At 38.8% G+C, this 144,179-nt stretch overlaps 5 protein-coding genes, 1 long non-coding RNA gene and 1 other non-coding gene across 9 annotated transcripts in view; 4 read left to right on the top strand and 3 right to left on the bottom strand.

Annotated features, from left to right (window-relative positions):
• LOC113545215 (exocyst complex component 3-like protein) overlaps nucleotides 1-2,115 on the bottom strand; it is an 18,529-nt gene extending 16,414 nt beyond the window's left edge. The window contains exon 1 of the mRNA XM_026944427.3: nucleotides 1,863-2,115. The gene's annotated coding sequence lies outside the window, so the exon portion shown is untranslated. The remainder of the gene's footprint in view (nucleotides 1-1,862) is intronic.
• A 1,792-nt stretch (nucleotides 2,116-3,907) lies between these two features.
• Nucleotides 3,908-19,115, bottom strand: tnfaip2a (tumor necrosis factor, alpha-induced protein 2a). The gene is made up of 12 exons (XM_026944567.3): nucleotides 18,918-19,115; nucleotides 15,451-15,600; nucleotides 14,652-15,303; nucleotides 14,411-14,525; nucleotides 13,273-13,395; nucleotides 12,498-12,592; nucleotides 11,905-11,997; nucleotides 11,552-11,675; nucleotides 9,749-9,874; nucleotides 9,450-9,605; nucleotides 7,802-7,923; nucleotides 3,908-4,798 (listed from the first exon to the last, which is right to left on the bottom strand). Exons 1-12 carry the CDS (start codon nucleotides 18,967-18,969, stop codon nucleotides 4,624-4,626), a joined length of 1,983 nt encoding a protein of 660 aa, XP_026800368.3. The 5' UTR covers nucleotides 18,970-19,115; the 3' UTR covers nucleotides 3,908-4,623.
• Nucleotides 19,116-24,687: 5,572 nt separating this feature from the next.
• On the top strand, nucleotides 24,688-30,538 carry LOC128321773 (uncharacterized). Its single transcript, XR_008305293.1, has 2 exons — nucleotides 24,688-24,948; nucleotides 26,769-30,538. It is a non-coding gene; the product is annotated as an uncharacterized LOC128321773 (long non-coding RNA).
• Nucleotides 30,539-45,125: 14,587 nt separating this feature from the next.
• Nucleotides 45,126-55,135, bottom strand: si:dkeyp-72h1.1 (uncharacterized protein LOC799956 homolog). Its single transcript, XM_026944379.3, has 4 exons — nucleotides 54,894-55,135; nucleotides 48,136-48,232; nucleotides 46,866-47,031; nucleotides 45,126-46,681 (listed from the first exon to the last, which is right to left on the bottom strand). The coding sequence occupies exons 2-4, from the start codon at nucleotides 48,211-48,213 to the stop codon at nucleotides 46,629-46,631; spliced, it is 297 nt and encodes a 98-aa protein (XP_026800180.1). The 5' UTR covers nucleotides 48,214-48,232; nucleotides 54,894-55,135; the 3' UTR covers nucleotides 45,126-46,628.
• A 5,371-nt stretch (nucleotides 55,136-60,506) lies between these two features.
• On the top strand, nucleotides 60,507-60,588 carry trnas-uga (transfer RNA serine (anticodon UGA)). The gene has a single exon. It is a non-coding gene; the product is annotated as a tRNA-Ser (tRNA).
• A 2,285-nt stretch (nucleotides 60,589-62,873) lies between these two features.
• Nucleotides 62,874-126,472, top strand: cdc42bpb (CDC42 binding protein kinase beta (DMPK-like)). Of its 3 annotated transcripts, XM_034313752.2 has the most exons (38): nucleotides 62,874-63,752; nucleotides 83,108-83,199; nucleotides 91,373-91,456; nucleotides 91,910-92,005; nucleotides 92,181-92,329; nucleotides 94,852-94,945; nucleotides 99,178-99,378; nucleotides 100,824-101,072; nucleotides 101,408-101,651; nucleotides 102,286-102,405; nucleotides 102,644-102,777; nucleotides 105,426-105,668; nucleotides 107,182-107,292; nucleotides 108,587-108,834; nucleotides 110,761-110,866; nucleotides 110,968-111,092; nucleotides 111,231-111,336; nucleotides 114,680-114,828; nucleotides 115,059-115,156; nucleotides 115,385-115,464; nucleotides 116,208-116,258; nucleotides 117,409-117,492; nucleotides 118,409-118,486; nucleotides 118,699-118,804; nucleotides 118,909-119,045; nucleotides 119,192-119,331; nucleotides 119,458-119,539; nucleotides 119,630-119,846; nucleotides 119,950-120,012; nucleotides 120,256-120,852; nucleotides 120,955-121,052; nucleotides 121,170-121,254; nucleotides 121,814-121,934; nucleotides 122,031-122,148; nucleotides 122,664-122,855; nucleotides 124,011-124,119; nucleotides 124,274-124,344; nucleotides 124,705-126,472. In XM_034313752.2, the coding sequence occupies exons 1-38, from the start codon at nucleotides 63,578-63,580 to the stop codon at nucleotides 124,831-124,833; spliced, it is 5,382 nt and encodes a 1,793-aa protein (XP_034169643.2). In that variant the 5' UTR covers nucleotides 62,874-63,577; the 3' UTR covers nucleotides 124,834-126,472. The 3 variants fall into 3 exon arrangements, with proteins under 3 accessions (XP_034169643.2, XP_053097975.1, XP_034169646.2); XM_053242000.1 differs by lacking the exon at nucleotides 116,208-116,258; XM_034313755.2 differs by lacking the exons at nucleotides 116,208-116,258; nucleotides 122,664-122,855.
• A 2,645-nt stretch (nucleotides 126,473-129,117) lies between these two features.
• vipas39 (VPS33B interacting protein, apical-basolateral polarity regulator, spe-39 homolog) lies at nucleotides 129,118-143,893 on the top strand. Its single transcript, XM_026944347.3, has 18 exons — nucleotides 129,118-129,202; nucleotides 130,654-130,746; nucleotides 132,870-132,966; nucleotides 133,064-133,195; nucleotides 133,319-133,345; nucleotides 133,439-133,560; nucleotides 134,674-134,766; nucleotides 134,881-134,914; nucleotides 135,004-135,106; nucleotides 135,274-135,301; nucleotides 135,444-135,517; nucleotides 135,612-135,687; nucleotides 136,378-136,500; nucleotides 136,622-136,663; nucleotides 138,148-138,324; nucleotides 138,587-138,676; nucleotides 141,451-141,555; nucleotides 142,651-143,893. The coding sequence occupies exons 2-18, from the start codon at nucleotides 130,654-130,656 to the stop codon at nucleotides 142,669-142,671; spliced, it is 1,437 nt and encodes a 478-aa protein (XP_026800148.3). The 5' UTR covers nucleotides 129,118-129,202; the 3' UTR covers nucleotides 142,672-143,893.
• The last annotated feature ends 286 nt before the right edge of the window (nucleotides 143,894-144,179 follow it).

The following is a 144,179-nucleotide window of genomic DNA, read 5'->3' as shown; positions in this document are numbered from 1 at the left end:
CTGCTGCCAAAGAGAATTTTTCACTGTTGACCTCATTTCCCAAGAATTCCCCTCTGTTAGAATGATCCCCTGAATTAGTTTCAAGAATTCACTCTACTCCACAGTTTCAATGTCTGTTTTTTCCCCTAATAAAAAGCCATGGATTTGCTCCTTTTATTTCCTTGGTGTCACACTCTGAACCTCATCCATGGTTTTCCCAAGCGTAAGAGCTTTTCTTGGCTTCAGTAACACATTCTAATGAGCCTGTTCACTATAAAGTCCCTTGCTCTGTTTCTGTTGTAGGGCTTACTTAGCTCTTTAAAGCCTGCCCATTAAACAAGTGGGTTGGGTAGTAAACATGAAGTCATGACAGTGTTTGTTCAATTAAAATACTGGGAAACACTAATGAAAAGGATGCATTTTTCAGTGTCATATCATCTGAAGAAGACAGTATGCAATTGCACTGGGCAAGATACTATAAAAACATAGCTATATAAGCTACAAGTTACTTTACAAAAAAACAGTTCCTGAATCAACAATCCTGTTCAGATGTTGTTGTTTTAGAGAGAACTTTCAAACTGAAGCAGAATTGCTAAAAAAAAAAAAAAAAAAAACCTGGGGAAAAAAAAAGAAACTTTTGATGCAATAAACAAGAAACAAGAAACTGATTGAGCAGATTTCAGAGGGCTGGCAGGAAGAGGTGATTTAATCAAAGTCTTAAGCCTCGTTCCAGAACATCTTCCTAGTTTACTCTGTTTATTCAATTTAATCATAGTGTAACACATTTCCCCACCCCATCAGAAGAGGTCATGTTCCCTGAATACTAGCATGAAGTCTGTCAAGTAGTTACAGGTTACTTTCTGGGTTTGAATTATTTTAGCAACCAAGTAAATTATTTCATTGTGAAATTATTTCTTTGTTCTATGTTGACCTGTCTGTGTTTTACAGAACCTTTGCTTTGTTATTTGGATTACTTCTTTGGATTTGGTCGTATTGCATATGGTCCACTGTGTTTTAACTATTGCTTGCCTTTTGACCTTGCTTTTGGATAATGTTTTCACTTTGCCAGGATTTGTAATAAAACCTCCTTGAACATGAATCCTCCTTCTGTGTCTGAGTCCCATATGTTACAGAAGACACCACCCGTCTGCTCCACAGACCCCCTGGCTATGCTCCCTGGACCCCAGGGACACATCTTCTTTCTGGTTTGAAAGCAATTATTACCCAGAGCCTAGTATTTCAAAAGCAACAAAAAGGTAGGTTCATCTAAACTGTTAGAGAGCATATTTTGTAATGCTCATTCTACCAAATAATGATCTTTGTATTGTGATGCTTTTGGGAAACTCATGCTTTAAGTCAGTTAAATTCAGGTCAAAGTCCAATCACTAACCCCTCCCTGTCCCTGATCTCAGTTCGTAATTTTCATTCCAGTCAAAGAGAATTGTGCATGTTCTTATGAATTGGTTCTGTGAGTGACTGGATTAATCCTGTTTATTTCTGCCAATATTAACCTGTATGCAGCTAGATAATGCAAGCTGCAGAGTATGAATTCTGCAGCCCTGGTATCTCAGTCCCAAAGCACTGAATAAAAACAGGTTGATAAAATTCAAATTATATCAAGAATTTTTTTACTGAGCAAGATCACACATGCTAGATCTGGCACTATAGTATCCGAAGAAAGCAAAACACACCTAATTATACATATTACTACATACATACAAAACATTTAAAGCAAGACAAAGTGCAGAAATACATCATCATCTAAAACATTCACATTTGTTTTGTGTGAATTCACACAAGTGCAAAAATGGTCAGTATCATATAGCAAATCTCAATATTGTATAACAAATCTCCCCAGTGATGGATAAAAAGGCATTGCTTACCTCCTTTTTTCTCAGACTGGGTGCGGTTGTGTGGATGCTGAAGAGTGGTCCTTCTCTGACATCACTGACGTCATTGTGAAGCAGGAAGAGAAAGTGTTTCAGTTTCAGTTCTATGAGTCACTGGTAGAAATTGTCTCAGGCTTTTCCTTTCCTAATCTCCTTCACCACAGTCTATTTGCTTAACCACATTTATTGATGCTTATAACAAGATAGCTTACAGCTTACATATCTAGCTCTTTTTCTCTCGAGTGCCCTAGTGTGCTCCCTTTTGGTATCTGCTGTATAGTAAGCTAGTGCTGCTTTCTGAGAAATCACATGATTTCTCACTCTGCTAAGCCTCACCACCCACCCTCACCACTCAGCTGTAACACCTTTTATTGCCTGAAAAGACATCAGTAAATTTGTAATAGATAGATAGATAGATAGATACCACACACAGTGCAAAATGTATCAGTGAAGATAAGGTACAAAAAAACAAGAAAAAAATTATAATTATACTACTTGTACTTCACACATTACCAAGCTATACAACTGTATTCAAAAGGATGAAAATTATGTCTTAACCCTTGTCCTCCTCTTGTTAAAGCCAGGTGTCTTAATCTTTTATTCTACAGCATACAAAGACATTCTAGAAAACTGTATGCTTACAACTTTGCGGTAACAGTTTGAGGAAGGTCCACGTAGGGGTGTGAAGGTCAGGTGTCCACATACTTTTAGCAATATATTGTATTAATGCTTATTAAAAACATTGAAACTCCAAAATATGCCAGAAACAACCACAAGGGAGGAAACTATGATTCAGGCATTGTAAGTTAGCCAGTCAGTTATCCTGGTATTGTATAAAACTTCAGAAACAGATCCCAGCTTTGTATAGATTTAGGTAATTGCACTGAATATGCTATGCATAATGCATTCTGCAGGCATTTTTTAATAGGCCAAGGACTTATACAGCCCATTATACTTTCATGAAGCACACTGTGGATTAGTGCTCTTAGTTCAAATTTAACTTCTGTTTATGCTCCTGCTCTTGACTCTGTGCCTGACTATCTATTTAATCTCTAGTATTATTATTAAAGTCAGGTGTCTTAACCACAAATGACCAAGTCAAGGATAATCAGCAGCAACAAATTTAGCCAAACAAACTCTCAGAACTGCACAGAAATAGCCAGATAAGTGTGCAGCCACTCACTGGTCAGAAATACTGTGGTGGCTGAGGGCTGCTTGTAAAAAGCAGCTGAGATTACTCAGTGTACAGAGCATTAAGTTTTACTCAGTGCTTTCTAAGCTGATCACAAAACAGTATAGACGCCAGACTGACTATTGGAACAGTGTGCTAAGGATGGATAAGACAGAGCCACATGTAATGGTAAATTAATTATGGCTTATTTTGCGTTTCTGCTTCTGGGACAGTTTTCTCCTCACAGAGTCAACTATCAATTTCAGGCTGGCAGGGACACAGGAAACACTGAACTGGACATTTTGTTGCACAATATGGAGGATTTGAGAGAAGAAAGTCTTGAAGAAAGAAAGAAAGAAAGAAAGAGGGGGTTTCTGCTAAAAGGTTCTACCTCAGCAATTAAAGCTACAAATGTATGTAAATGTTTTTGTAGAATCTTCTCAGTGTCGCTGCTACTGTAACTGTGATTAGATTAACTTCAAAGATAAATCTGTTTTTGTCCAAATACTATTTTTGTTCATTTATTTTCATCTTTACTAACTGCATTATCCTGGTCAGGGTCATGGTGGATCCAGAGCCTATCCTGCAAGGCGGAAATACACATCAACACGGGGCAGGGCACCACACACACACACACACACACACACACACACACACACACACACACACACACATAAGGGACAGTTTTGTGTAGCCAATCCACCTACTGGCATGTTTTTGGCAGTTGGGAGGAAACCCATGCAGACACAGGGACAACATGTGAAACTCTATCTCTTATATCTTCCCACTAAATTAACATGGCGAGGGATCCTTAACTAATCAATGATGAGACATAAAATCACTAATAATTATTCCTACCACACATGAATCATGACCATCACATACTTTTAATATCCAGTAATACATTTACTAAATAAAAGAATACAAAGTACTAGAACAAGGAAATAGACTTTCATGTTTATATAAAACATACAACACATTGTAAAATGTAAAGGGAAGGAAACTTTACATACATAAATGCATACATCAAACAAATGAACTTTTGGACCGATTACTTATAACAAAGGTACTGTACAAATCAAGCATGATGCAGTCTATCTGCGTTGGTTTCCTCAAACAAAAAATGAATACTGGGAATACACAAATAACACACACAGTGCATTAAAAACACTAAATGCATAAAGAATGTCTGGATAGAGGTTACCCATAGGCTCATTCTGTTGGGCTGCTATTTGTTGACTGTGAAGGCAAATGACTTTCCTCATTTTCATCCTCATCAAACCATTCACAGGTGACCACTCCCAGCATGACAGAATAGGATAATTAGGAGTAGAATAGGAAATTGAAAAGTCACTATGGACAGTTTCTTACATAACAGCAGACATGAAATATTATATGATTGTATTCTTGTGTCTCTAAAAATGTCCCTTTTCAATATGTGATCTATAACTAGGCTAGTGAGGCTAGCATGTACAAATAACCTCTATATTATAGCAGGTTTAATAGTTGATAATGAGCAATAACACTGCTTTGTATGAGCAACTTCTAAATGGTTCTCTTCAGCTACAGTGAAGTGATTACGCTTCACTGATAAAACACAGTCTTGAAGTTCTTTTTTACAGGCACATTACTGAAGAAAGCTGTTGTGGGCTCAGCATTCGGTGAATCCCTATTCTCGTTCAGGCTCTTTTTTATGCTGCGCACATCTGGTTTGGAGAGGTTTGCCTTCAAGTCCAGGAGAGCAAGAACTTGGCATTCACTGTTAACAGAAACCATGGAAAATGTGGTTATTGTGTTGTATTTCTCAATAAGCAATACATAGTCTATAATTCAATACAGAGTAGTGCAAGAAGTGTTTTCTGTTGCCAATTTCTGATTAAAAGCATTTATCACTCCTAATGTCATCACCATAATTTTATTAAAAATATAACTTGAAAGATTCTCTTGAAATCAGTTTATTGAATCCTGATGAAAATAAAAGTTTAAAAAGCTGTTGCTCAGTGGGATGGAAAAGCAGGTATAATGATTGTGGTGTGGGTTTTTACATGATTATAAAATACATCACAAACACCTTTTGCACCTCAGAGAAAGTGTTTCAAATCACCTGAACACCTGTCAAATGAGCTTTGAATAAATATAACATAGGATTTTTTCTTATGTGTTCCTGTGTAAAGAACTTGAATATTTCATAGGACATATGAGACACAGCTAAGAGTTATTATGAAAGATGTTAAAACATATAATAAGTTGTCACACCTAAGTTCCAGCCAAAGACACAAGTTCTGGGGACACACCCCCACCACTTTTTGAAATTGTAATAATTTTGTTCCATAGCACTGCTGGATATTTGATTCTGATTGATCAGAATGTGCTGATTATTGCCATTGATTAATTTTCTATAACAGCACAGCTTTGACAAAAAAAAAAAAAAAAAAAAAAAAGGTGGAGACGTTTGTTTAGAAACTTTGGTGTTAAGGGTTACAGCTTTGTAACAGTTAGACATAAAGCTCTACCTTTAAGTTTTCGTACTCAGGAAAGTCTTCAGGACAGAGAGCTTTGCAGTGTCTCTGTAACATGACAAGCTGTAGTTTTTTTTGTCTTATTAAATTCAAGAGAGAGAAAAAAAGAGAGGCTGGTGAGTTGATATAAAAGTAAGTGAGAACAGGAACTAAGTTGTTTCGCAGACAATCCAAAACATTAAGTGTAACTAAATGGATAAAATGTACAAGGTGTCATTCTTTAATAAATTAACAATTTTAACAGTTGCCCAACTTTGCTATGTGCTGTTATTGGAAAACAATCAACTTCAGGGTGGTAACAGTAACATCCACTTCATGTTGGACTGCATCACACCACCACATCACTGATTATTATAGATTATACTTTATAGATTATAGATGATAGATTTTTGTTATATTCCTTACATATATAATAGCTCTAATACGCATTGTAAAAATGTCAGTTTAGCCCCATTCTTGTTAGTTTCTCATGGTGGCATTTGTAATAAAATGTATCTTCTATTGATAAATTTCTCATATTTGGAAAATTTTAGAGATGAAGAATGTAAACAGACATCTGTAAGCAGATCTTTGAGTTACAGTTGATGATTATAAAAAAATCTATTTATTTATAGAAATTCACAAACATGATATTATGGCATATACTGTATGTAAGTGTAAAGTGTGAGGCTTTATACTGGACGTCGTTGTCTTTTTAAGTCACTCAGCATACGGGATCATGCTCTTTGATTTACTTTCCTTTTCCTATGAACCAATTCCCACTAAAGGCACAAGGTAGATGATGTAAAGCATAGCAACTATAAATTTTAAAAAACTTCCAAAGCATCCAACATTTATTCCATGAAAATAGTTTAAAACCTAATGTGGCTTTAAATGATAATTAAAACAAACACTGGCGTATCACTTCCATGAGACATGCTTGATGCCAAAATCTAAAGCAGCACAATGTGAACTGTTTTTGTTTTTGTTATTATTATTATTATTAGTATTATTGTTCTTGTTGTTGTTATTATTTTAATTATAAGACCCAGCAGTGTTCAAAACAAAGTTACACCCATGGTTTCAACCCAAGAAATTTAGTCAGCACAAAACATTTATGCAGTTCTGATAAGATGTTCAGGAAGCTGCCCCATGAAATGATTGAATACAGCATTGTTCAGAAAGATCTTATAGTTTTTTTAAAAACACGGCTATTACACGCAGTTAGTATCAGAAGTGTATTTTAACAAAACAGAAATACTACTATATTTGAGTGTATTCTGGGAATATTTCTACTTTATTCATTGCATCAATATTTTTTGTCAACTTTTATTTCATTGCATTTTCAAAAGCAAGCTACTTTTACTTCAATAAATTTTCCAGACACTAATTAGAATGGTCTAGCAAGAGTTACGGAAATATTCTTACTCTTACCTGTTAGCCTATTATAATTTTTAAAAAACAAACTTTGGATTGAAAAGACGCTGTTGGAAGCATCATCATTGCAGTCATTAGTGCTAGCATGAAATCAGTGATAGAATCGTTGTTTTTACTGGAGTAAAAATCCTGGGAAGTTAGCTATTGTTAATAAGCTATCAAGTGGTACCACATCACGCAGGTAACTAACAACCATAAATGTGTGTGTGAGCCATAAATCATTTCAGCACTTATATCTGGCAGGGTTGGAGTTTTTTTGTCCAGGTGTAAATGATTGTACTAGGTCTAGACTTAATATGAAGTCAATGCAGTATAAAAAAAAGAACATCCACCCTGACACAGATAAGCATTGCATGCACTGCTAATGTTCTGCTTATTATAGCTTTAGTCAAGTTGGAATATTTATTCAATTGCTGACTGTGGTCAGTCATGTGCTATCGTGGCTTGGCAGAATTGTTTGTTCAAAACTGGACAGTGCTTTTAAGAAAAGTGAGTGAATGAATGAAAGAATGAATGAATATGTACGCATATAGTAATTCACTCTCATTTTCATTTTCAGTAACTGCTTTATTCTGGCAAGGGTTGTGCTGGCTCCAGAGCCTATTCTCTGGGCGTGGACAAGAATACACCTTCAGGCAAATTAGTGTAGCCTACGGGTGTGTTTTTGGAAAGTGGAAGGAAACCAGAGAACTAAGAGGAAACCCACTAAGGGTATTTTTTACCTTTACTCAATTTACTCATACATGACTGTTGGTTACTTCAGATAACACTGGTTAGGATTTATGTGCCACATTATCAATTCAATCCAGAGCATGCTGTACACTCACCTGATGTCAGGGTAGGTTCTGGCCAGCGTAACTATCTCAAGCTGAAGTGCTCCTGCGTCCTGCAGCCTCACCACTTCTGACACTTTGGGTAAAATCAGGGAAAGCCATTTCTCATCAGATCCCTGTGGGAACAAGGCAACAGTCTATTCAGATAATCATCCATTTGTGTATAATTGATTTAACTTTTTCCATTAAATTTTGCTAAATGTCATCGTCAAGCATGTGCAGGGATTTTGTCTGTCCATAAACTCTGCTAAAAAAGACATCCAAGACATGTTTGACTTTGAAACTGCAAGGCTAACATTACTCACAAGTAAGAGATGCTCACAGCCACCAGTATATGCAGACTGACAAACCTTCAAACTGTGTTGTGTTAAGTAATCTCAAATAGATTTGCGTGAGGTTTCTGACACTATGACAAACTGTTTTCAGTAAAAGTACTAAAGGTACTTTGTATAGCTAAAAACCAGCCATCTTAAACCTAGACTCCAAGCAAACCTCAGACAGAAATAAGAAGTGTGGCCAAAAGGTTTGAGCTATTGAACAGTGAGCTCATGTATGTGGAAGAGGGAAGAGGGAAGAGTGTGTTAGCAGGATCAGCAGTTGGAAAAATGCAGTTGGCTGGCTTCACATGGCTCAGAGGAAGCGCATGTTAGACCTCACCCTCCCTGTTGTATGAAGGGGCAGAACTGGCTGGCAGGTGGAAACTGGCCAAGGCCAATGTAGTGGGAAAAAAAAGAGGGGGGGATGGTTCAGTTCTATTTGTACACTGGTTTTACATGTTCAAGATTTTAAGACACTAAACATACCTTAACATCTGGGTAAGTGAAAAATGATGTACGGCTCATTTTGTTTTAAGGATAAATATTGTATTGCTATAAAACTCATAGGAGATGGATTTGATAAATGGGAAATCCATTTGTGATGAGGCCATAATTATCACAATATCATACACATCATTAATAAATTCTTTTTTTTGTTTGTTTGTTTCTTTTTTTTTTAACCATATATGTCTTTAATTATTGAAGCGGAGCACATAGATTTTTCCCCCCTCAAGTTAGCTTGGGAAAAACCCCACGAAAATTACTTTCTGTTTCACTTTTGTATCTTTCAGCTATGTACATACAGGGGGGTTGAGAGGACAGACTGAGGGGGGACAAGCATGCCTTTGTGTACTGTATGTGGGTGGTTGAAGGCAGAGAGATAGAGGACGGATCCAGGGAACTCATGTGTTTATGAGTCCTTGTGAATGCATGTGTTTTATTTGTCTGTGCTTTCTATATGGTCAAAACTTCATAAAGTATTTCTATGACAAGAAAATGTGAACATGCAGGAAGTCTGTGTGTGTGTGTGTGTGTGTGTGTGTGTGTCTGCTTAAATGATTAAACTGCTTGTTATTTAAAGACTTCCCCTCCAAAAAAAGTTTTAGTTATTTGTTTTCTTTTGGGGTGGGGTGGGGGGTTATGATTAAGGCTAAAGTTAGATTTAAGTGTATGCATCATTTCAAGCAGCTTTGGCTACTGTGACACTGTAAAGGACATTGACAATGTGGGAAACACAAAAAAGCAGTCTAATTTAAAAACCGTAGAACGTCAGCCTTTTGGCTATTAAATGTATGAAATATAGAATATACATATTGCATACTTACAATTGTGATGAACAGTGAATTTATTCTTGCATTGTCCTCACACATAAAGCGTGCAGCTGCCTCCTGGTCGTTCTTGTCTTTTAGTTTCAGTTTCCCCTTTAACATCCTCTTGACATATTCAATCATCACCTCAGAATGCAGCTGATTCAACAACTCCTAAACACACATTCAGATTTTTTTTCACCGCACACATCGTGCTACATGCTACAAAGCTTTTACCAGCACTGAAATAATCTAATAACCTTTTTCATGTTATGCAAAATTGTTATTAGATCTTTTTAATGGAGTTTCTGACTGACCTTCTTGCAGGCAGAGTGTATGTCTGAGAAATGCTGAACCATCTCCTCGAGAAGCCTTAGTAGACCTTCAGTAATCGTAAGATTTTCTGAAAACCAGGAGGGAGTCCACAGCTTACAATACTGCACCTGTGGGGAAATAAATGGGTCCAAATACCAAATTCAGTTACTAAGAATTGTTCTTTTTTTAATGATCTTATTCAGGTAATACTTTTATTCAAGAATACATTATTTAAACTGAGACAAGTTTGCTTTTGGCTGTTCCAGAAAACATTGGATGAAGTTCAAATATATCTGAATTTAATCTCCACACATTCCTGTCTTTTTTTTTTTTAAACTGCTCTCACAGCACACATGTTCCTAATACACTGTGTTCATTGTTGTCATTCCTTAATATTGAGATCTTTCTTACAATAAGATTTTGCCTATATTATATACATGTACAGTATTATAGTCCTGAAAGTATTATTCTCATTACTGATTTGAGTAAATAATAGACTATCTGACTTTGTGAAGATTAATGTAATCGTTTTAGAGATAATCTGCATTAGGCTTTCACAACTGATTAAATAAAAATGGTGCTTGACAATTCACCCAGACTTTTAGGCTATGATAAGAGTAAAATTATATTACTGTATATTGTTGTATATTGCACACACATTGTATTAGATACGATGGATTATGCCATGCTGTGAAAGTCAGCTAATAAAAGAAAAACATTAAATTTGCACAAAGAATGGACAGGAGAAAATACATTTCAGTGAAACTGAGTAAGAGGTGTTTGTGTCTGAGGTAAAGATGTTATTTATGGTATTCTCAAAAACGGCATAAAAGGTACAAGGTACAAAGTTAATATTTCAACTATCAACTTTAACACAGTTTTGGAGGAAAGGATGCTCCAACAGATTTGTCTTTTGCAATAGTTTGTTTATACTGCCTTCTAATTTGCCAATTCCCAACTACTGGCTAGCACTCCCCTATTGCACAATAGCTACCTACTGAGGAGGGTCCGACCAAGACACAGGAAGTCAGCTGCTGCTTTTTTTTTTTTTTTTAAATTGCTGTGTCACAGGGCAGCAGAAATGGCCTACTGCACTCTTCACATGACTGGCTAGTGTCACTCCGATTCATAAACAAGAGCGTAATGCAATCACATGTGATCACCTGTGCCACTCACGAGGTAGAGCTAATTTTTATTCATTTTAGAACTCAAATAGTTCAGATTTAACTGAAATCAGAAGATTTAATTAAATTCCATCCATTCTAAAAAAAAAAAAAAAGAAAAAATTAATCAAAAAAAATAAACAAAAACTGAAAATCTGATGTGTTTTAGTCTTGATATGAAATTATGTATTATATATATATATTAAAAAAAAAAAAGTAAAAACAAAAGAAAAAGAAAACACTTAATGATGTCCAAGCATATTTGAATAGTTTGCCTGTCCATGTCTCTGCACTTAGATCACAGCTTCAGGGTCCTTCCTTTATGCAATGTGATTATGAATATAATGAAAGACTAATGAGCTGATAAAAATACACATCTGCTTTTTCTGATTCACGTTTACAGATTAAAAGTTGACACTGACATTCAGCCTTATAATACTCGATATAGGAATAGGAAATATTCGATAAATTTGACTATATTCAAGATATTCCCACTTGAAACTGATGAATAAAGAAAACTGTCGGTGGAATTTGCATATGCCCATTTTACAGTCAGATGTGACAGTATTCAGCTTTGATGAATAAGGACCACTGACTTATAAATGCTTTATTGTCTAGTCTAGATGAATTAATTATAGATACCTTGAGTTCCTTGTGTATGGGGCTGAGGAAATAACTGTGACAGGAGTTTCTCATCTCTGATAGAATGGACAGCAACCTTTCTTTCACTTCATCCGAGAGATCCTCGAGTTTCTCTACATACTCCCTGCAGATACAGTCACTGTGTATTACAACTGAACAACAGCTGTGACGTTCCAACATTTTTGCAAACATCCCAATGTCCATTCATTCATTCATTCATTCATCCATGTTCTCATTCTTTCTCTTGAATTTTTTAAGAAATTTTGGAAAATAAGGATAAACTGTGTATGCTAACTTATATGTACTGTATTTACATATGCACTAATGTGTATTATTATGTGTTATAATCTCACCGTAACTCCTTGATGTTAAACAGATTGGCTTTCAGGGTGTCGGGGATATTGATGTGCTTTCCTTTGATAAGATCAGCTATGGATTTCTTATAGCTGTCAAGAGAAACAATATTTTTATTTAAATATTTATTTTTTCACAAACAGCATGCACAATTTCAAAGTTCAGGTTCAGTAATGTACAGGTAAAACGGCTGCAATACAGTATTAAGTATGAATAGTAGACATACAATGTATTACACAATATTACTATGAAATAGGCAGAGTGAGTAAGTGTTTTTAAAGTTCTGTGTTAGTGACATGCATTTCATTCCTTTTCTTTTCAGAATTCCTGTTCTCAGGACAATAAATGTCACTGATGGCTTTTGTATACATATTCTCAAGTGTTATTATTAAGATATTTCTGTATTTGCTGTACAAAAAGAGTCAATGGTAATATTTACATGCAGTGAAAGCAAACAGTTAGCAAACTGTATTGTTAAACTGCCAAAGCATTAAATGCATAGGCTGGGATTGGGGCACTCATATTAAACATACTTATCTAAATATAGAGTTGTTAATACAGAACTTCAGTGTGACAGTAGTGTTTTGTGTACCTCATTAGGAAGCTGTCCAGCTGAAGCAGAATTCTCTGAGCATTATCTCTGCTACCCAGAATACTCACAGTTTCATTCATGGCTCCGTTAATAATCTGTAAACAAGACGGTAACTTAATTATATGACACATGGTTTAGACAAGAAGAAATGTATTTTGTAGCTAACTAAATGACAACAACGCTACAAAAAAAAAAAAAAATTATATCTTAGCAAGTAAAAACATCTTGAATCTCTTTATGTCAGGACCGTGAGGCGTGGGCGTGAGGGACGGACGTTTTACCCTTGAGCCACAAAGAATCTCAAAAACGAAGACGAGGCAGGGGAACTGAAAACGGCCAAAAAATGAAAAAGAGAAAAAGGGGGAAAAAAGAAAAAAAACATGACAACAAAAAAAACACTGAAAAAGGACCAAAACTCTGACACTTTATCGGTTTTTTAGACAAATATAAGATTATTAAACCTGTATATAAGAAAGAAATATAAGATATTTCTAGATATGTTTTACTCATTTCAAGCTTGAAATTGTCTTATTTCTCTAACGTGTAATTTAGCTTATTTCAAGCATGTATTTCTAGAAAGAAGCAAAATTATCTGCTAATAAAATAAAACAGTTTTAAGCTTGAAATAGAGATAAGCTTGAACCCTTTATTCAAGATATTTTCACTTGCCAAGACCTCATTTTGCAGTGCAATACAAAAATAAAGAATTGAATCTGTTTAACTGCCACAAACATGAGTCATATAGATCATGAACAAAATGCAGTATTGTTCATACAGGTATAACATCCAAAGCAAGATTGGAGAAGTAGCACCCATCGATGAGCTCAGGTTTGTTACTTGTCTGCCAAATTTCCTCCTCTTTTTTAAGAGCATTGGACAACCATGTCCTGACCTCCACCTATAAGCAAGATATATAAAATTACCTTAAAATATAATGGACATTCAGAAAATTCACACATATTTGTGAGTATTTTATTTTTTCCAGACTTATACACTTATTTTGCATATTTTAAAAGCCTTTCTTCCTTTTTACTTTTTTTCTACTATTCTGAGACCACCTATTCATTTGTGTCCTCAGTAGTGGACATTTTGTTTTTGCAGCTCACCTTTTACTGATTTGAGTAAAAAGATTAATTTTACAATTAATTAATTTTACTATTAATTTCACATATGTTTTTCCCTATTTACAGAATGATCACGTATGTTTGACTTAGTTACAGGATGGCGATGTATCTTTTACTTATTTACAGGATGACTTTATGTTTTACTTTGATACAAGGTGACAAAGAATGTCTATCCCTAGTAAAATGGTAAGATGTTTGGATGTTAATATTCATATTATTAATTAATGAAATTTAAATTGTCCTGCTGTCTAATACAGTGGACACACTAAAACAATTTTTAAAATGTGAAAAGTCTAAATTGTAAGATCTTTTATACTATATAGATAGAAAATAACAAGAAATAAATAAATTGGAGGATATCTTTATAATAATAAGGATAATAATGGTGACATTAACATTATGAAATAACAGATAAACTATTTTATATCATAAATTCTTAACAATATTCCTGATGAAGGTTTGCAATCTCTTGGCATCTCTGAGGCATCAGCCTGCCTCATGACGGAGCTTCTCCCAGGGAGCTTTTCTTAAAGTTCCCAAATAGGCTGACTTATTGACTGTGTTTCCTGCTTGTTTTAAGCAAAAACTACTTATTAAAAGTACATTTTGATTGAGAAATTTACTTATACATCGGCTTTAACAACACTATTTGTCTTAAAAATCAAATATCAACTATAAGATTTTATCATAATGTCTCTGAGACAATAAAAATCTATGTTTTCAATTCAGTGTGTCCAGACTTTGTACATGTCAGTATGTAAGTATTGCAAATCTTTTATTTTGCATCACCTCTTTGTGTGACAGATACTGCTCCTCCAGTGACTTACGATCTTCCTCAAGTAACAAAGCTCCCAATGATTCAGTGTTGATGTGTGGCTTCAGTTCATCCTGGTGCAAAATATTCCTGAAAAATAATCATCGCATATGTAAAACTGGGCTCTTCTCTACTCGAAGGGGAGTGTGTAAATAAAATAAAGTTTTGTACACTTGATCATCTTTATTAGTAGTCATCCATGAGCATGTCCCTTACTTTGGATAATAAACATGAATCCAACCTAGGATGTAGATGCAATCTTGAAATTCAATGTTGGTTCGAGCATGCTCCATCAGTTTTGAGGAGAAAGCTTGATGGTAGAGCTGAGCATACATGTTGCAAATGTCAAACTCTGGTGTGTAACATTGCTGCACATCTCTGACAACTTGGAGCAGGTCCTTTTGAATGCGCTTGCCTATCCGACACACCTTTCTCTTCACGGAGGTGGATAGCTTGTCTGCCCCATTCTCTTCTTCGTGTTCTTGCTGCAGCCGTATGTCTACTACGTTCTTGAGCAACATATCATGGATCTCTCTGCATTTTAGGGGCCTCCAACATGGACGCTTCTCTTCTGCTGCTTCCTCCCAGTGCCTGTCTTTTTCCTCCTGCTGACATATAGCCTTTATAGCACTGCTCAGTCTCTCTTGATTCTCCTGGTTAAAGGACTCATTGACAGCCATCCTTAGATGAAACATCAAAGTTTCATAGTCCTTATTCAAACTGTCCTTTTCATCCTCAGTGCAAATCACTTCCTCATCTGATGATTGTGGTCTGAAGAGGTGATCTTCCCGTGCTAAAAGTTGCTGGCTAGCTTCTGCCAAATGATTCTGTGCTAGATTCTGGTTGAAATCCAAGATTACTGGGATATCTGGAAGAACGTGAGAATATTTTAATGCTACAACTTTTGAGCATAACCTGTACTGACTTCATTTTCCAAAAGAGCCCAGTAAATTAGTTATGATACTACTAAATCACCAAATATAATTTGTGGAAGAGAATCTATTAGATCTGTTACCTGGAGTGTCCGTGGCTGCTTTTTGGTGGTTTTTAGTATTAGTTTTTTTCAATATGCCTAGAATTTTTAGCTTATTTTTGCATTTCTCCTCAGATTGCTCTTTAGTCATGGTAGTGCATACAGCATCACCGTTGTGAGCCTCTGCTTCACCTGTAAAAATACAATTCATAAACCAACAGACAGTGTGTTAACTGTCAAATACGTAGCATGTTTTAGTAAAATAAGAACAATTTGACCTCTAAAATGAAATGTTTACTATAAAACCAACAATACATCATAAATCCTACATGTTTATAGTTTAATATAACCAATTTATCCTTGCATTTATTCAGCTACAGAACACACAACAGATATTTGACATTCAGTGATCACTATGGTACTGTCTCCATAGAAACAGATCCATCTGTCAACCTTGAAATCCCTGAAAGAGAAATGTGACAATAAACAGTGTACTTGTAACTTACAAACACACACAAACACACACATATACATAATAAAATGCTACAAAGCCCTAAAAAGTTAAAAACTCTAAAAAGCCTTTGACTTTCAGCTTAATGTTTACAGATTCCAGATGTGCAGACTGTGATGAGAGAGAGAGATGCCTTAGATTACAGGATTACAGGAAACACTGTGTCTGTGTGGGGTGTGTGAAATTCTTTTCAGCACATACACACAGTGATTACAACTGACTTGGGGGAAATCTTAAAAACCCTAAAAAGCCCTTGACTTTCAGTTTAATGTTTACAGATTCCAGATGCAGACTGTAATGAGAGAGAGATTTTAGATTTTCTTAGATTGCCTTAGATTTTCTTTATATGAGTGGTTAAATAGAGTGGGAATACAGGAAACACTGTGTGAGTGTGTGTGTGTGTGTGTGTTTATTCAACATTTCTTTATGATCAAATTGATAATATGTCACATCAGCTAAACATAATGGCACATTCCAAGCCTGCTACAACATCCAGTTTCCCAAAATGTTAGATTTACTAATGCTCTATACATTATACACTGGTATAAAATCCCTGGCAGGAAAATGGGCCCAGGAAATTTAATGCATATCTATGGCTGCATATCTCTGGTTTTAGACATAATGATTAGGTTGCTTCCATATTAGGATTTTAATGATAGTGCTTTTGTGTCATAAGTGTAAATAGTTGTAATTGTAATTGCACTTTTGTGTACACTATATGGCCAAAAGTTTGTGGACACCAGACCATCATGACCATATGTGTTCCTTCCCCAAAGTGTTGCCACAAAGTTGGAAGCACACAATTGTGTAAATCTAACTCTACAAAAAAGTTTCTGCCAGATTTACAATAGTTTCAGTAAAGTTGATTTTCTTTGTACTCATGTGCGTATGCTGATGAATGGCAATCACCAATAAAGTGCAATGCACACAAAAAAGTTTTTCCCCCCACTTTTTAGCTCAAGTGCACGGCTGAAAACGACACAATTCCAAGTACCAACTTCCCACTTCCAAAGTAAGTCAAATGCAGTGTAAGTTACCTAACTGAATGGTGAACAGCACTCTGCTCTGCTTTCTGTTGGTGGAGTATGTTTCAAAAGGAGTGACTGGCTTATCTAACTACCCAAATGAGTCCACGTCGTTTATTTCAATGTAACATGACTTAGGCAATTTTTTATTGAAACCAAAGTATTATTATAACATAGCAAGGAAGCTTACATTTCATCTTCCCTTTATGATGTTTCCATTTGACAGTGTGTTCTAGCCGCTAGCTAGTTAACAAGCTAGCTTAGAAATGAACATGGGCAACGAGAAGTGAGCAAATTTACTGTTTATCCTCCCTAATAATGGCAAAGTCAACACTTTGGGTCCACCAGAACCCTCGCCAGGATGAAGTGGTGGATCATAAGATGTACATAAGATGCATGAATGAATGAATGATTAGCTAATTTTAGGACCTAAATGACCTATAAAAAAAGACTCTACCTGGGCAAATTAACACAAACCACTAAATCCTTTTGGGAAAATTAAAGTAGGAGGATATATCTTTTTTTGTTTAAGAATTTATTGCATCTGTAGGCTATATGCCTAAGTTTTAAGATACTGTATACCACGAGAGTCCAGTCTTATCCCCAAATGGCCGTGTGGGTGCGGGTTTTTATTCCATTGATCAACTGATTAAACAGCAGAATCAGATGTGGCTCCTGCTTGGCTGGAATGAAAAGCTGCACCCACACTGACCCTTTGCAGATAATACTGGACACCCCTGCTGTATAAGCTTGTATTTGGGTTATGAATAACTACTTATTAAACTTCAACCAGTGTACATTTTTAGAAAACTGGAAGCTATAGCAGGCTTGTAAGAATGAATCCTTTTAAAGTCAGAATGGTGGGAAATATATTTTCAAAGTCGTCCAATGTTTTGCACTTTTTAGACGGTCCCTAAACGTCTCTTCTAATATTTAAAGCGCCGGTGATCTACACTTCTGCCGTTATATAAACATAAATAAATAAATAAATCCCCTTCTGACTCGGGAATTCAAACGTACTGCAGTATAATTACTGTAATCGACACATATTGTCTGTAAAATAAATAAATTAATATAATAATAATAATAATAATAATAATAATAATAATAATAATTGTATTAATAATTTATTATTATTATTATTATTATTATTATTATTATTATTATTATTCGGGTGTGACGTCATATTGCACGTCACACATGCTATTGACTCATGTCGCAAGTGGAGATGGAAAAAAATGGTCTGTATGTTGATTGTTCTAGAGCAAATGCTCGTATATACAGTAGAACTCGTTTAAAGAGAAAAAATACTACTTTGTTTGTTTGGGACGATGTTCGCCGCCATGTTGTTTTGACGTCACTCGGTCAACTGGGATGGAGCTCCGAGTTAACGACTAGGAGTTTCAGGTTGATGGAGCGTGTTCTTTGGCTTTTACTGGTTGGAGGTTGGGAATCACAAACTGCGACCCGAACGCAGTATATATGCTGTTTAAACTATTATTTTCAGAGAAAAATGGGACGAAAACGTTACGAAATGTGTAGCATTGTAGGTTGTTCCCTGTCTTTTCCAGAATAATACATGCGGGTAATCATCGTGGGGCGTTTATTTAAGAAATGGATTCAGTTACAGCTACAGAAGAAAAAAAGGAATGAAAGGTAGGATAATGGCATTTAGACATTTAGATTGCTATCTACGTTATTTGCCTTGTAGTAATAATAATAATTATAACAATAATAAAGGTTATGTAATACCAGGCTTTGATAATTACAAGAATGGAGTCTTTAAGACAAATAACTATCACCATGCTTGCTGTTATTACTCTGCAATTTTCTGTCATTTTATTGCCTATTCAAATAGCATAACTGTTTAATAAGTAACAACCATTTAATCATTTCCTCATAATTATTATCATTTTTAAAGGTAGATGACTAGAAGCTATGTAAATACTTGCTGAAATAAAGATTTTCCTGACCTTTACTTTTCTTCCGAAAGGGTCCTGTGGGGAGATTGATGGTCTTCATCATGATTAAGCAGGAATTAAGGATTAAGCCAGATTTGGTTTTTTTCAGGCTCTTCTGTGTGTCAGTGCAGTCGTTTCTCCGTTCTGTTTGAGACTGCCTCTCACTGATGCTTTATATACCGGTCATGTAGTCAGGGAGGAGAATATGCTCACTGTGGATATGCCCACTCAGCCACACAGGAAGCCCTTGCAGTTTCAGTTTCCTTTAATTTTCCTTCCATATTTATCCTAGACCAGTTCTCACCAGCCCTGGAAATCTCAGCCCTGGAAATCAGTCTTCCTGTTGAGTTCAGATACCTCAGAAGACCTGTACTAACTAACAAGCACAAGCTTTCCATGCTTTATAATATGTCACGATATTGTGCAGGATGTTTTCTGGAGTCTAATGATAGACAGAGTAGCTTAAAGTAGATTACATATTAAAAAAAATCCTATTTAAGAAAGACAACATAACGGAACAACTGAAATCTGAGTAATCCTACTGCCAGTGGATCATGATAACCGGTGATACAGGCATATGTGGTATGCCACTGATTTTGTGTGGTGCGGTATTTTTAATGGATGTATTGGCTACGCTATATAGCCTAATGAACGTGGCAGTATGAGTATGACCCTTTCACTGTTTGACTCTATAGTATACAGTTGTGAAATAGTAATGACTCATAATTGCACTATGCGGTATCACCCAGAAGAGGATGGGTTCCCTTTTGTGTCTGGTTCCTCATGAGGATTTTTACTCGTGTCTTTTTAGGGAGTTTTTCCTTTACCAATGTCACCTCTGGCTTGCTCATTAGGTATCTAAAACTATATACGGACTTCTGTAAAGTTGCTTTGTGACAATGTCCCCTGTTAAATCCACTATATAAATAAACTAAACTAAAAAAATCACTCTTCCATACACTACGTTTTTGTGAGACACCGTTACTGGATCAGACACTGATGTGGAGGTGCTAGAAGTGGTTTGGTGACCACTGTCCTAATTTAAGTTATTTTATATCCATTTAAAAACAAAAGTAAACAAACAATAACAACTCTGGTTATTTTCCATTAAGTCGATCTACAAGTCAGGGTTGTCCTCTGTCACCCATGCTATTTGCTTTAGCTAGAGAATATAGTGGGATATTAAGAGGGGGAAAGGAACACAAAGTATCGCTATATGCGGATGACCTTCTAGTTTACATTTCTAACCCCTTACAATCAGTGCCAACCATTCTGTCAATTTTAGAACAATTTGGAAAAATCTCAGGATATAAGATTAATTTTTCTAAAAGTGTTATATTCCCGATCAACCCTAAAACCCAATTAGAAGCACTGTCATCTCTTCCTTTTAAAGTAGTAAACTCATTTAAATATGTAGGGATCACCATAACTAAATGTTTTTCTACACTTTTTAAAGAAAATTTTCTGAAGCTGTACGAAAACACTCAACACACTTTCAAGAAGTGGTCCAGTCTCCCTCTCTCTTTAGCAGATCGCATTAACACGGTGAAAATGAGTATTTTGCCCAAATACCTATTTCTTTTTCAGTGTATCCCAGTCTACATTAATAAGTCATTTTTCGAAAATTTGGATAGAATGACTACCCAATATATTTGGAACAAAAAAAAAAACCCTAGAATCAAGAAAGTATATTTACAGAGGATTAAACCAAAAGGAGGGATGGATCTACCTCATTTTCAGCTGTTTTACTGGGCATGTAATATAAGAGCACTCTCATTTGGAATACAGGAGGGGTGGATTGAATGGTGGGATATGGAAAGTAAATAATGCTCACCTTCCTCTTGGCCAGCTTTAATCTATTCAGCTTTGTCTACATTTTTTTAAATTCTTACAGGCTTGCAGTTTTGCTCAAAATAATTTTTCGTAGTTTCCTAGTGAGCCGCCAACTTCTCAAATGGAGACATTGTTTTTACAGAACCCATTTACCAAAGGAGGAATTTCAATTGTACATAACAAATTATCACAGCTAGATTGTGATGTTTCACTAGAGCATCTAAAGACGGCATGGGAAGATGACTTTGGAATAGATATCGAAGACTGGCAATGGGATGAAGCACAGGAACAAGTTCATTCTTCTTCCTTGTGTATTAGACATGATCTAATGCAATTGAAGATCCTACATCGACTTCACCTGTCTAAACTAAAGCTCTCTAAGATGTTCTCCTCTTTAGACCCACTATGTGATAGGTGCGGTCAAACTCCAGCATCACTAGGACATATGTTTTGGAGTTGTCCTAAGATTGGTAATTATTGGATTTCAGTTTTTCAGTTATTGTCAGAAGTGTTGGGAAAGCAATTGGACCCAGACCCAACTTTAGCTGTTTTTGATGTCAGTAGTGATAATATGGCGCTATCTAAAAACCAGCATATAATGCTTGGATTCATTACACTCTTAGCACGTACATTGATTTTGCTGGAAACAGAAAGATCCACCCCACTGCTCAGCATTGATTAAAAATGTTATGTCCTACCTACAACTTGAAAAGATCAGACTTTCCCTAAAAAAGAAAGCTAAAAATTTTTATGCAGCATGGAAGCCTTTTATTAATTATTTTAATAAGAAAGCAATAGTTGAACCCTAATGCAAGCAACCCCCCCCTTTTTTTCTTTTTTTTTTCTTCTCCTCTTCTTTTTCCATATATCATTACGATGTTAAAATTCATTGTTAAATTAGGATTTGTATAAAAGTGTAAAAATTTGTATTGGAATATTTTTTTTTGTGCCTATGTAAAAAACTTAACAAAGAGAATGTTAAAAAAAAACAAACAAACAAACAAATATCATTTTGCTGCCTTACAAAACCAGACTGGAGGCAAATGCTATTACATCATTTTTATTTTGTTTGGGTCAAAAATACATTTACATTTTTAATAAAAGTCAAACTATACTGATAAAGTTTAAAATTACTAATACATACAGTACATCTAAAGGTGAAACTCTCCTTTATTAATTGTTTATTAATCATTTTATTAACAAACCCCTCTGAAAGTATTGGAACAGCAATACACTGAAGACATTTGGGTTTTAAATCAAAAGCTGAATATGAGGCAACAGATCAGAATTTCAGAATTACACATCTAGATGTGAATATCAGGAAATGAAAGCTGAAATTCTGATATATCGTCTCATATTCATCTTTTGATCTCGAACTCACGTCCTCAGTGTATAGCAAAGACAAAAGAATTGGCCTTGCCGTTCCAATACTTTCAGAGGGGACTGAAAATCTCTTTGTTTTGCTGTTCTAATACTTTCAGAAAGGACTGTATATAGAATAAGACAAGCAGTCAATGGTACCTCTAAACTAGTTAGCCATATTGGAAAACAAAGGATGAGCCAGGTGCCTTAAAGAATCTGTAAACATCCAAACACGTTGTCTTCTTTTCATTCCAAACCATTCAGCAAATCTTTACGTTTTTGGGCATGTTAGTATTTCAAAGTTATAGCCGGGCAAGTAGATTGTAAATGAACAAACAGTGACTGCAGGATCCCGGAAGGCAGACCCTTGTGCACATGGGCATGGATGGGATGTGCAATCAAGGAGTAAACAGGTCATTCCAATGTTTTCATAATTTACTTTGTAATCAGTCCAGATTCTAAAGGCACTGTTTATGAAGCCACATCCTTTCAATGACTATCCTATTTCAAGTACACTCAATCATACGTCTCAGTAGGTCAGCGTACATAGGCTTGCAAGCCCACAGTGCCAATTGGTAAGGTTTTTTTCCATCAAGAGCTACCAATAGCACAGAGAAGTGACGGAAAGTATGACTCCTGATTGTTTTTTAAGCTAGTAAGTATGACAATTTCAAAGGGAAACATCTTATAGAGCTAATTTTTGTGCATTATATGGACAAAAATATGTGGACACCTGACCGATGACACCCATATGCGCTTGTTGAACATCCTATTCCAGATTTAGTTCCCCTTTCCTTTATAATATCCTCCACTCTTCTGGGAAGGCTTTCCAATAGATTTTGGAACATGGCCTTGGCGATTTCTGCCCATTGAGATCAGGGCTCTGTGCAGGCCACTTGTGTTTTTCCACTCCAAACTTGGCATACCATGTCTTTATAAGCCTTGCTTTGTGCACAAAATCTTTGTCATGCTGGAACATGTTTGGGCTCTTAGTTCCAGTGAAGGGAAATCTTAATGTTACGGCATAAAAAGGCATTTTAGACAATTCTGCATACTTTGTGGCAAGGCCTCATTTTGAAGAAGGCTTACATATGGGTGTGAATGTCAGGTGTCTACATACTTTTGACTATATAGTGAACTTGCAGCATCAAGATATTATTTTACTACCACAGGTTTAGAAATGTTTGACACTTTAGTATGTATCCCTATGGAACAGTGTATCTTTGTAAAGATTTGAGGGTGACAGTGCGAGTTACAGTGGGGTAATAATGAACTTTTGGAATAACAGTCAGCATATTAACTGTTTCCTTTTGCTGATTATACATTGATTAAAATAAGTTCTGCCTGTCTACACTAGCCATACTGTTTATGCACCGGTTATTCAGGGTGTGTGTGTGGCACATTTTTCTGAATGTTGAATTTGTTTTTAAGTAGATTTTTTTTAAATGAATAGTTATATAACAGTTTTAACTAAACACATGAGCCACTGTATATTTAAATATCAGTGACATGCATACCATAGATAAATTTTTTTTAAAAATGTGAATAACAAGTCTGATTTATTTTTGTAACTTTACGTGAACCCTGGTGTAACCCTTAATTTTGGTCTATCAGTTGAGCCCTCTTATAAACAACATATATAAAAAACACATTATTTAAGAAACATATCCAAAATGAAAACATGGTAAACCTACATGATGCTGTGAAACTACTGCATGCTTTCATAACGTCCAGATTTCACTTGTTGAAACATGTTTTTGGCTGGCTGCCTTGCTTGCATTTTGATGCTGGTTTAGATAGATATGTATATGACGCCCTTTTCCAGGAAAAGAAAGTTATCGCTTAACAACTCTGTAGGAATAACTAGGATGTGTTTTGGTTTACAGAACCGCAATAGTACAGATTCATTACTGGCTGAAGTAGTCAATGTCCCTCCGTTTGAGTGCAGCATGAGTGCAGGTAGTTTACTGGACAAGCTTAGTCTTTTTAAACACATAAGTTCTTGCCTGTTTTTAGATCTTACTCGACAGCCTTATTGTGGTCTCTTTATATCCAGCCTCGTGGACAGGTAATTCACAAACATAATGTTGGCCATCAAGTATAAATACACAATATTATTTTTCAGCTCCACCACACTTAGCAGCACAGCTACTTAACATGAAAGAAGAAAATGACATACAAGCCTGAGGCAAAAAGAAACTTACTTCTCCTAAATTCTGATAAAACACAAATACTGACGTTAGATGCTAAGGTTGTCTTCAGTTAGATTGCTGATTTTGCCATAGTGTCATATAATGAAGGTGCAGAAGGATGCAATTGCAGGTTAAGCAGACATATAATATAATATATAATATTTAATCCAAAAAACACAGTAAACTAATTCAAATCATATGGCAGAGTCAAAGTCAAAAACAGGCAAAAAGGTCAGACGATCAGCAAACAGGGTAAACTAAACAGGACAAAAGCAAAAAAATGTGAGACAGATGAGGTCAAAATCAGAGAGGCAAACCAGGACAAAGCAAAGACAAAGACAAAGCGTATGTTTGAGTGTATGTTTCACAAAACATGAATGGAGAGTCGTGTGTGTGTGTGTGTGTGTGTGTGGTGGGGGGGCGGGGATGGGAGTCTGATTGAATGCAGGTGTGTTTAATCAGAAGCTTGGTGACTGAGTGCGGGTAAGAGTGTGCTTTCTGGGGAGTGGAGTTTGAGGCAGCTGTATTAGTAGGCCGCGGAGGTTGTTGGGACATGGAGTCCACGGAGCGCTGTGATGTGACAAATAGACGTTGATGAGTAGTCTGTCACACCAAAAGCTAAGGATCTTAGATGCTGGTTTATCTTTGGTTCCCATGTAAGTAGCATCTTTAAAACTGTGTTTTTCTTCCAAGAAAGTCATATGAAACATGATGCCTAGAAACTAGTCCATGTCCAGCAGCGACTGATAGGCATAATAAGAAGCCCAGAAATCAGCGTGAGTTACTTCAAGGCAAATTACTGACCTGGTTGGTGACATGGCTCAGCTGAGCTGAAATCTATGATTGAGGCTCATTTCTTTCAACAGAGCTCTCGTTATAGCTGAATAACTAGTCAGCCTCCTACAGGAGTAGCATAAAGCTGCCTAATCTCAGCAAGACTGAGCTGCTGTATATCCCTGGAGATGTCAAGACCCATGGACAACATTCAGATTTCACCATTTGTCACTTCATGCAACCTTGGGGTAGTTCTGGACAAACAACTATCCTTCTTGCTTCACATCACTAATCTGAGTGAGTCATGCAGATTTCTCCTCTACAACAACATGATCTAGCCTTTCCTGTACACAAAGCCCACTCCGATTCTTTTTCAGTCTTGTTTTCAACCTCCCCAATTTCTCCCACCCCACCCCACTGTTCCTATAGCTGCCCGTATCAGATTTAAAACTCCCATGCTTGCCTACAAAGCCACAAATAGACCAGCGCCCACCTACTGCCCACACCATCCTCTGCAGCATGCTCCCTTTATTGGCTGTCTTCAAACCAAGAGCTAGCACTTAACACTTGTAGTTAAAAAAATCCCTTGTCCTGTGCAACCTCCTCCAACAGATACATAGACATTTTCCTCTTGTCATCTCCAGGTTACTGCCCACTGCATATAGTGTTACAAATGTAAGTGTTACATTCTGCAAACTGCAGTTTAGTAAAAACTTATTTAGAGTACATTTACAGCATTTAGCAGACAGCTTTATCTAAAACAACTTAGAGAAGTGCTTTGAGTTCACTATCAAAAACACATCCTCATGCTAGTTCACTAGGTCAGCTTGTTGGGGGATGGTAATACTGCAAGAAAAAGTCTGGGGGATAGATTAAATAAGCGCCAATTCAGAAACACTAGAAACACTCCATTACCTCTCAGACCCAGTTCATGAGAGAGAGAGCACATGGTTCAGTTAATTTCTCATCATATGTTTTTGTTTGCCTTTTTTGTTTCACTTCTGCCACAAACTCTACATCTTTTTTGCTTACATCCTGTGTTCTCCAGTTCTATCCTGTCCGTGCACCTTTGTCTCACAACTATAATTCAATAATCTGCAATTCATCAACACTAGTTTTTTCTAAAACTACAGTTTACACACTGTTCTGTTCTACATTTATCACACTACTTATTTGGAATTCAGTCATGTGTACAGACTTCTAGTGTTGTCTTAAGTGCTCTTAAACATGTAGTCATTAGGAAAGATTTTGAAACATATTACACTAATGGTGGGTGGAAAACATAGCTCCATCACTTTGACTCTGTCAAAGTGAGAAAGGAAACTGTCCGTTAAATTGGTGAACCACACCAACTTGCTGAGGAACCAAATCTCTGCAAACTTGTTTTTGTTCCTGAGGACAAATGGTGGTGCAATGTATGTTTGTAACCTAATTATTGATTACTTTGCTGAGCAAGGATCAAGTTCTTTCTACTTTTTCCCAGCAGTGCTAAAAATTAGAATACTGCAATAAGTTATAATATATATTTTTGTGTATTGTGAAGAATATAAGAACAAGTTTAACACCACACTCTGTTTCACACCATGCTCTGTGTGTTGATTATTTTCAGTATCTCTCTAGGTACTTAAACTGGATCATGTATAAATATCTGAAAGAATAAAGTGTGCATGCATTTAGCTCTGTTTATCATTTACTTCAACAGGAAGTTGCTGTTTGTAAATTGCTGCAGAATCATTGAACCCCTTTGGGAACTGAGCATCAGTCTGTAATGGAAAGAAAATGGGGTTAACCTAATCATTGCCATGAGGAAAATGTGGACATTATCATCAGTAGACATGAATCATAATAGAAGGTCTTGTTCATGTGATCTTTCACCAGATGCACAAGATGCCAACTGACTTAAGCACTCCACAAGACCACAATCACTTTCAATATAATGTTTATAGATTTCACATGTGCAGTTCATGGCTTCTGTGTGGGATGGTATAGGCAGAAGGGAATGTGTGTGTGTATCATGTAATCTTTTTTGTTGTTATTCTTTCCATTAGTATCAGAAATGTCACACCCTAGATGCCTTGTATCCACAGGATGCACACCAAGACCTAGATAAGAGAGAGAGTTTCCAGAACTAATCAGCTTTAGCTTTATTTACCAAGCATTGAATTATTAATTAGGATTGGCTGCAGTTGCATGGCTTGGTGCTTGAACACTTCAATTTATTTTGGGCCTATCAGTGTCTTGCAATATGGACTGCACCAAATATGGACTGCAAGAGAAGATGGACATTCATCAAAGCATTCTTCTATTCCACAAAGCACTGGGAAGTTCTACAGCAACAGAAAGGAAAACCCAATGCATTTTCAGTAATTGACTCCAGAGATGCTTTCAGTATCAGGGCTGTGACAGAAGTGTTACACGAGAAAAGGCACAGCGCAACTGCTCCGAATGTGCTTGGAGACTAGTCTGTAGAACCAAGCTTCACTACTAACGTGTAGAATATTACAGCTTTTCAAAAACAATGTAACCTTAGTTTGAGTTGCATTGGAATCGATCCGATACATGCAAGAAGAGGATGACACAGCCTTTTATAACAGCGGCTTACGTCACTCATAACTTGATCCATGCCTTTACCCAAGCAGAAGAGATCCAAAGGATGCCTCAAATTTCATTATACATCTCATTACCACCTCTGGCTGCCAGACTTACAGACTCTGAATGTTGTTGCTTCAATTTAGGGTCCAGCATCTGTGTAATGCAGCCAAGTACAATAACACTGAAGCAATGCATTACAGCTTTGAAATACTGTAAACAATTTACAGTGTGAATATTGTTCACAGAAAGAGGTAGGATACAGCAACATTAATATTTTTATCTAGACCATTTTATGGGTTTGAAATGGATATCTGCCTTGGAAAACTATGAGCTTGAAAACTGTAAGATTGTAGAGGTCAGAAGCTATAGTTTGAACAATGATACAAATATGTTACTGTATTTATCTAGACTTTTGCCAAAAACAGTGCCCTTAGAATGATTAAAAGGTATCTTCAGGATATGGCCAGGGCAAAAGAAGTGGCCAGTCAGCCCATTCTGTATGCATAAAGCAGTCTGTGCTAAATACTGCTCTGCTTCCCGGAAAGCACATGGTTTCTCCCTCACTGACAACCTACATTTCAAGCCATTCCCTGTTGAGGCAGCCTGCTCCCTCTCTCTCCACTAGAGTGGAAAATTTTATTAGTCAGCTGGGAAGTCCCTCAGACTTTGATATTGTACAATGATATTGTAAACTGTTCATGCATTCATGTTCTGTAAAACATTAAATAGTCCATTAAGGAACGTACTGTAATAAAGGGGTTGGATCTTATGCACGACACTGAACATTCTGAGACTCCTAGTGGGGAAAACACAAAAGCCTCATTCTATTACTATGCTGAAATGAATTTTTCATATACAAACAATAATTAGTCAATACTGAATTTAAAAAACATGTTTAAAGTAACGCATACGAGGGTTGTAATGCAAAAAAGGTTTTTGATTCATTTGTCTCTTCAAAAAAAAAAAAAAAAAAACAGAAAATATCTAGCATTATCATGCTGGTAGTGTTATATATGCCAGTTATATGGCAGTATAGAATATGCTGGTCTTTGTAAGTGGATATCCAATTCTTTTGAAGGCCTTGCCTTACCACTTTGTTTGCTGTTCTCTTTTTTCTCAAATAATTAAGTAACTAAGTTTTCTTTTTTCTAGTTTCATCCAAGGAAAGCTTTATTTAGTCATGGACAATTTTCAACCACTAGTTGAAATTGTATACTATATAAGTATACTCTAAGTATGTTGGCACATGAATATGAACAAAACATGACGTTTTTCTGTGTCCAGAAATAAGTGGGATCAAATATGTCAGTCATAATCATATGATTGATAACTAAGTATAAGTACAAGCTGTTTTTCTTCTATATATATATATACATGTAAATGCATTCCATAGGTAGGTTGACCTCCAGTAATCTGGAACAAAGTTTTACAATTTTGACATCCATCCAACATGTTAAGCACTTCTGAAAAACGTTTAATGATATATAATCATATCTCAGAGAAAAAAGTATACAGTATATAGATCACACTTCCAGTTAGCTTTCTTGGTGCAAAAAAAAAAAAAAATCCTGTCTGCATTTGGGACAACTAACTAGGTATTATCTCTGGCAAAGCCAAATATTAATATTTTCTTCTTAAGAAACTTCTTAAGAAAATGCAAATACCATATTGTGTGTTTATCTGTGTATATCTGTATATTGTAATCTTATGTATGTATGTATGTTATGTTATGGTTTAATTCTTGATGTTTTATATCAGGGATGCCAAACTGGAGTCCAAAGGCTATGCAAAAATTACCATACTACCTCACTTGTTTAAACATTTCTGCTAATTACAAAAGGGTTGAATCACATTTATTAGGAAAAGGAAATAAAAATCTGTGTGGGACTGTCGCCCTCCAGAGGCTGAGATTGACGCTCCTGCTTTGTAGGCAATAAGCCAGGGAACTCTTGGTTAGGGGTTAGGAGTGATGAACCTGATGAACAGGAAGAAATAGACCTTGCTATTATAGGGTTCAGTGTAATATTAATAGATTGATCCATAACGTTTCGATCAAAAAGGTCAAAGCCTATAACAACATACATTTCTCTGCTAAATTTCATTCAAATTTTGATGTAATATTTGTGATTTGTTAAGACTGCGACTGCAGGCTACTAACATTAAAGTTCACAGTGTGTGACTGTGTCAACCACAAATGGCCCCAGATATTGGAATGTTTGGTTGATTTATTGATTGACGGGCAGTTGTGGTTACACAGTTCTGATAATAGGGGGTGCTGTGGCACCCTCAGTTTAGTATGGAGCATAAAAATACACAAATACAGTATAGGAACATTGTTTTATTTCTGACATATTTACAGCCTATAGAGTAAAGTTGGAAAAACCTTGTCATTCACTATACCTTGCTATCGCTCTGAGGAAACATTACTCATATCCCACCTGTCCTGGGTTCTTCGTATGAAGATTCATGCAAAATAAAGATTTATATATATATATTTTACTCTAGAGATATGTCTTTTCCTGACAGTCAGGTACAGTACTGCGATTAATTGAACTACTGAACTGTAGTGTAATAGGCATTGTTCTCGCACTAGTCTCGGATTGGTGAGCCTGTTTGTGTCAGATAGATGAGCACTGGTGCGTTTTGACAGCATGTGATTGGTCGTTGACTCATGTATGAGTTTTTCCCATTTTATGAGCTCAGCTCAGCAGTGGCGGTTCTAGAGTACACTAACTGGGGGGCCAGGCAGGGGCCACTTGTGCTTTTAGGGGCCACACTAACATTTATTTTCAGGATTATTTTTCAGTCACTTTTCAATATGTCATATATCACTCTGTTTTACAAGCAAATAAGCTAATAAAATAAGTTCAACTCAAATGATTCATGTTTCATGTTCATTTATTTGACAACAAATTTTGTAGTCAAAAACAATTATAACAATTAAGCCTCTGTGCACATTTAGGCACTTTTCTGCATATTATTAACAAATTACATTTCTTTAATGTGTACACCTGTTCTCTTGTAACTTACCTGCTGACTCTCTGTATACTAGTCATGACTGCTTTACATGTAGATTTAACATACGCAACACCAGACAATAAGATCAGTTTAATATTTTTAATATAATGTGTAACTATATGCATTAGCACGAACTTGCTAACCCCCCTAACCCCCCCCCCCCCTTCAGTTTCTTTAATTAATATATATATATATTTTTTAACGTATTTAAAGTCTATTGGTCTTCCGTAACCACTTTATCCTCACAGAGTCATGGTGGATCCAGAGCAATCCTAGCAACACAGGGAACAAAGTGGAAGAATTCACCCCAAATGGGACAGCAGTCCATCACAGGGCACCATTCACACATTCACTCACATCTAGGGTAATCTAGCGTAGCCAGGCTCCCTACCTGCATGTTTTGGATAGTGAAAGGAAACTGGAGAAACTGGCACAAACTCACATGTACACAGGGAGAAGCAAAAACAAGTTTTAAAAAATTTTTCAGCAAATTTAAATGGAAATCTTTCATTTATATAAGTATTCAGACCCTTAGCTAAGGACCTCCCAATTAAGCTAAGATGTATCAGTTTGCTTTGAGTATCTGGAAATGTCTCTGGAACTTCTACTTGTTGCAAATTCAACTGATTGGACATGATTTAGAAAGGCACACACCTCTATGTATAAGATATAAGGTATGTATAATTGTGTTGAGACATAGATTTGAGCAAGGGTATAAAACATTTCTCAAGCTTTGTATGTTCCCAGGTGCACAAAGGGCTCCATCATTGTGAAATGGAAGAAGTTTGGAACCACCAGGACTCTTCCTAGTGCTGGCCCTCAGTAAACAGGCTAGAAGGGAATTCATCAGGAAGGTGACCAAGAACCCAATGGTCACTCTAACAGAGCTTCAGAAGACTTCCACAGAGATGGGAGAACTGGCTGGAAGGACAACCATCTCATAAATACTCAATCAGGCCTTTATGTGGCTAGACTGAAGCCACTCCTGAGTAAAAGGCATATGGCATGCACTTAAAGGACTCTGAGAGCTTGAGGAAAAATATTCTGTGATGAGATAAAAATTGGACTCCAAAATTGTGCTGAACTCCGAGCACTACAGCTGTTGAAAACTAGGTAAAGCAGTGAAAATGGTGCATATTTGTGCATTGAACTGCATAAGTCGATGAGAGAAATATTTCAGAAATCCAGAAATAAATGCAGGCTGTTCACAAATAAACGACAGGGCAAGTGAGGCTGCCCGTTTCAAAAATATTTGTGAACCAAATATTTATTTGTGAATTACAAAAATATTTGTATGCCTCATTTTATTCATCTGTGGATCTCACTTTATATATATATATATATATATAAGTTGTGTTATTTATTTCTAATATGCAACAAAAATACCTCTATACACCATTCTGTAGTTATCACTTTCTCTCAACAGAGGGAGATGTAGGTCTTTTTATTAGAGTTGATCTGAATTAGTTCATAGCCTATTTGCAGCAGCACCCCAACTCAACGATGAACTCAAATTCATTTATATCACCATCTGGATGTAGGCACATGAATGTAAGAAGTACTGTACTGATAATACAAAACATATATTAATATAACTGAAAAATCTACAGCATGCTGAATATCTGACTGAAATTATGAATCACAATCAATAGGTGAAAGTTTACATTCGGGTTCAGCTTCAATAAATGATGCCAGAGGTCACTGTGGGGAAAAACTTTATGTATTGTCATCATAGATTCAGCTCAGGCAGAGTTACAGAGAAAAGGAGGGAGATCCCTGCAAAGTAAGGAGATTAAATTCTATGAGCATCGAATGTGAGAGAGCCTGGCTGGCTTTCACAGTCACGACAGCCCTCTCTCTCTCTCTCTCTCTCTCTCTCGCTCTCTCTCTCTCTCTGCCACTCGAGTGTCTGCAGAAGTGGAATGCATGCAATAGGCTTTTTTGAATGATCTGCACATTGTCTCTGCTGTCACTCTGGTCTACAACAACAACTGACTTGTGATAATTGGATTAAGGTAAAGCATTAAGAATAACCTGAAACACGAGATGCTAGTAAATCGTCAGTTGCTCTGGATCATGTGCCCTGGTAAAGATCTTCTTACTGAACAATTAATTCAGATTTCGTATGTAAGAATTCGTGAGAGGATGTCAAAACTTGGTAATAATGAATTTGTTCAGCTGTATGACAGTTCCATATATAGCTAAAGCTAGTGTGTTCTTCAGTTCCTCATCTTTGACAACATCATCTGCTCATTCACATTCCCGACGATGGCTCATCCTGTTATGATTCAACGACTGCTACTACCATAAGCAGTGGGAGCTGAAATCCAGGAATACTGAGTGTGCTTATTTAAGAAAGGGAAGTAATGCACTTTTACCATGAGTATTATACGCTGTTGCTCTCTCTAAGCATAGCAGAAGTCACAAGATGATGTCAAGAGTCTGTTTTTCCCAGAGCTGTCATTATATTCAGCTCACATGAGTGGGAATGGGTTACATCCCAGTTGTCTATTAGTCAGTGAAAGACCTGCTTACATAAGCAGTTAGGCCATGCTGCCACGATTTTGCATAGATTAATGACAGTATCTGCACACAATGGCCCCCCTTCTCTGGCAGTACAGCATGGTAGCGACAGCTGAGCGCTGGTGAAGAGGGATTAAAGACAGAACTGATTCACAGTGCTTGTAGTAAAATTTGTTCTGCAGTTGAAATAAGACTCATTTCAGTGTATCACATTCACCGTAGCAATTAGGGATCTGATATAAATATGGATGGATGCACAGAAGAACTTCTGATCTGGAAAATTAATGATTACTACCCATGAAAAGCATGAAAAGCATATTTAATACGACCTTAAAAACTACAAATAAGCAAGATCCTCCAAACATAGCATTGTGCATTACTGCCAAAAAGTTTAAATTTTGTCTCATCTGCCTACAGAACATTGTGGAACATGCAAGTGGGTTTTTTTTTGTTTTTGCAAACTTGAGACATTCTTGGAGATCAATGGCAGTGTTTCCTTCTAATACCAATATCAAAACCTCATCCCAGCTGTGAAGCATGGTGGAGGGAGCATCGTGGTTTGCTGCCCCACCTTACACCTATTGAGTGATAACAGTCTGATAACAGTCTTATTTCTCAAGATCTGCTACCCACCATGGACCTTTTATATACATGTCAAGTTGTGAGAGACATCTCAAGCCTTTCATAATTTAGCTGAGTTTCAGAACTTTGTAACATTTAGTACCATAGTTGCCTACGTTCAACCTTGGACTCTTATTTTGTATGTGCAATTAAAAAAAAAGTTTTCTGCATATGTATTCTGTCTTTTTTAGTTAATCCTTGCACATTCTTTACTGAACACCAAGCTGAAATCATCCTTGTAGCTGGTTTACAACTTTATGCTCTAGTTGGTGTTAATTGCAGCCTGTGTAACTTTTTCTTCGTTACCTATAAGTAACTCTTGTCATTGCCATTGTCTTAGAATGTAGTGTGTGCTGTTTGTATGTTTTGTAATTTTCTCTGGACAAGATGGCTAAAAGTAAATATAATATTTATGTTTTGCTTCACATACATACATTACCATTATCTATATTCCATGCATTGGAAATACACATGACATAAGTATGTTCTTGCCTACCGTAGAAGGCTGCAACAAAGAAAGAGTGATGTAAATACTGGTATTATTAAAATTGCCCCTTAAAATTACTTATTTTTTCACTGCAACAGAGAACAGGGTCCACGCTTCCCCTGTTAGTGATGGTCTTGGAGCATAATATGTGTCCCAGATCGCCTGTGCTCTTCCAGCCCAAATCACACAGGCTGTACAAGGCTGCTTTTGGAAATCCCTCTTCTGGCTTGCCTGCTCCATAACGATGATAATCGCCTTGGTAACCAGGGGCAGGCCCTAATCAGCCGCCCCTCGGCTCATCTGCAAGCCGGCTGAGACCGAATGCAAATGTGCTCATTATCACACACCCATCTGAAGGACCTGAGCTCCATTCTCTCCCTGTCCAAACAGCATGACAGTGTTAAAAACAAATTAAGTTGAATTTTTTTCTCTTAGAGGTCTGTGTGTTTAGGATAGCTGTTTATTCTGATCCGTGTTTTGCAACATTTCCGTGCCAGTATTATTTCCATTGTGCTGAATCGTATTTGTAATGGGTTTGACTGCTAAGTGGGGTATTGTGCAGGAGAGAAAGTTTTTAAAATGCAATGGAGATTACAGGGTTTATCATATGTGACCAGTCTCATTTCAATCCTCTTAAACGCATTACGAAGAATCAGAGACACATTTACAATGGATTAATAGTAGAAGAACTCGCCTATACGAGGAGACACTTGATTTAGTCCCTGATAGTAGAAAGAAAGATGGGATGAATGTAGGCATTTTAATGAATGTAAACATCTTTGATCATTTAATGAATAAAACCATAAATTTAAGCACCCTGAGGGCTATGCACGTATGTCAGGAGGCACAGCGCGAAACGTAACTTGATGCAATAGAGATAATGTGTAAATTAAGGGTTTTTATTATTATTGAATAAAGACGGTCATGTCAGACCAGATTAATGAGGCTAATATGCAGCTAATCTACGCCTGGTTTTCATAGAAGGACAAAATTCTGCACAAAATTGGCCCCTTTCTTATTGACCAATTGCACAAACACTTCCTCTTTCTTCTTAGTACTGCTTCTGCTTTTCTGGTTCTTTCACTACACTTACAATGGCTGTATTTAAATTCGGTTTCTGACAGAACTTTCATCAGGTATGTAAGAAAACTTCCAAAGCCCTATCTAAGCAAGCTGGAGAAAGTCTTCAAACTGGGCCTCGTAGTTGTGTATGTGTGTGCTTCACGATACATACACAACTACGAAGGTAAGAAAATAACAATTTTTTTTACGTCATATACAGTAAACACCTTATTTAAATAAAGGAATAATAGTTAGAGAAACCTGAAGGAGTTGCTGTCTCACAGTGAAAGCAGCACGATTTCAAAATGGAAATGCATCGTAACACTGATTTCAAGGAGCCCATTGCCCAAATTTTAGTGCATCAAACAGAATGTGTAATCAATATGTAAATTTTCCATTTCTGCATCATTTTTTTGTGCTGATTTCAGACTTTTTCCCTATGATTATTCCCTATCATGACAATCCCTAAAATGTAGGCCCTGTGTATGATGGGCAGAAGGGCACTTTGCATCATGCACAAATGTTTAAATTGTGATTTTAGGCTTGTATACCTGTTTCATATTAACACTCAATAATTAATTTTCTGTGCAGAATGTGGCCTTATTATTATTATAAATGAGCCTCAAACAGCTCAGTGCATTTAGTCTAGAACATAAAAGATAGATAGCACATATTTAAAAAGTAATACTTCATAAGGAATAGATCAGTGTGTCGTGGTGAAATGGCTTGATTTACAAATGAGGTTTGTTTTGAAGTCACATTCCATCTCTGACTCAACGCTACAGTTAGTAGGTGTGTGAGTTGGTGGGTGGGTGGAGATTACGGGGTGGGGGATAGCGAGTTGGGTTAGGAGTGTAAGTGGCGACAGTATGTGGGTATGCCTGACAAGGTTAAATTTAGTGGCTGATTAGACTGTATGAATTTTAATCTCGCTCACACACAAGCTCTGTCTTCCCCGTCTTCCTTTCTTTTTCCTTAACTTGTTTTCCATCTTATTCTTTCACTGACTCTTTTACTCAGACCTCGCTCAGACTGTCTGAGCACATGGGGAGATGATGATGCAGAGACAAGAACGGATTTAAATGTGACACAAGTTGGATGGCCACAGCGTGTTGCATCTGCCTCTTCTGTGAGGAGAGTGTGATGCAGGAGCATGCTTGTCAGTGCATGTTGTATATCCTCAAGTACTTCTCATACATGACCCTGTGCGTGTGCGGAATTTGTTCCCATTCTGTTAATACCTTATTACAAATTATCAACACATACATAACCACAGAGCTAAAAATGCCACAGCGTATACCTGATGCCTTGAGAGTCTAATAATGAGGAGGATGCAAGTGGGCACTGCAGCTCTTATGCAATAGGAGAGAATTTCTTCACATCCATTACTAGTGCCAGCTTGACTAAAACCCGGAAGCAAATCTCAGCTCCAGTGAGTGCTATTGGCACAAAAATCAGTGATTACTGTACAAATCTGTTTCAAGTATATTTACTTCATTATGGTTTTTTCCACCTTCTATGTGCTATGCTCTACATTGCATTCTGCAGGTAAATTTCTTCTTTTTTTAACAATTATTTTTAAAAAATAATGCATAAAAAATTCAATTCATAGAAATAGTTTGCTCAGTGTGTAGCTTTAGTGTTTTCAATATTATTATCCAATCAGCCAATCATGCGGCAGCAGCACAATGCATAAAATCTTCCAGATACAGGTCAAACGTTTCAGTTAACATTCAGTCAAAAATCCGAATAGGAAAAATCAAAAATGTGATCTTAGTTTCTTTGACTGTGGCTTGGATGTTGGTGCCAGACTGGCTGGTTTGAGTATTTCAGAAACTGCTGAACTTCTGGGAATTTCATGAACAACAGTCTCTAGGGTTTATACATAATGCTGAGGGGGAAAAAAACATCCAGAATGCATACCAAGTTGTACTGTAACATTGCTTTATACTATTTTACAATGCAAATAAACTACAAACGGTTCAGTTGGAGAGCATATAATTCAATTTTTTTTCTATATTTCACCAATGTGCAGTTAGTAATGACAAAATACCTTCTGACAAAAGGAGAAAAATTACAGAAAGAACAGTCTCAAACAATTGACCCATAATGATAACTGAGGTTTTTGCTCTCTTTCATATAAAGACAAAGCAATACATAAGCTTTAAATAAATCCTCCAGTATAGCTTTATTAAAATGTATGTAGTACATATCAATGTGTTATGAAGGCCCAAAAGTAGGCACCCTTCAAATAAAGTGTATTTTATAAAGATTCATAGGATGACTCTTACGGATGTGTTGTAAAGGCCCAATGTAGGTACGCTTCAAATAAAGCATTGCTACTCATTTAACCTTCAACATCGAATAGTCTGTCAGATGCCTTCATACATTTATCAAAGCAGAAGTTTGGAAAGAAATGTTCAATTTTGCTTCTAACAATTCTACCTTAACCCTAGGAAGATATGATTGCTATTTTTCTATCACTGACTTGCGAGCTCTGTGAGTAGAGCTACACTAAACTCTAGTATTTGGCAGTTGCAGATGAAAGCCAGTGGTGTATCCTTGGTAATGAGATCCCCTTGGATTTACATGAATAAAGAACGGCTGTTTGCTGTTTAAAAGGCTGAATGAATTAATAAAGTAAAAGGAAGCCAATCTGAATAATAATAACAACCTCCGATCATTTTCTGAGTAAATCACTGATTGACAGTGATATCAGTTGATGGTGTGTTTAATACACATGTGGACAGACTGTCATTGCATGGTGGTGCTTGTGACTGTCTTACAGTACTCTTCCTCTTTCTCTCTGTCTGTCAGCTATAGATATGTTCATGTGTGCTCATGGACCCTCTTGTTCCTGTATATGGTCATCACGGGTGATGTCTGCAGACAGGCACTAATTGAGGCCAGCCTATCCATTTTCCTCATTTCATGGCTCACACACTTTCTGAATAAAGCCATAAGATGAGACAGACTTCCTGAGAGGGAGGACTGAATATTTAACCAAGCTCCCTCATCCATCTTCCACAGAGTCCTGTCACAGAACTAATGATGTCTAAAGATATCTGTGATATAAGTTAGATACAGTATTATACCAGTAACTGTTGGTTTAACTACATTCCCAGGAGCTAAGAAACATTACCTCTCTTGTTTACCGAATAAACAGTTTCATTTCAGAGAACAAGCTTTTATTTATTTGATCCCTAAAGAGCACTCATTACAGGAAGACTCCATGTTTATTTTTATCTTTATTATTTATTAAGATGTGACTCAATAATTATAGCCAACTATATTCAACTTCAAGAAAATGGGCAATAAAGTAAATGTGAAAAGTACAATGTACAAATTTATAAAATAAACTATACTACAATCTAATAATTATGGAACATCTTAAAGAATTTAAACAATAAATGCAAATCAATTTGCTAGATAAAATTTACTGAAATTCTGTTATTGCCTTTGACCAAATTTTAGGTTTTGCACATTTTAAATCACTTTGTTATTACCATGGTTGATCCGAAACAGCTTTCGACACAAAATAGTGGGTTGTTCTTCTGCACAAGTCAGTTAATGGGTATAAAATACAAAATCAATTAGAGTTATAATAAAAAAGTTTCAAACTATTATTATTTTAAAGTGGAAACATGTTTCACCCCCTTGGATTAAAGAGGTGTTTACTTGTATAAAGCTAGAAAAAAATTAGATTCTCACTCACAGGCTCCTTAAAGACATTTGATAAGGTATGGAGTCCGTTTTGGATAAGGTACTGGCTGACTCTCCAGACAGTTAAGCTGAGCAACCCCCTCCGTTTTCTTATTATTTACTTATTCCCTTCTTTACGTACTTATTATTTATTTTCTTATTTATTTACTTATTTTTAAATTATGTATTTGCGTTTTTATGCATTATTCTGTTCTAATTTTATTTTATTGCTACGAATTATATTTTACTGCTTAATTTATGTAATTTGTTGGGGCTTTGTTAATTGGGGAAATAATCTTGCTGAATCTTAACTTGTGGTGAATGTTTCTGTTATCTGAACGCTTGTTATTCTGTGTAGAAAAATCCAATATAGAATTTTTTTTTTTAAAATTCAAACAACTGGACATGAATGAGCATTCATATGATTGATTATGCAGAATATTTTGACCCAAAACCTGGTTGCCTCTGCCAAGAACTTAAGGCTTTTTGTAAAAGGAAGGCTGTGGGGACAGAAAATCAGTGTTTTTCAATGACCATCCCAGTCTCCAGATCTTTAGAAAACCCATGGTCTGAATTGCAGACAGTGGTCCACACATGCAAATCTAAGAATATAAAGGAATTTAAAAATTTTGTTAGACATTGCAGAGGCTCAGAGATGTTTCTCCAAGGGAGGCTTCACCAAATAATAATTGTAGAGGTGCTAGTAATTCTGCAACCTATACTGTATGTTTAAGCCCAATGCATGTTATTCATTCATTCATTCATTCATTCACTCACTCACTCATTCATTCATTCATTCATTCAATCATCTTCAGTAACTACTGCTACTCCTGCTGTGTTACTGTGCGACCTGCTTGTTTTATTTATTTATTGCATTTCTCTGAAAGGTGCCATTACTTTAGACTGTAATGTTAATACAATAATACAATGTGTTAAAGACATTTTAATGCAGTTAAACATAGTATTTTACATAGTACTGTAAATGTTCTGTAGCTTGGACAGTACCTGTTATCTAGCAATGCTAATATAATATTTTTCCATACTGCACAGTATCTGCTTACAAATTTGCACTCTGATATAGGATTACGTAATACATAATACATTAAACTGACTTGTCCTTTAGCATTACAATATACACAACGTGATTTTGTGTCATTTTCAAAAATGTTGTAATATATTAGAGATGAGATACAACGAACCTAGAAATATGTTTTGGTGATGTTATTGTTTATACAGACATGGCTGATATGGTTCATATTGTATTACGGTGGTATATTGTCACAACAATGCATCAACCATCATACCCTTAGTACATACCCAAGCACTTTTATACTGATTATATCTTACAGTTTTAATATGCGAACGATTAATCCCAGACCTCAGAAGACAAACAAGACCAGGTGGCTGTGTATTTGTAAAAAAGCTGGCACTATTCAGAGTAACTAACTAGGATTGGTAGAGTGAGTTAACTAGAGTTGGTACAGATCACCCTGGCACACATACACAAATAAATCTTAAAGAAAAAGAGAGAGAAGATTGCCAGCTGTGCAAATACACACACACACACACACATGCTTACATACATACATACAAATATAAATGTAAATACTGTACATATGTACATACAAACATAAATATTTTGTTTTATGTACTTCAACATTATTGCTAACATTAGATATTACACACATTTGCCTACACACATGAATGTTAACATATGCACAAGATATTCTTTTTTTATGCAGGTATAACTGGTAAAAGTGAGATGATGATGATGGTGTGAGTTAAATAGATAATTGGTAATTGAATTTACTACACATTATACACAGAAATTGTTCAACGCCAAACCCCAATGTTTATTTATACTGTAGTTGTCTCATATCTTGCTTGGTGAAAGCCAACCACTCAGGTGTGAAGGATTTATTTGTGAAGTGTGTGTGGAGATGAAACTGTGAAATTGAATATATTTCTTCCAGAAAGCAAAAGAAACAAATAAATTGTTATAACGTCCATAAAGTGACATGAAAACGTACCTTTTCTTTTATAGATTGACTTTCATGCTTTGAACTGATATAGAAACAATTTACTGCATCCACTCATAGCTTTTAAAGGTTATTTCCGGAACAATAAGTACACTCACCATTTTACAGCTACAGCTGATTTTACAGCTACATAATCACCTTGGCAGGCTACAATTGTATTGGGGAAGGACCCTGGTGAATGTTGCAGAACATTGCGACATGCCCAGACAGCCATTACATAATGCCCTCAGCAGTTTTCTATGAGGGAGTGTGTATGCATATTTGTGTGTGTGTTTGCGTGTGTGTGTGAGTGTGTGCGTGCACACATGAGACCCAGTCGGGGCTCATCTCAGCTGGAAGAAACAACTGGGTTTGACATTTCCACCGCAAATATCAACTGTTATTTTAGTATGGCAGCTGGGCGACTAGCAGGGAGGCAGGGTGAACTTTGACTCAGTATGCGGGCTCTGATCTCTGTGGGGCAGTGCACCACACACCACTCCAGTCACAGGAAGATAAAGAACCACCCTGACACGCACAAACACAACCAACACATTTCATGACCAGATATAGCTGTAAGATATAGATCCAGGTCATACATGTATGTATGTTTGTGTGCATCAACCAACACCTCCACATTACTATATATAATCAATGTCCATATATGTTAAATGCAATCAAACAAATTTACACCAACACACATGCCTATTTTTATGTTCACAGTATCTCTATATCTATATCTGTCTATCTATCTATCTATATATATATATATATATATATATATATATATATATATATATATATATATATATATAGATAGATAGATAGATAGATAGATATATACTGTATATATATATAGATAGATAGATAGATATAGATATAGATGCATGTGTTTCCACCTAGGTGTGTGTGGAAACATATATTTATCTGTGTGTGTGTCTGCAGAACAGCACACATTCACAGTCATCACAAGATATTTAAGAAATGCCATACTTCAGTGACAATTTCTTTTTTTCCTCCCATCAGTAACTATAAGGAGAATAAAGACACATGGTACAATAGAAGGCAGTTAGCTTTACAATACCAGACCAAACTGTGTGCTTCTACATGTAAAAATTGGCGAAATCATTTTAAACCCTGACCTTTCCTTGGGTTATTTATTTCTTCCTCTTTAGAAGCAGAACAAAGAATGGCATCAATTTCACAAGCAGTTCTTGAACTTTCTCACAGCAAACTCTGTTCCACCCACCCAGTCTCTCTCTTTCTCTGTAATTCTTTGTCTCTCTGTCTCTTTTTCTCGTTCTCTCTCTCTCTTACTCTCTGTCTCACATCTAAGATGTGGCAAATTATTCTGTGAAATTCCCTCTTAAGTGTCATGAGTAGGAGTCATCTAATTACCAGCTGTTAAGTCTCTGCAGGTAAACTGTCCCAATCAGGGCCACAGGGAGCACAGTCACTATTCAGAGTGTTGGGAAGATGAGTGGGAAAAGATGGATTGATATGCTCCAGAGTATACATCTTTAAAATCATTCGGATTCATTTGGAGGATTGTAACTCCTTACTTAAACATGATGGGAAAAAAGATTAATAATCAAAGTACAACATGGATAAATGGAGGGCAGGCTTGATCCTTGATGATTTCACTATTGATATATTAGCAGTTGGAAATATCTTGAATATAGGCAAATATGTTTCTTTATTAGATTGTCTATTTTGAGATTTTTTTAAATCATGTCCAGATTGAAACTGTTTTACTTTATTGGCAAATAATTTTGCTTTGAGTGTTTATTTCTAAAAAGAAGCAAAATGACGTAAAACAGAGTGTTAATTGAAATATTTGTTATGTAATAATGTCATAATGAGAAATATTAGATTAGAAATTTTCCTTTATTCAAGATATTCTCACTTGCTAAGATTCATTTGCCATGCTCCCGACTCACACAACACTCGGTCTCAGTCTCAATCATTTTTTAAAGTGTGTTTATTTGTCTTATTCCTTGGTACAGATAGATGAGAATTTTCAAACTATGTTACATAAGAGTAGCAATTAAAAACTGAAGACTTCTGCGGGAGACAGGCAAAAGACAACATGTGGGTATTTGGAAACAGCAGGCAAAGCAGTAGACAGTAGAGTATGGAAGTGTTTATCCTCACTATTTCCTCACAAGAGAAACCACTACTCTGAAGCACTGCTTCCACACCAGCAAGCATTAAGTGCACACATTTCAACAGACATCACTAAGAGCTTGCCTCTCTCTGACTAAATAGTCTGATTCCGGTGGTGTAAAAAAAAAAAGGACTTCTGAGACTTTTGCCGTATTCCCTCTCACCACTGAATAATAGCACTGCTAATGTGACAAGACACATGGGTTCTGTTTCAATAACAGTCAGAATCTAAGAAGAGCAGGCAGGCTAAGTGCTCTGCAGTGAGCTGCCAGTAGTGAGACACGCCGATGCTCAGATGACAATTTGGTTGCTGTGGCAACACAAAGTGACGCCAGAAGATGAGTGCATTAGAAGGGCTCTCCAGTGGACAAAAGAGAGTGTGTGAACATGAGAGAGAGTTCGTTCCTGCTCTGCTTTGAGAGAGTCAGAGAGAGATACGAGTCTTAATGAAGAGATGAAAATGGAGGTGGCTGGTGTGGGAGAGTAAAAGGCCAGGTAGTATGCTCTTTAGAGAGAGCTAGGGACCTACTTCCTGCTGCCAGGCCTGATTGGCACAATAGGAAACAGAGCTCCATGTCTCACCGGGCGTGGGTTTGAAAATCCTTGTTCCACTGCATCAAAAGGGTTGTGCTGAAGTGAAAGACAGACCTAGGGAGCCTGAAATCCTGGGCTAATTTAAGAATGGATGGGGGCTGACAAATCACTGCAAACAATTGCGAGTATTTATACCTTCTCTTGGCCTTGGAAGTCCTCCTTACAATATGCCAATGACAGAAAAAACAAGCTGAAGTGTCCGCCTACTTTTTTACATTATCAAACCTGGAATAGAACTTGAGTGTGTGTGGGACTGTCTGTCTGTACATAGATGTTTGGCAGTATGCAGCGTGTAGGTGTGTATGTGATGTGGAGGGGGGATTCTGAGTAAAGTATTGTGAATGTCTCCATGTAGGTGTGCATATACTGTATGTGGGGTTGGGCAAGCGTGGGTGTTTAAGTGTGTGCGTGTGTGTGTGTGTGTGTGTGTGTGTGTGTGTGGGTGAGCGAGCATGTGTAGGAGCACTCAGAAATCAGAGCCCGACTCATGTGAGCAGCCTGGGTGAGCCAGTGACAGGAGAAGAGCAGTGCTTCTCCACAGGCAAGGCTTCTGACTCCTGTTCCCTATGGGAGCATCATGTTTATTTTCAGTACCTGCTCTATCAAAAAAGGTCACACTGATGGAAAAGTTCTCTTCTAGAGAAGAAGTGAAAATCATCTCGGGGCTGTCAACTCACAGCTCAGGCACTATGTGACTCAACTTGGTAGCGCCTTATTTCCCAAGAGTCACCTGTGTGCTTTTATGGCTCTGTTGAAGGAGAATCTCCATCCATGAGGAATAAATCTAAGTGACAGCCTTCTATAGTACCTTTCCAGTGCGTGAGAAGAAAGGAGGGTGACTCTGAAGTGGTAATGCTTTGAATTCTGCTTTGAAACAGATACAACGCTAGACCAGATCCTAGAGATAAATAAGTAGGAAATAACCCAATTTAGACAAAATGCTCACAATTTAGGAAGATAGTAAGCATCTTTATTACACCATCTCACCGGAATTAATTTAAGCTGAGATTACAGTGGCAAAGATGACCATTTTGACTGTGAAATGGACAGCTGGCACACTTCGGACACAAAGCGTGTGACAGCTGCTGTGGGTTGTGTGCCGCCAGACTTACTGCTTGTGTCACCACTATCTCAATTCGATACCCCCATCATCTCACACCTGACATCTGTCCTTAGAAAGGCACTGCCATTTCTGATCTTAACATAATTGCTTTTCATATGTTATGAGACCAAGCAAGTTAGCATCTCACTAAAAAGTGATCAACTCTGGAAACAATTTGGTTGAATTTTTTTAATGTTTTTACACTAACTGGACATTCCTGGCATATCACCTAGATAGATTATTTTGAGTTTTTTGCTCCTTGAAGGATGGTTCTTGTGACTGTGGGTTAAAAAATTTGAATTATTGAATTAGAATTATTTAGATAAATGCAGTTATACACATGCAATGAGGTACAACATATAAAAAAACAACATCTTTGTGTATGTAGATGGTTACTCTAACAACAGAAACACAAGCAGAAGCAGAAGAGGTAATCTGCTAGACAGAAGAAATAATAATAATAATTAAAAAAAAAAAAAAAAAAAGCAACACGTACAGGTTTGGTTTCTTTGTGATCCAACCAGAAAGCTGCTCCCTAGACATACACAATAATTTTGGGCAACATTAGCGTGCGCTATAGATAAACACTGTCCTATGGCAGCTGTCCACTAAGGTGACTTATTTTGGCCAGATTTGAAGGCAATGCAGCATGCTTTTTTTCCCCAATGCAAGCAATTCCATAATATTGTTCAGAGTACATGATGGACAGAAGGCATGATGGACCAAACTGTCAATTCGATGGAGAAATATATTTACAAATGTAAGTGAATTGTTGTATTAAGATAGTTAACATTAATTTACGGTTCTGCTTTAACAGATATAACAGTCATTTGTGCTCAGAGCATTTCAGAAGTTGTTCTGTAGTTAAAAACTAACTAGCTAACATGATGCAGCCTTAGTTTTTGTAGCTACATTATGTGACTAACTTTTGTCTAGCTCAGTTAGCCAGCTAGCTGTTATCCAGAGAACACTAATTATGTATTATGATACTGAACGACATTCTGAACCAGATGCCTGCCAAGTTTCCTTTCTGATTAAAATACAGCCAAGTGAGGATACAGTTACTAAGGCAGCTGCTTTCAGACTTGAGCACTACTTTAATGAATAGCTGCTTTAAATTGAACTGAATATATGAGAACACACTATAAAATATAATCTACTGTACATTTCGAAGGTCGTATATATTTGTTAAGAACATCTAGTGCAGATAAACTATACATCCACATTGTTTGAAATTAGAAGATTTGTAGATATGTGTGTGGTAGATCAATAGGGTCAAATATTTAAGTTATATTTAATATTTAACTTTGGTCCAAAGCATATATATATATATATATCTGTGTGTGTGTGTGTGTGTACAATTCCAGTAAATCACTTAAAAACAGGTACAAATTAACAAATTAATATTAGAATTATATATGAATCATAATGTTATGGGAAAGAAGGTACAACTCATTCACAGTAGCTGGCTACCACTAGAGTTTGGCACGCAAGTTATTTCAGGAAAGTCTCTCAGGCCTCAGCTCCCCCTACTGGATTGGAAGGTCTATCAACAGGTGGGTGGCTCTATTGCGGGTGATACTGTAGTCAGACCTAACTGTAGGAGCCTCCTGCTCATTCTTGTCCATCATTAAGACATTCATAGTTATAGGTTGGATTGGTGCCAGTCAGTGCTCATCAGTTCGCTGCAACTCTACCAGCTTCCTCCTCCTCTGCTGTCGGATCCTCACCTAAAAAAATATTCACACTGTCATTTAACATTACAGCATTGCATTTACAACCAGCGCCTCAATGTGTGTTACATGTCAGAGCAATTAGTAAAACTGCCATTCTTACAGAGTGAGCTTTCCACATCAGCAAACTCAGGGTTTCACTACTAAAAGGAAGAAATGTAGATTCACTGGAGGTTCTAACCTGCTTTCTGGGCTGGAGGATCTCTGGTTTCATCTGTAGGGCTCAAGTCATCGGGAGGCCATCGCAACTCCCCACTCTCCACTTCTCCAGTCTCAGTGGGCTCCACCACGATGGACGGCAAGCGCTTGGATAGCTTGGGGTATCGCTCATGTGATTCTGGGAAAATCTGGAACATGCGAGTCATTTGAGTCAGTTTTTTCATCAGTGGAGTCATACCCAAAACATCCACTTGGATTAGTGAAGGCATCCATTAGAGCACTGAGATCTCATTATAGCAATGTGCCATGCAAACTCGACCAAAAGCTCTGGAAGTAAATCAGCAGGCTTAAGGCAGTCACAATCTATATTCAGCTGTGAAGAGTTCAACTCCTCACTATTAATTGTGGCCAGTTAGGGAAACTGTTGCAGCATCAATGCATGTTTATAGCAGTTCCCCTGAGTTTACTAATCAGGATTGCTAGATTAAAAGCTATGAAATGGGACTCCAATAATCAGGCACCTACTTCAACTCACACCAGTTTTGGATTCATAGATTATTTCTTGTGAAATTGGAAAGAGTGAAAAAAGACACAGAGGAAGGTGAAGAGATCTGAGATCTAGATGAATAATAGGGATTGGAAAAGAAAGGGTAGTTGGTCATACAGTATTGAGAATTCTCCCTGCTGGCTGCCAGCACAGAAAGAATGAGAGACATTCAGCCTACATGTATTGGCAGTGTTCATCCACGCACATGCACACAAAAAAGGTAATGATGATAATTTCCTGAAAAGATTGTGACCTTTCAAATCTCTGCCAAGCTCACTGGGAGCAATCTGAATTCATCTGGTCTTTATGAGTGAACAGACATCGGATTGGCTTTGGGAGCAATGAGAACAAAATGAAAGGGACAGCAATCAGGCTGAAGTGATGGAGTGGCATTCAGAAATAGATCCTGACAACAGAGAGCAATGGAGGGACATTTACACGAGCCAGCCATCCTCTGGGCTGCTGGGGAGCCAGAGATGAGAAGAGGAAAGCAGCAATGGTGAAATCCCACAGAACACTCTGTGCATTTTCTAATTGTATGTGTAGAATATGTGTCACTTTTTTGAGTGCATAAACCTCTACTTTTACAATTTAGAGAGTTTAATCTAGTATGTCTGTAATGATGTTGGTGATGAGCAGCCTCAGTCAATGAAGTTGAGCAATGCACTTGTTATATTGTGTACATGTGTGCATGTGTGTAACAGAATTCACAATATTGTGAATTCCCTATAACACCGTAGCCCACCTGAAAACCGATCTTCTGGTCTCCAGATGCACTGTAGTCCCCCACGGTCGATTCACAGGTGTTCATTACTTCTGTCATAATGTCCTGCAGCTCAGGCCTAAAATAAGAAGTGACAAGGAAGTGAGCACCACAAAGCCATTACTGTTAGCGTGTAAGACAACCCATGCACCCATGCTCTCATTTGCCTATGAATGAGGTAGAGCCAGGTTCAGACAATCCACCTGTACTAACAACAGCTGAGCTCTTCTCTCCTTTCTAAATTAGTCGCTCCAGCCTAAAAGATCTGTCCCTCCTTCTACAGCCTTTAAACCAAGCCAGTCTTGGCTGATTCAGATCATCATATCAATCTAACGAGACTGCAATTACATTCACACATTATCCAGCCTGCTGACAGTTACAGAATCCAACACTTGCCTGGGAGAAAACATTTCAAATGTAGTTATAGTAAAAATGACCCAAACCAGAAAAGAAGATTTTTTCTTCTCAGCATGAGAAAACTGAACAAATAATGAGACCAGCTTGACTTATGGACTTTTTTTCTGATCTTTTTGAGAAACAACCCCTAAATCCATCCTTTAAAAATAACTAGGATGGTCTGCTTTCAACATAGAAAATTATAATAATATTTATATGAATAAAATGATTTAACAACATTTAAAAGAGTGCCCCTATGTGTGTTCGTATGAAAATTATATGTTATGCTAACAACCAATGTACTACATTGCCCAGTATCAGACTGAATATAAATATGGAAATTTTACACCTGAATATAAATATGGAAACAAATTTAAATGAAATTACCTCACTGTGTTTGGCATGAAATTTAAAATCTGACACTATTTTGCAGAGTGCATCCCTAGTTGCACTGTCCTAAATATCCCTTGTAAAAGTCAATATCTGCCATAGACCCCAAACCAATCAAAAATATTTCATGCAAATATAACTAATATAATGAAGACACATCACAAGATTGCATCACATCACATTATATTTATGTTTGTCATATGATTATGAAAAGCGTGGTGATGGATTGTGCATGTGTTTGGTTCCTGAAGTGCTTTTCCTGACCCACATAGTCAGTAAAGACATTCCCTAGCGTATCCTGTGGCACACACACACACACACACACACACACACACTGAAAAGAGATGGTGGTGTAGAATTAGCTTGAGTTACTGTTAGGATTTGTTAATGCTGCTTTTACAGGTAGCACTAATATAACCTGAAAAACACATACTAAAGCATTCCAAAAAGCTTTTCATTAAGGCTGTTTATTTCATGGCCTGAGCATCTCTCTGTTTGAATTGATGACTCATACACTGTAGCTACAGTGAAATAAAGAAATATGCCCTTAATGGTTCCCTGACATTCATTTATTCCCATGCACCACACCTAATCTCAGAACTGAGTGCCGAATCTTGCTCATTGTGGAATATAATCCAGATATTGCATTTTCTGGGGGCTTTTCACCTGGAATGTTTTTACCTAAGTGGGTTGTCTTTGCAATGGAATTATATAAAGATTTATGCTATAATCTAAGGATAGGCCTTGTCCATATTAAGTTTAGTAGTATAAGCTTAAAGTCACAGATTTTTGTTGTAGTTTCACTTAATAGCTAGCATCATTAGCTATCATTTTTAGCACTGCTAGCTAGCTTACCAAAAATCTTTTAGCAAACTAGCTAGAGAGAGACGGTTTAAGGTAAAAGCAGCCTACAGGAAAGGCTACAAAGTTTACAACATTATGTATTTAATGCAATTCCGTAATGGGCCCATTTCAACCTGATCCTAAATTACTGTAATAGCAATTCTAAAGCGTAAAGATGATCTGGTTGGATTTCGTACAAATCGAGTCAGAAGAAAAGGTACTAACACTAACCCTGTGCCTCACATTATGCTAAGCTGTTCTTCATTTTCACACTTCAATTTTTCATTACAAACATAATACTGTGATGAATCTTCAATCAAAATTAATATTATGATATGTAGAATGCTTAGTTTCATCTTTTAGAGTGGTATCATACAATTTTTGAAAAATACAATAACTATAATTTATTAAAACTATATATTACACATTCTGCTGATGCTGCCCCAGTGTTATGAAAACAAAATGATTACTATTCCAGTTTATTTTTCCGAATCATTTCCTGGTTTATGTATCATGATCCTTTTAATGCTAATCTTTTCACAATAACTGACATTCTTCTTAAGAGGAGTGACTTCCTGTGTACTCCTCTACAACAATACCGAGGTGACTGTATGTTAAAATGACTAGATTACAAGAGAAACACAATGACACAATGTTCATTAGTGCTGAATAAGTAATGCAGAATATTTGTACAGTGGCATTTCATCTATTGTCAAGAGTTGCCTACTTTCCTGTCAGTCTGAAACGTCACTGAAAAGCATAGGGTTGTTGATTTTAGTCCAACATCTTGTCTAAATTATTTAATTTTAGCCATTGACAATGAGAATTTTTTTTTGATGTATGATGTTTTAAACCAAATGCCAGAGTAATTTGCTGAGTACAAATATTATTATATTTCTATAACACTATAATTGGTATAATTATACCATGCAATTGAGTTCTTGAATCTGATGGTCAGAAGGTGATTAACAGCAGCTTTGACAGTAGTTCCAGCTAGAATTCAAACGATTGGTTTATATTAATGCACTAGTTCTAATAGCTTATTGTTTCTATGGTAACAGCTCAATCACAGCGGCTTGTATGGTGAATGCGCCACATAATCTATTATAAGTTATTTAACTAAAAACCGTGTTGTTGATAAGGAGACGTTTTCTTTTAGGAAACTTTTATTTGTCATTTTTTGAAGGGTCTTAGGTGTCAGAGCTTTGTAACAATCAGAAAGTTTTCCGCCATAGGAAAGTCTTCAGGACGGAGAAGTTTGTGCTTTCCAGTTTCTCAGTAACATGACAAGACCTAAAAAAGAAAGGCTGTTGTAGGAACAACTGTTTGTATCTTTCATAACCTACGTGACAACAGGAACTTGTCTTGCAGACATTCCATAACATTAAATTAAAGCACAAATGGTTAAAAAGAATGTTGCGTCATTCAAATCACTGTGGTATAAGAGGAATAAAACACTTTGTGCCATGCTGTTATAGGAAACTAATCCACGCCCCTCAGCTTCACATCAAACCACATGACACCACATCGTCGTGGATTATTTTCTTATAACAGCATGCTCTGTCATGTTTTATTTCTTACATATCACACATTTGGAAGCGTCATGACTATTAAGGCCTAATCTCTGTTCTAAACAAACTGCCTGTCTACAGCACGCTAATCTGCCTGCAGCTGATCATGGATAACACCACTCTCTTACGTCTTACTGATGTGAGATAAGGGGACAAGAAGGCTGAAGCTACGTGTCATGGGCTTTGATGTTCTAAGCTCATAATCTCTTAAGTTTTACAGGTGACGGGTGAAACAACAGTACCATAGGAGATAAGTTCCACTTGAGCAGATTCTCTTTTGAGAAACTCTTATCCTAATAGCAGCATTGCACCTTATCTTCTGTGATACAGGTGTCAATGTAGCTCAGTTTACTCAAAGAGAGAATGATATTGGGGAAAAAAGTGAGGGGGGGGGGTTGCAGTGTGTGGGTAGATGAAAGAGAAGAGTAAAAGAGCAGTAATATAAAGCAAACAAGATTAAAGGACCACAAAAACGCTGCCAATGACCTTAAAGTGGTCAGGGTATTTCCATGGAACAAAGTTGGAACATAGCAGGTAGTGAAAGAGGTTGTTCTGCTATTCGGGGGCAGTATTTAAAGAAGTAAAAGATATTATACTGTATGTAGTATCCTGTCATAAGTGCAATTGACCGTAACAAAGGCCAAATTTAGAATAAACATGTAACATGACCGCAGGTATTGCGTTCCCTGAACAGATCTTTGTTTAATATTTCCATTGCGACTACCAGCACAGGTATTTCAGGGAAGCTGTATTTCATTCCATAACATTTTAGTTTGTATTCTGAAGAGTAGGAGCCTATAAGTCGATTTTCATTTAGCTGGATGTTTAACTTTCATCCTCTTCTGCCTGCTGTGGATGCTATAGAAAGCATATAGCCATAATTCAATACTATTATATTTTGTGGGAATGAAAGTGTGATAGAGTCAAAGAAAGTGCCTGAGACACAAAGAAATATGAAATATGAACATTTAAAAAAAAAAAAAAAAAAAACTGACTTTTTAGGAAGAGGACTGAGTTAAAAACTAGATTGACTTTTCTAGAATCCCTATCTAGATATATTGAACTACATTAGCAAATATGCAAGTGAATTTTAAATCTACATTAGCCAGCTTTTATCAAAGTGTATAGTGAACCCAGCTGTTTGATAGCACTGCATTCTGTCACTCACCAGGAGAAGCTGGATTTAGATTAATCTATCATGAAGGAGGTTAGTCTATGATTAAGGAAACAAGATTTTTGCGACCTTGCGGAAGTAGGGAAAGACAGAAATGGGAGACAGATAAGGAAATGTAATTGAAATGTAGTCATGCAATTTGAAATTTTGCCAGTGAGTCAAAACATAATTTTTGCCACAACATCAATTTACGTCCATTTACACTTGAAATGCTGCAAGCTGAGATAGGTGAAACAACATTTGCTAGTGAAAGTGTTTGCTTATTTCGACGTTACATCGAACAGCAAAACCAAACAGCATATAGAAGTACATATTGCAAAAATAAAGATAACACAGAAGACACAATGATAAAAAGTATATTTGGATTGTCAAGGAAAATAAGCCTATAGTTGTTTTCCTTCAAATGATCAGTTTGTGTTGCATTGCTGTTGGTTTCTTTGTTTTTGTGACCAATGGATTAATAAATGTGAGCATTTAAATACTGGTTTTTAATAAAGTTTTGCAGGAGAGCATGCCTCCTCCGACCCAGCATCCAAATTACTTATACCCCTTTGCTGTACATTCTGAACAGCAGAACAAGCTCTCTCTCTCTCTCTCTCTCTCTCTCTCTCTCTCTCTCTCTGAAGTTGGTTGAGAAAGGACTGATTATTCATGCTTGTTACTATGATCACACTGACCAACACAGCACTTACAAATGCTGCGCTGTCTGTGGGCACCCTTGTTATCATACAAGCCTTTTCATTGGTAAATTTGAGCAGCAGAGACAAAGAGGGCTTGAGTGAGGGATCAAAGCATCATGCGTGTGTTTGGTGCCATTTATAGCAAGACAAAGAAACAGTCAAAGGCTGCATCTGTGCACTGCCACACAAAGCCTTCATTTGGTCATCAAAATATTTTCAGAGGGTCACCCCGAAATACACTGTGTAGTTTGTCCAAAGATGATAAATTCAATGTGTAAGATTGTGTGCTTCTGTCTGCATCAATTTCCATCCACGTGAATGTGAATAGTCCAGTGGAACTGATTCATAACATCTTATTACTGGAAGCTTTAACTGGTGGAAGGCGACACTCGGACAATAGAGAGGAAATGACTGATTTCCACAAACAGACTAGTTTTCTTTCAATTAATGGTGCCCTGAGGTGTTGCTGTGCAGGGCTCGACGGTTGGTAGGCAAAAAATAGAGATGGTTCCTGAATAATTTAACGTCACTGGGTGCAAGGACAGAGTTCACCCCCTCCCAGCTGTATGGAAAATCTTATTCAAATGCAGGGAAATGATGGATACTGGCCTGACTTGCCTTGCTGCTGTCATCAACCAGTGAGTAATGTGGACACAGTGTCTCGCAGATTGCTAAGCATTATCTTTGCTTGTCCCAGGTGACAATACAGAGAACTGGGGCAACTATGATTAAAGCAAACAGAACAATCTAAAGCATGTGAATTGGGTAAGTATATGACTACTGGGGATGTCACAATAGGTCAGAACAGCAATCCGAGCAAAGTGCAAGACAAGTCAAATAGCGACGAGCACAACGTGTTACGTCAGTGGGGAATGAGAGAGGTGATGTTTTGAAGATGTTTGAAAGTCAGCATGTGAATGAGAATACATTTAAGGTAAATAATTTCAAAAATAATTATTCACCATAAAAATGATCATTCAAAAAAATGTCTCATTTTAAAGGCAGGTGATATCAGAAAAAACACCTGTGAGTGGTGTGCTATAAGCACTGTAAGTTTAATGGACACACAATCAGCTGAGAGCATGGCTGTAATGAATAATGTCTGGAGGAGTTACATGCAAGATCAGTCTATAATCACGAGGAAGGCTAATCACGCAGTTAAATCCTTATTTTAGCTTAAAATGAAGCCAAGACCATTAACCTGAGGTACTGCAAGAAAAAAAAAAAAGCGTAAGCAGAAATGTCGTATGGTACTCTAAAAAAATTATTTATTAAAAAGGCTTTTTCGAATATTTTAGCCTGGAAAATGTTTAATTCTACAACCGTCACTCTCAAAAGGTCTGATCTGATGCCACAAAAGTAGAAAGCTGTACGTGTCTAAAATATGATTGCAAATCAATTATCATTGTTTAATTCTTCTTCTTATAGTTTTTGGTATTTGTTTTAGACAGTTGACACTAGAAAATATTTCCTTCCACAGTCATGATCACTCTCAATAACATGTCTGATAACATGCAAGAAATGTAGAAAGCTGTTCGTGCCTAAATTACATTGCAAAATAAGACTTCAGTTATCATTCTTCAGATTTCAATGAGTGAAAATATTGTGTATATGTGTGTGTGTGTGTATTCCTGAGCATAATAAAGCATGTAGAGGATTCTGTATCTCGGGTTAGAAATGACTTACCTGTGTGCTGCGGTAAAACTGTAAAAGTGACCTCTTTTCTCCGAGCCTGCTCAGCAGACTGATGTTAATCGCCTGAAGGAGATGAAGGAAGAGGGAATTTTTCTTCTTCTCTCTGGTGTGTGTGTGTACAAACTTCACATAGAGGCGCACAGATCCTGAGCGTCCGCGAGTGTCTGTGATTACAGAATGACAGGAGGCGCGCGTGCATGTGTGTGTGCGTGTGTATGTGGTGTGCGAGTGTGTGTATAGTGTAAAGGGGAGGGGAATTAAATTTGGCTGGGAGACATGTCGATCAGGGTTTCCTTCTCTCTCTCTCTCTCTCTCTCTCTCTCTCCCTCTCTATCTTTCTCTCTGTGCTCCATATAATTGGAGAGCTTGCTGTTGCATAATTTGGAAAAATAATGCAATACAATTCAATTTTAGTTGTATAGATGCCTTTTAGGAATAAATATTGTCAAGAGGCAGCTTTATGATGTAGATTTAGATCCCTAATGACCAAACAAGGGATTAATTAAGCAATTTCTATAACTTAGTTTTCTCAGGTGCTGTTATGCTGCTAAAAATATATATATTTTTACTGGTATAGACATGAGTCAAAATACCTTCCACTTCTACCTTTAAGAAAGCCTCTCTTTTTTTGCTGTTTACTTGTCATTTCAGCTCTGTGAGCTTTGCCTTTTATGGAGTTTTTTGGGCGTCACCAAAGGCAAATCAGCTCTTTCAGGCTCGAGCCTGGTCATTTACAGGTGTTTGGCATTCATCAAAATAGGCACATGAGAACTGAGGATATCTGAGTTTCGGAAACTTTTGTAAATCCGGCAGAAATTTTTAGTTTGGTTTGGTTTACACAAACATTTACACACAACTTTATTAAAAGCATAGTGAAATGATAGTGAGATTATAAATAATAACTCTTCTATAAATGTAAACTCAACAGTACTGAGTGTGTTTTGAGGATGTTCAGTATGAGGTTATTGTGAATAAGAGTAGTTCATAGGTACGAATCTACAACATCCAGAGAAGGTTATCGGCTGAAGCGAGGGTGAGACCTGGGTTTAAACTGTTCATGGCAAGTGCAATCTTTAGGACATCCATGTGGGACAATCCACAGAAGAAGAAGCTGAAGTACAGCATTAGGATTAAGCAGACAGTGAATTTACTTTTGAATTTACTGTTGAATTTCCCAGCACGTGAATTCTATTCAAGCCATTTTTGTGACTAAACACAATTCACTATGAACTGACAAAGCTGCTTGGATGAATGGCGAAACATCTTGACTTTCCAGCTCCACACAAAGTAAGTTGTTGTTGTTGTTGTTTTTAAACATGTTTAATGTTAACTGGTCCAGTCAATGAAATGTATTACAAGGCTAAAGAAATAGAAATGTAGGCTTCTATATAGGCTGTTCCCCATACTGGTCTACATGAGTCAGCAGTAACCTAGAAAACATTTCCCATTTGTTATGAATTAAGTGTACATTAGTTATGCTTATTGGTTTAAAAAATAATTAATTTTTCATTTGAAAAATATCAGATGTTCATTTACAAAATTAAAGAAAAAACCTACAGGCTCGAGGCACCTTGGACTTAGAGGCCCATGGGCAACGGCCCAATCAGCCTTATGGTTAATCTGTCATTGCCATCTACTTTGCTGCAACTGTGGAAATTTTGAGTGAAACATGCATTTGATATGCATTTAGTGCACACAGCTGACTGGCAATGCTCGGTATTCATTTAAGTTCATCTGACATAAATGAACACTGCAAGAGTTAATTCAAAACTGAGGATTTTGCTGTGCAAGGACGATTTATTCTCAGTCATGTATATTTAATTAAATGGGATATAAATTCTTAATAAACTGTTATTGATCATGTTACTGGATGAGACCTCCTGGTTGGCAGGTAAGACAGTAAAAGTGCTGATTACTCTTTTATTACGTTCAGTGAATTTCTCCTATCCTACAGGATATCTGAGGGTAATTATGATATTGTTGTTTCTGGATATCCCTAAAAGGGTTCTGATGGTGAGAAAAGGGCCACTGTGTAATAGTAGACTAAATTAGCACATCCTGGTTAGGTTTGGAACTATATGTATCAAAATTAACGAAATACAGATTAATTTGTAAACAGACAGAAACCCTCCAGAGAGCCAAGGACAGGTGAGGCTTGACAGTCCTTTTGAACTTACCTGTTGGTCATGTGCACACATACCCCCACACATATCAGGCTGATGTCATGCTGTCCCTGTCCCACACATATACTGTAGTACTGCTCACATTACACACTAAGATCACTCACAGTCAAAACCAGGGCAAGAGGTGAAATGTCAGGGTCAGTGTCACGCCGTGAGCAGCTCACGTTCCCTCTGATTCAGCCTCGATGTCGTGGAGAGTAGCTAACCAGAGAAAGGAGATGCTTCCATTCATAGCCTGTGGTGGTGATCGTCTCATGTCCTTGCCACCAAATGGAAAACTGTGTCAGCAAGTACACTTTTTCCAATGTCTCAGTCGCTGCTAGGAAAGGTGTGTTGACACACACACAACCCTGAGCTTGTAAATCTTTAAACACAAGCTGTCATTTTAGTGCAGCTGTCCTACATAATGCATGCTATACACAGACAGATGTAATGATCATTCCATTTTCCACACTTGTGTCCGCAGCCAAAGCAGGAGTATTCCATTAAACAGCCTTTTTCTCCATTTCAATTCAATTTCAGTGTTATTGGTGTGGAGGTACGCATTTATGAGGGACTAGGGTATTTGTTACAGCCATTTTGCTTTATATGGCAAAGATATCCTGTCATACAGAGAGTTACTTCCTTACACAACATGCTTCATTCCAGCAGCATGTGTAAAGCTTTCAGGATTAAAAGTCTTTCACTGGACTGGGTCACTGAAAAAAAATAATTAATCAGCCTTATGAGAATAAGCATATGTTGCATGATTTAGGACTGCAACATATGACAGGAGACATGCTGAACCCAAACTGCGGATTGACAGATTGAAGGATCCCACAGGCAACACGCTGAAAAAAAAATCATCAAAATAAATTTCAGTGCTCCAGCACACATTTGCAAAAGGACACTGACCTACAGTATGAATGCCATCAGATAAGACCCAATTCATGATTCTGCCTGGTTCAGTTGCTGAAATATGCATAAAGCATGTAACATGTGACATATTTTTGCATGCAGATACATAGAGTACTAGGGACAGGAGAGATTATAATCTGTGAAACACCCTTATTATGTTGTTAAGCTGATTACACGTTTCGAAAAATGAGTGAAGCAGGGCAGTCAAAAATAGCTTTTATGATGATTTGATTAATCAGAGCCTAGAGCAGAACTCAAATGCTGACAAAAAGGTCATCCCTCTGCATGCTGGAAACCACACACACACACACACAGATGCTGTTAATATGCTTCAATCTACAGGTGTGATTTTGCCCTTTACATCAGCAGTATGTTTTCTGTCGAGTGTTTAGAGCACTGACTGCAAAGCAGATTTTACCGAGGTGCTTCTAATATGAATTACTAAACACTGACTAATGAATTTTGCTGTGTTGTACAGAAATGGGGTATTTTTTTTCCCCCAGCTAATTTGAATCAAACTTGAATAACTAGAGGGGCATTAAAACTGTCTGCACAGGTCTAGTGCTCCCTCTGGTGCACAGACATTTTAAAAACAGCATGTAGCTTGGACTTGTAATGAATGTTTAAAAACTCTAGCAAGGCTGCTGTGTCTCAAATACACATACATTATCACAGTCAGCTTTCACAGACTCCCCTGTTAAATCCTTATAACTGAGGAGCAGAGACGGTTGAGGTTTGAGCTGATTGGAGGAGCAAAAGGTGCAAAATGGTGAGATATGACATGTAATAAATTGTGTCAGAGTATCATGCACTCCCTTTTCATCCTGCCATCCCTCCACTCTTGAACAGAGGAGTGCGGCTGGGAGTAAGAAAGATGCACGTTTTCTTTCATGTAACACTTTTAACAGATTAGTGAGAACGTGAGACCTGTTTATAAAGGCGGGACAAACACAGTTCTTCCCTCAGATCAGGTGTCTGTAAGCCAAGCTGTTGTGTTATGCCATAGTCAAAAGCCTGACACAGTGACACTAGTCTTCACACCACAAGTTTCCTAGTGACTCCTAAATCCAGTTTGATCAACAGCCATCTTACCACGCATATGACTTATATTTGAAATATATTTGATTCCAGCTCTTCTGTTCTGAATACTGTCAGCTTCATTTCCGTGTGGGATATCAGGATATAGTATCAGGATAATTTGACGATTTTGAGGGTGAGGATGTAAAAATGGAATGAAATGGTGGTGAAAATAGCAACTCCAGTTCTTGCCAGTAGAGGACATCATCCTCAAACATTTCTCCCTAACACATGAACGTGTTCACAGCAGAGACTGCAGGCTCCTCAAGAGAGATTAATTGTAGGATGTAATTCATTTTTATTCTGCAGTGACCTTGATATTCTTTTGCTCAAATTTCCTTTTTCACAAATCTGCTTCAAATTACCATGCAGAGACTACTGGTAATGCAGAGACTACTGGTAATGCAGAGACTACCGGTAATGCTGAGAATACTGTTTCAAGTTTAAGTTTAATTTATTTATATAGCACCATTTACAACAGCAGCAGCTGACCAGTGTGCTTTACAGCATCAAATAAAATAAATAGTAAATAAAACATAAAGTAAATAAATAAAATCACAGCTAAAAAAAACAAATTAAATCAACGACTCTATTTTAAGATATAACAAAATATAAGAAATAGAACCATACTGGTAATGCAGAGTCTACTGGTAATGCAGAGTCTACTGGTAATGCAGAGTCTACTGGTAATGCTGAGAATACTGGTAATGCAGAGTCTACTGGTAATGCTGAGACTACTGGTAATGCAGAGACTACTGGTAATGCTGAGAATACTGGTAATGCTGAGAATACTGGTAATGCAGAGTCTACTGGTAATGCTGAGACTACTGGTAATGCTGAGAATACTGGTAATGCAGAGACTACCTGACCCGACCCTACCGGTACCCGACCCGAACCTGAAATCAGTTTCTCACAGATATCTTTTTGCAACATGCTGTATTTCAGGATTGTATGCAACAATCAGAAAACAAACACATGTAAACAAACACAGTTTCATCAAGGCACAGCACCCCCTCACCACACAAGAGCAAAAGAGAAAAAAAAACACGTGCTTACCAGTTATGAAACTTTGCTTTGCAAAACAACAACAACAACAACCAGCTTTGCAAGCCCTACACTGCACGAGCTCATACAGTAATTCTTCCACAGTGCAGCTTTCCCTGCATCATCTGGCACTGGAATAAGTTCTCCCTTAATAATTTTTTGCTTTCTCTCACTTGTGCACAACCAGCTCATTACCTAAATGCACTCACGAGGTGTGCGTGCTGTCCGCCGTCTTGTGACAGAAAGCGCGTGCGGGAGCGGGAGCGCGTGCGCGTGCCCGAACCCGATCTGAACCCAAAGCTATTTATTAAAAATGAACCCGAACTCGACCCGAAGCCTGGGAGTTTTTCGGGCCCCGTCGGGCTGGGCTCGGGAAGCAGAGCTCTATGCAGGTGCGTTCACAGCTGTGATGGCCGAGTGGTTAAGGCGTTGGACTTGAAATCCAATGGGGTCTCCCCGCGCAGGTTCGAACCCTGCTCGCAGCGACACGCTCTGCTTTTTGCAGTGGTGACTCAGTGGGAAAATCTTGCACTTCTGACTGGATGGTGTGAGTTCAAATCCCAGCACAACCAAGCTGGCACTGCTGGGCCCCTGAGCAAGGCCCTTAACCCTCAACTGCTCAGCTGTATTAAAAATGAGATAAACGTAACTCACTCTGGATAAGAGCATCTGCCAAATGCCATAAATGTAAATAATACTAAAAGCCATGGTTAGAGCGGTGGTACTCAGTGGCTATGTTTACATTCACATCAATGGTCCAATATTAATCAGAACTTGGCAATATTCTAATTAGCACTGAGTCATGTAAACGCTGCAATGCAAGTCACGTAGACGCTCCGACTGCCCGATTCACATTAAGACAATATTCTGATTCCCCAAATTCTGATTCCCATCCGTGGAATATGTCTGTTTTAAATGGAAATTTGTTGCATGTAAACACCTTGCTCAGAAAATCCACTGAAAGGAGATATATGTGCATACGCAGTCCTCAAGGAATTGTGGGTGCTAACAGATGCTTGTAGGCTAGGTATTTAGGAATGGCAACTCAGGCATACTTACAACAGCCATGTATACAGGAATATTCTGATGCCTGTACGCATATAAAAACCGTATTCGGAATATGGCTGCAACCCGAATATAGACCTTAAACAGAGTTTGATGTGCATGTAGATGTAAATGTTGGGCCAAGGGACCCCCAGGTGTCTCATAGGCAGGGGCTCCGTTATTTTTGAATTTTTTGTCACAGTGGTGGATTATACTGTAAATTATACTGTATTTATTGTTAAGGAGGCACAGTGGCTTAGGTTAGCATGTTTGCGTCACTCGTTGGGGGTTTGAATCTCGCCTCTACTGTGTACATGGAGATTGCATGCCCTCCCCATGCATCAGGGGTTTCCTTCCCCTTTTTTCCATATAAAATCAGAAATAAACAGAAGGTTATAGAATTTTGAAATATTTAAAACAAAGAAAGTAAATATTCAATATCTTGCAGATATTTTGCAGTCTGGTCTCTATTTAAATTTAAGCAAATGTGTGATATTGACTGTGTTAATTTACTTGTACAAAAGGTCCAATTTTCCTCATGTCTAACCTCTTCTACTGAAGGATGTGTTCAGACGAAACTCTGAAAGATTTGATCTAAAATGGATCAAAAGCTTTTGCACAAACTTGTGGAGTCCATGCCACCCCAAGTACACACTCTCATTGAAGCAAAAAAGGGGACGAACCAAATACTAAGAAACTCTGAAATTCATGTAAATATTTCAAAGATTCTACTTTTCACTCAAGTTGCTGCCAACTATATAATTTGTAATGAAAATTGTTGTTTTAAATTAGAAAAGAATGTGAAATAGAAGCATTTCACTAGTGCTCTCAGACTTTTGGACCCCACTGTATGTAAATGATGAACGAGCTGCTGGGGATCACATGATCTCTGAAAACATTGTCATGACTGAATACAGACTTGTTTCTCAAAATCCTAATTGAACAAGGACCTTTTCAGTTTTGGGGTGGCCATGGCCGCCTGAGGCCTCCCCTTAGCTCTGCCCCTGTCTAACATACTAACTGTATTGCTGTTATATTATATTAAACAATATTAAATTGCGTTTTGTCCTAAGGGACAGTAAACATGTGTATATGTGTTTACATATATGTTATGATACACCAATATCACCAATATACACCAATTATATGCTATATAGTAATTTATACACTATATATACTAATCCATCCATTTCCATATCGCTTATCCTACACAGGGTCGCCTGGAGCCTATCCCAGGGAAATTGGGGCACAAGGTGGGGGACACCGGACGGGGTGCCACCCATCGCAAGGCACGATCGGATAATTTGGAATGCAGTGTATGTCTTTGGACTGGGGGAAGAAACTCCCAAGAGCAGGGGAGAGGATGCAAACGCCACGCACACAGGGCGGAGGTGGGATTCGAACCCCCAACCCTGGAGGGAGTGCTAACCACCCTGCCCCTTTATATACTAATATATACTCATATATACCCTCATTCATTCATTGATCTAGAAATTTTTTTTTAGGATTTATAGATTTTCTGGGAACCATATACAGAGGAATAACAAACCAAAAATCCCACACGGTTAGCCTGGTTTGTGAGTGGAGGACAGACACGGGTGGTGGAATACAGGGAGCTGACCGGCGATGAGGTCAGTGCTAGCCGGCTCCCAGTATGTGTCACTCAAGCAGTGACGTCACATCTGCTTGGCTTTTCCGGTACGGGGTGGGTGGAGCTCCGGTGTCCCGGGTCTGGAGTCTTCACTGGGAGAGAGAGCGAGACGAGGCTGGACGCCGATGTGCTGCAGCCATATTCGGCTTCGCGGACAACCTCACCGGCTAACACTGGGAGAATTACTGACTCCAAACAAACAAACAAACAAAAAAACACACACCACTCCCAAAGCGGGGGAGTTTTTTTTTTTTTTTTTTTTAAATTAGAGAAACTAATTTTCGGGATATTCACAGGAGAGAGAGAGACAGAGAGAATATGGACGTCCGGCCAAGCTGATATTCGACGGGATAGAAAAGCCTCCCATTCCTGTTTCTTTCAGAGAGAAAAGTGTCGGGATTAACGTTAGCCAGGAAAAGCCGAAGCAGAAGCATGGAAGCGGCGGGGCCTGGCGTGTGAACCGTGACGGCTCGGCAGTTAGCGCTGCTAATTAGCAGGTCGAACCGATTCGAGCGTCGTTTAGCGAGCTGAACATAATGTTAGGCTTGTTTTGCTAGCTAGCTAGCTGAATGGCTAGCTAGCAAGTTGGAGTGTGGGACTTGAGAGCTCCACCTCGGCCCAGCTGAGATTTATTTTTCTCTCGCGCTGAGCGCTCGCGCAGGATCCTCTCGCCGGTAATCCCTTTCCGGGAAGGCGTTTCATTATTGTTATTATTAGTAGTATTAGTATAATTTTTTTGGCGTGCGGTAGGAAAGAGTGGTCAGGCCGCTGATACAAAAATGTCGGCGAAGGTGCGCCTCAAGAAGTTGGAGCAGTTGCTGCTGGATGGCCATCAGAAGACCCCGAGCTCCCTGAGTGTCGAGACCCTTCTGGATATTCTCATATGTTTATACAACGAATGCAGCAGTTCGCCCTTGAAACGGGAGAAACACGTGACCGAGTTTTTAGAATGGGGTAAGTGGTTGTCTGACAGTGAAGACCCATCTGATGACTGATTGACTGACTGCTGTGTCTCACTGATGTCTAGGATAGGAACACTGTTAGCCAGGCAGACCTCAGCACATAGCCAAGGGGCTGTCATGATGCTTCATCAGTGATCTTACATCTTCCAGTGTAAAATCCTCCTTCTCTTCCTCCTTTTCCTGCTACATCTCTTATCATCAATCTATCCATGATGTTTATTTCTCAGCTGTGCCACTATTGCATTACTAATGACCTTGGCTTATCTCTATTTACATTCTTTATAAACTGGTGACTTCATGTCAGGAGAATTTGAGACGTTGCTGACTCAACAGGGATGACCACTTCCTGTTCGAGGTCGATCAAAATTCGCCCAATGCCAAATGTAGCCATGTATAAATAGATGGTGGTTCAGTGAATAAGTGAATAATTAACAGCCCCACACTAAAGCTGTTCCTGTTCCTCCCTTTTTTTTTTTTTTTTTTTGGCCACGATCACCGCGGCTCGCACTGAACTCTCCCGTGTTTATTAAATGCTTTGTCAAAGTCCACTTCAAACTGGACCTGGGGCAACTACATGTCTGAATGGGGCAGGCAGCACAATGAGAGGATTCTCTGCTCTGAGTGTTTCATTATCGTCAGTAATGAGATTACACCCCAGTGTGTCTGCTCCAGAAAAGAGCTCTGGTGTCCTTGAGGAACCCATCTTGACCAGGCGACACATCGCCTCCCTGTCGCTCACAGAGAGCTCGGAGTGTGACTCAGGTTCCAGGTGGCAGGAAGTCGGTTTGTGTCGGTCTGCTTACCCACCCTGCTGCTGGCTCATTCACTTCCTGGCTGGAGTCCTGATTGGGGGAAAAAATAGAAGCAAGTTGTAGGTTCAGCGCACAGGATCCCAATCCTGGTCCTGGACTACTCACTGTCCTGCACATTAGTGTTTTCCATGCTGCCTGATTGACCTAATCAGCTAATTAACAGCCCTGTCTGGGTTGTTGTGGGTGTGTTAGAGCAGCAAAAGTACTAAAATGTCCAGGGACAGGGTTGGGAACCCATGGTATAGAGGATGCAGTGTGGGGCCTGATGTTAAGGAAGTTTCTCTCATCATTCAGGTTTTTCTGAACTCCTAAGAACAGCTACTTAATTGATAAAACCTTGTTTTCCTCTCTTTGGGCTCAAGTGTTCCAGACAGTAGTGATGCAAACTGCACATTTTTTCTTTTTAATTGGTTTATTTCTCACAAGCTTTGCAGCACAAAGAGTTATGGTCTTAGCTTTGGGGAACTGGTCAGTAGTCTCCATGACACATAACACAGCCAATTAAACATTTGTTTCCAAAAAGCATTGCAGCACACAGATCCCTATCAAATGGCATCAATACAGCGAGCATCACACTAAATACACGTTCTACCAGTTATGATCTTAACTTTGGGATGCTGTAACTTTTTAGGTTCAAACCTGTAATATCAGTCCATCGCTGATGCCATTCTGAGGAATTAAAAGGATCAGTAATTTCAGCAAGAGCTGTTGAAATAAGTGGTCGAGATTGTAGACTACACTCTGATGATTATGCATTTAAGCCAGTAAACCTAATAGCAAATATAAAATATCGACCAGTTTGTTTCCTATAGTAGATATCTACGTGAAGATTCTTACTGTGTTTATTGAACATGTAATTATAAATGTACATAAATATAATATCTAGCATTGAACATCTCTCTGGATATGACACATAGTGTACCAGCTGAATGTTTAAATGTACTTCTGGTGCTTACGGGTAAACAGCATTGGGCTCTGTTTGCTGAAGGCATGTTGCTGAGCAGGTTATGCCTCTTTCATTCTGAGAGAGAGAGAGAGAGAGAGAGAACAGGGAGGAGGTATAGGAAACAGTGCTGCAGCTCTCTGCCTGGCATTTCCCCATGGGATCAGCACTGTTAATCTGTGCCAGTCTCAAACATCAAAGCCCCTGCTAGTCAAGCATGCTGTGCTGCTGCTAAGGCTTTAACTAGACGATGCTTCACTCCAGGACCCTTCCCTTCCCATTACGCTAGATTTTCAAAAGAGTATATAGTGGGCAAAAAAAATGCCTGGTCACATTGTCAAAGGCCGCCTCAGGCTGGACCCAAGGGCAGCTACGATTTTAGTAGTCCTCTTCACTGAGTGGCTGAACCCCACCCCATTTTTTTTTATTTTTAAAAAGAATACATGGTATGTGTAAAACGTACGTCAGACTAACCAGACGTGAATGTTGTTGTACTACAGAATGCAGAAGGAGGGATTAGCATTAACCAAGAGGACGAGAAGTGCGAAAGGTGTATAAGCCATCCAGTGAAACATTTTTATGATAGTAAAGATGCAGTAGAAAATTAATTGAAATTAGGGTATCCTAGACATATCTTTGTTTTGATGCTTAAGGTTAACGAGTGACTATTTTTCCGAGTTTGCAGCACTCTGAAATTCTGAGTGCTAATATTTGCTCCACTGTATTGGCATGCTAGTATATTGCCATGGTTCTCAAAGTGGGTGTATGAAGCACAGCTGTGGGTCTGTGATACTATTTGTACTTATAGTTATTAGCCTATTTGACCGGTCACTTGAATTGAACAAATTAAATCCAGGCCTCAATAACTCAAAAACATGAAGGGCTATAAATAATGTCAATTGAAAGTGTTCTGTCACTGGATGGTTCAGAAATAAAAAGCTCTACGTCTCTAGTAGATAGCAGGAATGTTATTGTACATAGTGTCTAATATTTGAATAATGTTCATAAAATAAATCAGTACTGATGCGAAAAGTTTGAGAAGCCCTGATCTATGTTTGTAAGTCTTGTCAGTGAACAGAGGTGTGCATGTTATCTTGCAAGACTTTGATCTCTGACTCTTGTATTTGCTCTTAGATTATAGCTCGTGTCCATTATAAGCTTAGTGTGCTATTTTAGGGACTTTGTAGAGACATTTTTGGAGTGAAGGGTGCTTAATGAAGGTCTAATAACGCTCTCATTAATGCGAATCTCGTGGGGTGAAGTAGAGTTGTAAAAAGCCTTTGCTGCTCAGAATGTTCCGCTGTGTAAACTGAACCCTTATAACAGTTTGCAGAAAACTGTAGCACAGCACAGCATGATCGTCAATTATATGCTGCGTAGCTGCATAGTTTACCGCAGCCTAATAAACAATCCCTTATTTTCGTTGGCTAATTTTATCTTTGCATTCTGGCAGACACTGTAACAGCTGAAATAAGTGCAGTGTCATGTAGCCTGGATTTACACCTCTCTTGAGGCTGTTAATGTAATTGCACTGGATTCAGACAAGCGTTTTCTTTAGAGTTAGTTGTGAGATTGAAACAGACTATACAGCTGTAGCCTGTGTGATGACGTACCAACCGCTGACTTCATGAGTAACAAATAATGTGTTACTTTAAGAAGCATACATTTCCAACTTGGAACACACAAGGATGATCGTTCTTTTGAATAATGCTTTTTTTCCCTGACTCACCGTTAAACTCTCCACTGGATTGATAGTAGAGCTGTAACAATGTCACAGTTTCACGGTTAATCATAGTGTATGACTGGATGGTAACCTCGCCATTACCTTTTTCTAAATAGTGCTTGAAATGCATTTCCATCTATTACTATCTACCTGGCATTTTTTTTTAAAACCTGATCAAGTGGCTTACTCCTCTTTTTGGGTCTGACTGTAACTCGCCAAAAATTTTGTAACCCTCTCCCTCTGGACTCACTCCAAATTATATTACAGCAACGTCATGTCGGCTATCAGATGCAGAGAAGAACAAGGCGTCATTGACCAGAGCTAAACAAAACAGCTATATCTGTTTTTGGCTAAAAGCAGACCAGGTTATAACAACAACTTGATAAATACCGACAATGTAAGAGATTTTATGGAAAAACTCTTCTCAGAAATATAAAAAATGTCTTATCTAAGAAAGAATTTTAGAATAAAATTTTCCTGTAATTTTCACTACCGGTTTGTGTGCGCTATACAGATTAATAAACTTTTTAGTACAGGTTATCGTACCATGACAGTTTCAACCTATAAGACCCCTAGTCGATGGACACGTTCATAATGCAGCATTTGGGTCACTGAGTCCAAAAGCTTATGCATACAGCGAGGATCTGCCTAGTCTGCGTCTCTCATTACACTGGAAATGTCTGCTATGTCATCCACCATGGGTGTTTTCACAGCCTGACATCTCCCATCTGCCTGAGCAGGCCTGCTGATTTATTACATTAGGCTAATCATGTTTAATGTGCAGATCAACATGGAGAATCAGATACCCTACTTCTACACAGGGCTTGAAAAGGCTCTTTTTCTCAAAATGTTTACTTTTCTAATACAGATCATATTCGCTCTACCAGTCTTTTAACATGCAGCACCTGTTAGTTCTGTGCGAGTGGGTATTGATGCGCACATGTTTAATGGCTAGTTGATAGAATATTAATTGTGTTGCTACATCAGAATGCATCTTTTTAAAATATTGCAGGTATCCCTGCGTACTAGATATTAAAATGTTAGTTTCAACATTTGTCGGCTTGTCACCATTTTCCACATAAAGTGGTTCATGATTTTTAGACTTGATTTTTTTGTGTGTGTGTAAAGTAAAAGCATTAGTAAACTGTTTTTGGTGGGTTTTAAATGAAGTGTGCTGTTTTGTTTGCGCGCTCTTAACAAAGCTAAACACACATTCAGCAGATTTAAAGATTACGTATCAAGAAAATGTCAAGAATCATGAAATATTAAACCTGTATTGGAAAAGTCCCTGGGCAAAAAAATTCATATCCTTCACAATAAATTCAACAGTGTTTATACTGAAAACCGAAAGCTTCCTTTTTGTGTGAAGAAAAGTGTGAAATTTTAGTGGATCACTTAAAGATGCATTCATGCTGTTTATATTATTTGAGTGATCTGGAGACTACTGATAGTGTCATTGGTAATCATGATCAATTTCAAGCACGTTTATGCGTCTGTTGTAACACAGCGATGGGGTTTATGGATAAGCAGAGTGCATAGAGGCACACAGATGGACTGATATGTACACCTCCAAAACCCAGTGCAAACAGTGCAAATGTTCATTGAACAGAAAAGTATTGACTCATGGATTCAAAGGGCAAGGAGTGTACTTCATTTTTTTGTTTTTAAATGTATTCCTGCATCTTTGTTGTGTTTTAGGTAAAGTCACCTCCCTTGTTAGCTGTGTGGTCATTTGAAATTTTCAGTTAAAATGATGCGTTACATTTGAGCAATACTAGAGACGTGTTTGCTCTGAGAGAGCTCCCCTAGTCAGCATGGGCACGATACACATGCATACACACAAAACCATATTTAATTTACATATAAACATATCTGTTTATGTATAAACAAACCAACAACATATTGGTATTTTTATTACAAGCAGTGTAAGATCTGGAGGTGAAAGTGCTTAAGGTTTCTAACAACTTTTGATGTGCAACATCCACACCTGATTTGACTCCTTTATTCTGTCAAACATCTGAAAAATCCCAAGCCCCGCCTCAATCTGGTCATCTTTCACAGTGATGGTTATCTTCAGCGTTATTCCATCCACTTGTTTGTTTCTTCTCCATTTTGCAGTGAAACAAGAGACTTTAATTTAGTTTTTTATTTTCTCCTCTCTAGTAGGTGTATTCGGATTATTTGCAAGTGTGATGGCAGATCCTTATGTGACCTGTTCACAAAGACACGGATGCAGACGTATAAACCAAACCAAAATATCAGTAGTCATGGGGTCCAAAAGTGTGCAACAAAAAAGTGTTTGCACTGTCGTCCGGAGATTGCGAGTTCAAATCTTGATGATGCTACAGCCATCCGTGGCCGGGATTCCAAGCGAGCAAGATTGGCTGTGCTCACTGGTGGGAGGGATGGCATACTCTGTCCCCTGTCAATCTCAGTGACACTAGCCAATCAGCACCTGTGAGGTCATACATGCAGAAGGGGGCGGATAGAGCTTTCCTCTGTGTGTATTACACGGGCCCCGTGATGCAGCGTGACGTTAAGCTGGCTTAACGTTTCTCAGAGGAAGCATCTGATAGCCTTCACTCTACCTGATAGGGAGACCTTATCATGCGACAGTTGGGAATTGGACTAAATTAGGGAGAAAATCAAGAAAAAAGCCAGAAAAAAATAAATGTCAGTGGTAGTTAAATAATTAAACAGAAATCTATGGCAACGTAGTGTTGTTCTCAGTGACTACCTAGCAAACTTCGTCCTGCAATACAAGAGTGAATCAGTGTTACACTGTGTTAGTATAGAGCAGTGTTTAAAATGCAGGTGTAAGTCATCGTTAGTGGTGTGCTATGATTAATCAAACAGGGTTTCCAGAAGCCAACACTATAAATAGGAGTACACTTTGAATTTGGGTGGGATGGTGACTTGCAGCCCAGCTGGCTTTTGTTGTGTAGCCAGAGTGGCTTGTGAAGCTTTTCTGAGAGGAAGTAATATTCTGGGAAACTAGTTGAGTTATTATGAAAAAATAATCAGCTTAAGTGCATCCATTATGCCATATAATATCATTATTTTAGAATTATAGCTCAATTTCAAGATGAAAATAGTTTAAATAAGGGATGTATATTATGTACCAATAATTTAACTAAAAGGATATGCTAATAAATTTTTATTAGTTATAATGAGATTGTTGTTGTGATGTAACATTGCACATCATATACTATTTTTTAGAAACATTGACATAGTTATAATAAAAGCAAGCAGCACATTTATGTTGATTTATGTTGTGCACATTTATGGCTATTCACGTCATTTTAAAGTTGTGCAAGGAACAGTGTTATAGCTGACTAACATACAGGTGCTTGCTGAGAAGTTGTTTGTAAATACTTGGCTAGAATGCACAAGAAATGTTGTTAATAATGTTAATGTTATTAATGTTTTTCTTGGTAGCTAACAACAAAGTACATATCCAGATAAAGTTAGCTAGCTAGCTAACATTTGAATAAAAGCTAGAGCATATTTCCACAGAAGGAAAGCTAGCTGGCTGTGAAGGGAAAATGCTACAGCTCATAGCTAATCACATTTTGTTGAGGTTGTAACCACAGTGTCCTCAGATAAACCTTGGATAATGACCATGGCTGATTCATCCTCTGTGAGGGAAGTATATACTCATTTGTGTCTGTATCAATGCACTAGCTATCTAGATTGGCATACTTTATTCCATTACATTAGATACCATTTTTAGCCTAGGTCTCCAAGCAGCCAAGACAAGGAACTGGGCAGCACATTGGAGCTTTTACTTGTCTGGAGAGCAAACTAATGCATTTATGAGTTATTCACCCCTGAATCTGGCTAGCTAACATTAGAGAAAACCCTCAAATAAAGCTAGCTTAACTAAAATTAGAGAATATATCCAGAGCTAGCTAGTATTAGGAAATGTCCAAAAACAGGGGTGGGTAGCTTAGCTTGGGGAAAAGTTGTCATGCTTTGGATGCCATCAATCAGTATTGCTAGCTACCACTCTGTGATTAACTTTGAAAAGATCTGAGTCAATTACTCTGTTAATGCACACTACACAACTTTTAAATGTCAGAATTGCTGACCCTATCGGATTGCATGACTTGTTGGGAAAAGCTGTTTGGTGTTGTAAGGATGTGTGTGTTACACCATTGCTCGCAGATGAGGCATACACGCTAGGCTAGAGGTGTCTGTCATGTGACTAACTGTGACTATTTTGCCGTTGCACTCCCACACTTAACAGATGGATAAACTGGATTCAGGAATCTGCTGTGCATGTCAACAGATGAATATGATTTCCTCTCTGACTTTCATTGGCTGTTTCTCATCGCTGTTCATGCTTCTTGTCACGGAGGGGTTCACACTACACGATTCACTGCTGAGAAAATCAAACATGCATGAAAACATCTGCGCATCTGCAAATGCTCATATACTGAGAATATCGCATTGGATTTTCACAGTACACAAGCAGTCAAGTAGTCGCTGAGCTGGGGGAGGTTGTCGCTGAGCTCCAAAATTAGTCAGTGAGCGAGAAATCAGGAATAAAGTCGTTAGACAGAGTGGAGCTGACAGGGGAAGTTTGTTTGTGTGTTTGTTTGTTTTTATGGTGCTGGGGAAAGTTGCTTATACTATGATGTCCTGAAAACTATGATGTTGGGCTGTACGATTATCATACTAATTTTTTTTCCATACAGTCCGAACCTTATATAGAACTGAATAATAAATAATTGAATTGAATTGAAACTTTGGCCGATAACCTCACCTTTCGCTTGTTTGATTTGCAGCACATTGAGGATCTTTTTTTTTTTTTTTTTTGAGTGAATGAGTCTTTCTTGGCCATTCATGATTACCAACGCAACTGAACATTCATTACAAAACTGAACATTATTTGAATAATATCACAGTGAAAGTGTGACATGCTTGCATTTTGGATCGAATGTTCCTGTCTTTGCAGAAGGTTTGGGAATGTGAAGGGTAAATTGGCCATTATTTTAGTAAAGCATCTGTGTTGTCCTTGACGGTAAAGGAAATGGGGAGTCAGGACCAGGCTTGTCAGGAATGTCTTTGCAAGCAAATAGCACACACTCTCCTGCACATATCCCTACAAATGTACAGATGAGAAACATGTTGGCAAAGGGTTCCTTCTTCTCCATGAAGGTTCTTGAATTATTTTTGAAACACTTCATTAAAAAGTTGCTGTCCCTGAGAGGCTGAAGTCACCTGACTTGGAGCAATGGCACGACTAAAGAGAATTCCATTCATTCCTGAAAATATCCTCCCCCAACCCAAGGCATGTGTAGGCGGCCTCCCCTTCCCCCTTGCTTCCCCTCCTCTGTTTCTCTGCTTCTAGGCACAAGGCCACAGGCATGACACGGATTAGCTGATCAGGACGCCTATATTTCTCTTAAAGCCTGGCTCATAGGCCCAAGCTGTCCCTCATACAGAACTGCTGTTTTACACATCTTGGTGCTATGGCTTGTATTTTTTCCAGTTTACTTCAAATAGAGCCCATGTCTCAACCCCCAGAGAGCACTCCAGCCATATTTAACATATAGAGACGTTAAACATGCCATATACAGTAGAATATGTAGCTTTTCAGAACACAAGTGTTTTTGTTAAAATGCCCTTGGACTGAGATTGCAGGGAGGGTGTCATTTTTGGCCTGTTCAAGTTCATACTAGCGCACATATTTCTACCCATCATGTCCATACAAGCTCGATTAGGTGCTGTATCTAATCCTCACACTTTTTGACCCTCACTATATGATGATTGGCTGTTTGGACATTTTTGCACTCTTTTTAAGAATTTCAGTGTTACGGTGTTGATATGATCTCAGAAATGTCATTTCCCCCGTTTTTGCTTCTCAAGTGAGACTTGAATGTTTTTTTGTTTTTTTTTTGTGAGCTCATTCATAAAGAGACATGGGTGTGGTTCTATTATATGTCCTCTGCCATAAATCCCTGTCATTTGAAAGGAACATTAGTGATATAAGCATGACTAAGTAATGAAAGTTGCAGAGGCTATGACCTTGACCCAAGCTGTGTTCTCCATCAAGAAATGTCACTGACCCTTTCATGCCTTTGGTGATTGTTCTCATTGTTCCCGTGTGGTGGGCCACAGCAGCTGTTTTCCAGCGCTCTCTGTGAGGGCTCCCTTTTTCCTTCACACCGCCACAGGATTAATATCATGGAGTTATCATGAAGCTGGTTTGCTAGACTGTAAAACATCCAGTAAATTGTACTGTTTTTATCAGATACAAGACATTTTTGGTGATGTGATGCGTTATAATTTTTGTTTTACAGTAGGTGTATTCCAGCATACTCCAGCAGATATTAGAGAAAGAGCACTCTCCTCTTCTACTTCCAAGTTTTATTTTCCCGTCTCTATACACATTTAATGAGAGGTTGTATATGACAGGATAAGATGCAACCACAGTTTCCTGAAACCAAGTTTTTCTTCCATTTTTTGTAAACAGTAAATGGGAACTGATTGCATGTAGGAACTGAAGTTATGAGTAGGGAACTGACGAAATGCTGAACCACATGCACTGTAGGATTGGTTCGAGGAATCATGCAAGCCAGTTATTTGGATTTATCCATTTGCTGCATCGTACATTATTTATCTAGAATGAGAAAATCTCAAATTAAATGTTGCTTAATGCTGTTGCTGAAATCATAGCTCTGTATCTCGCATGCACAGAAAATTAATGGTCACCTTTCACTCTGTAGCTTTCTAGTATAAACACAGGATAATAATTGTAGAAGTTGGTGGGAAGTTGCTCAAACCTTTTTGCGGGAGCATGTGGGAGTGGGGGGAAAAAACAGTCTCGCCCACTCCTCTACAGTGGATTACTGGAACAAATTTCATATCTGCTCATGTTATAGCAGGGAGTCTAATTTCATTCTGTGGGCATCTTAAGAAACCCCATTCCTTAACCCCAAAGTTTATGAGCATCACCCACGTGATCAGGTAAGAATAATCAACAAGGAATTAAGTCATGAAAAGTATTGTTGAAGTGGTGTAAGTGATGTATACTGAGTAACCTAAACAAGTGTTTATTATACTTATATTTTAAAGACAGCAGAATGTGTACGTGTGTATTAAGAGTGCACAATACAGCACAAATGCAGTGAAGGTAATGGACATCACAGTGACATTGTGCCATGCAATAGATTAAGATGATTTTTTTTCTAATGTCATAAGTTTATAAACACGTTTTTATATGCAGTAATGTAGTTAGTGCATTATGCATTAATGCAGTTAGTGCATTATTGCAGTCTGACTAAGCGCCAAATGAATTCCAAGTCACTACTTAAGCATCCTACTCAAGGTAACATAACAGACTTTCACCTACAATATAAAGGACAGGCAGAAAAGTGTCTCAGTAAGGCGTTGGCCCACCATGAGCACCACACATCTCTGGAACTGTACTAGCGTATTGAACATCATTCCTCCAAAGGATGTTCCATAAGTTGTTGTTTAGATGCTGTCTAACACATCAGTCAAAAATTTCCCATATGTGTTCAGTTGGGTTGAGATCTGGTGATTGTGAAGGCCATAGCAGATGATTTGCATCATTTTCTTACCATTAAGTGAGGACTCTGTGGATGTGGGCATTGGAAGACCCAATAGCCAGTCCACCCACTGATAGTAGGAGGAAACTGGAGAATCTGAAGAACTTGTGAAACTCCATACAGACAGGAACGTGAGCTTTGGATTGAATAAGGGACCCTCGAGCTGTGAGGCGGCAATGCTACCCACCGCTCCACCATACCACCCTACGGCTATACTAAACCAAAGAACAATGACGTAATTGCAAAGCAAACTATAGAGCAAAGGTGCTACTTCAAAGTGTTACGTAAAATGTCTCACTATAATGGGACCAGATGTTAGTAGACCTTTAGGTCTTTGTGTTATGAAAACTGGGAGTTTTGATGGACTTGATTTTTTTGCATATAAATTTGTTTGCTATAAATACTTGTTATAATAAAGTCTTAACTGTATGTCTGTCTAACTTCAGATGGTGATTTACGTCAGAATATGGGAACGGCTGTGGATTTTGGGGCTTACTGTCAGGGTCATGCCTGTGCATTTCAGCCCACAGAAAAGGGAAGCAGAAGTTCATATCTTAAGGAAGGGAAGTTATTTGTACTATTCAAAACCAGGGTCTGTGGTCAGGAAGTCTCTATCACTGAGGTTACTTAAGGCAGCTAATTCTAAGTTTAAAGATATACCGTGGTTGTAGTCATGCAGATAGTTTGACCAATCCTGCCTACTCCCACATTTATTATTGTTTGCTCGTGCCCACTGTATTTTCTGACAAACTTGGTTGGTTCTGTTTGTCAACATATAAAGAAAATAGTCATGTAAACCACCGTGATCTCGACCAGTGTAAAACGGTTACTGTTGATGAATGAATGAAAACAGTAAATGCATTAGAGTTGTGCAAGCACCATATATGCCCTCATGTTAATGAGTCCTGCCAGTTTCATTTCTGACCACTTGCTCCAGCCCTCAAAGAAGCAAAAACTGACCCCACTCCTGCAAATATTTGTTGGGTGCCGCAGGATTTCAGTCCTGATACACACCTCTTTACTTTCAAGCTCACATTCAGCGTATAACATCAGCACTGCACAGAGTCCTCCTCAGATGCAATGAGTGACACTTAGTATGGAAGTGAAGAATGCCTTGCATTATATAATATCCTTTATATTACCGAGACTAGCATGTGCAGTAAGCAGCCATCACAGCCTGTGGGGCTGTAGAGTAAGTAGCAGGCATTTGTTGAGGCTCCACCTGTGTCTTCCTGGCTTTTATCGTCAATCTGGGTCCCAGTTTGTCCGAGAGGATGTGGCTTAGCTGTGCCTTTTAATGGCGTTTGTGGTGAAAGGTTTCCCGAGGGGCTGTGCCTCGTGTCCTGTGTCACAAGAGATCAAGATCTGAAAGACAAGCCTTCCCCTGACCCTCGCGCCCTCGGATGACTGGCTCATTCCTCAGCTGGTCCATGAGGAAAGTTATCCGGTTTCCCCTAAGGGACCCCCGGAGAGAATCCCAGAGAGCAGAGGCTCGCGGCGCAGCCTGCCATTTCTGAGACACAGCTTTGTCTGTCATAAACCATGCCTGGTCCTATCTGTCCGGTTCTGGTAAAGCACACTGTGGTACCTTTAGTAGCAGTAGAACGTGGGTCAGGAGGGAGCTGCCTGTAAATTCCTGGTTTGGTGGGGGCTGGGTGTGTGTGGCAGCTGGTGCAGGATAATAGATTAACCCCTTTGAAGAGCCCTGATGCTTTTACCAGCCAAACCACCTCCTCCTGTTTCCTCTACCAGCTTGAGCACTTATACCAGCCTCAACTCCCTGTCCTTCTCTCACCAATGTCCCTATTAATGTTTAATAAACCCCTGCTAGTGTAGGGCTGCTTTATAGAACTGCTTATCTGTATTACAGCCCTTACTCCCCCTTTTGCTACATTTATGTTTTCAGTTATGAGGTCATTCTAGGAAATGGCTTGTAATTTATCTAGCTGTAGTTCCATCGCCATTTCATCAACAAATGATGACGTTGGTGAGCCTCAGTTTTATTTGCATTTCTTTCGAAGGTGACATCAGCAATATTTACTTTTAGTAGAGTGACACAAGCCACACCCATGAGGAGTGTTCTGATTATTTTGTAACTGCAAAACATTTATGTGATACTTACCATGGGTGTGCCAGTCACTGAAGCATGTTACTCAGGTGCGGTGGCTCTCAGAGCTTAGCTACCCCACCTCAGGGTTGGGAATCAAGCTCTGTGGGCCACTCCCATAGCTCGTGCTCACTTATTTAATACCCAGACTAGAGCATAAGTAGAAAATATTCAATACACACCATGGGAGATATGTGTTTTGATGGAGAAGAATGGAAAATTAAACTGTGAGGAAAGTAATTTGGATTGTCAACAGCAAGCATGACCTCTTGTCATATTATCCTTATGTTTGCCCAAAGGTCAGACTTCCATTTAGTCTTGTACTGAGAATAAGAGATGGGTAGGTTTGGTTTGGAGCTGTGGTTGCTAGCGCAGGCTTTGTTTTTGCTCTGTCAAGTAGAAAATCAGTAGTATGTAGTCTCCATCTTCACCTTGACAGACTACCCAAGTCCAGGTCAATTAGGCATTCAGTTTGAATTATTCATGGTATGATAACCTAGTCAAAAATATTGTGCTTTCAGAATGGAAAAACTGGTGGTGAACATTATTTCATAATCTTTATTATTAAATAAAACTTGCACATATGTGTGTGTACACTCTATATAAAGGCTTATATTAGGGATGGACAAGCTGGCAATAATATCATATGATTGTTTCAGGCTGAATCACGATCCATGATTTTTATCACAATTTTTTTGGTTTTTCATGTTACTGAACAGAGCAATCAAACTAGTTTCCCCTTTGATGTAAAAATAGATCTGATTCACAGTTATGGTTTTCTGCTATGTCCTTCTATTAATCAAGCACCGGGAAAATTTGTTGTTTTTAAAGATACAATCAGCTACTACTTTGTTGGCTTTAATTTTTTAATTTTTTAATTTTTTGCCCTTTAACAAGTTCTGTGACCAAGATGTAATCATTTGAGGATGTATTCCTTTATCTTTTTTTTGTGTTTATTCGCTGAAGGGCTCTTAAAAGTAACATACTTGAGTCATAAAGAAAGATTTTTAACCTTTAGCTGAATTCATTTCAATACCAGGGAATGCTCTGAAATGAAAGAGGAGCAAATAAGAGAACATTTTAGCATAAAACTGACATGCTGGTATGTAATTAAATGATAGGAAATTAGCATAAATATGTATTTGACAAATTGACACCTCAACACAGCTAAGAGATGTGTAGCTAAAAAAATAAACATTGAACTAACCCTGTTAAACTGAATGTTAGATACATTCGAATTATGCAAGTATTAGTATGAGATTTTATGAATAAATCGCTTTTTTTTTTAAAACATTTCTACCGACTACATTTTATGACCGTTCTCTGTAGAGAATCAGATATTAGATATGTGCTCTCTGTTCTGTGTTTACTGCTGCACAATTAAAGTTTTTAATTCTGTTGCACACATTTTTTTGCAAAACCAGTGAATCACAATCACCAAAAAAAGATCTGTTTTTATGGAGAAGGAACAACTTAAGGAGCGGGAACCTTTTCATAGTACCTGAACTAATTGTGGAACTACCCACTTTTTGGCATTTTCGCATCTCCGGAACTGGGTGTGATTTTGGTACCGGACTGCCTTTTTCGGGAACCAAATTGCTCCTACTCCGGAGCAGGGTCTAACCAGCACAACTGGTACTATCCATGACGTAAGTAGATGTTGATTGGCCAATCACGTATGAAAACACCCTCACCCGCCATGATTTAAAACTCTGTGTATACATACTGTAGTGTCAACTTATTTCGCAAGTATGGAGAACGGCGACAGATGGACGCGAGACACAACAAAAACACAGCTCTGATCACAGCGTCCTCCATCCTCCAGTTGTTTACGTTGTTCTTCTTTGTTTCCGTTGTTGAATGTCGCCCACAAATGATGTCGCTGTCGACCGGCTTACGTCACTTCCTAGTGCCCACTGTCGGTGCAAATGCAACCCTTTAAATGGTACTGGGAAACAGTTCACGCAAAATCGCCCAGTACTTTAGTACTGTAAATTTAGTTCTGGAACTAAAGCGGTGCGAAAGGCCCTAATACCTGTCACGTTATTCCAAAGATGTAGTGGGTGCGGCTCTGGTAGAATTGTTTTCGATTTTGAAATACCATTTGTAATCACGGTTGAGCAAATCGATAAATGCAGCTGAGCATTTTGTTCTAAAGTGTTACTTGTTAACAAACTGCTTTAGGAACAACCACAGGGTTATATGGCATTCTGGTTGCCTTAAACCCCAGTTTCATAAGGGATACGAAAAACACGCTGCTTTCCACAGCTTCTGCACACTTTAAAGTAGCGGTCATAAAATCTGTGTCTTCATACCAGCTACAGTTGTGTTGCGGTTCAGCATCAAGTGTCACATGAACATGACCAGAAGGGTGTAAATCAAATAACAATAATTTGCCAGATTTAAATTTAGCTCAGAGTGTCTTTTATGAGTCAATCCAGATCACATGAAACCCTCTGAAGGTTGGAAACACAAAGGGTGGCACAGAATTTTGGTCAATAAGGTTTTCAACCTCTCAAAATAGGTCATGTCTTGTATAGACCTGAACTCAGAGAGGACCTTTAAATTATTATTATTTTTTTTTTTCTTATAGCATTATTGGTGAATTGCTTTTGAATTGCTTTCCTCACTCTTCTTCTGTAATTCCAGAGGTGGAATTTTTTTTTCCCATAAAAAGCTCAGCCATTACCTTGGCCATAAATATGATTTCAGCTCCAGTCATGGCCAGTACCCTATATGTCCGGCGTTCTGAACCATTGGTGAAGGAAAAACAGTGTGGACTCTGTTAGTCTATGTTTGACGACCATTTCCTCCTCCCACTGGCCTGTGGTGGACAAAGAAGGCCTTCTCATTTCCTGACCTGTTAATCTTCTCTTGGTTATATGTGTTTTGGGATGAGGTGGGTTCTCCCTACTGTGGTCACTCTCACTCACTCTGCTCTAATGACTGTCTCCAGGCGCAGGCAAATGTCAACTCTGCACAGAAACGTTTATTTCAGAGAGGCGTGTAGTTGGATATTTTCCATACTTGCAGTGCTACATTCATTCAGAGCCCGGTTTGTTTGGATCAGGCTGGTGTCCAGTCACTGCGGTGGGCCGAGGCAGTATGGTTAACATTTTAGAGTGAACGGTTGTTTCATTGCATGACTGGTAAAGTAAATATTTTGCCTGCTTCTCCTTTGACATTTAGTCTTCATTAAGAAAAGACCAAGACACGGGGAATAACTTTTACATAAGACGAATGTGATGTAAAATCAACAGCAAGGCTTTCAATTTATCAGATATGCTAGTAACGAATGATGGTGTGCAATCTAGCCATTAAAAAGCTGTTCATTATGATATGCCTCACCACTTACGTGAAAGTGTTGCAATTTTGAATAAATTTCGTATATTACATAAATCTTCTCATCTCTTCACACAAGCAGATTTAATATATTTACGTTTTGTCACACGACCTGACATCATTAGCATAACTTAACTGTAGGACAGATAGTTGTGTTTCAGTCTTTCCAATAATCCAATCCAATAATAAACTACAGCTTTGGTTGGCTGTAAATCTTTCGGTCTTTTAGTTAGTTTTGACTTGGTGCTGCTTTGACATCTTTAGCCTCTTTTTCAGTTTCAGTCAGTACTGTAAGATGGCTGAATATACACCATGGCTTCCAGCAACTTGCAGAGTTATTCTCAACTCTAGTTTAAACTTGTCAATGCAGTATTTTCACAGAATTTGTATTGCACAGGACACTGGTGCTGCATGACTGTGTCATTACTCTAGCTTCTGGTTCTGATTGAGCATTGCACAATATGGAAAAACAAACCATAACTGAGCTCATGAATGTGCACAGTCATGGATCGATGGGATCAAGCAGCTGTAACCATTCACCCTACGTTGGAAAATGGGCTTTTGGGTCTTTTCTCTGGTTTGCTTTTGCATGAATGCGTAAGCCAGTATGGCTTTGGTGTGAATGGGCCTGTTTTGGAGAAGCTGAAGCAGCTGCCGAAACAGCAGTCATCTCACCGTTCCACCGGGACCTTGCTCAGCCAAAAAGAGTCTTGGACTTCTGTGAGGAGATGAGTTCATATTATCAGTTTCACACACTTTTGCCACCATGTTTATTTCATTGTAATTGAGATGGTGAGACTCCACAGACCGATAACAGACAGGCAGCCTGCATTATTCACGCGGAGCAGATTATCAGATTACATCTAGGAAACCCCCAGCAATATTAAATAACTGAACTTTATCCGTGAAGAAAAAGATCCAGAAAAAGTGTGACCCTCACCTTGTTCCACAGACTTTAATCTACTGAACATCATACACATAAGATATGGTTATGATAATGATGCCAGATACGAGTGCCAGATCTCAGACCGCCATCATCCTAGCAGTATTTCAATGTCTTCATCCCTTATTGCTTGTATATCCTTACCACCTTGCTCGCATTTATACAGAGAACTGTTCGCTTTATAAGACTGCATCAGTGTATAAATGATGGTTGTTTGTCAGTTTTATAATGCCTGACACAAATTTATATGACAAATGAACCAGCTTCCACAGCAGTGCTTTAAGAAACAACAGAGGTTCTCTGTAGTTAGATGGAAATGCCTTTTGGTAGTGTTTTTTAGCTGGGATACAGGCACTGCTACTGTAAATCTGTAAGAATCAGGCATGCGTGTGTGTGTGCACACTACAGTTTCATCAGTGCTGTAGATTACTGACTTTAAAACTTGTTGCCAAGTGCTCGGTTCCTGCCGTGGATCTCCACGTGAAAAGCAGATGATGCTCTTTTCACGCTGTACTAAAAGCCCATCCCCCTATAAAGGGTCAAGGCTGTGGGGCAAAGCGAGCCAGTGTTTAAAGTTAGTGGCTTTAGGAGTGATAAACGTCTTTTGTGCACGAGACGCCGCACATGTCCTCATATGGTGAGCGCTTCAGGCCAGCTTAGCCTTGGCTTGGGCGGCTGCCAAGCCCCCCGCCGTGCCTTGTAAAAAGACAAGGGAGGAGTGCTTGTGGATGTGGGATGCATTTTTTTTTTTTTGGTCTTTAAACTGTATAATTTTTAAATAACACTCTCATCAACAAATTGCAGTGTCATGTATCCCGACATGCTGATCTTGATAATTGTTCTGGAGGTTGGTTAAGAGTGCTTGGATTAAAACTACATTGTGATGGGATTTTTTTTTTTAGATTAAAAAATGAAAATAAATCATAATTTACTTGGGAAAATAGTTAAATAAAAATATTCTTGAATTTCTATGAGTTAGAGAGAATTCAGTATTAGTAATACACATCCATAGCACATCACACACAGTTAAGATTTGTAGTGCCAAATTCCCTTTCGTAAATTTCTGTTATGGGTTTTTGTACAGCCAGTGGAAACAAACCAACAGATGGGTAACAGAATACTCAGAGAAGGCTGATCAGATAATAAAAATACACATACTGTAAGCAAACAGGTATGTTTATTTTGTTTCTCACACTGCATTGTAGCTAATTAGTGAGCTAAAGTTAGCTTGAGCAACATGGATCTCGGACACCTTGAGCCTTGAAGAGAGCTTGTAAGCTTGCACCACAGGCCTGCATGAGCACCATGCTTGCTAAATCACAGCCTCATGTTGAAGGCTCGTATGTCTTTTTTTTTTTTTTGCTCATTCACGTAGTTCTCAGACACTGATGTGCACAATAATTTATTTATTATTATTTTTTTTTTAAATTCTCTTGCCAGTTCTGTAAATCTGAGGAAACGACGGTAACAGCAGCAGACAATTACATAATAACCTACCTAATAATTGCCTAATAATTATCCTTTGTGTCTCATGTGCTTGGGATGGGTCCTAAACTGCATAATACTATACTTAATAATATATCTCAGCAGTGGTGTTAATGTGGTATGAGACAGCACCTGGAATGAACAGTTTTTACTGAAAAGAGTTTTTCTGCCAGAGATGGCAAAATTCACAAAGCATACATCCAGCAGCTTCAAGAAGAATTGTTAATAAATGTAATTATAAAGAATATTATGGTGTTCTGAAATGGCAATAGGCAAATGGATATGTACAGATGCTCTTTATAATGATTGATTTTGCAGTTTGAAAAAAAAAAAAATGAAGGGGATTGATGATTTATGATTGAATACGGTGTTAATTAAGATCCTCACGCTTTCTTTCTCTGTCTGTTTGCAGTGAAGCCATTCACCACCACTGTAAAAGATATGCGTCTCCACAGGGACGACTTTGAGATGCTCAAGGTGATAGGCAGGGGTGCCTTCGGAGAGGTAAGCCAACCTGAACTCTTCCTCATGTGAGATCCCTAATACTGATGAATTCTGCAGTGTGCTGTTACATGGCATATGCATATCCAAGAAAAATCCAGTTATCATTGACACAGCAAGTCATTTAGCAAAGCTCTACAGCCCCAAACTCATTCCTTCCTCTCCTCCTCCTCTGCCTTATTTCTCTTCCTCTTTCGTCCTGTCAGTTCCCCAGGGGCCTGGCCTGGCCTTACTGTGCTGTTTTTGGGACAGGACAGATCTGGGTGTTTGAGATGGATCGTTTGTTGAACTGTGGAATGTACCGCTCCAGTACCTTTACTACAGGCCCCGGGTCGGGGCAGCGTTTACACAAAGCACACACACTTTCTCCTGCTCACCGTTTCTCACTTGATTGATGGATAAAAGGGTAGCTCGGGTTTCTCAGTCCCACTCTGTTTTTCTGTGTCTTCTGTATTAGCCTTTCTGTGAACTTTATTGAAAATCATAGAAAAACAGATTGTCAGTACAACACCAGATTAAAACTCCCCTCGGCTGTTTCAGTTTTCTTTCCAGTTTAAACCCTCTTGGCGAAAAGCTCTGCTTTACACAGTGGCTTTTTCTTTTTTGGGGGAAAAAAACATTTTTCGTGCGTTGCCAATTTAAATTCTTTCGCTGTTATTCAGTTTCAATCCAAACGTTAGACTAAGCAGGCATGAAATCACACGGTCCGAGAAATGTTCAGATTGTCCTTTCACACTTCTGTGCATTTGAGATTTAACAGCCCTGAGACAAAATCATTCTGAAATGAGTTGTTACAGGTGTGTAGCCTTGTGACAGTCAGATCAGATTTGAAATGAATGAACCATATTCACATAGCTAGAGTTTACATTCGTTACACAAACAGCACCGTAGCTCCTTTCTTACTTTTATAAACGCCTGCTCTCACGCTTCAGCCAGTTTGTTACTCTTCTGACATACGGCCAGTGCAAAGCTACGTCTGGAATCAGACGGTTGTTGTGGAAGGATGTGTTGGACCGAGCGCAGCCAGTCCTCGTACATATTATGTGACGCAGTAAACAGTGGAGAGCTTGTGAACTGAACAGTTTGACATCATCAACCAGTGGAGTTATCAGTGTTTAGAGTTTAAAGCGCTTTCAAATATTTCTCTCATGAAATCTCCTTATACAGGCATAACAGTACAGTACAGTCATGACCATATATACACCTCTGATGCTATTAAACACTGGAGAGAAGATGGAGAACTTCTTGATTCAGACCACTTTAGCCCAGATTTTCTCACTTTACAATGCCAGCATGAGTGCCAATAGTGGCACAGGAAGCAGGGCAGGATAGCACAGCTTTCAGGAAGGGCTCAGGAAACTAACACCGTCTCAAAGGAGAGCCTGTTACAAAAATAGTGTTTCCCTTCACAGATAATACATTGTGAAGCGCGCACACACTCCCCAAGCTCTGTTTAACAACCTCTTCGTCACTGGATTACTCATCCATGTGGCCTTTCCCTGGTTTAGGATGCGGTTTATTTCATTTTAAGAATCAAAGAGAGTCAGAAACCTTTTAGACTATTTTGGACTTATTAAGAATGGTTTCAATTTTAAGAGTCAGAAGTTTATTTTTGTCGGATATATAGCTTTCATTTTTTTTTGAAAGCTTGAAATTAATGACATCCCATTATCCGGGGATGTTTATTCCCCAGTTCTACTCTTCTTCCAACGACAGTGCTGTTTAATAAAATTAATATTTTATTTTCTTTCTAATTGATCAAGGCCCTTGAAATAAAGTTGAAATGGCTGGCAGAAGGCTAATTCATTTATCACCGCAATGTAAAACCACTGGCTTTTGTAAAAGTTTTGGACAAGGCCACGGTGTGAACCAGGGTGCTCTCAGTTTCATTCCTGAAATTCCTAAACGGGAAGTGTTTTGTTCATTTACAGACCTCTTAGCATTTTTTTTTTTTTTTTTTTTTTTTGACACTCACTGTGTCATATTGTTTACTGTGCTGAAGTGTGTACGAATGCGAGGCGTCGCTTCGCTCATTTCCACTCCCAGCCGTTTCCTCTAGCTTAAACACTACAGGATGCATTTCCAGATAAGTCCCTGCATTTCCTGTACGTGACTGATGTATCCCCTTTCTGAAACAGTGTTGAACAGGGAGGTTCAGGACTGCTGCATGACTGGACTTTATAGTACACAAGGTTCCACACACTGAGCCATGCACTTTAATAGCTGCCAAACCGTCCACTCCCTCTGCCTCCCCTGAAACTTGTTCTGAATAAGTCTTCTCAGGAGGACAGCAGAGAGGAGGAGAGAGGAGCGAAGCAAAGTTAGGCCTACATATGAAGCGCATGGGAGAAGTGGTACTTTGCTGAAAGCTTTAGTGTTTGGTTGACGATACACAGCAACAGCGTGCCAGAAGCTGACTTGGATTTTTGAATGGGAGAAAACGTGTGAATCTTGCATTTCAAGAGACTTCTGTGCGTCATTTTTGTATTTAAAACTACTGTGTTTTGAGCACGTACAGACTTCTACCCCTGCATTCTCAAAAACACGCAAAAAGGGTCATGTAACTATTCATTTTGTATGTACATGCACGACACAAAGCCACAAAGCTGCGATTTCAGCGATGACTGCAGGCAATAGAGCAACAAGAAACACTGATTTTAATGAAAGTATGAAATATATATATATATATATATATATATATATATATATATATATATATATATAAATACAACAATAAGCAACAAATCTAAACGATTGATTCCTCGAACCACTTCTATGGCGCGTGTGCAGCGAAATTTCTTCAGTTCCCTCCTCACGACTATAGTTCCAACCTGTTGTCAGTACTCATTTACTGTCTTGTACCAAAAATGGAAGAAAACACTGCGGTTTCCTTTTATCCTGTCATGTGTATTGAGACATTTCAAAGAAAACTAAAACTAAAGTTGGAAGGAAGTAGCAGAGATCGTTGGTGCCTCTGGTGAGCTAGTAGAGTTAGCTTGCTTTGCTATTCTGCTGAAGAAGTTATGCTATTCTGCTGATGTGCTAGTGCAAAGCCTAGCACATCAATCCACCAGAGTTCACACTGATTAAAGCATTATTTCATTTGTGATGAGCCTGTTAGCTTTAGAAGCTGTATGTAGCTGCTACCATTTCTGATTGGAACAAAAAAAAAAGCCGGAGAGTGCACATCCGCAAGAAAGACAGTAGGAAAGACAAATTACAAGCGACATGAGCGACTTGCCGCTTGCTAGTCTGAATGATAGGTTAGTGCTTTTTGTCATTTTCTGTCGATTGTAAAATAATCAGATACTTAAATCTGTTATATCTTCCCACAAAATACAGCAAAAATGGCAAAATTGAAGCACACCATAGCACCAGTTGTGCTTTTATTTCTGTCTTGTGCTAAAATCTAATGACCATGTACAATGCATGCATCACATACATCATCTGTAGGTAACAGGATATACGCCGCATGCGTTTCCTCATATTTATCACACACATAAGTAAATAATGGATTTTATATGAGAATTATCAGTGAAAATGCCATTAAAAAGTATTTACGCAGTTTTGATGGCTTTACTATAATAATAAAAATATTTACATATGCCACGCGATTAAAGTTTAAAGTAAATGAATTCATGATCCTTTCATGTGATCATATTGCAGTCATGAAAAGCAGTAGCTGAACTTGTGCCTTTTTTGTTCATTAGTAGAAGACCTCTTTGATTACAGACGGCATCTTCACTGTGAATATGGCCAAACTGATATTTTTAAAAAGCGTTGGGATTAGTTTCTGTTCTCTAAGTATTATACTAACCAGTTTAATAATCTACATTTTAAAATTTTTCAAAAAGGGGGGTGTGGACACATCCCCAGTGTAGGGTGTCCCCAGTGTAAGGTGTCCCCAGTGTAAGGTGTCTCCAGTGTAAGGTAATCCTAAGATTGTTTGCTTTTAACTTTGGGAGCACACACTGCATAGTTGACACCCTGGTAAGATTAAAGTACACTGAATAGCAGTTTTTTTTTTTTTTTTTTTTTTGGGACTACTGTGGTACAAATGTGCCAGTATTGTTCCTTACAAAGAATCTTGAGTGAGAATTGTGATCTCAGTCGAGTGACTATACATCTGAACTTCTCTGAAAAGCTCTGAAAGTGTTCATAATTTGTTTATCTGTCAGTATTCAATACAAATGTAGATAACCAATCAGGGTATTTATGCATTTTTGAACCCTGAAAATAGAGCACATAGTTTTGTGCTAATTTAGAAGTTTGCATTCGCCCCTCCAATAAAATCCTTTTTCAGCCCAGTGAAACACAGCAAATATTTTTGGGATTTTGCGTTGATGTGAATGCTGTCAGTTCCCAGACTAAACTGAGGAATGAAACATCTTCCAGTCCTTTATTTATTTCACAATGTTTATCTTGTATCAGGTTTGTACAGTGAATCACTTTCGCCCTAGATAATAAGGTCAAAGTCCATTTGAGACCCAACCCCATACATGGAGCTGTTAGTGTCAGTACACACTCAGTGATTGTTGTGACGCTGATACTGACCCATGTCCGATCCTCACAGCCATTTCTTTTCTACTTCTGGATTTAGTTGGTTAGATTTACCACAGTACTTTTTCTCAGTTATTAGTACTGCAGAGCTGCTGAATGTTCCGATCACAAACAGAAGCTTATGCTGTTTTTAAGGAGCAGGAGCAGCAACGTTTGATCCCTCAGGCGCTGACTGTGCGTGAAGCCTCTGACTTGTGTGAAAGAACGCCAAGTGACTTGTCCAATCATGCAGCGGCGTGACACAACTCTGGCCACACACACCTTCCTTTTACATACCGCCCCGCCTTTCCAATCAGGTCAGGCTGACTGCCTGTGTCAGAATCTGTGTCTAAAAAAGGAGAGATGGAAAGAGGACAAGAGACACTTGGGGAGGAGGAATCGAAATGGATTCTGAGCACATTGGGTTTGGTTTGTTTTTGTAATGAGGTCAGTTATCTGGTGTGGATAGGAGTCTGTCTGATGCAGAGTGTGCGTTTGATTGGCTCTTTTTTTAGACTGTTTTCGGCGTGTACTCTTCACATATTTTCCCTGTGATGTCTCCTTTACTGTGTTTCGACCTGTTGTGTGTGTGTGTCCCCGTCCGTCAGTCTGTCTTTGGGTTAGCAGTGGATCCCTGAGTGTTTGTCTTTGGCGTGCAAGTCACAGTTTGTCCTCATGTTCTTTGCTGAGGCAGCACACAATGATCAGGTGTGTGTGCGGTGTTTCTTCACTGGCGCTTGCTGTGAATAAACACTCATCATGTGATGTCTGAACAGAGGAAAAGAACAGAGAGCTGCACCCCTGAAACCAGTGTTCTAAACACTACAAAAACACCTCCCGTCTTTATGACATACACAATATCACATGTCACCATATGCAATTCCCCAACCCATGTGTAATAAATAGTAGGCCAATAACGTGATTGACTACTGCTAGATTTTTCAAAAATGATATGGATCTCTATACACGTGCAACTCATGCCACATAGTCCAATATTAATTATTAAAACAATTCTGAGTTATTGGTGGATCACATGTTATAAGCACTTAATCTTGCATTTTAGACTTATAGTTTTCCTAAATAAATGTTCTTTTTGTTACTAAATGTAACAAACCAAGAATTGCCTACTTTCATAGAAAGCGTCTGTTTGACTGGCCTTTAAAATATTCACTCGCCACTATTTCAAACAAAACTAAGAACATTCGTGATGCTGTGAACTTTTTCTCAATGTGTAGGGCTGCACAAAAAGTCTTGCATTAAAAAAAAACTATCTTGATTTGTTTAACAATGCAGTTCCATTTCAAGAGTACAATCTGCAACGTTTGCGTTCGGGGCAACTATTACATAAAACCACTTCCCCGTTATTTGCTGTAACCAGTGACCGTAGATGTTGTACCACATGACCTCACCCACATGAAGCACGTTGAGTCTACAGATGCAAAAGAAAAGTAACAACATGGGACAACTGTGAGTAAATTTTAAAATCACAGGACCAACTGCTTATAGTGAGAATGAACAAAATTGTCCTAAACAAACGTTTAAGCTTATGTACTAAATATTACATTCATAATTACAAAACAAACAAAGACTAAACGTATGAAATGAATGAATGGGCCGAGTGAGTCATGGCTGCGCACACTGCGTCTCTCTGAACTTCCCAGTGAAACATTAGGCACTGAGCGCATTTATCAAGAGTGTTTTTCAGAGCAGAACTGTCATATGCCTAATTATGACCAGCTGTTAATATTGCTGGTTTCCATGAGTGCAAGTTTGTTTCGAGAAGTACTGGGCACTGCGCTAATAACACTCTTCCATAATAAGAGTATGATGGCTTTGGAAGCCCTTTAAAATTTAGTTGTTATAGATTACATCCCCTACATTGTGTTGCACATTGCAGGAGGTTTTTAGAAGAATAAAGTTAACCAGAAGGCTTGGCTGATTTAATGTGGCCATTTAAAAGATTTCTACAGTTGGTAAAACACCTCGCACTTTTTTATAACAGGGTATACCACAATACTAGGATTGTAGATTAATGTAAATAAAATCACGACACAATAATGTGAAGTGCCCATGTCTCGGTGCTCAGTGCTCGCAGAATTGAAGTGCTCTCACGTATACCTTTGTGTACATGCAATTCTCAGCAACTTGTGCACATTTTTGAAGACCACACTCGCTGATACTGCTCAGCATGCTCAGATCGGCCACCCTCGCGCTCTCTATTGAAGATACTGTTTAAACAACATAATAGTTTTTCGGGTTGTTTGTATTGTAGGAAAATGCTGTAGTTCCTCCTATTGATACTTTGATGGTAGAGTTTACAGTCTGCTTTGTTTTGATTGGCATTAATCGTGAAATGCGTCTAGTATTGGAGCATTTTGTACGAGTACGAATAAATGAGCACGATTCTCGATGGATACGAGATACCTCAAGCACTGGTGATGTATCCTTAGTCCGCGTACATGAGTTTTATCATAGAGCGAGGCATTTTATTACAGATGCCACCCTTACTGTGGCATGCGGAATAGTGATAAACTCATATTTTTAGAAAGACTTTGGATCAGTTTCTGTCACAAAGTTTTACAGTAAGTATTTTAACAAATTACACTTTCAGATAGTGTTGGGCACAAAACCAGGCATGTTGAAAAAGTGGTGTGGACACGTCCTCAGTGTCTGTTACACCTAAGCTGGTTTCCTTTTAACTTTGGGAGGACACGCTGCACTCTTAACACTTAAACGATTAACACTTAAAGTTTTATACTAAATAGCAGTTATTTTTGCTCAGTACAAATGTGCCAGTATTGTTCCTTACAACATTGGTCAAAGAGTCGTGAGTAAGAATCGTGATCTCAGTTCTAAGTCAACAAATTCCTATTTCATCAAGAATGTTTCAGCCCTAATCCAGTGGCTATATCTTGCTCTGAAATTTCTTCTCTTCAAAATCCATTACATAAAGTGAATATCCAATCATACTGCAACCTTTAAGATCCTGTAAACGTGTAGCCAACTAAATGTACAAACTAAACTCTGTAAGCCATGGGAGGAGCATCTGGAGTAGAGATTAATTAACACCAGTTCCCTCTTGTTGGTAATTCATATCCCTAGCAACCTATAGCTGTTTGTTTTGTTTCAGACGTATCGTTATCACCACGCTGTCGCTCATAACACACATTCTTAATCCCTCTCCCTGACATGCCTTCAACCATGCAGGGTGTGTCTGTCCATTCCAAGCCAACAACGTCGGTGACAACCCTCCTCTCCTCCCTGTCCCTTCCTTTCTTTCACTGATATGCTGCTCTGCAGAGGAAGTCTTTATTCACCTTCACACGCAGCCATTGTCCTATTGTCATGTTGCGCCACGTCAGTATGTTTACAGGTGATTATATGTTGAACGCTTCCCACCATTTCAGGCTCACTGTCTGCTCATGCATTCTCTGTACTGGATGCATCAGCGAGTAAAAACACCATTTTGAAAGTAGCACTTTTCCCAAGTGGTGTTAACCCAAGTAGGGCAAATGTAAATAAGATGAATAAATGATGAGAAAACATGCTGAATTATTCTTAGTCCCATAATTGGGCTGCCTTCTAATTGAATTTTTTAAAGCATGTGCTAACCTTCCGTAACCCTTTTTTTCTTCAGGTTGCTGTGGTAAAGATGAAAAACACAGAGCGCATTTATGCCATGAAAATTCTGAACAAGTGGGAGATGCTGAAGAGGGCTGAGGTAAATTATTATTTTTTTTCTGCTTTTGTAGGCCTAGACGTTATCTTTTGCACAGTCCCTCCTGAAATCGACCGATATGGCACCTTCTGGGAAATGGGTTATACAATGAAGCAAACAAAATGTATTTATTTACCATAAGTGTACTAAAAACAAGCGAACAAGCGGCTTGTTCTTAAGGACCCAGGCAGTGCCTGAGATCAGACCTGTTCAGTGTGGTCTACAGATGAAGAATTTTTCTTTTCTGCTCCATCTTGACCCAGTTTCAGCACAATGAGCTTTGACAGTAGCCTCAGGCTTCCATATCGGGAGAGCTTTTGTCAGTGTGGCTGGTCAGGAAACCCCCCCTGAACAGCACCACCCAAGTGATAGTAACACTAACATGCCTGCAAAGGTGTATTAGAATGGCAGAAAGTAAAATAGCTGTGTATTTGTTGCACTCCTGTTCTTTTGTAGACCGCTTGTTTCAGAGAGGAGAGGGACGTTCTGGTGAATGGAGACTGTCAGTGGATCACGACCCTGCATTATGCCTTTCAGGATGACAATTACCTGGTGAGCATCTCCATCTGTCTGTAATCGTAATTAATCCATGGCCTAAAATGATTAACAGTGCTCATTAGCTGTTGCCGTGGTGCCATTGTTATTTTCAACAGTGGCATAGGCTGTTTCAGTCTCGAGCTCATAACACATGCAGAAAATAAATGAATCGAAATGTCTTATCCTTCAGTACCTGGTGATGGACTACTATGTGGGCGGGGATCTGCTAACACTACTCAGCAAGTTCGAGGACAGACTACCTGAGGACATGGCCAAGTTCTATGTGGCAGAGATGGTTCTTGCCATTCACTCGATCCACCAGCAGCATTACGTGCACAGGTAAATGGTGTGTGTGGGAGAGGAGAGAGAGCAATACGTCATACTGTAAAGAAGCAGATCAGTTGCTTGTTAAACCGGTTTGCTTGCACTAAAGGGCTTAGCAAGTCAGGTAGTTAGTGGTTTGCTGAGTTTGAATGAGTGTTTGTGTATACAGGAATTTGTGGGCTCGCACATAGGCGCTGCATGTCCAACTCCACAGAGTAATGAAATGGCCACAGATGGCACTGGTCTGTGGAGGTGCAGAGGGCTTTTCCTGTGTTACCCAGTAGGCATGGCCTGTACAGGACTGCTGTCCGGTCCATCTGAGCCCCTTTTCCTTCCTAATCCACATGGACCTGACTGCTCAGTGCAGCTTCCTGAAATGCTAACAGCACTTGCACCATTTCTAGTGCCAGTGACAACAAACAAAGATGAACTTCACCTGATATCATGTTTCAGGAAAGAGTAGGCAGAACCCAACTGGTCATGGAGGTCTTATTATACATGTGTCATCACCAGGGCTGTCATGTTGAAATACACAAAATTTCACAGGCAAAAGCATGCTTTCATTTAGTTAACTAACTTGGTCTAGGGCAGGGGTGTCCAATCTTATCCACAACAGGCCAATGTGAGGGCAGGTTTTCATTCCAATCAGGCAGGAGCCACACCTGATTCCACCTGTTTAATCAGTTGATCTTGGCTTTCAGTAGACTCAGGTGTGGCTTCTGCTTGACTGGAATGAAAACCTACACAAAGATCGTCCCTTTCTGGATAAGATTGGACAGCCCTGGTCTAGGGTCTGTTGAAACATGTCCATGCGTGACTAGATATTTAGTGGACTCTGAATAAAGTCTGTTTTTAATTTTTTTTTTTTATTATTATTATTATTTTTTTAAATAACCTATCAAATAGATACGATTGTTAGGTGTCTAACAGTTAGGTGAGTTCGACCCAACCCCAGGATCTATGGTGGCTTATGGAGTATAGTGTCTATAAAATGACTGACAGGAGGTGCATCCAAACCCAAACAAGCATTCTGGACTGGAAGCCAGTTTTCCAAACAGGTTTTCTCTGTGACTTGATACACTTTTGCTAAGACAATGGCTTAATGCATTGTGTGTGTTTTTAATTTTCTTTTCTTTTTTTTCTTTTTTTTTGAATCATGTTCTATATACACTCATCGAGCACTTTATCAGGAACACCTGTACACCTACTCATTCATGCAATTATCTAATCAGCCAATCATGTGGCAGCAGTGCAATGAATAAAATCATGCAGATACGGGCCAGCAGCTTCAGGTAATGTTCACATCAACCAAAAAAATGTGATGTCAGTGAGTTTGGCCTTAGCATGATTGTTGGTGCTAGGTGGGCTGGTTTGAGTATTTCTATAACTGCTGATCTCCTGGGATTTTCATGCACAACAGTCTCTAGAGTTTACTCAGCAATAAAGAAAAAACATCCAGTGAGAGGTTCTGCACATGGAAAAGCTTTTTTTGATGAGAGAGGTGAATGAAGAGGGGCCAAACTGGTTTGAGCTGACAGAAGGCTACAGTAACTCAGATAACCACCCTGTACAATTGTGGTGAGCAGAAAAGCATCTCAGAATGCACAACACATTGAACCTTGAGGTGGATGAGCTACAACAGCAGAAGACCACCTCAGGTTCCACTCCTGTCAGCCAAGAACAGAAAGCTGAGGCTGCAGTGGGCACAGACTCACCAAAACTGGACAGTTGAAGACTGGAAAAATGTAGCCTGGTCTGATAAATCTCCTTTTCTGCTGAGTCACACAGATGGTGGGGTCAGAATTTGGTGCCAACAGCATGAATCCATGGACCAACCTGTCTTGAGTCAACAGTCCAGCCTGGTGGAGGTGGTGTAATGGTATGGGGAGTGTTTTCTTGGCACACTTTGGGCCCATTAATACCAATACATTCACTTGAATACCACAGCCTATTTGAGTATTGTTATTGACCATGTGCATCCCTTCATAACCACAATTTACCCATCTTCTAATGGCTACTTCTAGCATGATCATGCACCATGTCACAAAGCAAAAGTCTTCTCAAACTGGTTTTATGAACATGACAATGAGTTCAGTGTTCTTCAGTGGCCTTCCCAGTCACCAGATCTGAATCCAATCCTATGCCATGAAGAATTGAGGCTGTTTTGAGAGCAAAGCTAGGCTCTACCCAGTATTAGTATAGTGATCCTAATAAAATGATCGGTGAGTGTATCTTCCATACTTATTTGTACAAATATGGTTTAAAAAAAAAGTGGACTCTTCACCTTTAAATAGATAAAACAATCAATGTGTCCTAAAAGTGAATGTATGTAGGTAGTCTACAACAGACATTTGCCAAGCTCTTTGCCCACACAGGCTTAATCCCAAGTGTGCTGTGACAACATGGCCATGTCTCACATGTCAGCCACGAGACAGTGAAGAATGCTTTAATACTGAGAACACAATGTTCTTCCCTTTTAATGGCTTGAACAGGTAAACTTTTTGTGCTGTAACATCACTGTCTCCTTCTTTTTTCAGGGATATTAAGCCTGATAATGTGCTGCTTGATATGAATGGCCACATCCGCCTGGCTGATTTTGGTTCCTGTCTACGGATGATGCCAGATGGCACGGTGAGTGAGTTACAGCCACAGCGTCCAATCTGAGCTTGCTGTTAAGTGAATGATTTCATCGTCCTGCCCCTTACGATTCTTTAAAGCGAAATCTTTGGATGTCGCTTCATCCATACAAGGTGGTGACCATACAAGGTGATGTTTATGAATGTTGTGAAAGCATTCCTCTGGCCCTCTTCATTCTGGTGCTAACAGAGATAGTTATCTCCTTTAACAATGGTCATTGTCACAAAGCAGCTTTACGGAAATCTGGATATAGAGTTCACTTTATACCTAATGAGCGAGGCGAGGGTGGTAAGGAAAATCTCCCTGAGATGACGTTAGGAAGAAACCTTGAGAGGAACCAGGCTCAAAAGGGAACCCATCCACTTCTGGGTGACAAACGGATAGTGCGATTATTAAATCACTACTGTGATATTCTGTGATGTTTGTAATGTAATTGAAGTTTTTTTTTTTTTTAAAGATTAAACCTATTTAAATGACATATTGGTCTATTTTAACTTTGGTTATACAACAGCGCTGTTGTTGAATGCTTGAATCTGATTGGTCAGAAGGTATGCATTATTTTCGTATAACAGCATGACTCAGACAGTAGTTCCGGCTGTAACATGAATGATAGGTTAATATTAATACACTTGTTCTAGTACTTTATTGTTTCTATAGTAGCAGCTCATACACAGGGACTTGTACAGCAAACTGTACATAATCTAAGACGAATAATGAATGGATTAAAAAAAAAGGTGTTATAAAACGTATAATTGGTGATGCCTTTTTTTTAGGAGACATTTATTTAACATTTTTGGAAGGAGTCTCGGTTGTAATTGCTTTGTTAGAGTAAGTTTACAACATGGGAAAGTGTTCAGGACAGAGGAGTTGATGCTTTCCGGAGAGAGGGAGGCTCTTGAGGGAATGACTTCCTTATTGGAGCTATAACATAAGTGAGAACAGGAACTAACTTGTTTCTCAGATATTCCACAACATTAAATCTAACTACAAACCATTAAAATGCACAGCACGTCATTCATTAATAAATTAAACATTGTAATTATTGGCAAATTGTTGTGGTAGAAGTAGAATAACACACTCTAGTCTGTGCTGTTATATGAAAATAATGTACACTCCGCCTGTGTGTTGTGCTGCATTGCAAACACCGCCCCCACTTCCCCCCGGTTGTGCATTATTTTCATATAACAGCATGGTCTGTCGTGTGTTTTTCCTTACTTAGCGGATTTCAGCATTACTCACAATGCCATTCGCTACCTGCTCATAGTGGTGCCAGTAAAAATTAGCGCTTACTTCATCTTTACATAAAGAGAGTGCTGCAGCAGTGTATTATTTTTCACTCTGTCCAGCTCTCTCAACTCTTTATCTGTACACTCTGCTCAAACAGAGCCTGCCGTCATGCTCGTCATCTCATGGAACATCTATTAAACACCATTGTAACTCTGCTAGCAATGCCCACCTGTGATGTCAGTGTGACAGAAAACTGTTCATGTGAACAGAGGAAATGCATCACTAACCAGCAAATTAGCACCCGAAATGCTAGGTCATGTCGCATCCTCGTTGTCTTTAGAGAGTCACTGCGTATTTATTCTTTGAGTGAGAGAGAAGCAGTGTGTTTCCAGGCCATCCAGTGAGCCCCAGTTTTTTACTGTGGTCAATGTCCTTGATTCATCAAACTGCCGGGTTGATGAATTGCTGAGGAAAATGGTGAGTGATGTGTTGCACCACATCCAAAAAGAACATCTTATTAAATGTGCAAAATGCAGTTACAGTGCTACAGTGTCAGGCTCAGATGGTTAACCCAGCACAATCCTGATTAGATGTTAAGTAGATGAGATTTCAGCAGTGCTGTCCTTGTGCCTTGACCTGGGTTGAGTTGTTGATACTAGCTGTGATTGAATCAGTTTCTTCATGTACTTTATCAGTCCAGTTGTTTAGATTAGTGAAATTAAGGCCCTGCTGAACAATGAGCTTTCATCACTGCAAGCCATGTGATTATCTCTTTCACAGATTGTTTATGAAGCTGTAAACAGTACTGATTGATTCTTTATCAACCTTAACTCATCAAGCTATCTTTTCACTGTGTATTTACTTAATTGACTTGTAGTTGCATCATTTTTTCCCCTTGAAAGTGCAAATACAAATAGGAAGGAAGCAGAAGAGACTTTTAATACGAGAGTGTCTGAAGCCTTTAGTAGTGTGACTGTGATAGCATGGGCAGGTGATTAGTATGTGTGTGTGTATAGTATACAGTAAGGAGAAATTAGTATTTGGACACTTTTGTTTTTGTTATTTTATATACTTTCAGTGCATGTATCTTCAAATGTGCACATAATGTCTATGAATTACTGCACAACCCTTTCTTTCTCCAAACAAGCCATTAATATGCCACAGTTCTATTTTAGTTTCATCTGGCCAGATTATATTGTTTGAAAAGAGTTCTGATTTTTCTAAATGCTTTTAGACACACATCTCTGTGCTTCTTTTTTTTTTTTTTTTTTTAGGAACAGAGATGATTGTGGTGCAGTTCATTGTTTATTGTTTGCTGTGTAACTGTTGTTCCTGCTGCTTTCAGGTCGTCCTGCGACTCCTTTCAAATTCAGATTTTATTGGTCACATACGCAACCATGCACAGTACGGCATGCAGTGAAATGCTTTTTCGACTGTCCGTGATATAAAAATAGAGTTTACTTAAACCAGAATTTACTTCTATACAGGTAGGAAAGGAAAAATATAAAAATATGATATTCCACTTTCAAGCGACCGCTGGCTTCTTTCTTACCTTCCTTATCATTAGGCTGAGTGAGAGTTATGAAATTTTGCGTGGCGCACCTATCCGGGGACAATTAGTTGTGGTTCCGTGAACTTTCCACCTGCATATTATCAAACCAGCTTTACTGACCAGGCTGTTTAAGGTCTTTTCTATGGCTCTGTAGCTTTTTGATTATATGTAGCATGTTATTAATAATGTTCCTGAGAACTTTAGGTAGCTCCTTCACCTTCACCATGAATGCTTTTTGTTTTGTGAAATCTTCTTCACTAATGGCAATGGCTTTTTTGACACCAGGTGCAATTTATATGAGAACTTTTTTGTCTTGAATTTGATTTATTTTTATGCAACTTTTAAATATACACTAGATTATATATATTTTTTAAATATACTGTAATGTCAGAATACTTTTTCCTCCATATCAGTTTCCCTATCAAAACATATCTTTATTTGTCCTTATGAATACATACAGTACTTTTTTGTTCCTATTTATTAGTAGAAAGTGAAAAGATATTATGCATTTAAATTTGAAGTGTATATATGCACTGAAGGTGAAGGTATATTAAATAACAAAAACAAAAGTCTCCGAATACATATTTCCCCTCATTCCCACTTCTTCTGACGGTTTGTGTATTCTGTTTGATTGCTTAGTGCTTTGGTACTTTCACTTACCGGTGACACACTGTGATTTTGGTCACATGAGGCTCTGGGTGTTTTGATGCATATGTCTGGATTCACTATGAGAGCTTACGATGATGGTTGCAGTGAAAAGTTGTTTGTGTTGGTGAGGATATTGCTTTTTGTCAGTGAAATGCTGGCTGTTCACCTAGGGGAAATATTTTCCTTGGTTGTGTATATAACCCTGTTGGCTATTAAGTGGCTGTCAGACTGATAAACATTTATCTTGGTAGTTCATTATCTTAATTTAAAAAAAAAAAAAAGGTTGAAGTAACATGCATAAAATTGAGTCTGAGAAGCTGACGTGTGAACGTTGTTTTTCCTAAATCATCCAAAGTCAGTTGTTAGTGCTCACTCATCCTCAGCCACAGATAATTTGGCCCAATTAAAATTATCTTCACATCATCCAGCATGGATTCTTTATTCTTTGGCTAAGCTAAATGTTATGCTATTACTCTGAAGCAGTTCCCACTGCAGTGTTTTCATATCTCCAATATTATTCCTTTGAGCTCTTTGGGATATTCAGTTATTTATCAGTTGGAAAAATAACCTCCAGGCAGACAGGTTTAATGGCCTCTTCTGTCTTATATCTTCTCATAGCTTTGATTTCATTCCTCCCCCCCAAACCCCCTGCCCGAATGAAATATTAGCAGTTTTCTATCCCCAGAGTCTCTTTATGTGTTTTTATTATTATTGTTATTATTTTTAGTTTTATGGTTCTTCTCAGTTTCTTAAATGTTTCCTTTCTGAAATTGTCTCTCTTGTCCACATGTGTGTGCAGGTGCAGTCATCAGTAGCAGTGGGAACCCCAGACTACATCTCCCCAGAGATTCTGCAGGCCATGGAGGATGGCATGGGGAAGTATGGGCCCGAGTGTGACTGGTGGTCTCTGGGTGTGTGCATGTATGAGATGCTGTATGGGGAGACGCCTTTCTACGCAGAATCTCTGGTTGAGACTTACGGCAAGATCATGAACCATGAGGTGAGTGCTGCTCAAGACTGGAGATGTGATCTAAGAAGCAGTGCAGCTAGCATTGTTAACTGACCAGCTTGATTCCTTTCCAGCAGCTTAACTAGTAAGGAAATTAAGCAACTGTTACCTTGGGGAATGTTATTGTTATTTTGAATAATGCATTGTTATTTCAAGCTCAGTAGTTTATATATATATATATATATATATATATATATATATATATATATATATATATACATGTAAGCTTATTAATAGAACTTTATCTAACAATCAGGACCTACATATTCCCTCTTCAGTTATTGTGTGTGCAGTTTAAATGTCTTGGGAAGTACTTTTGCGCTTGCCGTTACCACACCCTCCTTTGCTTCCTACAAACAGTAACTCTGACTAAGGGAAACAAACATAGCCGTTAGATCAGAACAGGCGAACTGGATTTGGGTAAAATTTGCATGGGCACAGTGTCCACAGAGTCGGGTACAAAGCAAGCTTGCATTCTGCGGCACATTTCTACCTGTGGGCCTACACACACCAACTGCTGCTTCTTTATTCCTCTTCTGTGAAGTCTAGAAGGCAATGCAAACTGCATACTAAATCTGGTCAAATGATAGGGATGACTCCAGACTGCAGATAAGGCTGTTATAAAAATTATTGTCAGAGCGTAAAATCTTATTTACATACACTTTCCTTAAATAGAAATCTGCCTCTTTCATATCTGAGCCATCATCACTGGTGGAAATGCAACTGTTTCCTGAAGTAATACATGTCTGGATATGGGGCATGGTTGTTTACTACTTTATAGTTTAGCCTAGTCGTCCTCAATATGGGGTCCAGCCATACACAGGGGTCTGTGAAGTACAGCCAGGTGGTCCTTGTTTTTTTAATTTTGTTAATGGTGGAAATTGCAACACACCCTTATAAAAGTTATTACAATTCTTATAATTAGCCTATTTAATTGGTCCATTGAAAAAAAATGGGTTTAATTCTAACCCATAATCCAAACTGAAAAACAAAATAAGTCTTTAAATAATGTCAATTTGGCCCTGTTCTCTTAAGCTCTAATGAATAGCCAGAATATTGTTGTGCATGTTTAAGAATAAGCTTAATATTTAATAGTTCATAAAATAAATCTGGGCTGAAGGTATCTGTGGAATTTTCTTTTCTTTTTTCTTTTTTTTTTTTTTTTGAATTTATTTACTTATTTTATTTATTTATTTTACAACTGAAGGGGTGCCTGGCAGAAAAGGTTTAAGAACTCCTAGTTCAGCCAATAGCTGGTTTAAATAAATGTAATATAGATGTTTGTTACATTTATCTTTCTTTTTCCCAGTTCCATTCTTTTTTGATTTTCTAAATATGTAGGTTTTTAAATGCATATGCATGAAAAGACAACATGCTTCAGCTAAATACCCCAAAAGCGGGCATGCCTGTAGCCTTTCATTTTTGCTGTTCTCCAGGAACGTTTCCAGTTCCCCTCTCACATCACGGATGTGTCAGAGGATGCCAAGGACCTGATGCAGCGGCTGATCTGCAGTAGGGAGCGCAGACTGGGCCAGAACGGCATCGAGGAATTTAAGAAACACCCCTTCTTCTCTGGCATTGACTGGGAGAACATTCGCAGCACTGAAGCCCCGTACATTCCTGACGTCAGCTCTCCTTCTGACACCTCCAACTTTGATGTGGACGATGATGTACTGAAAAACCCAGTTAGTATTTCTCCCTCTCGCTACTCCTGCCCAATAAATCATGCCCTTCAGATCTCTTTGGCTTTTGAACTGTTAAAAGACTTTGAAATCAGGATTATTTAAAGCACTGAAACATTTATTATGAAGTTTTAATAGCCCATATGCACATGAACCAAGCTGCAGTTTGTGTATACACATTTTGGTTTCTAATTCATTAGGCCTAATCAGTGTTTTAAACTGGTTGCATGATTTAATTTTCCAAACAGTAAAATGACATCTCTTAATACTTAATGGTATAAACAGTAGAAAGTGTAATTAGACAATATCCAATATCCTGATTGTTACGTTCTCTGCAGGACATCGCTCCTCCCATCTCCCACACTGGTTTCACTGGTCAGCACCTGCCCTTTGTGGGTTTCACCTACACTACAGACAGCTGCTTCTCAGATCGGGGTCGGCTCAGGCTGGCAGCTCTGCCTGATGGAGGTTCAGGAGAGGAGCTGCAGCCTCATAAAGAGGGCGGCTTGCAGCTGGAGGCCTTCGAGAGGAGGATCCGCTCACTAGAGCAGGAAAAACAGGAGCTCAACCGCAAGCTACAGGGTACCCAATCACGCTCACAGCCTGAATCCATGGCTTTAAACAGGGTTCACTTTCACACCTTTTATGCAGTGTGTCGGGCTGAATCAGAGCAACAGTGATATTTTGGTATCAACCAAAAAAAAAAGGGTAGGAGGGGTGTAGTGAGGAAAATGTGTTCCTAAAACTCTTGGTCAGAAATAAAAACAATGGAAGGAAAACAAGCCTTTGCCAAGTGAAATGATCTTTGTGTAACAAGCGCACAGAACCAGTGCTAAAAACATTATTAGATAATTATATAAATAACAAGTTTAAAACATCTTGTCTGTCTCATCCAGCATTTATTTTCACTTTTAGTTTGTTGAGCTAAATGTACAGAACACATTGCATTTCTGCAGTGCTACAATTCTGTCCTTTGGCTCAGTTTGCCTCAGTTTAAGCAGCTTGCAGTTGATGTGTTCTCACCTCCAAACATTACAGAAAACAAAGTGCCCCAAAGAAGAAGGGCTGGATTCAAGCAGAATGAACACTGTATATGTGAAAGCACCCTAAAAGTTCTATAGGAAGCAGACTGCATTTTATCACTGTATCTTTTAAGTTAGTAGTTATTCATTTCACCTCTGAAACTTCTTCCCACTTTCTCTCTTTATACTTCCAGAATCTACACAGGCTGTGCAGTCTCTTCATGGTTCAGGCCGCGGCACAAGCACACTGGGTCGTGATAAAGAGATAAAAAAGCTTAACGAGGAGATTGATCGCCTCAAGAAGAAACTAGCAGGTGAGAGGAGAAAATAGTAATGAACCAACCACAGGAAACAGGGTTATATACCATTACCCACAATGACTAAAAAGTTTGAGGTCTGCCTGATTCATGAAGGAAACATGCATTCTTAGAAGGTCTCTGAAATCATTGTTCCCGTCAGGATAATAAATTGTGACCATGTTAATGAATCATATATATATATATATATTTTTGTTTCACATGATTCACTCTGCTTGGTGTTTGTTCCTCTTAGACTCTGATAGGCTGGAGCACCAGCTGGAGGAAGCAGTGACTTTGCGGCAAGACTACGAGAGCTCCTCCACCAAGCTTAAGGCTCTGGACAAGCAAGTCAAAAGTCTTCGTCAAGAGAAAGACGACATCAATAAGGTATCAGTGTTCAGGCCACCATTGCGTAACCACAGACAGGCTTAGGAATTCTCTTTAAATGTTAGACAGGCCTTATTTGAACTAGGGGTAAGACACAAAAATTTCATTTTTGATACAGTGGTAAAAAGAAATGGCAGCATTCATTCTGCATTTTTGGTCATATTGCCAAAACAAGAACATGGTATCTGAGTTTAATTAATAAATAAAGTGTAATTAATACAAGTAATTCTCTCAAACAAAAAAAATTAAATATATACAAAAGGGAAACACATCTAGCTTTGTCTAATTCATTTACAATCTGATTTCATGTTTCGTTATAAAGCCTAGGTATTGCTTTCTGTCTGAAAAGGGGTGTGTGGGGGGATTTTATAACCCTTGCACTCTCATCAAACACCTGATCCACAGTTGTCTACAAACTCAGTGTGGAAACAAATCATAAGCTGTAAATATCACTGTGGTGTGAGTTATTTGTTTGGCCAGTTCGCAATCAGTACAGAGTAGCTGACTCATGTTTTCTCTGTGCTCTGATAACTGGCACATTTAGGTGATGTAGCTAATGAATTACGCTTGAGATATTAGAGCCTGCATGTGATGCTCACACTGAGCAATGCTGGCACACTGTCACTGTTCGATAGACCACTTTTTGCCCTTCACAGTTGTAGTTGACTGTGCAGTGGTAGTGCTTCTCAAGTGATGTGATAATTTGGGTTGTTTTAGTTCAGGGCTTCTTGCCATCACAGAGAGCCGGGCTAATTGACTAATGTACCCAAATAGTGAAACTATAACATAGGCTATTTATTTCGCTGTCTAATAACATATTTTAAATAGTTTTGGTAGGGAAGGGTTTTTTCTTACATTTCTACATTCTAAGGTCAGTCTGATCACAAACAGTGAAAATTTATATGCGTACATTAAGTGTATTTATTTTGAACGTTTAGTTAATTATGTTGACAATGAAACAAGTCAAGAATGTAAAATATTACATTCAAATTGTGGAATGTACAGAGAACACATCTCAAGGCCAGTTCACACCAAAAGCATTTTTAATCATTCAAATTACAGGAAAGATGTGTTTCAATCATATACAACCTTTCAGTCCACATACTACTCACAGGTATTAAAATGCAGGAAATGCAGATTACATAAGAGGGCTATTCATTTCCTAATTGTAGGTGCCCGATGGGCAAGTAGGTTCAGTAACCTGCTATCGGAGTGGACCCCAGTAATTCTTTTCTCTCACTGACCAATCAGTGAAAGGGGAAAAAAAAAAACGTGATGACATTTGTTACATACAATATAATATCCTCCAGTTGCTTCCTTTATTTCAGTGAGGCATGATGCACTACTTCCCATATCCCTCTCAACTACACACATCAACTGAAGATGCATTCTGGCCATCAGTAGGAGCTACTACTGTGAATAAATTGGCTTGTTTGTATGGTTGTTTTTTTTTTTTTTTTACACATAGCAAAGCACAAGGATGTGAAAACTGAGCAGAACATAGAACAATACAGCGCAAAACTGTCATGTAATTCTGCATACAACATGTCAACTAAAATAAAGACATGGCCAGACTTGAATAACAGTTTATATGTGCTGAGATATAAGAGAAAAACAGAGCTCTTGGCCAAAATTTTAGGCAAAGACGATAAGCACAAAGTGTAGTTGGCTACACGGAGATGCCTTATCTCCAGGAATTTCAATACTTGCACATTTTTGTTAGGATTATCTGTATTAATGCACTACACTAGCTTGTCATACTTTGGGGCTACAATACCATTTTTAATTAGATTTCCGGGCAACCAAAACATGACCAGGAAGCACACTGGAGTTTTCACCTGCCCAGCATAATGAAATCATAAGGAATAAAATCATAATTATTTTATGATTTGTCCTCCTCTGGCATAATCAAAATTAGTGTTGGATATTCTAACAAAGCATCTTTTCTATTGCTCGCTCTTCAGGCCTGTCTGCAATGGTATTGTTTTTTTGTTTTTTTTTTTTTTTCCCTTATGGTGCATGAAACCATTTATAGCTCCTGTTCCAGTCTAAGCTTGTTTTTTCACCTGAATCTTGACCCTTTATCTCATTCCATCCTAATGTTTATTTATACACACTGAAGCCCTTCATCATGGTTAATGCCAGCATTCTTTCGCTTAGCCAGGGGCAGAGCTTTCGTCCATCCCATCACATTTTTACCTAATTGGATTTGTCCTGCTCCTCCACTCGAGCACCCAGTCTAAACCATCAGCTGGTGCGTTTTGACAAATGAACATTCTCAAGTCTTCAGAACACATTTTTGCCTCTCGTCTTTCAGAGCGAAGCTGCAGTAGGTAGATAATGTACTCATTAACTGCAGCACGTCCTTCTCTTTTATCATAGAGCCCCCAATTCTCTTGACAATTTCTATTTCTCACTCAGCCTCCTTTTCAGTCAACTCTCTGAGGCAGCCTGGGCGACTTTCTTCTCTTACTCATTCTTTCTCACTTTCACATCTTGTTTCTCTGTAGCCATTCTTCCTTCACTCTTTTCCCTATCCTGTTTTTACTTACTTTCACCATCACCACCTGGCTCACCTGTCCTCCTTTTCTCTTTTCCTTTGCTCTCTTCTTCTCCTTCCTCAACATTTATTGTGTCTGCATCCCCAGCAACTGGTGGAGTCTCTGGAGCGCCTGAAGTCTCAGACGAAGGAGCTGAAAGACGCTCACCAACAGAGGAAGCTGGCCATGCAGGAGTTCTCCGAGCTAAACGAGCGCATGGCCGAGCTGCGCTCACACAAGCAGCGGCTCTCGCGACAGCTCCGCGACAAGGAGGAGGAGATGGAGGCGCTCATGCAGAAGCTCGATGGCATGCGCCAGGACATCCGCAAGACCGAGAAGGCCCGCAAAGAGGTGAGGATGAACTAGATTGTGCGTAATAAGATCTTGCCACTGCTTGTCTCGAACGTGCTTCAAAGTAAACTTATATGAAGTTAATCTACGTAGATGTCATGGGTGATTTGAAGTTGTATGCCATTTTGTTTTTTTTCGGTGTTTTTGCCAGTCAGTTTCAGCCATGTTTCATCTTGCAGTATTTATAAGTCAGCATAACACAGAGCTTCCCCTGGGGCAGCACACTGCCAAACAACAGCTCAGGAATGCACTGCATTTCTGGCGTTCCTTAGTGACACAACAGAAGCGCAGGGAAAAAGTGGAGCCTGGCCTTGCTTAAAGTCAGCAAGCTCAGATCTCCGGGGGCGACAGCAGGAATGTCTCAGCTCTCCCCCACTCGCTCTAGGCCTCCTCTCTGACCCTCCGTGGACCTGCATGGTTAACCAGAGCCAGATGGGCAGCACTGACTGGCTCGAGTGAAGGAGAGGGAACACGCATTGCTAGCCTTCAGAGTAAACACACTCAGCTCCCTCAGTTAGTTTCGTCCCCCCAAGCAAAATGTATCTCTCTCTTTTACTTTTACTTGCTTAATAGTTCATGCTCTATGTCTCACACACTTCCATGTGCACACTTGATTTCAGTACATAGCATTGTTTAGATTTAGACTTGGTTAGGGGTGGGTGATATAATGATGTATTGTTACTGTGGTAAATTATGTTAATTTCTGGGAGCATTGTGTTTTCTCAACATTGACCAACTACAGTGTTACTCACAATAACAAGTAGTGGATTGGATATTAACATTTTCTCTCTTGGTCCTTTTTGAATAGTTTGTAATTCACCTGCTGACATTTTCTGCAATTTATAGTCTTATAGTCAAGTTTTTGTGAACTTTCAGTCTAGGATTTTAAAGTCTGGTTACACCCAAAAGTGAAAAGGGAGAAAATTGCATTTAAAGATTCCAGTCCGACTGTGGTATGGGTGAATCACAGATATTTTGACAAATGTAATTGATTAGGCTTACTGTTGTAGCACGTAGCTATCCAACAAATTGATCAAAGCCTGACATCTACTGTGTGAGGAGATTACACGTAAAAACGCTTTCGACGTTTTAAGGTAGACCAACTGTTTTTACCACCCTGTTTGTTAAACTTGCTGTTAATCTAACATAGACTTTGCAGGCAGATCGCTTAGGCAAGAAGAAATATAGTTATGCTTTCTTAAAGTTGTATATTATCGGCAGAAAAAAAACATTTTGGCCAAAACCCGTTTTTTCATAATTTTGGCTGTTTTGCCATATCAACCACCACTAGACAAGGTTAAAGTGGTGTTTTGGGTGTGGTGTTTCACTTGTTCATGCATTACTGAGGGAAGACCTCATGAAGGCACAATATCAATATGTCAGATGAAATCCCCTCTGAAATGTTAGGTTACAGCAGTGGAACCTGACTGACTGTGTCTCATTGAATCTGGCTAAATCAGACATTTTCACTCCGTGTGTGTGTGTGTGTGTGTGTGTGTGTGTGTGTTTGTAGCTGGAAGCTCAGCTGGAAGATTCTCGTGCAGAAGCTTCTAAGGAGCGAAAGCTGCGAGAACACAGTGAAGTTTACTCCAAACAGCTGGAAAGTGAGCTGGAGACACTAAAGGTCAGAGATCAAACTGCGCAGTGTTTTTTTTTTTTTTTTTTTTTTTTTTTTCCCTTTCACTTTCATTTCATTGTTTTTTTTTTTTTTTTTTTTTTTTTTTTTTCCCCCACCACCTAGAGCCCAATTCCTCTTCTTATTTCGTATACCCGTCAGCAGCTATCCTTCTTCTGTTTTGCTTCCCTCTGGGTCTGTTTCACTTTTCTTCTAGCTAGCTAGATCTTTCCACCTCATTTCCTCCCCATATCATCCTGCTTTCTCCTTGCACTGTCCTCCAGACGGGGGATATCCTGCCTGGTTATTTTTAGCGCTGCTGTTTTTGTTGTGTTTTTTTGTCATTTATTCTTGTTGGGAGGACTTGAGGTGTACAGCTGGAGAGTGTTACTAGTGCCTCTAAATCAATGTCCCCCCTTTATTTATTTATTTATTTATTTATTTTTGTCCCAAACCATCCCTTGCTTTACATTTCTCCTCTATTTTGACATCAGGTTTACTTTAATGGTTCCCCATCCCTTCTTATTATTTCACTAGCTAAATTTACATGCAGCCAATAATCCATTAATAATATTCATTATTATAATATTGTTAGTATAATATTAATATTAATGGAATATTACTCTATTAATAAGACAGATAGTTCAGTAGGAATAAAAAAAACTGTATGTATGTACCTAAATCAGAAACAGATTGTGGCCAGTCCAGATGAAATTTCTATCAAATTATTCAAGGTCATTTCTGTGAGTAAGCAGAAATTAAAAATATGCACTTTAATATATTTAAAAATAATTTCAGAGTTGCATGGAATGTGGGAGGGGGATTGCACTAATAATTCAAAGCAGGTGTATGAATTTTCTTTTTTTGTTCAATAAGAACAGATCACTGAGCGATCATTTAGGAATTATTAAACACACTAACTAGCAAATTTTATACCCTTACATTTATATTTCTTTGTGCTATATTTCTTCATTTTTGTGAATTGACATATTGTTGAATTGATCAGCTATGGGTTGCACTCTGATTCGATGCAGAGGCTTCTTTGTGTTATTGAATTATCAAAACTAAATATTACTCCTCTCATACACACAATACATTTGGTTTGGATTTGAAGTAGTGTGCAGGCAACCTGAGATTTTCGACAGATTGCTCATTTTATGGTGCACATAAACAGTGGTTAACCAATCTGAATGAATTCATTCTGAGTACAGATTCCAAATTAACTCTCTTCTGTTCTGTTTCCTGTCTCTTCAACATGTTTTCTAAAATTTACCTTCTCCACACCTCTGATTTTCTCTGTTAGGTGAAGCAGGGCACCGGTCGAGCATCAAATGTGAGTGCTGAGACCCAGCAGGAGCTGACTAAGGTGAAGTCTGAGCTAGATAAGAAGGTACTGTTCTATGAGGAAGAACTTGTGAAGCGTGATGCCTGCCATGGCACAGAGCTAAAGAACCTACGCAAAGAACTGCACGAATCTGAGAGCCAGCAGGTCTCCCTGCAGAAGGAGCTGCTTGTGCTTAAGGACAAGTTGGAGAAAGCCAACAAGGAACGGTAAGAGTGCCAAAACTGTGCAAAGGACTTCACCAGTACTACTCTATGGCTTTTAAGTCTTTAATAGAGTGTGCTTAGATGAATTTGCATACAAAATGTAGTCGTGTACATGGAGCAGTGAAGCAAGCATGCAAAACAGTGTGCCTGAGACATATATACTTTATTTTCCCTTACTCACAAATCAAGTTGATTTTTGAGACTTTAGGCTGGGGATAAGTGGGGTGTCTTCACTCCTGTGATCAATCAGTTTGTGGTCACCTGACCGTCACACCCATATATGTTTCTTCTCCAAACTGCTGCCACAAAGATGGAAGAACACAATTGTATAGGATGTCATTGTATGGTGTAGCATTAGATTTTCCTTCACTGCAACTAAGAGACCCAAACCTAGTTTGACAATGCCCATGTGCACAATGAGCGCTCCATGTGGACATGGTTTGCCAAAGTTGGAGTGGAAGAACTCGAGTGTCCTGCACAGAGCCCTGACCTCAACCCCACTGAACACCTTTGGGATGAACTGGAACTCCAACTGCACCCCAGATAACCTCCTCACCCAACACCAGTGTCTGACCTCACTAATGTTCTTGTGACTGAATGAGCATGAAATCCCTACAGCTACACTCCAATATCTAGTCGAAATCCTTCCCAGAAGGGTGGAGGTTATTATGACAACAGAGGGGGACTACGTCTGGAATGAGATGATCAAAAATCACATATTGATGTGAGGTGAGGTGTCCACAAACTTTTGGCCATATAGTGTATAATACTATGCTAAATACAGTATGTTAGCTTTTTGTCAGAATTCATCCGTAGGTCACACGTTTTGTTTAACTACCGATAGATACACTATATGACAAAAGAATGTGGGCACCTGACAGTCACAGCAATATGTGAGCCTTCCCTAAACTGTTACCACAGCGTTGGAAGCTCACAATGGTCTAGAATGTTTTTGTATGCTTTAACATGACAGTTTCCCTTCACTGCAACTAAACCTGTTCCAGTATGACAGTACCCTGTGCACAAAGCACGCTCTATAAACACGCAGTTTGCTGATGTTGGAGTGGAAGAACTCGAGTGGTCTGTGCAGAGCCCTGACCTCAACCCCACTGAACACCGTTGGGATGAACTGGAATGCCGACTGCACACCAGGGCCTCCTCAACCGACATCAGTGCCTGACCTCACTAAGGCTGAATTGAATTCCCAATCACGTTCCAAAATCTAGTGGAAAGCCTTCCCTGAAGAGGTTATTATAGCAGCAAAGAGGGAACCAACTTCATGTTAATGCCCATGGTTTTGGAATGGGATATTCTACAAGCACATAGAGGTGTGATGGTCTGGTGTCCACAGACTTTTGGCCCTATAGTGTAACATAATGTGCTGTTTTTGTTCCTAGATAAGACAATGTTTTGTGTGGTGTCTCTCTGGTTCACTTGTGTTCTCATTTAAAGTTTAAATATGAAATCAGTAACTTAGCCTGTTCATCTCCACCATTTTGGGAATTCTTCTTTGAATCAGGTCAGGCTCTGTATTGTTAGAAGAAAAGGGGATGGTTAAGAGTGACTCCTCAGGAGTGGAGATATCCCTCTTATTCTCCCCCTAAACTCTCCAAAAATAACTTGACTCACGAGCAAATTGTAGACCCTGGCAAGTTAGGGTGAAAGAAGTGCATGTCTCAGTGCTCAGTGCTTGGCAAAGTGAAGTGCACATCTCATGCACAGAAGCTTCACTGAACCTCGCTTCCAGATACCTTTTTGTGTATGCAATTCATGGCACATTGCCTTCTCTTTTAATGACCATGCTTTGTGATCTGCATACTCAGGTCAGCTGTTCTCACACTCTCTAGTAAAGATAGTCTTTAAACACTATGATACAGCACGGAATAAGTAGATGAGTTCTTGCAGGTTAACGTCTTCTATATTTGACAGGCAAATGGAGATGGACGAGGCACTGGGTTCTCTAAAAGAGAAATTTGAGCGTGAACGGAGCCTGCTGACCGAGGAGAACCGCAAGCTGACCTCAGAAGCAGACAGGGTAGGTGGTAATAAGGTTTTTGTATCGAAGAGTAATGGTCTTAAGAGTTTTCTGGTCAGGACTAAGCGCTGACCCTTGCCCCCTGTATCAATTCTCTCCAGCTATGCACATTTGTGGACAAACTAACAACCCAGAACAGACAGCTGGAGGACGAGCTGCAGGACTTGGCCTCAAAGAAGGAGAGCGTTGCACACTGGGAGGCGCAGATCGCTGAGATCATTCAGTGGTGAGGAAGTTATTTACCAGGCATTTGTTGTTCTTCTGTTCTCTTCTAAAGCTTCCTACCTGTAATTATATCTGCATCACATCTACTAAATTTTGAAAATGTGTGTTTTGTGTTGGTGTGTATGTGTCTGCTATGCAGGGTTAGTGATGAGAAGGATGCGCGTGGCTACCTGCAAGCTCTAGCCTCGAAGATGACAGAGGAGCTGGAGTCACTGCGCAGCTCCAGCCTGGGATCCAGACATCTGGTACACCCTCTTTTCTGCTCCAATCTAGTAGCCATGCACTCTTCAGCCTCTCTGCAACATGTACTTGATTTAACAGTTCATGTTGTATACAGTGCATAGTTAATATCAAGTTTAGTTGCACAGGCCCTGCTTCTTTTTCTTACTTTCTGCTATTCTTTTCTGTCTTTTACTTCAAATCTTATGCTTTGTAGCTTTCTCTCTCTCTCTCTCTCTCTCTCTCTCTCTCTCTCTCTCTCTAACTCCTCTGAGCCATAACACAGTAATGGTGCACTGCTGATATAATTAAAAGCAGGCTAAGTATCCTATGTGCCTAAAAATGGCAAGCCTAATGGAAAGTGATTAACGAAAGTGACATGTTGCCGTTGTAGGTGTGGAAGGAGATCACGTTTGATTTGGGATCCTTCATTAATGAGGTTAAGGGCATGTAATAAGAGAGGGTGAGAAAGAGAGGGCTGACAGTTGTTGTTACATTAAAAATGTGACATTTAACATGTGAAAACATTTGCTGGGGTTTTGATCTACAGAGCTGTAATATAACATTAAATTATATTGACAGCTAGCTAAATAGCTAAGATAGCTATTTTATACTGTGATTTGTTTAAGGTTTTGATAATAGAGCCTGAGACAGCTGTGGAACCTTAAAACGCTGTTTTTTTTACCATCTACTTTGATAGCTGTCAATCTAATGAAAGCCAAATTCAGTTATACACTCAATGAACACTTTATTAGGAATACCTGCACATTCACCCATTCATGCAATTATCTAATCAGAGAATCGTGTGGCAGTAGTGCAGTGCATAAAATCATGAAGACACGGGCCAGCAGCTTCGGGTAATGTTCAACCATCGGAATTGAGGAAAAATGTCATCTCAGTGATTTTGAGTGCCACGAGTGAGTGGCATGATTGTTGGTGCCACGCGGGCTGGTTTGAGCATTTCTGTAACTGCTGGTCTCCTGGGATTTTCACACACGGCAACAAAGAAAAAACATCCAGTGAGTGGAAGTTCTGCAGATGGAAACACTTTGTTGATGTTGTTGAGCCTTGAGGTGGATGGGCTACAACAGCAGAAGACCATGTCGGGTTCCACTTCTTTCAGCCAAGAGCCGAATGCTGAGGCTGCAGTGGGCACAGACTCACCAAAACAGGACTGTTGAAGACTGGAAAAATGTAGCCACAAATGGTAGGGTAACAGCATGAATCCATGGACCAACTTGCCTTGTGTCAACAGTCCAGCCTGGTGGAGGTAGTGTAATGGTGTGGGGGATGTTTCCTTGGCACACTTTGGGCCCGTTAATATCAATCGATCACTGCTTGAATACCACAGCCTATTTAAGTATTGTTGCTGACCATGTGCATCACTTTATAACCACAATTTACTCATCATCTACTTCTAGCATGATAGTGCACCATGTAACAGAGCAAAAGTCGCCTTAAACTGGTTTTATGAACATGATAATGAGTTCAGTGTTCTTCAGTGGCCTTCCCAGTCACCAGATCTGAATCCAGTAGAACACCTTTGGGATGTGGTAGAACGGGAGATTCACAGCATGAAAGTGCACCTGAAGAATCTGCAGGAATTGCATGATGCAATCATTTCAACATGGACCAGAATCTCAAAGGAATGTTTCCAACATCATGTGGAATCCATACCATGAAGAATTGAGACTGTTTTGAGAGCGAAGGGAGGCCCTACCCAGTATTAGTATAGTGTTCCTAATAAAGTGCTCTGTGAGTGTGTGTATATATACAGTATATATTGAACAGTGCACTTAGTATCTACAGCAGTTCAAGGGATGCTTTTCCCTTCTTTAAAGGAAAATATGTTTACACAGAGGTTGGAGTTGTGTATCAATAGAGTCTTCTAGAAAATGTAATAGATCTGAGAAGTGCTGTTTTCTTACCTATTAACCTAGCAAGTGTCTGGATTGAGCACCCCTACCCAGAAGTCTTTGGTGGCTCCTCGGAGCACAAAGCGGGTGAGTGAAGCCATCATACGTCATGGCAATGAGGATTGACTCCGAAACAAGAGGAAGGAGGACTGCTTTCATGGCTATTGTTATTCATCTGTCCATGCTTCCTCTTCAATTTTGACTACTTCTCAAATTAGACCTAAAATAGTTTTCTTATTTAGAGGACTATGCAGAGGCAGATGAATGTTTTCTGTTCCATAGCTGAATGCTAATGCTCTGGGATCAGTGTGTATCCCACTCATTCCCAGCTATTATCATCTGTTGACTGTAGGAGACTTGGAACTCTCTTTCCAAGATAATGCAATGTGCATTTGGATATGTGATCAGTGATCCGATGTGATATTTAAAGCAACTGATCGTTCGATGTTGTGCATTTTAGAGTGGGAACAATACAAAGGCACGGGGAGAAAGAGTAACAAACGCACACAGTCATCAGATGGCATCAGACTTTCCTGATACAGACAGTTCTGTTCTGTTTGCCTTCCAAGTTTTACCCAACATACATAATCAGTGTTTACTGGAAATATTGAGACAATACTGCCAATACTGCAACCAGCATATTGATTCCAATAGTTTTGCCTCTCATTTTTTCACATTGGATCAGGTGGTCTGAACACATCTGAATGTTTCGTTTCAGATATGACTTGTGGAAATGTGTGTGTGTGTGTGTGTGTGTGTGTTGTACCTCTTATGATATTGACTTATAAGTTGAAATTAGTACATTGAATTTGTTGAATTTGAGAACGTTAGGGAACCCTGGGTTGTCTGTACTGTAATCTGATACCTTGTTGTAGCTTTGTAATACTTAAAGGACAGTACTTGTCCATTCATTGCTTTCCATCAGCTGTGGAGTTATGCTCACAATAATGTTAGAAGTACCAGTCTAACATTTGTGAGACATAGGAGAGGCATATTTCTGTCTCTCTTTATCCACATAGCTAATAATTAACTCGTATTTGAAATCACTCATGCATGACCTGAATTTCAGGCATTGTATTTGTATGCTTCACACGCATGTTGCAGCTTCCTGCATGCACGACCCAAATGCCAGATATCAAACATTAGACTCGTTCCTTTGAAAAGTTGATTAATTTTTGAGGAGTTACTATGAAATACACCACAGCGCTTTTGAATTCTCAAATCTGATTGGTCAGAAGGTGTTGATTCATTTTCTATAACAGCAGCTCTGACTATAGTGCCAGCTGCAAGGCAGATCACAGATTTAAGTTAATGCACTTGTTCTAATACATTATAGTTTCTGTAATAATAGCTAATTTAGAGGGTCTGATTGGATGAAAACAACTGGATAAACACAAAGGCTGCTTAAAGTTGATTCTTGTGGAGTTGATCAATGCTGTCCTTCTCGATTCAGGATCCCTTGTGGAAGGTGCGTCGCAGTCAGAAGCTGGACATGTCTGCACGTTTAGAGCTGCAGTCAGCTCTGGATGCTGAGATAAGAGCCAAGCAACTGGTCCAGGAAGAGCTGCGCAAGGTCAAGGCTGCCAACATCTCTTTCGAGAGGTCAGTACTTTCAGCCCAGATTTCTGTGGCTCACTCCCACTTGTGGTGCACTGATAAGAAGATTTTGCAGAACACAGGAATCACATGCTCTCTCTGCAGCTCATATTCAGTAAAATTATAACACAATTTGTTTTAAAGATTAAGAAAGAAATGTCAGTAAAAGCAGTGTTTTTGAGTATTGCACAACTTTTATGTGTCTCTCACCTCTGAGCCCTTACTCTCTTCTGTAGCAAACTGAAAGATGCAGAAGTGAAGAACAGGGAGCTGGAAGAGCAGCTGGAAAGCATGAAGAAAGACCTGGAGGAGAGCCGTACACGCACTGACCGAGGTGACCTTAAAGCGCAGTTCCTGCTATTGTTTTAAACCCAACATCTGCTACTCGCATCATCTTCTAGAGAATGATCTTAAAAATAAGTTATGTGTTAAACTGAAGTTTACTAGAAGATATTTAATTTGGCATTTTACCATATGGTGTATTATTAAATGCAATGTTTATATTTGCACACACAAATTTAAATTTACATTCAAGTAAATGGTTTCATTTGCTCCACTGCAGGTCTTAAACTCCCAGACTTCCAGGACTCCATCTTTGAGTACTTCAACACTTCTCCCCTGGCCCATGACCTTACATTCAGAGTGAGTTTTTCTTGTAGCGTCTGTCTATCTGCTTGAGCAATATCCAGCCTTAACAAGCTTTCCGTCTGTTTATACAGTCATAATAATGACCTCCAGCCACCTGGCTTTGATGCTATTAATAATATCTCTGTTAAAAAGAAATAGTGTAGTTTACACAGATATTCCCACTAAACGATTCATTACTCATATAGTAGGTGTCAGAATTAAAATGTGTATAAAAAAGAGCTTTGATGCTCTGGTTTGTAGAATTTTACAGTCAGGCTGGATAAATTTGAGATGCTGCATACTTTCCCCTAGAGGCACTCAGGCTCCAGTTGTCTCTCTTGGCCATGCTATACAGCAGGCAACGTCTATCCTGTAGGAGTAGCTAATGGCCAAGCATTGTCTTGTTACACAATTACACAAGGCTTACAGTAACAAAGTGAGTGCCTACAGCTGATCATGACCGTAAGATAAACTTTTCTTCTCAGCCAAGACCTTCACATGCTCTAATGATTACCTAGTAAGAGGGCCTGGATAACTGGAAAGCTTGTCCTGGTCTAAAACTACCGCCAGCTCTGACACTCTGACGCCTGATATTAGAACTTCATTTTAAGAAGTCTGGTATTTTTTGGGGGACAGACTTGGTATCTGGGTTACAATTAAGAGCAGTCATGAATCAATAACACAGACCGTGGTGAGCTCAGGATAACTAAAAAAGCTGTATGATCTGTAATTTTATGTTTGTCCCTTCCCCCAAAAAGGACTCTGTCTCTTCCTCATCTGCATCCTCTCTGCTAGCATTTTGGGATGAAGTAAGTTGGCTGCTCAGAGCCCCTCCCCCTCCGTTACCTTTAACCCTTACTGGAGAGGAGCAATCAGCAGACAAAAAGTGGAGTGCCTCAGTGTTATAATACACTTTATAAAGTATTAAATATGAACACATTTGGAAGTCTCTTTAATAACATCAGATGCTTTTGATTGAGTTTTGTTTATGGTAGTTTACACAATTTAAGCATCCTAGGGACTAGAACATCTTTTTGTCTGCTGACGATGTTTCCCTGTTGTAATTTGCCCAATCCCAGATCCCTGCCAAGCTTATTCTAGATGCTAAAGGTTGGCAAGTCATTGCATAGAGTTTAGCATCCTTGAGTTTGCATTAACCACCACCTTGTATCTTATCTAACCTCTTAAAAGGCTAATGTCACACCTCATTAGTCTAGATTGCTATTCATGCTGCGAGTCATGCTATCTCATGATTACGATTTCATTAGGAAAATAACCTTGTTTAATATGGAATGATTTCTTAACTGAGGAAACGTGTTTGAATTGGGGAGGGGGGGGTATTTTTATTTTTTTTATTTATTTTTTATTTATTTATTTATTTATTTATTTATTTTATAAAAGAATACTGATGATACGTGGTACTAGGCCAATAAAAACAAAATGAATCTTACAAGACCAATCTTAACAGTGTAAACATCAAGATTATACCTTAACATCTAAATAATCAGAATAATTTCCAGATTATCTTTTTGTTTTAAATTATTTGTCTGTCTTTACGTGAACTATGAAAAGACTTGAATCAGCTATATAATTACTATGCTCTAAATTCTCACCACATTCATGCATTCATACAGTTTTGTAAGCGTAATACTGACATAATTTGTCCTGTACATAATTTGAATGTGTTTTGAAAATGTTTTTGAGACACTGTACACTTGAACATTTATGGTAATTTTAAACTTCATGGCTCTTGTCAAAGTATAGTATTTAGTACTTATATAATGGTTACATGTAATGGTATATAACGGTTCTTATTTCTTAATTGGATTAATCTGTGCCCAGGTGACTGCTGTCCTGTATTAAAAAATGGGATATGTTTATGCTATATTTAACACCTAAACACCAGCCTAGAGAAACACTGTACTACTTTTCACCCGAGTGTTTCTCTCCCCTCTCCAGACTAGCTCAGTCAGCGAGGTTGAAGCCACGCCTCAGAAAACAGACGTTCCCTCTTCCTCACCCTCAGCAGCTTCAGAGCAGGATGTGAGTGTCCACCTTATACTTCCTCTAACATTCCAGCTTTGTGCTCACTTCCTGTCTTAGACCAAAGTCTGCATTAGCAGGCCATCAAGCCATCAGTTTTTCACCTATTTGTGAGATACTTTGTAAGTATTGGGTTGAACAGTGTTTCTCAAAGTAGTGCCTGGGGACCTTCAGGGGACCGTGAAACAATGGCAGGGGGGACAGTACTTTTTATTTATTTTAAATTAATTATTATTTTTTATTTTGTTACAGTGATGGAAATGAAAATGATGTTCTTATAGTTATTAACCTTATTGACTGGTCACATATTAATTGCATTTATTCTAAACCTCAGTTAATGGAAACAAATCAGCCTACAAATAATGTCAACTTGGACCTAATGTGTTGTATTGGTGGCAAGTTCGAAACTCAGTTTGGCTCCAGTGAATTGCCAAAGAATTATTGTCCACATTTAAATAACGAACTCAATATTTAAACAGCTGGATTGTGTTAAAGGGCTGGAATATTTTGAGCACCTCTTGCTTAAATGTTTTCTCATAACTTAATGTTCATAGTATTTGACATGACATGACACTGTAGCAACGAAATCATTGCATTATACTGGTTAGGTTCAAATTGTTTTGAAGGTAGCCTTTTTAGAATGATTACTTTTAATTAGTTTTATACATATTTTATATAGTATAAAATTTTATATACTATAATATATAGCTTTATGTATATTTTTTGAATACAGTATATTTTCATTTTCACCTGTTGTCCTTTAAAACTATTTTGAAAATCAGTGTAGCATAGTGATAACTGTTCCCAATTTTCTAATCACTTATCTTAATCAAACGTTTATATACCACCACACACCTACATGTCGGTAGACATTTGCATATCATATCAGTTTTGTTATGCTTTTTATCCTTTTCAGGAGCCTGTGAAGCCCCCTGCAGCCACTCCAACTACCCCATCTCCAGCTTACCAGTCATCATTGCTCACAGCACCAAAGGTACAGCAGTGTATCAGGGCATGTTTCTCCTAACTCTAAACATAACCACTGTGGTGATCTTTTAGAATATTTTTCTAAAATCTTTTAGAGAATATTTATAAAGGTTTAGGTGCCAGCTTGAACATACCATTGTTGTTGTTTTTTTTAGCTATATTTGTTAGTATTATTATTTGTAGCTTCTTATCAGGTACTACTGCCATTTGTTTCCCCAGCCTAAAGCTCACCAGCTGAGCATTAAGACCTTCTCAAGTCCAACACAGTGTACCCACTGCACATCTCTAATGGTGGGCCTGATCAGACAGGGCTATGCCTGCGAGGGTCGGTACACTACACTGCAGCCAAGACTGGATATTATACAAAGCATTTTCATGTTCATTCAAGGAATAAGCTGGTGTTTTGTTTTTTTTTTTTTATCTTTTTAGTGTGTTCCTTTATCTGTCATGTGTCCTGTAAGGACAACGCTCCTCAGGTGTGCCCTATCCCCCCAGAGCAGGCCAAGAGGCCGCTGGGAATTGATGTGCAGAGGGGTATTGGCACAGCCTACAAAGGCTTTGTCAGGGTAAGTGCCTACATGGCAGTAGTAAGTTCAAGCCTCATTGCTTTGTCTGACTGAATGTGCAGTGTTTCTCTAACTCTCTACATGCTTTTAATATTCAGCCTTGTATGTACACCTGAAATACGTTTCTCTGTGTTCTACTCTGTCAGATCCCAAAGCCTACTGGAGTGAAGAAGGGTTGGCAGAGAGCATATGCTGTGGTATGTGACTGTAAACTCTTCCTGTATGAGGTCCCTGAAGGGAAGTCCACTCAGCCTGGTGTGGTGGCCAGCCAGGTTCTCGACCTCAGGTGAGTTTTACTTTCTACACCATTCCTGTTTAATATCCACACATATACACAAACTATCATAGACATAAACATGCTATATAATGTATTATCCTCACCCTTTGTGTTTTTTTTTTCTCTTTCCCACAGAGATGAGGAGTTCTCTGTAAGCTCTGTGCTGGCATCAGATGTGATTCATGCTACCCGCAAAGACGTTCCTTGCATATTCAGGGTACGTCAACACAAACGGTTCATAAACTGATTGCATAGAATAAATGCACTCCTTCCCTGCCTTCTGACTCTTGACTTTTGTCCCACTTAGGTAACGTCGTCCACACTGGGCTCTCCAGCGCGGGCGGTGTCACTGCTGGTCTTGGCTGAGAGCGAGGCTGAGAAGAGGAAGTGGGTGGGCATCCTGGAGGGTCTGCAGAGTATCTTAGCCAAGAACCGCCTGAAGAACCGAATAGTGCACGTCCTGCACGAGGCCTATGACAGCAACCTGCCTGCAATTAAAACCACGCTCTCGGCAGCCATCATTGGTCAGTGTGTTTTAGTATTGTTTTTAATTTATAATTTTTGTCTGTATGAAATTCTGTAGAACCTATAAACAAAGTTTGTTGTTTCTTTTTTTCCTCTCCCTAGACCGAGAAAGAATAGCATTGGGCACAGAGGAGGGCCTATTTGTCGTGGAAGTTACCAGAGATGGTACAAGTCTTACATACTATACACTCGAGTTTAATATAAAAATAAATTCAGTTCAGAATTCAGTAGTAGTAAAGTCATGGTTCTCACAACTAGTGAAGGTCTGAGATGTTTCCACTTTGATTCTTAATTACTATTAGACATTCAAAATGCCCTAGATGATTCTAAACCTTCACAGACAGAATAAGTAGTGTCGTTACTCTCTCATGAATGCAATGTCTTTTTTTTTTTCCCCCCCTCTTGCAGTCATTGTGCGTGCTGCTGACTGCAAGAAAGTCCACCAGATTGAGACAGTCCCTCAAGAGAAGATGGTGGTGCTGCTGTGTGGCCGCAACAGACATGTGCACCTGCACCCATGGGGGGCCCTGGATGGCGCCGAGCCGGCGTTTGATGTGAAACTGGCTGAGACAAAGGGCTGTCAGGCTCTTAGTGTGGGCACGCTGCGACCAGGTGGCTCCGCCTACATGATGGCCGCTGTCAAGCGCCAAGTGCTTTGCTACGAGATCACACGAGCCAAGCCCTATGCCCGACGCCTATGGGAAGTGCAGGCACCAGGCGTGGTGCAGTGGCTGGGCATGGTGCGTGGGCGAGTGTGCGTAGGCTACCCATCAGGCTTTGCTCTGCTGGCACTGCAGTCTGAGGTGGCACCTGTGAGCTTGGTGAGCCCCGCTGATCCTTCACTTGCCTTCCTTGCTCAGCAGCCACTGGATGCTCTTCACGCAATGGAGGTGGGTGCCAACGAGCTACTGCTTTGCTTCAGCCAGCTTGGCATCTATGTGGATGGCCAGGGCCGCCGTTCACGCACCCAGGAGCTCATGTGGCCTGCCACACCGCTCGCATGTAGTACGTATGGCTGTTTTGATATTATTGATAATTATTTTTTTTCTCTCTTTTAAACTTTTTTTCAGACAGTTATGGTTGAATGCATTGTCTGTGTATTTTCAGGCTCAAACGCCACTTACCTGACTGTGTACAGCGATTACGGAGTTGACGTATTTGATGTCCACACCACAGAATGGGTCCAAACTATTTCATTAAGGAAGGTATGCATGGGGATAAATGAGTAAATACTGTATATATGTTTAATACCTGAAAGATTTTGCATTCAGTAACTTATGTATTTGCTTCTGATGTGTCTCCTGTTCACTGTGGTTTGTCAGATCAGACCCCTGAATGTGGAGGGCAGTCTGAACTTACTGGGCTCAGAGCAACCCCGCCTCATCTACTTCAGCAACAATGCTGCAGGTACGCTCATTAACCTGCGCTCACAGTGTATTCATTACTCAAAATCTGCATTAGGTCTGTACGTGATGGGTTATCTGATATTTAGGCAGATATATAGTGCATTAGCTGTCAGCACTGAGTCACACTTCAGATATACTTAAGACTGATTGGTCTGTGTGAGATTAGACTTTTTGGCTAAGTCTAAAGTTCAAATACAGTTCAGTCAGTGTCAGTCTCACATTTCCTTTCTCAGTTAGATTCAGAAATGCTTGCTGGGTCTTACTCTCTGTGCCACTTTTTTTCCCCAATTCATTTCGTCTCAGTCCTGGCAGATTGCCCTGTTGATAATGGAACTTTTGTTTGGTAAACTAAAATGACCTCATTCATTACACCACCTCCAGGCTGCCAGGCAGCGAGGCCCATGACTGCTTCACACACTGCCACTCTGAGCTGACTTCATGTATAGGTCATAAAGAAAAGCAAACCTTACATGATGACCACTTGTATCTTGCTTTCGTGCCTGTATCTGATTTTTCTCTTTCTCTGTCCGTGCTTTCATCATGCTCGGTTATTGCTACAGAAGGGTGTGATCTGACTATACCTGAGACCTCAGACAACATCAAGAAACTGATGGTGAGAACGCGCAGCAAGAGAAAGTTCCTCTTCAAGGTTCCTGAAGAAGAGCGGCTACAGCAGAGGAGGTGAGGGGCCCTGGCCTTCCAGTCACATGATGACCATTTCATCATCTTATCCATTAGAGCCTTTCTGTAATTATCTGCTGTGTCGTTGTCTAACAGGGAGATGCTGAGGGACCCTGAAATGAGGTCCAAGCTGATCTCCAACCCGACAAATTTCAACCATGTAGCCCATATGGGTCCAGGAGACGGGATGCAAGTTCTCATGGACCTGCCTCTGGTAATGGCCTTATACTCAAAGCTAAGACACTAGGGGCCTCCTAACATTAGAGACTTAGCAACTCAGCACTTATAGCTTAACACAAAATGGTCTTCAAGCTTTTATGATGGTGTAACTGTTAAAGCATTTTACTGACCATTATTAAATAATAGTTTTCAGCTTAAACCCATACCATATAAAACCCATACCATAGAGTTTTTGTTTTGTGAAATGAGATGTACTGTATACATCAGAGCTGTGATGTGTGACTGTAACTGTTTTGAGGATTGCATTGTGCATTTCCAGACCTTGCCAAGATTTCATATCGCCCTAACCTTCTTTTTCCTGTTATTTTACAACTGCACTCCGCTGAATCCTTTTCTGTCTGATGTCCAACCTCTTTGCTGCTCACGTTGTCTTCTATTTTCCTGTTTAGTAGTAGCATCCTCTCTTCCATCCTCCCCATTTTTCCTTCTTCTCTCAACTTCACTCCTCCTCTTTTTTCCCCTCCTGATCTATGGTTGGGGTGGAAGCAGTCGAGCGAGACTCCCTCCCCCTCTTCCTCTCGACACCACGCCCTGATCTCCCCTCCAACCAACTTTGAGCACGTCTATCACATGAGTCCTGCCTCTGCTGGGCTTTATCTGCAGAAAGAGGCTTCCTCCCAGCAGAGCCTGCCTCAGCTCTCCTCTTCTTCTTCCTCACCTTCCACCTCTTCCCTCGGAAGGGTAGGCTGGCAACCCTGCTCTCCCTCTCCCCATCTGTGCTCACCCCACCCCGTTCTTTACTTTCCTCTTTCTCCTGCTATCCTCATATCATAAGGACAGGTCCTTGATCCTGTCCTTCTCCCCTGTTTGTTGCTTTATGCCTGAATGCCGTGGTTCGTCCTGAGAGGTTGCTTGACTGCAGATGTTTGCGCTTGTTTACTTACATGTATGAGCTGTTTGTTTTCTGTTTGTAAGCAGGTCATGTTATAAACTACCAGCCAGAGAGCCATAAAGGGAGCCTGGCTAGAGATAGCCTAATTTCTAAGGCACATATACTATATTGGGCGTCATTTATCAATCTTTGTTTGTAAAGGTTTTTGTGGACCAAACAAAACACCCGCAAATTACCAAACACTCTCACGGTAAAGCTGATTTACATTTAATGATGCCCACAAAACTACTTAAAAGGCAAAGCTCCCAGAGAGCTAAAATTGACAAATTGTTGACTAAATGGAAAAGAGTTCAGAAAGCAAATCTTACACTAATGCAGCTCAGCCATTGCAATGCATCAGCTACCACAGTCACACATTAACGCTTCCTTTTTTTTTTTTTTTTTTTTTTATTTATTTATTTATTTTTTTTTAATAAATATATTTAAAAAATAGGGTGCCATTTCTTTGTTCTAACTGAATGGCTGGACTTATTGGTCTTTATGGAACATTGTTTTCGAATGCTTTCTTTCAACTCATTCAAATGAAACGGCATTTCATGAGTTTCACAACATTTTCAGTAAATTTGTGCATGCAGCTAAAATAAATAAGCAATATATACTGTTGCTTATTAAATGTTGTATAAAATTACAGAAACTCATTGCCATTTATACAATTTGAAGCCTATCAATCGAGGTTTACATTAGTTAGTCTCAGTGTAAATTGCCACAAACTCAGGAACTCATTTAGGATAAGTTTTTTTTCCAATTTACCAGGATTTTCATGAATGTCAAATTTCTTGTGTGATTTGCGAATAAATTTGTTCATACACCGCTTGATAAATGAGGCCCACTGTGTGTGTTTCTGTCTGATTCTACAGTTGTTGTGTTTGAATGTGTACAGTTGTGGGTTGTTTTTTTTTTTCGGTTCCTGTTTTGTGGCTGACTCACTGTGCTCACTACTACAGAGTGTGATGCCCTCTTCTCAGGATGACTTGACCAAGGACAAACCACGTCCTCTTTCTAGTATTTCAAGGCAAACGAGGAGTAAGACCCACATCACACGCACTGCCTCAGGTTAGTAGTCCCCGCCCTGTCCCTGTCCCTGTCCCTATCCCTGTCCCTATCCCTCTCCCCACAACCAGACACAAAAAGACAAGTCATTCATGTTGCTTTGGGTTTACGAGACTGCTTTTTAATACCAAATGTCATTGTGTGTTTGTTTTTTAAGGGGGTGGTGAATTCATAGGAGCGGGGTCATCTCGCAATATCTCGGATCCTGATCAGGACTTTGAGAGAGAGGTAAAGTGTTTTTTAAAAAAAAAAAAAAAAAAAAAAAAAAAGTCAGTCAATCTTCTGTGCTAGTGTATCAAATGGTGCTTTCTTTTCAGTCAGGCTAGACAGTAGCGAGCAAGCTGTTCAAAGCATGATCCATTGCTGCATTTAGGTGGTTTGATCATGTGTCAGCCTCAGGCAGTGTTAGACCACAGAGTTTTCTGGGCAGTAATAAACATCCCAGTTCTGCAGAAAAGCCTCAGGCTCTGCTGCTTAATCACTCACCACAATTACGAAATAGGAGTTTTTTCGTTTTACATTTTCTAAAATGCATATGAGGTCACTATGTCTTGTGTCTTTATCACACTTCTTTTTCTTTCTCTGCAGCCTGATTCGGACTCCACAAAACACTCCACCCCATCCAACAGCTCGAACCCGAGCAGCCCTCCGAGCCCCAACTCCCCCCACCGCAGTCAGCTTACTCTGGATGGTTTGGAACACACCCTGGATGGCTGAGAGCGAAAACAACTCGCATCCACACAAACACCTCTTCACTTTATCATACTGTTCCTACCATTCCCTTCCACTCAGTTAGGACTTGCTACAAAGTGCCAAGACTCAAAGTGTCATCATCTTCAGCTCATTACCCACCCTAACGTGATGGACAACAAAACGCTCCCTCCTCCTGGATGCTGGGTGCGAAAATATCCCCTGAACGGAGCTGGGAGACTGAAAGTCAGGGCATCTCGATGAAAATCTGAACTCCTGCTGTTCCTGGTCAACGGAAGTGTGTCAAATCTGCCCCCTATTGGAGCGTTTGTGGCAGTGTAGCTAGCAGGGTGTAATAATGCTTATGTTGATCTTTTTTTTTTTTTTTTTAAATCTCAGTTTCGTATCATGCTCATGTGGGTTTTTTTTTTTTTTTTTTTTTTTTTTAAGATAAATGGTTAGCTGACAGCAGCCACATGATGTAAAATCCCCAGAAAGTCAGAGGCTCACATAAAAAATGACTATTCTGACCATGAAACATTTTCTTAAAAATACTGACGTGAGGGAAAAGAGACTGCCGTTTTTAAAGTGTATAAAATTTCAGTGGACGTGTTCACTCATCACGTGATGGTAGGAAGGAACTCTTCATGACTCTGGAGACCAAGGATGAGACATCCTCCCTTTATTTCATTTGGTCCAGTAACAAAAGAACGCCTTTTTGCTGTTTTTTTTTTTTTTTTGGTTTTTTTTTTGTTTTGTTTTTTTTTGATCACTGACACTTCTCTCTGTATCTCTTCTGAGTGTCAGCTCGGATTAGTTATCAGACTGCGGGGATTTTAAGCCAAACCAGTGGGCACTTTTATTGTAATGTATTTTTTTTTTTTTTCAACTCTGCATTTTCAGCCAGCATTTGTAATATTCATGTTTTAACCTAGATGTTTGACACGAGAAGATTTAGCTGGTGGAACACTGCTCATAAACGATAAAAACTAAAGTGAACAGAAACAAGACTTTACATATAGATAAGTGTTTTAACAAAAGAAATGGCACACAGCTAAAGGACCACACTATTCATAGGATTTTAATAGTTGTTCTGAAACTGCTGCTGCTGCTTTTGTGTGCTTTATAAAGAAATAAATATGTGATAAGTTTCTCATCATAGCCATGCTCAGTCCCCAGTTTATAAACGGTTGCATTACGGACCATCTACAAGCCATTGTGTGCGAGTCTCTCGAAGTGATTATGTGGGTTTTGGAATTGGATGAGGACTGTGATACGAGCTACAGACATTAATGGTTTATCCATTTTTTTTTTCTTTCAGTAGTGTGCCTTCAGTTCCACAACACATTGTCCACTGAAGCATTTCAGTCATTTTTAAAAAAGACAGGTTGTTTTATTTTGTGTCCTTCCCATAAAAACACTGTATAAAACTTGCACACGAACATGTTTTAGAGTCCAAGGGTTTTTTTTTTTTTTTTTGCGTTGGTGGTATTCTCTGTTTCTCCTTCCCCTTACCTCCACCTGACTTCTATAAACAGGACGTTATCCTCAAAACACTACTGCTTTTGCTTCAGAAGAAAAAAAAAAATCACAACGTAAAATCTTTGTAATTATTGAATTGTTAGTCTCATAAATCTGAACAAACAATAAAAGAGTACCTGTGGCACTTTTGTTGTCAAACTAGTGTGTAAGAAAGGACTGTTGTGGGGTTTCGTGCTCAATTAAAATCACTTGACGCCATCATTTCTATACCACGATTCATGTTTTCATGTTTATGTCTGAGGGATGTGCGAAGACTTTTTGACTGCTATTATTTCTAAAAACACGTGATCTCTTCTATAGAGTCTGATTAGGAAGGAAATGTATTTGTGCTCTGCATTAAAAACACACTTTAAGCATCTTTTAAGTTCCAGATATATACTTTGGGTAAATTAAAGGAATATCCATTTGTTGAGTCTTTACTGCACATTCATATGGGACCAAATAATATTTTTGCCAAATAATTTCAGTTATGAGCCTATTTTATCTCTTATTAAACTCATTGAGAATCCATTTCAGAATTTTTTTTTTTATTTGTGGATTCTGAATTGAGAATAGCTTATGTTTATTCATATTTATAACCATAGTGCTGTTGAATGCTCAATTCTGATTGGTCAGAAAGTGATTAATTTTCTGTAACCCAGAATCAGAATCACCTTTATTGCCAAGTACTGTGGGTTTACATGTACAAGGGATTTTTCTTGGTGTACTGGTGCTTAGTATAACAGTAAAATACAAGACACAAAAAGAATATTAATAAGGTAAACAACTGAGCATAAATATAGAAATATAAACATTTTGGAAAATAAAATAAATACAGAGACAGCAGCTTTGACAGCAGTGCTGTTCTTCAGATCCCAGGTTGATATTAGTGCTCTTCTTTTAATACATCATCCTTTCTATAGTAACAACGGAGACTTGTATGGTGGACTCTCCGGATTAAAACGGATTAAAAAGCTGTGTAATTTTTTGATATGATGAAGTTTTCTGTGAGGAGACTTTCTGTAGCATTTTTGGAAGAAGTCTCCAGAGTGGTGTGCTTTGTGTTTTCTCTGCGTTTTTTTGTCTTATTAACTTCACAAGAGAGAGGCTAGCGAGGGAACAAATGTGTATCCCATGTTATAACTGACCGCTGGAACTAACTTTTTTCACGGATGTCCCACAACATTAGACATAGCTAAAGGAAAAAAAAGTATGATGAACTGTAATTAATGAAAAAAATCAGAATGGTTGGTAATTTGCTGTGGTCTGTGCGGAATAAAACACTTGCTATTATTGGAAATAATCATCTCCAATGCATCACACCACCCCATTAATGATTTTTTTTTCTACAACTGCACACCTTATAATGTTTTATTCCTAACTCTTCTCATTCCCAACTCCCAAAAGGACCAACCTGGAATTCTGCTGCATTCCCTATGACTAGGAATAAACAAACAAATTGTCCCTTCAGCTTGGAATTCCTACTCATGAACTTTTATATTTATTATTATTATTGTTTGAACCAAATACATCAAACATCACAATGTTGTTGACAATAAGTGTACAATATGCACAGAGGATTTTAATTATGATGTGAAAAGCAAAAACAAAAGGTAATAATAATAATAATAAAAATAATAATAATAATAATAATAATACAGTTCATAAATTTGCTCAATTCTCCAGGAACCTGATTATTTTCCTCAGGAGGTGTCCTCATAGTTTTTTGTTTTTTTTTTGGAATATTGTAAAATAAATTTCAAGTCAATACAATTATGTATATGGAATTTATTTAAAGTGTTAATAGTTTCACAATATTATTTACTTCATGTGACTTTGTATCGCAGGATAGAAACAAGGCGGTTATATCATTGACCTCATTCTGAAGTAAAAATCTGTTCGTACTTCGGGATGGTCTCCTCAACTCAGAATTCAGCAAGTGACGTCAAGTCAACATGGCTGCTCACAGCATCAGCAGTAAACAAAACAGCACTTCTTACCTTTAACTGAGTTATACTGTATATACTAGTGTGTGCATTAGATCAATCAACATACAGACATTAGCTTGTTAAATCTACAACACTGACTATACAGTTTGCAGTTTTGAGAAAAATATACATCACTCAGTCATCCCAGTTAGCTAGCTTGTTGTTAACAAAAGACTAACATGGATGCGTCCATGGTTTTTCCACCCTTTAGTAGCTTGAATACATGGATGTCAAAAATGGCATAATTCCAAGCTGTGATGTCCTACTTCTGAGGTACATCACCTGACCATCACACCCATATGTGTTTTTTTCCCCAAACTGTTGCCAAAATGTTGGAAGCAGACAATTGTGTAGGATATCTGTGTATGCTGTAATATTAAGATTTCCTTTCACTGGAACTAAGAGGCTCAAACCTGTTCCAGCATGACAATGCCCCTGTGCACAAACCATGAAGACATGGTTTGCCAAAGTTGGTGTGGAAGAACACACACCCCTGACCTCAACCCCACTGAACACCTTTAGGATGAACTGGAACACTGACTGCACTCCAGACCTCCTCACCAACATCAGCGCCTGATCTCACTAATGCTCTTGTAGCTGAATGATCACAAATCCCCACAGCCACACTCCACAATCTAGTGGAAATCCTTCCCAGAAGAGTGGAGGTTATTATAACAGCAAAGGGGGATTAAATCTGGAATGGGATGTTCAAAAAACACATATAGGTGTGATGGTCAGGTGTACTAGTGGTCATAATGTATAGTTTAAGTCGAAGGATGCATACGTTTTTACGCGGACTTTTATTTTGACAAGCCTCTGACGTCATGCTACCCGGAAGTAAAGAAAACTGACGTTTATGCCTCTGATTTCGTGTCGCTCTCTCAAAGGTAAGGCAACTCCGATTTAGTGTTTGTATTACTGTCATGTAGCCAGGCCAGAAGAGACATTATTGTTATAATGTTATTTGTTGAAGGAGTTGAGGTGCGGGTTTGCTGTTACTTAAATCTTCAGCTAAATGCTCCGTTTGAAAATGACATGACAACCTCAAGCAGCCAGCTGTCTGTCCCCAGCAATCTGTCCCCAGCTGTTTGTCTCCAGCTGTCTGTCCCCAGCAATCTGTCCCCACCACTCACCCCGCTGTCTGTCCCCAGCAATCTGTCCCCAGCTGTCTGTCCCCAGCAATCTGTCCCCAGCTGTCTGTCCCCAGCAATCTGTCCCCAGCAATCTGTCCCCACCACTCACCCCACTGTCTGTCCCCAGCAATCTGTCCCCAGCTGTCTGTCCCCAGCAATCTGTCCCCAGCAATCTGTCCCCACCACTCACCCCGCTGTCTGTCCCCAGCAATCTGTCCCCAGCTGTCTGTCCCCAGCACTCTGTCCCCAGCTGTCTGTCCCCAGCACTCTGTCCCCACCACTCACCCCGCTGTCTGTCCCCACCACTCACCCCGCTGTCTGTCCCCAGCACTCTGTCCCCAGCACTCACCCCGCTGTCTGTCCCCAGCACTCTGTCCCCAGCTGTCTGTCCCCACCACTCACCCCGCTGTCTGTCCCCAGCACTCTGTCCCCAGCACTCACCCCGCTGTCTGTCCCCAGCACTCTGTCCCCAGCTGTCTGTCCCCAGCACTCACCCCGCTGTCTGTCCCCAGCACTCTGTCCCCAGCACTCTGTCCCCAGCACTCTGTCCCCAGCTGTCTGTCTCCAGCTGTCTGTCCCCAGCACTCACCCCGCTGTCTGTCCCCAGCTGTCTGTCTCCAGCACTCTGTCCCCACCACTCACCCCGCTGTCTGTCTCCAGCAATCTGTCTCCAGCACTCACCCCGCTGTCTGTCCCCAGCATTCTGTCCCCAGCTGTCTGTCCCCAGCACTCACCCCGCTGTCTGCCCCCAGCACTCACCCCGCTGTCTGTCCCCAGCACTCACCCCGCTGTCTGTCCCCAGCACTCAGATACACAATGACTGGTGGTAATGAATGCTTTAGTCATGTTTAGCAAACACTGCAACAATGTCTCACGTAGGGCTGAAAAAGAAAGGTGGGAACAAATGCCTATAGGTAAACAACTATATATACCTATATCATTATCCATGTAGGTAAACAGCTATATATACCTATATCATTATCCATGTAGGTAAACAGCTATATATACCTATATCATTATCCATGTAGGTAAAGAGCTGCTATAACATTATCCATCTAGGTAAACAGCTACTATAACATTATCCGTAGGTAAAGAGCTGCTATAACATTATACAGGGAGGTAAACAGCTGCTATAACATTATCCGTAGGTAAACAGCTGTGAGTGATATCCAATATAATAACTAGTTACCACATTCTGGTTGTAGATGAGCCGAGCTAAACCAGAAGACGATGAATACTGGAACAGCTCCAAATTCAAAGCTTTCACCTTTGAGGACGATGACGATGAATTTACCAAGGTAAGCTGAAGGCTGAGACATGTTCTCCAGAACAGAGTCCAGGGATATGAAAATATGTTTTCAATCGAATGCTTGCAAAAGATTTGTGCTTATTCCAGAAAAAACAACCATGTCTCTGTTCCACATGCATTACATGTGTCAAAAACATTTGTTGGAAAAATGTTTGGACACACCCTGTTGGGTATCTGTTGATAAACAGAGTCAAGGATGTTTCATATGAGCTTCATGAAAGCTTATCCGTGGCTTATCGGTGGGTTTGGCAGTGCAATCACACTCCAATATTTTGGCAAACCTACAGTGGGTACACCTTTACTTTTTGCACACTTTATTGGGTTGTACAATTAATTAAAAATGCATTCAGTGTACCTTTTCGACCATAATGACAAAGAGAAAACATTTTACATTTTGATTTACAGCTTCGAGTCTTTTGGGTAAATGGTGTCCACTTGGTTTTGCGCTGTTTCTCTCACTCTTCCTGGCAGATCTTCTCAAGCTCAATCACACTGGTTGAACTGGATGTGAAGTGCCATCTTCACAGATTTTCTATGGGCTTCATGTCTGCACATTAGCTGGGCCAATCAAGGACATTCAGAGACTTGGACCGAAGCCACTCCATCTTTGTCTCAGTTTCATGTTTTGGGTGGTCTGGACAAGGTTTTCTTCAAGGACGTTGCTATTTTGACTTCATTCATCCTTCCCTCACTTCTGACCAACGCCATGCTTTATCATTTAGATGAAGAAGAAGCCTTCATTTGTCTCATATACATTACAGCACAGTGACATTCTATCCTTTGCATATCCCAGCTTGTTAGGACACTGGGGTCAGAGTGCAGGCTCAGCTATACACTGCCCCTGGAGCAGAGAGGGTTAAGGGCTTTACTTAAGGGCCCAACAGTGGCAGCTTGGTGGTGCTGGGGCTTGAACCCCCAACCTTCTGATCAGTAACCCAGAGCCTTAACTTCTGAGCCACCACTGCTCCCATAGGGAACACTATATGGCCAAAAGTATGCGGACACCTGACCATCACACCCATATGTCCTTGAACATCCCATTTCAGATTTAATCCCCCTTTGCTGTTATAATAACCTCTTATAATAACCTTCTGGGAAGGCTTTCCACTAGATTTTGGAGCATGGCTGTGGTGATCTGTGCTCATTCAGCTACAAGAGCATTAGTGAGATCAGGCACTGATGTTGGGCGAGGAGGATATCTGGGTCACAGTCAGTGTTCCAGTTCACTCTAGTTCTTCCACTCCAACCTTGGCAAACCATGTCTTCATGGAGCTCGCTTTGTACACAGGGGCACTGTCATGCTGGAACAGGTTTGTTCCAGTGAAGAGAAATTGTAAAGCTACAGCATGCAAAGACATCTTACACAATTGTGTTCTTCCAACACTGTGGCAACATTTTGGGGAAGAACCACATATGGGTGAGATGGACAGGTGTCCACAAACTTCTGGCCATATAGTGTAGTAGCCAGTTGATGAGCAGAACCTGGTTTTTGCCAGATGTAGTACTTGGAGTTCAGCCCAGAAAGCTCAATTTTTGTATCATCAGACCAGATAATTGTTTTCCTCATGCACTCATAGTCCTTTTCAGAGCAAACAGGATGCACCTGTGCTCAGTTTGGTGTGCCTTAGCCAAAGGTCTGAATACTCATCTAAATGAGTTATTTCAGTTTTGATTTTTAATACGTTTTTTTTTTAAATCTTGCTTTTGCTTTGTCGTTATGGAATATTGTTTGCAGATTAATGGCCAAAAAAGTTAAAATAAAATTTTTAATTCTCTAATTTTTAAAACTTTCCAAACCCACTGGCTTTGTTTTGGGATCAGTCCACTTGATCTCTGGGGTTACTAATTATGAAAGAGAACTGGAAAATGAACATTTTGTTTGTAATTAAATTATTTTACTTGCAAAGCATTATATTCACAAATGTAATGTGATCAATTCTAAAATGCTATGGAATGTTATGTGCAAACATTAACATTAATCTCATGCAGCAAGAAAGCTGTTAAAACGTTTCCAAATGTATGCTTTGGGTTTTATGTATTTATTAATACATTTTAATTATTTCTTTATTTTTGCAATATATTTACATTACATATGTTGACATATTTGTTTAGCTGAAAGAATCCAAGCGTGCAGTGAACAGCATCCTGGTCGATGATGATGAAGATGATGATGTTGAGAAGGTCAGCTGGAGTGGGGAGCCTGTTGGAAGTAAGACAAACCTCACACTCATCACTTCCTGCTCCTTCCACAGAATACATTTGACTTTGGTCTTTACTTTGGACTTTTGTTTGCTGGTGAACTTCAGGTATCTCCTGGTCTGTCAAAGAGACGGCCTCCAGCATCCGCTCAGGTGGAGAGCAGAGCTTTCCAAAAATCAACACGGCCCCCTCGTTACCGAAACAAGGCTCTGGATACTCCCTAAGTTCTTTGTTCAGAGGTGAATATCAGATCATATGCTGCATTTACCAGGTGCAGGTGTGTGTGTCTGTGTGTGTATTTAAATACTATCTAGTTTTAACCTATTAATCAATTTTCTAATTCTCTGTTTGTTTCTCATCAGCAAAGAGCAAGCCTTCTTTTTCTGAATGTAAGTTCAAACACGCAAGCATCATTAAGACTGAAAGTATTGTAATTTTGAGGTGTCGAGTGTGATATTCTGACATCCATTTCTGCTTTTTAGCTTTTACTGACATGCCTGCTAGAGTATACGCACCAGAATTACGCAAGCCAAAGTCAGAGTGTCAGGACTATGGGAGTGATTGGAGCCCTGAAGAGACCATAAGGAGGATGCGGAAAGGAAAGGTAAAGTCAATGAACTCTTCTGTCCCCCCAGTGTGAATACCCTCCTGACTCCCTCCCTCTAAACCGCCCCGCCATCTCCCACAGCACTGCTGAATTATTGAATCTGATTGGTCAGAAAATGTTGGTTAATTTTCTATAAAAAGCAGCTCTCATGATAGTGCCAGCTGTAATCCAAATCAGGTATATATTAATGCACTCGTTCCAATAGGTTACAGTTTCTATAGTAACAAGTCATTCAAAGGGACTTGTATGGTGGACGCTCCATAATCTAAGGCTAATCATAAAAAATAAAAAACTATTTAACAAATAATAATATTTATATGGCAAAGCTTTCTGGAAGGAAATGTTTATTTAACATTTGTGGGAGGAGTCTCAGATGTCAGAGCTTTGTAAGTCACTAGGTTTTCCTCCATGCAAGAGTCTTCAAGATAGAGGAGTTTGTGCTTTCTGCTTTTATTGTTAACATGTCAAGCTGCATTTTATTTTCCTTGAGAGAGAAAATATAAAGGTTCTTTAGGGAACGCCTGTTTATAGCTTTTATACTGTAAGTGATAACAGGAACTAACTCATTTCCTCAACATTAAATGGATAAAAAGTATTTAGTGTGTGTGTGTGTGTGTGTGTGTGTGTGTGTGTGAGAAAGAGAGAGAGAAAGAGAGAAGCAGTGGTTCCTATCCTGAATATCAATATAACATAGTACAGCATTTTACTTTTCACATTCTGTTTGATAGAAAATAAGTACACAATATTGATGCTTTTATTATTATTATTATTATTATTATTATTATTATTATTATTATTATTATTCCAGAATTGAAAGTATTAACACTTCAGTATCAATGTACCCATAACTACCAATACTGTACAAATGGACACGTAGCATAAGACCTACATGACTGCGGAGATGTTAGCAACAAGCTCTCCTCTATAATTCCATGTTTTTATTTTTATCATCATATACAGTAAGTTCCACGTGACAGCTGGCCATATTTATAAAGAGCCAAAGTGAAAGTGATGTTTCAGGTTGAATCTATGATCAGATCTTAGATCATAAGATTGGTGTTTCTTGTTAGCTGTTTAATGTGACATTACAAAATATATATATTTGTGCAGGCATATTCTCTGGAAAGGTTCCGCTCTCTACAGGACAAATTGCTGCTGCTGGATGAAGCAGTCAGTGCTCACGATGGCAACATAATCACTGCTGTAAGCATCCCGTCCTGCTTTTCATCCACACTTTTGATTCATTAAGAAAAAGAACATACACGCAGTGGGATCTAGTGCCTGGTCACTGATATGAATTACTTTCTTCTCTTGTAGGTCTTAATATATTTAAAGAAATCATTAAGTAAAGGTAGGCAGGTATAATTGATTGACTTTTATTTTTTTGTAATGGTTATTGCTTTTCATTTTGCATTCTTTTTTGCTATGACATGTTTGCAGAAATCCTCTTCCGAGTGTTGATGTTAAGGGAAGTAGCTTTGCGGCATTACGTTCATTATCTGAAAGAAATGGGAGAGCAGAAGCTTTTGGTGGAGTTAATGAAGTAAGTCGACATTTTGGACCTATTTAAACCCTGTACTGAATAGTAGCTAGGTTGCTGATGTAAGACTAGTTAATGGCTTTTTGCCTGTATGTGTGTGTTTTTGGCTGTATTTGTGTAACTGCCCTTTTTCCAGTGTAATCAACTCTTATCAAATGACTTTGTAACAGGGCACTTGGCAGAGCAGAGGATATGGCGGTAGGTGCCATCCGATTTCATCATCGATTTATTTAAAATTAGTTTTCACATTTTGACTTCCTTAATTGCTTCTTTATTCCAAAATGTTGAAACAACTGTATGATATGCAGCACTGATAGGCATTTTTTTAATACTCCTATAGTTAATGCAGTACAAGGAGCACATGAATATTAAAGATGAAGGCGAAAGGAGAGACTTCCTCAAAAAATCTCTGAGGTATACACAGACAGTACAACAGAGTATAACTCATCTTTTGTAATGTTCATGAGAGGTGCTGACTGTCTCTCTTTATCTTGCTGTTTGTTATTAGTCTTCCTTTTTCTCAAGACGATGCCACTCACGTGCAAGACCACTACACACTCCTGGAGAGACAGATCATCATAGAGGTGAGAGCTTAATACACAGGAAACCAATTCTGTTGTATGCCTACAAATTGTGTATGACTGTAGGGTGAGGTCCGGACTTGAAAATATATAGCTATATACACTCACTGAGCACTTTATTAGGAACACCTATACACCTACTCATTCATGCAATTATCTGATCAGCCAATCGTGTGGCAGCCGTGCAGTGCAAAAAATCATGCAGATACGGCCAGCAGCTTCAGGTAATGTTCACATCAACCATCAGAATGGGGGGAAAAATGAGATCTCAGTGATTTTGACTGTGGCATGATTGTTGGTGCCAGGTGGGCTGGTTTGAATATTTCTATAACTGCTGATCTCCTGGGATTTTCACGCACAACAGTCTCTAGTGTTTACTTTTTTAGAATGGTGCAATAAAGAAAAACATCCAGTGAGCAGCAGTTCTGCAGACAGAAACGCTTTGTTGATGAGAGAGGTCAACGGAGAATGGACAGACTGGTTCGAGCTGACAGAAAGGCTACAGTAACTCAGATAATCACTCTGTACAATTGTAGTGAACAGAAAAGCATCTCAGAATGCACAACACATCAAGACCACGTCGGGTTGTTTTGAGAGCAAAGTGGGGCCCTACCCAGTATTAGTGTAGTGTTCGGTGAGTGTATATCCTTCTAATATTTCAGTTATTAGACTGTATTCTATATGCTTTTTTAGGCTAATGACAAGAAGGGTGAGGCAGAAATTTTTAAGAAGTTCCCCAGAAAAGCTTCCATCTTGAACATGCCCATTATCACCACTCTGTACTACTCCTGCTTCTACCACTATGGAGAGTCTGAGGTAAGCACACTCAGGGTATTCATGTTACAGCATTTCTAGGAAAGTCAGAGCATTATGACAAACGTATTGTAGATATTTATATGTCTGTCTTTGAAGTTTTGGCATGTGTGTTTATATGCAGGGTACTTTCAGCAGTCCAGCTAACATCAGAAAAACCTTCAGGGTAAGTCACACTCCATATTTCTCAAGCTATATCACATTGCTGCATTAATGGTTTCACAAGTGAAATCAGTTGTTTTTATTTTTTAAATCATGTATCCTACTTGTCACCTGTCTTTGTTTTTCTTGTTTTCCATCTCCACTATGTATGATGGTGCTGTAAGCAAAAAAAATTGGATATTTTAATATTTGCTATTGACAGTTTAGTATCTTATTTATTGCATAGACTGAAAATTATGCTAATTATTGGTTTCTGATTTACACAACATTTACAACAAACGTGCCAAACGTGTGTGTGTGTGTGTGTGTGTGTGTGTGTGTGTGTGTGTGGTGCTGGTACAGGTATGCAGCAGTTTAGACTCACTAGTCATTATATACTCATTAGTCGATGCACATTGTAGGTGTAATATTTGCCACTTTGTTATTTTTCTATGCACAGCCTGCATTAATCGTCCTCAAAGCTTTCATCTGTTTTAGTTTCTGACAGATGGACTGCTGTTGTGTAGATATTTGTGGTTGTAATGCTGTTGTCAGTCTAGCTGCAACACTGAGGTGTTTAAAAATCCAGGACTGCAGCTGCACTCGTACTAGTGCCTCACATACTCTCACGTCACTGTCACTGCTGCACTAAGAATGGACCAACAGCACAACAATGTCTGGTCACTAGTGGTCCTTTGGAAGTTTCTTTTCGTTGATGGATGGAGTAGCTACATACAATTCTTTGCTTACAAAGGTCCAGCTGCTTACAAATCAGCTAACATGATGGAATAATGACAACAGTTACCTTTTAAGGCCATTAAACATTAGTGATTAGTTCATAACTGTAAATAAGACAAATCAGCTTAAACTTTTGACTCAGTACTCTGAACAGATGAAACACCTGTTCTGACCTTGAATCGGAGAATAAACACATACTTCTCTGTCCATTCATCTTTAAAAATTAGTTTTTTGTCACTGACTTTTTACAAGTCATAAATTAATAAAAAAAAACTGTATATCAATATATGTGAAAATTCTTCCCTTTCTTGATGAAATGCCTAAATAAATAAATAATCTACATACATGCACGTGACACATCCAAGCCAGAACTGAGGATCTGCTACAGAACACATGATGGTTCATGTTTTTTAAAAAAAATGGAGCCTACAGCCTCTTTTTTTTTATATGTCAGTCAGATCCGCTACAGTATTTTCGACTGCTTGGTTCGATCTTGGTTAAGTCTAAACCGGACCATGGCCACTAGTCAATGACCTCTAGAGTAGTGGTGGGCTGAACTTCTGTGCATGAGCTACTATCAGTAGTTGTTTACCTGTTTAAGTGGACCTGATAAAGTGGCCAAAGATTACAGGTGCATGGAAGGTGTACTTAATGTACCCTATGAATTAGTGTAAATATTTGCGTTTGTTCTTCATGGACGGATATATTATATCAATAACTGTGTCGATGATGTGATGGGAATTATCATGCACAAAATATTTTCTTTGGTAGATTTCGGAAAAGCAGTACATCCTCACAGCACTTGGAGCTCGGGCAAAGTTGAAAAACTGGTTTGATGTGGACACTTTATTCAACACCAAGACCTGGCTGGGTTACACCAAGAAGAGATCCCCCATTGGCTTTCACAGAGTGGTGGATATCCTGCAGAAGAACAGCGCTCCTGTTCAGGTGCATCTCTTTCAGTGACGAGCTTCTCTCAGCAGGGGGAGCTGATTAGCAAACGCTGTTTACTAGTCTGGGTTAATATTTTTGTGATTTACAGACAGCTGTGGTTAACCAACACTTATCTGTTGAATGCCAGTTTGAGTTTTTTTTTTTTTTTTTTTTTTTGTGATCACATTTATTTAACTGTCTTGATTGCACTCTCAACATGTAACCTTCTTGTAACATCAGTGCCTCAATAGGTAAACTCCTTCTCCTTTTTTTTTAGGTCTTGCAAGATTATGTGACTCTGATTGATGACTCAGAACTGAAGCTCAGTTTGGCTCAGAAGTATAAATGCCATGACGTTGTCATCGATGTGAGTGCAACAGTTTTAAAGTGTACAGTACATTATCCAGGGGTGGACAAATGATAAATGTATTATGTAGCCCACTAAGCGAGTAACACTTCAGTGTGCTGCCCAGTCCCTTGTTTTGGTTGCCCAGAAACCTAATTGTTTAAAAGTGGTAGCTAAAATGTAAGGAATAAAACATTAAAAAAAAAATGTTACAGGAAAATAATTGCAGACAAGGTGGTGCTTTAACATCACATCCCAGAGTATTTTATTTCATTTTACACCACAGTAATTCTGCACCTCTAACAATTTCTCAATTTCTTCAATATTCTTCATACTCACATGTATGTTGATGAATGCCAATCATCCATAAAGTGCAAAGCGTATTCAGAGCGCAGCTGATTTACAGCAAAGCTAACAAAGAGCTAAAGGAACAAAAGGACAAAACCCCAAAAGAACAGGAATTTCTCAGAGGCATAACTCACCTTTTTTTATTTGGAATTACTCACATTTTTGCAAATAAAAATATATGTGTACATTATTTAGCCATGTAACAGCCCCTGAAGAAAACAAAATCTGGAGACAAATTACAGTGAAGGGGAATTCGATGGGTCATTCCATGTCAGTTCAGATGGGGTTGTTGCTGCATGATTCATTCTTTTTTGTTGCTTGTGACCTAAAACCAAAATCTGTAAAGTATTTTTGACTGAATTGTAACATCATCACATTTTGAAAAATATATTTTCTACTTAAAAAAAAATTCTTATCTGGGAAGCCATGGTTAGGGTTTAATATCTCCTGAAATATTATTCCCATGAAATTTGGCAGCCATAAAGACAAACTTGTTTACTATCTGTCCAAATGCTCAGAAGTCACAGTGGAAGGCCATTTTGTTTCTTATGGCGTCCTCAGAATGGGAAAAAGTGCAAAATTCCCAAACATGAGTGATGTTAGTAGCTTATAGACTCCACATTAGACACAGATGCTAAAAGTCCCAGTATGTGCTTAAACTACTATATTTCATTGACTTTGTGTTAAAATGAGGACTGAACAAGCAAAAGAATTCAAGATATTAACACAATTACAAAATAAGTTTGTTTGTTGCAGTGTCCTTCCAAGTTGTCTTCATATTTAAACTTAACAAGATATCAGCCCATGTTTTGCCTAGAATCAGCTGTACCCATTCACATAAAATGGCTATAGAATATGCATGACTTTATAAAGTGCTACATAAATTAAATCAGTACCTTTAAATGTCAGTAACCTTCAGTTATTTGAATTATAAAGAACACAGTTCATTTCCAGAAACAACAAATTATATAAAAACATACATTATTCCATAAGAACCTATATAGGCTATATACACTCACCGATCACTTTATTAGGAACACTATACTAATACTGGGTAGAGCCTACCTTTGCTCTCAAAACAGTCTCAATTCTTCATGGCATAGGATTCCACATGATGTTGGAAACATTCCTTTGAGATTCTGGTCCATGTTGAAATGATTGCATCGCACAATTCCTGCAGATTCTTCAGGCGCACTTTCATGCTGTGAATCTCCCGTTCTACCACATCCCAAAGGTGTTCTACTGGATTCAGATCCGGTGACTGGGAAGGCCACTGAAGAACACTGAACTCATTATCATGTTCATGAAACCAGTTTGAGAAGACTTTTGCTTTGTGACATGGTGCATGATCATGCTGGAAGTAGCCATTAGAAGATGGGTAAATTGTGGTTATAAAGTGATGCACATGGTCAGCAACAATACTCAAATAGGTTGTGGCATTCAAGCGATGATTGATTGGCATTAACAGGCCCAAAGTGTGCCAAGAAAACATTCCCCACACCATTACACTACCTCCACCAGCCTGGACTGTTGTGTGGCACACAAAGGTACCAAGCTGAGGTCCTCAGATGTAGGCCACTTGAAGGAAACTGCTGATCCACTTGGGTGCATGTCAGAACGTGAACCTGGGCCTTGGTTTTGCTATCAGTTAAATTTCCATTAAAGTAAAGATATTTTATTACTTGCTCTTTTGTTTAATACCCTAAAATAATATGCTAAATCTGGGATCCAGTAAAACAGTTTAGCTTATATGTGTATTGTTGCATAGGCAAAAATAAGGATCATATCTAGATAAATTTAAACATGAAGAAAGCATGGAAGGACATTACAACTTGAAACATAACATGACCATGTTGAACATCTTGAATTGTTTTGATTGTTCAGACACAAAGTTAATAAAATTTATAGACATTTTTAAATTAGAAAATATATTTTCAGGGGAGTGAAAAAATGTGATGTTAGAATTCATTAAATGTGTGTAATTGAAATAAATAAGCTATTTAAACTTCTGTATATCTGTATATAAAATTCCTGTAACATGTCTCAATTATACGATTTGAAGGCATTATATGAAATTTGCACAACCTCAGGAGCTGTTGTAGGATATTAGCATTTTGCCAAACTAGTAGGATTTTCCTGAAGACCACATTTCTTGTGTAAATGTTCCTATGAATGATTTATTGTATCCAGCTTTATAAATGAGGGCTGTTGTTATGCAGTGTCCATGACACAAGCTAGCTCCTTTATCACTTACATTATAGCAGCTATAAACAGTTGTTTCCTCACCAGCCTCTCCTTGCACCTTGTCATTACTGAGAAACCACAAAAGCATGAAGACTTTCCCATGTTACAGCTTTACCTCTGACTCTTAAGTTCCTAGGGATTTGTCTGCCCCTGATTATTAAATAATCTGAAGTTTATTTAATACTTTGTTTATTTTCCCTCAGACATACAGAGACCTGAAAGACCGTCAGCAGCTGATCGTGTACCAGAGTAAAGTGGAGCGGGGTTCACGTGAGTACAGGAAGATCGAGGAGATCCTTAATAACACGGTAAGTGGAATCAGCTGCAGTCTTTTCTTGTTTTTTTTTGCAGTGATATAATCTAAGTGAGTACACCTTGTCAAGTTTTAAAGGGAACTTATGCCACAGCGTACTTAAATTCTCAGTGATGATTGGCCAGAAGGTGTTGTTTAAGTAAGGAATAACACACATCAGACTGTGCCATTATACGAAAATAACCAAGCTATAACTTTAGGTTTTCTCAAATACAAGAGTGAGTCTTCAGTGTAACAAATCTCAATGATGGGCAAGGAGGAGGCGGGAACTGAGTAAACTTAAACGTAACGTTTAATCGTAAACATAACATGAACATAACGTAAAACACAAAACGCGTGCATCTCTCTCCCAACTGAGCTTTTTCGGCGGTGACCGAAACTCCAGGCGTGCGTCCTCGGTCATATAATGGCACAGTCTGTTGTGTGTTATTCCTTACTTAAACAACACCTTCTGGCCAATCAACACTGAGAATTTAAGTACGCTGTGGCATAAGTTCCCTTTAAAACTTGACAAGGTGTACTCACTTAGATTATATCACTGCATATGCTTTTTCAAAAAAAAAAAACAAGAAAAAACTCCAGGCATGCGTCCTCACAGCCGGGCCCCTCCCTCCTGCTTGTCACATTCAGTAATATGACAACCTGCATTTTTTTTTTTGCCTTATTAACTTCAACAGAGAGGGGAAAAACAAAGCTAGTGTGGGAACTCTTTATAGCCATTATAACATTCAGTGCGACTATAAATGGATAAAAAGTACAATATGGCATTCTGTAATAAATTAAAAAATAAATAAAAAATTGTTAGTGGCAAGTTGATGTGATATAAGAAGAATAAAACATTTCAGGGCATGCTGTTATAGGAAAATGATCATTTCTCACAAACCTCATATTAACATAGTTAGAAAAGAATTACAGAAGTAGGTGCTTTGGAACCTCAGTATTTAAAAACAGCAAAAAAAAAAAAAAAAAAAAAAAGAGGAAATATAGTAATATCTGTAGTAATATCCATTTTATAACTGTGTTCACTGGGCATGATATCGCTCTTATAAATTCATTCTTCTAATATTCAGACATCTTTTCTCTCTAACAGCAAATCCGATGGAAGAACTGACATTTGGATAGAAGAAGAGATGTTTTATACAGATGTTTTGATATGATCATGCTCAGAGACTTCAGCTGACAGTCAGTGCTTCAGAGGATCTTCACAGACAAGTCAGAGAGCAGCCTCAGCTTTCAGCCACGGCGCAATGAAGCCCAACATCTCAGCCATGGCAACTACAACATGTTTCATGTGCTGTTTCATGTACTGTCATTTTCCATTTCCGTTTTTGAATTTATTTTCCTGGTTCATTATGAATGCAGAGGTGCAATGTGTCCGTTTGCCAACAAAAGTTGAACTTGGAGGTGTACAAATACCAAATATTCCTAATCTACAGTAATGCCTGTCCATACGTCAGTAGTCCTGATGAACTGATGAACTAATGTTTTATATAAAAAAGTGAAAGTTAAAGTATTTAATAAAAACCTTTTAAAACTATCAGTTGATAGATACTTAATAAACCCCACATTTTTGCATTGCTTTTTTTTATTTTTTTTATTTCAGGTTTACTCTTAAAAATAAAGGGGTCAGAAAAGATTCTTTAGAGCAATGCCATAGAGGAGTCTCTTTTTTGTTTCTGTAAAGAGCCATGTCAAAAGGTCAGACGTGTAGCTTATAATACATTGGAAGCTTCATCTGAGTGAAACACTGAAAGTGGACAAACATTTATTTAATATTACTTTCCATGTTAAATCTTATGTGAAGTTGGTGTTGTTCAGGGGATGTGCCTGTGAGACTACATGACTGCCAATGTGTTAAAGTGTTGCCAGCTTAGTGACTTTGTTGCTAGATTTGGACTTTTTGAACCACTTCAGTGACCTTATTTCAGAAAAGAGTCTAGCGACAAATCTAAGCACTTTTTGACCAGACATTAGCCACTGCCCTGAACTCCATACAGCTCTTCAGCTACTGGTTATACAAGTCGATGCCAAGTTTATATTAATGTGCTTTGTTCTAATATGGTATTGTTTCTATAGTAACATTGACAGGGACTTGTACGACAGATGATCTGCATAACGTGTGGCTAATAATCACCAGATTAAAATAACTTGTATAGTCATTGGTATCGTGGAGTTGAAGATGTTTATTTCATATTAATGGAATGAATCAGTATCAGTGATTTACACCTCAGGAGGACTTTACACTTTTTTTGTCTTATTAACTTCTAGAGAGAGAAAAAAGAGAGGCTACTGAGATGACATGTTTGTAGATGCTATGAGTGATAACAGGAACTAACTTCCACAACATTAAATGTAGTATATATATATATATATATATATATATATATATATATATATATATATATATATAGTTAACTATATATAGTTAAAAGCATGACGTGCTGTTCATTAATAAATGAAAATTGGTTAGTGCTGCCAAATTATTCCTTACTTAGGCTATATTTCTATTCTGATAAATCTCTATTCTAGTCTGTGATGCATATGATCACAAAGATATTCAGCTAATATGCAAATAAGTCTATGATGTCATCTAGCGACTTTTTGAGTATGTTATTTACT

Source organism: Pangasianodon hypophthalmus, chromosome 19, assembly GCF_027358585.1.
Source record: "Pangasianodon hypophthalmus isolate fPanHyp1 chromosome 19, fPanHyp1.pri, whole genome shotgun sequence".
In the NCBI taxonomy this organism is placed as follows: Eukaryota; Metazoa; Chordata; class Actinopteri; order Siluriformes; family Pangasiidae; genus Pangasianodon; species Pangasianodon hypophthalmus.
This window is presented reverse-complemented; position numbering and strand designations above follow the sequence as displayed.

Coding starts and splice junctions, on each gene's coding strand:
- tnfaip2a (XM_026944567.3), bottom strand. CDS start 18,969: ATGATGAAGACCATCAATCTCCCCACAGGACCCTTTCGGAAGAAAAGT. Junction 15,601..18,917: donor CTTTCGGAAGAAAAGTAAAG/GTCAGGAAAATC, acceptor GTATTTTTACAG/GTGAAGCAGAGGCTCACAAC. Junction 9,606..9,748: donor TACACTCTGCCTGCAAGAAG/GTCAGTCAGAAA, acceptor ATGTGTGTTTAG/GAGTTGTTGAATCAGCTGCA.
- si:dkeyp-72h1.1 (XM_026944379.3), bottom strand. CDS start 48,213: ATGACAGAAGTAATGAACACCTGTGAATCGACCGTGGGGGACTACAGT. Junction 47,032..48,135: donor ACCAGAAGATCGGTTTTCAG/GTGGGCTACGGT, acceptor CGCATGTTCCAG/ATTTTCCCAGAATCACATGA. Junction 46,682..46,865: donor TCCTCCAGCCCAGAAAGCAG/GTTAGAACCTCC, acceptor ATATTTTTTTAG/GTGAGGATCCGACAGCAGAG.
- cdc42bpb (XM_034313752.2), top strand. CDS start 63,578: ATGTCGGCGAAGGTGCGCCTCAAGAAGTTGGAGCAGTTGCTGCTGGAT. Junction 120,853..120,954: donor TGCCACACCGCTCGCATGTA/GTACGTATGGCT, acceptor GTGTATTTTCAG/GCTCAAACGCCACTTACCTG. Junction 121,255..121,813: donor CTTCAGCAACAATGCTGCAG/GTACGCTCATTA, acceptor TTATTGCTACAG/AAGGGTGTGATCTGACTATA.
- vipas39 (XM_026944347.3), top strand. CDS start 130,654: ATGAGCCGAGCTAAACCAGAAGACGATGAATACTGGAACAGCTCCAAA. Junction 136,501..136,621: donor ACCACTATGGAGAGTCTGAG/GTAAGCACACTC, acceptor GTTTATATGCAG/GGTACTTTCAGCAGTCCAGC. Junction 136,664..138,147: donor ACATCAGAAAAACCTTCAGG/GTAAGTCACACT, acceptor TTTCTTTGGTAG/ATTTCGGAAAAGCAGTACAT.